Here is a 122,218-nt window from a genome sequence, read left to right as displayed (position 1 = left end):
TATATATACCTCCCTTTTCCTTTTTTTTAATGAATTTCCTTAAATATCCTTCTCAATTTATTTTCTTTATTACGTTTCTGCTTACCTCCCTTCCTCTACCTCTCTCTTTTCCTCTGCAGAAACCAGCCATTGTTTGTCACGACATAACATAGCTGATGTCGCAGGAAAAGGATTCTCGAGAGTTTTGGGGAAAAAGGATTCATGTTATTAAATTTTAATTGAGGACATCTTCATTCAAAAAGGTTCTTATCAGTTATCATGACTAAAGAATATACTATTATTGTGCAGGAACCTATTACCAACACAGTTAAAAAATCACTGATGAGCCAACATCTTAATTACCGTGAATAAAGTCAAGCTTTTGGATAGACGCGCGAGAGAGAAATCTCACACATAACAACACATTATAATGCCCGTAATGAAGTTTGTTGATCGAATTATGTACACCAGGACTTTTGATGATGTAGAAAAAATTGCAATAATGCTCTTAAAAATTCTAGAAGAATGAAAAAGAGAGATGAGGCATATTGCAATTGGATTTGACGTTGAGTAGAAACCAAACACGAATCATCGAGGGTAATAGAGTTTAAAGAATCATTATTATAAGGATGAAGTAACAGGGTTTAAAAAATAAAGAATATAAGGGGGTAAATATATATATTATTTTTCTATAAAGAACATTTTAGTAATAAAATATATAAAAATATAAGGGGGGTATAGTAATTAATTTTGGGAGGTAAATATACCTAAAGCCATTGAAAGGTTGACAAAGGCCCAACCTACTTTTTGTATAGCAGATTAAGGTAGTCAATTTTTGGTTTTCTGATCATCAGCAATGCAACATGGTCGGATTCAATTAAGCTTATCCTAAACACACCTCCTATTTATATTTTTACACCCCCTTCCACTTCTTTTTTTCCAAGTATATCCTTTCTTTTTCTTTTTAGGAAAATTATTACACCCCCTTCTCCCTACAACAGAAGACAAAACTTAAACCCCCGTCTTTGATGTCCATGGTGAACCACCCTTACAAGAGGTAAAGCCGTCACTAGCTGTGATGTTTCTCTCTCTAAAAGTCAACCTGGGATTTATGATGATGAATAATCCCTTAATTCTCAAACCCCCACCCCTCCCAATCTTTTCAGTCCAACATTGATCTCTCCAAATTCATGCCACAAAATAATCCAATGATAAACCAAGTTTGTATTTTATACTGATTATTCCCGACAAACAAACAAGTCAAAAAACAATTCTCAAAACAATCTTAGATTTCAGAATAAACAAGTGAAGAATAGAACTGATGTAAAACTACCCCTAATACACTTAGTGCATGTGAAATTACAAAATTACCCCTAATACAAAAACTAGTCTAGGTGCCCTAAAATACAAGGGCTGAAAAATCCTATATTTCTAGGGTACCCTACCTACATTATAGAGCCCTAAATACAAGGCTCAAAAATAATGAAACATTAATCTAATATTTACAAAGATAAGTGAGCTCATACTTAGCCTATGGGCCCGAAATCTACCCTAAGGCTCATAAAAACCCTAGGGTCTTTTCTTGCATCTCTAGCCCAATCTACTTGGAGTTTTCTATCCAATGTCCTTGTGGGGTAGGATTGCATCAAGAACCCTAGCCAAACATAGATGAAAGAGAGAGAACTTCGAGCGCGGAGTCCCTCAATATAATCTCAGATTTGTTGTTGTCATTGTCTCCACTTGCAGTGAAGTTCCTTGTCGACGATGAGCACATCTGATGAAGAGGGTGAAGTTGGAGATCGAAAGGGTACGTCCACTGCTTCTTCCTCTTCTCTCTCTCTCATTCGCTACGGCGACGACGCTGAGTATAAGGGTCAAGCTTTTTTTGGCATCAGGTGACCTCTCCGATTTGGCGTTGCAAGAGATGCTAATCCCCATTACCATCATTGGCACATCTTGCTTCATCGATTCTCCTTCCAGCTTCGGAACTCACGATCCTGGAAAACCCCCTCCACGTGATGGTTTCTCTCAGTTTCTTTCTAAGATCTCTGCTCTTGGGAAGTTGAACAAATTCACAAGTTAATATTTTTTGCTTGAATTAGTTTTGGGTTTTAATTTTCAAAGACAAACGTCGTCGCCCATGATGGCATATGGAGGTCCAAAGGGGTTGATGGAAAAAGAGAAAATAGTAGAACACCGTCTTGGATGACGATTTTGGAAGCCTCACGACATTGATATGATGCAAACATAGAAACGAGAACAAATAGATACGAACTGAAAGAGAGTACAAGGGAGTGAAGGGACATAGAAGGAGGTGTATAAGTAAATATTGAGTGTGTTTAGCAAAAGCCTTCATTTTATTTGTGTTAGGGCTTATGAGACTTGTTCGATACCATTGCCTATGGTTATTATCAAGCTATATTACAAATTTTTCAGGAAATTACCTCATATTGCTGTTGTAGGAGCTCGAATAAAAAAGTTTGGGAGCCAAATAATTGGTCAACTAAATGAATAAAATTTATTCACATCCAAATTACAAATCGTCTGATAAATTTATTAATGATAATTATTTTAATTTTTTATCAAATATTATTTTAAATTTTTTAACAGTATAAAAACATTTACTTTACATGCTTGTTAAACTCTAGCTAAATATGCAATAGTTTACACAATTCATATTTTGATTAGACATGATAATTGAATTCAAAATCAACATTAGTAAAAAAAAATGATTATTTTTAACATTGAAATCTATTCCTAGAAAATTGAATGTAATATGTGACATAGAAAATCGAGATGAACATTCTACACCAGTTGCCTTAAAATTAATCTAGAGTTTATTTTAAAAGTTCAATAATTTTACTGTACGTGCTGTAAATCTGTAATTCATTAACCATTGTTTAAGCATAAAAAAATTCCATAAAAAAGACTATCTACCAAACAAGATTTTGGATGACGCTAAAATCATCTGAACCCACGCCGATACCATTTAAACCGATCATTATCTTATGGACATCCAATGACCAATCTATCACGACAAGTATTTTAAGCATCATGTATGCATGTTTCATAGTGTGTAATAATTTGAGAGGTTGTAACCAAAAACATCATGTTTCGTGTGACCCTAGATGGAGCATTTTATCAACCAGAAACAAACAAAATGAGAGAAAAATACAATCGCCAAACTCAAAAAAAAAAAAAAATGACAACCGAAAGAAAAAGATGGGGAGGTGTCATGTATAGAGAAAAGGGTCCAATTAATAGTGTAACCTCCAGCTAAAAAAACCATATATATCTTCATGATCAAACCGCGTTAACACAAGTTGCAACTAGCACCCATCAGATTCGGTTAGAGACTATGATTAGCTTTCACTACCTCAAAGAAAAATGTGGAATCATTAGAGTCCACAAATTCGGACCACAGTCCTCGAGTCTCATCAACTCCTACTTCATCTACAACCAATTAATTAGATATTGGTTGCTTTACTCAATTCAATTCACCCTCCAAACAACATTAAAAACATCGATAGTTTGGTCTATATTCATTAGTGACCAATGAATGGATCATGATCTCTTCGGTATACTAGTACAAATATTATAGGATCCTGACATCATATAGTAGTAGATGGTTTGGTTCATTAGAGTAGATGCTAGTGAGACACTATGCGTTGAGACACGTGTACGGTCGGCATGCGGTAGTGCATGATCATTATTGCACACAACAAAACTCATAAAAACCATAATGCAAACATGAATAAAAATATTGAAAAATAATCATGGTAAGTATTTTGTAGGCATTTAATTGATTAGTATTTATAGGGATTGAGGAAGGTGCATTGAGTCAACAAGATTTGGCGTGTCAACCAAAACAGCACATGGGAGTTATAGAAGCTATGTGCTGAGTTGCGAAGCCATCATCAATCCAATCTTGTGTGTTACTATAAGTATTTAACAGCATAGACATTAGACACATTCTTCGGTTCTGGCCACCCTCAAGTGTAAATACAACCTTAGCATGAAATTCAACTTTGTGGGACTACGTGTTGGAGTTTGATTGGTGAACGTGGTGTGCTAATGCCTTCTTAAGTTTTGCTTTTCTGTCACTTTCCCTCTGTGTTGGTTTGCTCTCATCACTTTTGTCTGCATTACACCTGAGCCTCAGATCTCATCTCTTATCCACAAAACCATGGCTGAAAAGGTACACAGCTTTCAATTGTCATCTGAATTATCACTCTTTAATTTCTATCTCCAAAACATACCCTTTTGGATTAATGTCCATTATTTATTGTCCTTGTTTACATAATGAAAATGTGATTTCAATTCTTCTGCTTGTAACATAACCAAATGATGATGCCATTCTTCTATTCTATGCCACAATCATGAGTTTGGTTCACTTTGGATACATAGTGTGCAATAATTCTAATGGGTGGTTTTGTTGAACACATTAATTCAGGTGACCATCATGAAACTCAAGGTTGATCTTGAGTGTGAGAAATGCTACAAGAAGGTTAAGAAACTTCTCGGCAAGTACCCTCGTGAGTGCCATCACCCCTTGCTTTTTTTTTTCATGCATGTAATTTTATATATATTAGAATCAGAATTGTGAAATGATTTTTTTTTTTTCAATTTGCATGCATTTATTTGGAGTTAAAAATTAAGAGGGTATCAAATTGAGTTAATTTTTGGGTGTTGAAATTTTGTGAACAAGAGAAATTCGGGACCAGAAGTTCGATGAGAAGGAAAACATTGTGTTCATCACAGTGGTGTGTTGCAGCCCAGAGAAGATAAGAGACAAGCTTTGCTACAAAGGTGGAGGCTCAATCAAAAGCATTGAGATACTGGAACCGCCCAAGCCCAAGCCCGCCGGGCCCGAGAAGAAGGAGGCCGAGAAACCCAAGGCCGAGCCCGAGAAAAAGAAAGACCCAGAGAAGCCTAAAGCAGACCCTCCCAAAGCCGAAAAGCCCAAGACCGAGCCCGAGAAAAAGAAGGACGGTGGTGGCGAGAAGCCCAAGGAAGAGCCCGAAAAAAAGAAGGACGGTGGGGAGAAGCCTAAGCCCGGGCCCGAGAAGCCCAAGGATAAGCCAACACCCGCGCCGTTACCTGTGCAGCCACATATAGCGGCACCGATGGCGGTCCCAGTTGGGATGCTCTATGCTCCTCCTCCGTGCTACGGAGGCAGGCCCGTTGGGCCTGGCTACGAGTACGGTGGGCCCATGCTCTGTTACGACGGTTACTATGCAAGGCCCGTTTACGATAGTTACAGTGGAGGCAGACCCTGTTATGGGAACCGTTGTGATCAATATTTCAGCGAAGAGAATCCACAAGGATGCACAATTATGTGACAATTACATCCACGGCGTTGCATTATTGTTGGGATCTGTAAATGATGGTGGCCATTCACAATTTCTCTCAATTATCATCATGTTTAATCACGTTCAATCCAATGAGCTAGTATTTCTCTGTTTTTGTTATTTAAAATTCGACGAGAGAAAAAAAAAACAATGAGGGGGGAAAAGAAAAATAAGGTTATTTAATCAATGGTTATAAATGCTATACTGCAGTGATGTTTTTTTTTTTTCGTTCCATGAGTTAATAAAATAAAGTTTCTTTACCAACAAGGAATCTTCTGACTACTCAGTGGATTGGATTTGCCTTTTTAGATTGATTTTGTTGAAAGTAATTAACTTTCTAACCAACAAAAAAAATAAAAAATCACCCACCAGTACTTTTTAGTGGGTAAGGTCATACATAATAAGGAAGCAGTTTACATTATTTAATATATTCTTTTTCGTACATTTTTTTTTATATAATTGCATAGATAAAACAAACACATTGATCTATATCAGTTGTTAAGAGTTCTTTACATTATATGATTTAATTTGCTATGAGAATATTGGTTGGGACTTGGGAAGGTAGCAGCAGCTAAATTGCCTTATCGCATATTGTTCGGTAGATAAATTTGAATTGGTGTTGGTTAATTGTGTCATGGTTTAGTAGTTTTTTTTTTAGTTGTTGTTGAGAAGCTTTAGTAGTTATTGATCAATAATCAATGACCTCATAAAGACAATGATGACAAATTGACAACCATGATTTTTTTTCCTTTGCCCATAGTTTCTACTTTTCCCACCCGATTAAATCCATGAACCTGAACAGAATTTGAACGAGCACAACCAGATAATAAAATGTGATGTATGAATGAAGTTTTTTTTCACAAAAGTAAAAGTTTTCAAGGTATTTATAGAATAAAAATAATACATACCGAAGTTAAATTAGATCATGGCTATCAAGGGCCAAGGGGTGATCTATCGACATTTATGCAATTATTCTATTTTTGGTTACAAAGAAAATAAAAGAATGGGAAGGAAGTGTTTCTCCTGATTTGGATATCATATAAACAAAGAAGGAAAATAAGTTTTTGTGGTCCATGCTAAAATTTATTTCTTCCCAGGTTACAAAAAAAAGGGGAGTGTGTGAATAAATACTCTTGAGATAATTTGTATTGCTAATTTTATTTTATTTTAAGTAGTAATTGATTTTTAATTATTATTATTATTTTAATTTATCTTATGTCTTGACTAGATTCTTTTTGTTATTGAGAGCATATGTTATGTTTTTATTATATTTTATGTTTGCTAACAAAAATTATGCCATTTTATAAATATATATTTCTTTAATTTCTCTTAATTCTGTTCAATATAAGAAGAGAAAGTTTAGGTCACGCTTGATTTGAGAAGTGTTTCTTTTCTGTTTTTATTTTCATTTGATGAAAATAATTTTTATTTTCAAAATTTTAAAATTTAGAAAATATGTAAAGGTATTACCATTTTTTCATTCTTCAAAAAAAAAGTCTGAAAAATTTTATTTGTTATTTTCAATTTTAAGAAATCTGTTTAGAAAAAATATTTATTAATGTAATTTTTAAACAAATGTATTTTTACTCTTATTTTTAATTTTCTTTAAAAATGAAAACAAGACTTAAACCAAATCAAACATCACCTATTCTTTCATTTTCTCTTCTATCAAACAATTAAAAAATAATTTCACTCTTAACTCTCTCTCTTTTCTTTTTCTTCTACTTTACTTTGTCAACCGCGTTAATTTAGCCTCTTGATAAAAAGACGTTGAATGTAATATTAGAAGAAAAAGTTTAATTTCTTGTTGCAGAAGATAAATTTAGAAAGGGACCTGAGCTTGACAATCTACATTTTTTATACAAAAGTTGCTTTCAACTAAATATAATATATTAGTTTATGTTATTAATAATTTCACAGAATTTAATGCAATTCGATCAACACAACTCTGGCTTCAATTATTCAATAGTTTTTCTTTCCTAGTTTGTTGTACCAAAGTTCACATAATTTATTTTCTCTGTTCTTTCTTCCTTGATTAGAATTGTCGTTCGATAATAGAATACGTTTCAATCCCGTAAAAATATAGTAGCTTTTTTACCAAATCGAAAAAAAAAAAGTTGAATTATCATAGACGTAACGTCGATCGAGTTGAAAACATGAATGAAAAGTGGAATATTACACAACAAAGGCCAAGTAGCAATCTGCTGCGGAAAATGGGGTCTCTATTAATTAATCATGTGATGCATGATGAGGTCATACAATAATGTATAAATAATAAATAATACGTATACCCACCATAAGGAACCAAAACTCAATTATGGGGTCATCTTAATGTTTAGGCATCATCATTATTTCTTTCCAAATTCTTTCCAAGCTACAATGCCACCAAAAATTGTCACCTTCTTCTTCCACCAGCATCATCACATGCTTTGGACAGATATGTTAATTAAAATGGCTAAAATTTAAGTAAAGTGGTAAACTAGTGCTCAGAGTTATTAACACTTAATAGCATGTGATCCCAAACTATCTCAAGTCTACTAAGCCAGAGCCAAGAATCGTGTCGGCACCGTCACGTTGTTAACATAACAAGCAATTGCCATGTAAATTGTGTAAGAAGTAACAACTAACAAGTATCATGTGTTATATTTGTAAAATATATAAATTTTGAAAAGTATTTTAATTGTTAAAAAACATTTTATTAAGAATATAAGTATAACTTAAATAAAAATAAAAATATCCAAAATTTTAGTTTTAAAAATTATTTTAATTAAATAAGGTTATTACTTATTCCAATATGATTTTTAAATATTTCAAAAAAAATTAAAATTAAAATTGAATAAAATATTTATTCAATTTATTCAGAAAAAATATTTATGAAAGTTTAGAAGCTATACATGTATTATAAAATGAAGAAGAGGTGTGGGTGTATATGAGAGAAAAATACATGCACAGAATCATTCCATTTCAAAAGTGAAGAGTTGAATTTATTATATAAGGGTGCACTAATATTTTTAAATCAAATCATATTTTTTTATATAAATAAAATATTTATAAAATATTTGAAATTATAAAAATATGTATAGTTAATTTAAATAAATTGTATTTGTATATTTATATTCTTTAGTATTATACGTAATTAATTATATATGCATAAATATTTTTATAATTTTTAAATTTATTATTTTCAGATGATTTTCTTTTAATTTAAATTTTTAGTTTCGTTGAAATTCATGCGAACCGACACTAATGAAAGAGAGTGATTTTTATAATTTTCGTTGGAGGAGATGGGATGAGGAAATGAGAGGATTAATATTCCTTTCCTTCCACTTTTTTTCCCCTTCCAATATTAAGTAAATTAAAGGGAAGAGAAACAAATTTATAAAAAAATTATTTTGAAAACTTATTTACTTTTATTCTCTAGATTAATATTTTTGAGTGTTTATCATACTATTCTTAACTTTTCTCAATTAATATGTCTGTGTGTTTATCATTTTTTTTGTCATTCTCTAAAAAAAATTATATAATTCAAAATCAAGTGATCCTATCTAATTTTCACGTGTCACATAGAATTTATTCCATTTCACACGATCTCAAATTATATCATAATTTCTCCATTTCTTCCTTTTTTTTTTTTAAGCAAACATTATGTTAATTAAAATCACTTTTCAAGTCTTGTGAATGAAAAAGTCTCTCCCATCCAATCTTAACCCAAATCAAGTTGAATTAGTCAAAACTGAAATAACCTCTTACATAAAAAAAAAAAAGAATTATGTTACCGTCCAATTGTTTCAAAAACATTATTTCAGATACCGAGCTAGTTATCAGGTTTGGCTAGTTCCCATCCCCTCAGATCAGTTAACTAATAAAGTAGAAATGCTACAACTGAAGCATCAAAACAACAGAAAATACTGCAATGAAAACGGGTAATTGATTAGTTGTAGTTATATGTATGTCATCAATTGAACATTTGAACTTAACAAAGAATCTATATACGTGTTGCATTATAACTGCCATGGTAATTCAACACTAACAATAGTCCTTGGTTAAAAAAAAAATGGTCCTAAAATCAAGTCATACTATCATTGTGTCCTAGTAACCTACTCCAATCAACAAGAAACAGTGTAAAGAAAATCGAGAGGCCAAGTAACAATATGCGTGGAATGTTTGCTTTAAAAGATTGCAAAAGAATTTGCATTAAAGGGAAAAAAATTGTAAAATCAAAGCTAAATTGGAAGTATCAAGATCTAATCATTCGTGCAACTACCCTCATTCATATTTGAGTTGCAGCAGCTTGGAATGCTCTTTGTCTAAACTGTTTAAGTACCAGCCAGGTGTTAGTTTTCTTCATGCTGATTCACATTACAAGACAAAGTAACGAAACATGATATATTAGGTGAGACCCTTAAACCATAGGTGAGCAAATCCAAAATGATACACCAAAGTCAAGCTCCTCGTATCCTGCAAACAAAAGGAGCACATCATAATACCAATTCTAACTTGTAGAAAAGGAGTAAACATGTGTATTAACTTCTAACTAAGATCGAATGGATCAAATGAATGAGGTTACATTTGTTATGTAAATGCCTCCATCAGACATAAGTTAAATTTCACTAAGCGAAGGTATGATTCTAAAACTCTGAAAATTGCATATATGTTGCCCTTATATTCAATAGACTTCAAATTGTCTTGAATTATGACACACAAGGTGAATATGCCACTGTTATAAACAATAACATTGATACGAAATGAAATATGTTTCGACAATCAGTATGATAATGAATATCATAACAATATAAAAAACTAAGAATTTTGATGCCACATTGAGAAATCTGTAATTCTGCAGGTGTCTAAAACTCCAATTGCAGGTAATTCATTAGATTTCCATCAAACTTGATAAAGTGAAGAAAAAAAATACCTTAATTTAAAGCAAAAACAAATTTGTAAATAAAATTCACCTTTGCACGATAAGTAGTATGATTTGGTTCGATTGATCCAATCCAAGAGGGGTCAATGTTTTTCGAATTGACATGTTATTTCCAGGGGTGGAAAGCTCATAGGCCATCATAAACAAATTCAATTGAAGAGTTAATACACTGGTATCATAAGAAACCCATCCTATTTATGTTGTACCTCAAGTCCTCAACCTTTATCTTAATTTCCCTTCGTTACTGCACAGATGCATGATAGTAAGAATATGCTAGTCATTGTAACACTTTGATATTGAAGGAGCAACATGTACTGCATCAAGTGTATTCATGATTCATGAATATGAAGTATCCAGTATTACAATATGTGAAACCATTTACATACAGAAACATTTCCACTTCCATGAAGGATGTAAGGCCTTCTGTTATGATCCATATCCATGAATTGGAAGAATGGGAAGAGTACACAGTCTTGATAATTTAGGACATTAACAAACTCAAACAGCATTAATTATTCAAGAATTGGATCATGAAGCATGAATTTAGAACATCAAATAATTAGAAGAAAAAAAATGGTGCATACCTTTTGAAAACATAATATTCTGACTTTCAAAAATGGTTTGAATATCAAGAATTTGGAGTAGGATCTTTCTCAAGATAGATGGGAAAAATGATACTTCGAAACTTTAATTCAATAACATATGTCCCAAGACGTATATTTAAGAGAAAGAGATGAGGAGACCTATTGTTTCATGAGAAGTCACAATGGTTCTACCCATCATAGATTCATATAACTAGGATATATTATTCAAGCGCCCTCATGTGATTTCCAATATCTATTGATCACAAAAATGGATTCTAGTACACGTCAAGTTCAAGTTACCATGCAACCATTTTTTTTAATTAAATAAATGGAAGTCCATCACTTCAGAAATCATTTTCTAACATCCAGTAGCTAGGGAACATCTTTTTGAACCAAACTCATGGGTGATGGAAGATGTTGTATATGAACATCATCATCTTGCAAATTAAACTAGTCCACAATGGATGGTAGCATACAAATATTTTTCATACATACGTCAGATTTTGGGACCAAATTTTTAGCTTGTAATGCCAACCCCTAACTCTAGAATGACAAGTGGTTCAAGTGGAGGAGGAAAGGAGAGTCATAGTGTATACAACTCTCAAGGCACATTATATTTCCAAGGAAGGAAGGTTCACTCTCTAAGAAACTCTGGAAAGCACCTATCACTGATCATGCTATGTCAAAAGTTAATTTCGAAAGGGATCATATCTGCATCAAGCAAAATATTTCTGTTAGAATTGGAAGCTTTCTAACTTCCATTCTCTATCCCATGTTCCTTATTCTCTTCCCTGCCAATATCAGTTTCTCTGTGCTACTACTGTCTAGCCTCATTAATTTTATTGGACAAGGGAAAGCTGAAGTATTTAGTGTTTTATTCTATTTTTCTATTCTTTCATGTTCCTTTATTATGTATGAAGTTCTTTTCAGTTTTCATCATTGAAATTCACTAAAATGAAATTATCCATCTTCCTATCATATGTAGCACACACAATTCTTGTGTTTTGAGAATTCAAAATTGGGCAGGAAAACATCAAATAGGCAATAAGAAATTGTTAAAGGGTTATATGAAATACACAAAAGAAGAGACACAAATGAATAATTATGTTTTCAAAGTGAGCACTTACTGCAGAGAGGCCTCGACTGCCTGTGCAGAGAAAATCCCACAAAATATGTTCAATAAAACCAAAACTTGGACTCTAATTGAGCTGAAAACCCACCCCAAAGGGCATGTCCCTCTTATTCATGATTACTCGTATAACTTTTAACAATAATAAAATTTTATGTATTCGCATTCTACATTTTGCCGCAGAAAAGGATTCTCTTATTGTCTATCATTAATTGCTGTTAGACAAAGAAGGCTTTCAATCTTAACCAGAATGTCTGAAAATATTGAAAGAAGGAACATGGAAAAAAAAATTTGGACCATTTCTCGATTTGTGCGTGTCATCCTTGCGCAGGGGCCATGCTAATCTTCTCTGTATCGTTCCAATTTTATCAGATGTCCCCGAAGGGACAAGCTTTTACTGTGGCCTGGGCTATATATTCTGTGAAGCTCTTGTTATATTCATCAATGTGGGACTAACTATGCATCTGGTGCTCCCCTAACGAAAGGAAGATACCTCGCATTCCCATTTTGCTTAACTCGGTTGCAGAAAAGAACAAAGATAGACACTCTTTCGACTGAGAACAAACTGGATTCCCTTCACTTCATTTCTAGCTGCATGAGTTATATAGCTCTTTAGTGACTTTTTTCATGCTTGGTTTTAATAAAATATATTTTGTATGGCTAAGATTTCAACACCTAAAAATTTAAGAGCACAGGATCTTAATCCTCTTGTTAGACATTTTCTTTTATGTTTTAAAATTTATCTTTATTAAACATTTATTTATTTTTAATTTACATTGAATTTTCTTTTATATTTTAACATTTCAAAATATATTAATTTTAAATATATAAAAGCACACTTACAATTCTCTTAAGGTATTATATTTTTTCATTTGCTAATTTTTTAACCCCAATCTAGTACATTTTAGTAAAAATATATGAGAATATTAATTCAATTTTTTTTATAATTTATGAATAATATTTTATAATGTTATTAGTACTAATTTTATTTTAAAAAATACTATAATGTGTATAAATACATATTATCTTTGTTACAAACTGCGTCAAAGCCGAATTCATTCGCAGCATCAAAGAATACAAATATTTATATTGTATATTGTATAAATTAGAATATTAATTAATTATATTTCTTTAACTAAATTAATTTTTTATTATTTATTTTATGGATTTATCTTTGTATAATTTCTCTCTTTCTCAAATAAGAAATATATTTTTTTTTACAATAAATCGTTGATTTAAATATTATTAGTCATCTTAAATAAGATTATAAGTTTGAATCATGTGGATAAAAATATAATTAGAACGAAAGATTTAAAAAAAAATATTTCATCTCCTTTTTTTTCCGTCAAATATCTATCTATTGAAAAAAATATTTATTAAATGAAAGTATAATAATTTTCTACTATGTTGAATTAAAAATAGAAAAACATTATATTCAAATGATTCAGTCCTCTTTCTCGCTCAACGCCGCCAAAAATACGTCCGTGCCCGCGCACCCGCAGGGCGCAACCAAAAACATTTAGCGCAACACATCTCAGTATCAGTCTATGTGAGAAGAACAAAGCAAAAATGGCTTCGTGCATTTGCGCTTCCCACTCTTCTCTTTTCCACGATCGCCATTATGTTTCCACCTCAATCTCTTCTTCATTTTCTCTGCGCAATTTCAAATTCCCAAACGCCGCTTCCTCCCACAAATCCCTCTCGCTTCACTCCAAAGCCTCTCAGGCGCTGCATCAAGACGCTGCTTCTCACGACCCAGATGCAAATTCTTTATCTTTATCCAAAACCCGCATCTGGGTCAATCCCAACAGCCCCCGAGCCAAACACCTCCAACCGAAATCGCCCAGCGCCAGGTACAGCTACCTCGCCAGACTCACCGAGTCGTTGAACTCGTGCACCCCCAGCGCGCAACACGTGTCCACGATCCTCAAGGGTCTCCGTGACAACGTTTCAGAGCGCGACGCTGTGTTCATTCTCGATAAGATGACGAACCCCGAAACCGCACCCTTTGTTCTCGGTCACTTCCGGGACAAGATTAAACCCTCCACAGACAAAGAGGTGATTCTCTACAATGCTACTCTTAAGGCGTTTAGGAAGTCCAGGGATTTTGAAGGTGCAGAGAAGCTGTTCGATGAAATGCTTCAGAGAGGGGTCAAACCTGATAACATTACATTTTCGACTTTGATAAACTCTGCTAGGATGTGTGCCTTGCCCGATAAGGCCGTGGAGTGGTTTAAGAAGATGCCGAGCTTCGGGTGTGAACCTGACGCCATGACGTGCTCGGCTATGGTGTCTGCTTATGCGCAAACTAATAATGTTGATATGGCTTTGAGCTTGTATGGTCGTGCAAAGGCTGAGAAGTGGAGCCTTGATGCGTCAACATTCTCGACGTTGATTAAGATGTATGGCGTGTTAGGGAACTATGTTGAATGCTTGAGAATTTTCGGAGAAATGAAGGTTCTCGGTGTGAAGCCTACTGTGGTGACGTATAACACTCTGCTGGGTAGCTTGTTCAGATCTAAGAAGTCTTGGCAGGCCAAGAATGTATATAAAGAGATGATAAGTAATGGGGTTTCACCGGATTTTATAACCTATGCTACTCTTTTGCGAATCTATGCTGGAGCACAATATAGGGAAGATGCTCTCAGTGTTTATAAGGAAATGAAGGGGAATGGAATGGATATGACTGTGGATCTTTATAACAGGCTATTAGATATGTGTGCTGATGTTGGTTGCATAGAGGAAGCTGTTGAAATTTTTGAAGACATGAAAAGTTCTGGGACTTGTCAGCCTGACAGCTTGACATTTTCATCCTTAATTACTGTATATTCCTGCAATGGGAAGGTTTCAGAAGCAGAAGGAATGTTGAATGAAATGATCCAATCTGGATTTCAGCCAACTATTTATGTTCTGACATCACTTGTCCAGTGCTATGGGAGAGCTAAGCAAACTGATGATGTTGTGAAGATTTTTAAGCAACTCTTGGATTTGGGCATTGTTCCAGATGTTTACTTCTGCTGTTGTCTTCTGAATGTTATGACTCAAACACCAAAAGAAGAGTTTGGTAAGCTAACAGACTGCATTGAGAAGGCTAATACAAGGCTTGGTTCTGTGGTAAGATATTTGGTGGAAGGGCAGGAGGGTGATGGAGATTTTAGAAAGGAAGCATCAGAACTTCTTAATTCAATTGATTTTAAGGTAAAAAAGCCGTTATGCAATTGTCTAATTGATCTTTGTGTCAGCCTGAATGCGCCGAACAGAGCACGTGACGTTCTGGACCTTGGACTGATGCTTGAGATATATAAAAATATACAATCCAGATCTGAAACCCAGTGGTCTTTGCATTTGAAGAAACTCTCAGTTGGAGCTGCTATAACCGCATTACATGTTTGGATAAATGACTTGTCTAAGGCATTGGAATCATGGGAAGACCTTCCACCACTGCTTGGAGTTAATACTGGACAGGGAAAACACAAGTATTCAGACAAAGGTTTGGCTAGTGTATTTGAATCACATTTGAGGGAACTCAATGCTCCGTTCCATCAGGCTCCAGATAAGGCTGGCTGGTTTTTGGTTACAAAGGAGGCGGCCAAATCATGGCTGGAGTCTAGGGGTTCAGCTGAAACAATTGATGATTTGAACTCTCAGGTTTCAGGTGCTTCAACAGTGGCGCTTCAGTATCAATAGGGTTGTTTTAAGAATGATATGCCATGTTATTTTTATGCAATTTTCTTTTTCTTTTGTGGAAATTTTGTATTAGTATTTAGTAAGTTCAATATAAGTATCCCCTAAAAAAAGTTCAATATAGGTATATATAGTATTAAAATTCTGGTTATCTTGTAGGGTAAATGAAGAGCTGATACTAGTATCCAGTGTAGCGGCTAAATTTCTATTGTTTAATATATATATATATATATATATAGAGCATTCCCATACCAATATATTAAATTTTCTGCCTGAACTAAATGAAATGAACAATAACACTTCCACCATATTAATTTTTCAAAAATTACCTCTACTACCTACTCTGAGACAATCTCACCATAGAGGCGGGGTAGAAACTACATCTAGAAGTAAAATGAAGGAGGACATCCCGCACAGTTTGGACTAAGGTAATCACTGCCATTCTCATCAAGGAGAAGTAAATTCAGTGAGTCTTAGACTAAGAAGGCTTGACCAAATCACATGCGTTCCCATATTATTATTATTATTTTTAAAAAAATAGTGGTTAAATTAGTACATTAAAATCTAAATCTAAAATATTACCATATAAATTCTTTTAAAAAATTAACACCGAATCAGTCTTTTAAAAATTAATTCATTATCACGTTAATCTTTTATTAAAAAAAACTAGATTATGTGACAGAGTAATTCTTTATTAACTTTACAAAAATAAGTACTTTAGAGACGAAATTGGTAATTTATTTATTTTTTTATTGCTCAAGTGTATGTAAATCTTGCAAGCGTGTTCCAGACTTGGGATAAAAAAAAAAAAAATATCAACTGTCTCCAACAATTCTATCGGTGTGGTATACTCAGACAGTAACAGACAGAGGGAAAATGGCTCAGCCTTACCCTCTTTGCTCTTCCCGTTCAGCTTCTTCCTTCTCATCCCATTATCGCATACCCTTCTTCACCATCATCCCTTCTCATTCCAAAACCCTTCTCCACGCCCCACGCTTCTCCTTCCAACCCTTCAACACTCTCCAAGACGCCGCAAAACTCGACGACCCAGATGCAAAGTCTCCATCTTTATCCAAAAAATCCTTCTGGGTCAATCCCAGAAGCCCCAGAGCCAAACAGCTTCAGCAGAATTCCCCTCATGCCAGGTCATCATCTCTCACCAAGCTCGCCAAGTCACTGGACTCGTGCAACCCCACCGAGGAACACGTCTCTGAAATCCTCAACGTTTTGGGGAACAATGTTGCAGAACGCGACGCTGTGTTTATTCTCAATACGATGGCTAATCCCAACACTGCACTTCTCGCCCTTAAGTACTTCCAGCAAAAGATTAGCCCCGGTAAGCACGTTGTTCTTTACAACGTTACCCTGAAGGTGTTGAGGGAGGTAAAGGATTTTGAAGGTTCAGAGAAGCTGTTTGATGAAATGCTTCAAAGAGGGGTCGAGCCAAATCTCATTACGTTTTCAACTATAATTAGCTCTGCTTCCGTGTGTTCCTTGCCAGATAAGGCTATGGAGTGGTTTGAGAAAATGCCCTCCTTCGGGGTTGAACCTGATGCGAGTGTAGCCTCCTTTATGATTCATGCTTATGCGCATAGTGGGAATGCTGACATGGCTTTGAAACTGTATGGTCGTGCAAAAGCGGAGAAATGGCGGGTTGATACTGCGGCGTTCTCTGCATTGATTAAGATGTGTGGGATGTTGGAGAATTTTGATGGGTGTCTAAGTGTTTACAATGATATGAAGGTTCTTGGTGCGAAGCCTAACATGGTAACTTATAACGCTCTGTTGTATGCCATGGGGAGAGCTAAGAGGGCCTTGGATGCCAAGGCTATATATGAGGAGATGATAAGTAATGGATTTTCACCCAATTGGCCTACCCATGCAGCTCTTTTACAAGCCTATTGCAAAGCACGATTTCCTGAGGATGCGCTGGGAGTTTATAATGAAATGAAGAAAAAGGGAATGGATGTGAATTTATTTTTATATAACTTGCTTTTTGACATGTGTGCTGATGTTGGTTGCATGGATGAAGCTGTTGAAATCTTTGAAAACATGAAACGTTCGGGGACTTGCCAGCCAGACAATTTCACTTACTCATGCTTGATCAATATGTACAGTTCTCATCTCAAACTCATCGAGTCTTTGGAGTCGAGCAATCCATGGGAGCAACAGGTCTCTGCAATTTTAAAGGGTCTGGGGGACGATGTTTCAGAAGGAGATATTATATTTATTCTCAATAGGATGGTGGATCGCAACACTGCATCCTTTGTTCTTAGATACTTTCAGAACATGATTAATTTCACTAGAGATAAAGAGGTGATTCTTTACAATGTGGTCATGAATTTGTTTAGGAAGTCTAGGGATTTTCAAGGAGCAGAGAAGTTGTTTGATGAAATGCTTCAAAGAGGAGTAAAACCTGACAACATTACATTTTCAACTTTGGTTAACTGTGCTAGCGTGTCTGGTTTGCCTAATAAGGCTGTGGTGTTATTTGAAAAGATGTCTCACTTTGGGTGTGAACCTGATGGTGTCACATGCTCAGCCATGGTATATGCTTATGCACGTACTAATAATGTTGACAAGGCTGTGAACCTATATGATCGTGCAAAAGCTGAGAAATGGAGCCTTGATGCAGTAACATTCTCAACATTGATTAAGATGTATAGCATGGCAGGAAAGTATGATAAATGCTTAGAAGTCTACCAAGAAATGAAGGTTGTTGGTGTGAAGCCTAATGTGGTGACATATAACACTCTGTTGGGTGCCTTGTTGAGATCTAAGAAGCACCGACAGGCCAAAGCTATATATAAAGAGATGAAAAGTAATGGAGTTTCACCAGATTTTATAACATATGCATCACTTTTGGAAGTTTATACTAGAGCACAATGTAGTGAAGAGGCTCTTGGTGTTTATAAGGAAATGAAGGGGAATGGAATGGATATAACTGCAGATCTTTATAACAAGCTTTTAGCTATGTGTGCTGATGTTGGCTACACAGATAGAGCATCTGAAATTTTTTATGAAATGAAAAGTTCTGGGACTTGCCAGCCTGACAGTTGGACATTTTCATCCATGATTACCATGTATTCCCGCAGTGGTAAAGTTTCAGAGGCAGAAGGGATGTTGAATGAAATGATCCAATCTGGATTTCAACCTACTATTTTTGTTATGACATCACTCATCTGCTGCTATGGAAAAGCAAAGCGAACTGATGATGTTGTGAAGATATTTAAACAGCTCCTGGATTTGGGCATTGTTCCAAATGATCACTTCTGCTGTTCTCTTCTAAATGTTCTGACTCAAACACCAAAAGAAGAGCTTGGTAAGCTAACAGATTGCATTGAGAAGGCTAATACAAAGCTTGGGACTGTGGTAAGATATTTGATGGAAGAGCTGGAGGGTGATGAAGCCTTTAGAAAGGAAGCATTAGAACTTTTAAATTCAATTGATGCTGAAGTAAAGAAGCCTTTATGCAATTGTCTAATTGATCTTTGTGTCAAGCTGAATGTGCCTGAAAGAGCACGTGACCTTCTGGATTTAGGACTCATGCTTGAGATATATACAAATATCCAGTTCAAATCCCAAACTCAGTGGTCTTTGCATCTGAAAGAACTCTCAGTTGGAGCTGCCATGACTGCATTACATGTTTGGATTAATGACTTGTCTAAGGCATTGGAATCAGGGGAGGACCTTCCTCCACTACTTGGAATTAATACTGGGCAAGGAAAACACAAGTATTCAGACAAAGGCTTGGCTAGTGTATTTGAATCACATTTGAAGGAACTCAATGCTCCATTTCATGAGTCTAAGGCTGGCTGGTTTTTGGTTACAAAGGCTGCAGCCAAATCATGGCTGGAGTCTAGGGATTCAACCGAATCAATTGCTGGTTTGAACTCTCTGGTTTTAGGTGTTCCAACAATGGTCCTTTAGTATTGATAGTGTTGTTTTAGGAACATGTGCCATGTTAATCTTTTTGGCATATTCCTATTCCTTTTGCGGAAATTTTGTACTGTATATTTATGTATGAAACTTCGCGTGAATACAAGTAGGAAAACATGATTTTAATACTATTTTCTAATATTAATTTAATCTTGATCTTAATTTGATACTATTTGCTAGTCCTTTGAAATTGTTACTCCTAGGGCGAATATCGTATTGGCTATTGAAAAGCTCTATTTACATTGGAATTATCAAAGAACCAAGGCAACTGAAACTTATTCGGCGAACATTGTTTTGATATAAGTTTGTTACAGGAAAAAATGTAAATAACTGGAAATTTTTTGGTTTGTCATTGTTCATGTTTATTTTAAATAGAATGATTTTGGTTCCAGAAAGAATAACACATTCCTAACCAAAAAAAAAGAAAGTATAACACATTTTCATATTAGTTTTTGGAATTAAGGAAATCTTTTTCGGATGTATTATTTCAATTCCCAAACTTAATTAAATTCTTATTTTGTTTCTCTAAACATAAACATGTTAATAGAAATTAAACTAATATACGAAAAAGTTTAATTCAATTGGATAAATAGAATATGTAAATTATTATAAATTTTTTATATTTATCTTTTAATTTATATCAATAAAAAAAAACTAATGTTTAAGGGATTGTATTTTCTTGAACTAGTCCAATAATTTATCCATGATCACGTCGAGAAAGTGAATTAATCATATTCAGCAGGAAAAAAAAAAAAACAATTTGCACTTATGTTTGTTCATCAATCAGTCAGTTTACATTTTGTTCATCAATTTTCTCGAGCGTTATACGTATATACAGTCTTAGAGAGAGGGAAGGAAAATGGCTCAATCTTACCTTATCTGCTCATCATCATCATCTTCTTCTTCTTCTTCTTCTTCTCCTCCTTGTTCTTCTGCCTTCCATTACCGTAAACCCATCACCACTTCTATTTCCTTCTCTTGCTTTTCCCGCCATTTCAAACTTCCCACCTTCCCTTTATCTCATAATCCCAAAACGCTTCTCCAAGTCCAAGCCACCTACACTCCACAAGACCCAGATGCAAAGTCTTCGTCTTTATCCAAAACTTCCATCTGGGTCAATCCCAAAAGCCCCAGAGTCAAACACCTTTGGAAGAATCCCTATCACGCCAGGTCTTCATCTCTCACCAAACTCGCCAAGTCTCTCGACTCCTGCAACCCCACCCAGCAACGCGTCTCTCAAATCCTTCAAGTTTTGGGGGACAAAGTTTTCGAATCCGATGCCGTCGTTATTCTCAATTCCATGGTCAATCCCTACACTGCACTCCTCGCTGTTAACTACTACTTCACGCAGAAGATTAAACCCTCTAGGCACGTTGTTCTCTACAACGTCACCCTCAAGCTGTTTAGGGCGGTAAGGGATTTCGAAGGTGAAGAGAAGGTGTTTGATGAAATGCTTCAAAGAGGGGTCAACCCAAATCTCATTACGTTTTCAACTATAATTAGCTCTGCTTCCATGTTTTCTTTGCCGTACAAGGCTATTGAGTTTTTTGAGAAAATGCCCTCCTTTGGGGTTCAACCTGATGCCGGTGTAACATCCTTTATGATTCATGCTTATGCGTGTAGTTGGAATGCTGATATGGCTTTGAAACTGTATGATCATGCAAAAACAGAGAAATGGCGAGTTGATACGGCAGCATTCTTGGCATTGATTAAGATGTTTGGGAAGTTTGACGATTTTGATGGATGTTTAAGAGTTTACAATGATATGAAGGTTCTTGGTGCCAAGCCTATCAAGGAAACTTATGACACTCTGTTGAATGTCATGGGGAGAGCTAAGAGAGCCGGGGACACCAAGGCTATATATGAGGAGATGATAAGTAATGGATTTTCACCCAATTGGCCTACCTATGCAGCTCTTTTAGAAGCCTATTGTAAAGCACGGTGTCATGAGGATGCGCTGAGAGTTTATAAGGAAATGAAGGAAAAGAGAATTAATGTTGATGTATTTCTTTATAACTTGCTTTTTGAAATGTGTGCTGATGTTGGTTGCATGGATGAAGCTGTTGAAATCTTTAAAGACATGAAAAGTTCATGGACTTGCCAGCCAGACAATTTTACATACTCGTGCTTGATCAACATGTACAGTTCTCATCTCAAACTCACCGAGTCTTTGGAATCAAGCAATCCATGGGAGCAACAGGTCTCCACAATTTTGAAGGGTATAGGGGACATGGTTTCAGAAGGAGATGTTATATTTATTCTCAATAGGATGGTAAATCCCAACACTGCATCCTTTGTTCTTAAATACTTCCTGAACAGGATTAATTTCACTATAGATAAGGAGTTGATTTTTTACAATGCGGTCCTGAATTTGTTTAGGAAGTATAGGGATTTTGAAGGAGCAAAGAAGTTGTTCGACGAAATGCTTCAAAGAGGGGTAAAACCTAATAACTTTACATTTTCAACTATGGTTAACTGTGCTAATAAGCCTGTCGAGTTGTTTGAAAAGATGTCTGGCTTTGGGTATGAACCTGATGGCATCACATGCTCGGCCATGGTATATGCTTATGCACTTTCTAATAATGTTGACAAGGCTGTGAGCCTATATGATCGTGCAATAGCAGAGAAATGGTGCCTTGATGCAGCAACGTTCTCAGCATTGATTAAGATGTATAGCATGGCAGGAAATTATGATAAATGCTTGAAAGTCTACCAAGAAATGAAAGTTCTTGGTGCGAAGCCTAATGTGGTGACATATAACACTCTGTTGGGTGCCATGTTGAAAGCTCAGAAGCACCGACAGGCCAAGGCTATATATAAAGAGATGAAAAGTAATGGAGTTTCACCAGATTTTATAACATATGCATGTCTTTTGGAAGTCTATACTATAGCACATTGTAGTGAAGAGGCTCTTGGTGTTTATAAGGAAATGAAGGGGAATGGAATGGATATGACTGCAGATCTTTATAACAAGCTTTTAGCTATGTGTGCTGATGTTGGCTACACAGATAGAGCAGCTGAAATTTTTTATGAAATGAAAAGTTCTGGGACTTGCCAGCCTGACAGTTGGACATTTTCATCCATGATTACCATGTATTCCCGCAGTGGTAAAGTTTCAGAGGCAGAAGGGATGTTGAATGAAATGATCCAATCTGGATTTCAACCTACTATTTTTGTTCTGACATCACTTGTCCATTGCTATGGGAAAGCTAAGCGAACTGATGATGTTGTGAAGGTATTTAAGCAACTTCTGGATTTGGGTATTGTTCCAAATGATCACTTCTGCTGTTCTCTTCTAAATGTTCTGACTCAAACACCAAAAGAAGAGTATGGTAAGCTAACAGATTGCATTGAAAAGGCTAACACAAAGCTTGGTTCTGTGGTAAAATATTTGGTGGAGGAGGAGGGTGACGGGGATTTTAAAAAGGAAGCATCAGAATTTCTTAATTCAATTGATGCCAAAGTAAAGATGCCTTTGTGCAATTGTCTAATTGATCTTTGTGTCAAACTGAATGTGCCTGAAAGAGCATGTGACCTTCTGGATTTAGGACTGGTGCTTGAGATATATCCAAATATCCAATCCAAATCCCAAACTCAGTGGTCTTTGCATCTGAAAGAGCTCTCGGTTGGTGCTGCTATGACTGCATTACATGTTTGGATCAATGAGTTGTCTAAGGCATTGGAATCAGGGGAGGACCTTCCTCCACTACTTGGAATTAATACTGGGAAAGGAAAACTTAAGTATTCAGAAAAAGGCTTAGCTGGTGTATTTGAATCACATTTGAAGGAACTCCATGCTCCATTTCATGAGGCTAAGGCTGGCTGGTTTTTGGTTACAAAGGCTGCTGCCAAATCATGGCTGGAGTCTAGAGGTTCAATTGCTGATTTGAACTTTGAACTCTATGGTTTTACGTGTTCCAACTTCCAACAATGACCTTAAGTATCGATAATATTGTTTGAGAAACGATGTGCCATGCTAATGTTTTTGGCATTTTCCTATTCGTTTTGTAGAAATTTTGTACTGTATATGATTGTACAGAACTTCGTGTGAAGAAATACAAGTATGATTATGAACACATGATTTTAATTTTATTTTCTATTATTAATTTAATAGTATTTTCTAGTCCTTCTAAATTTTTACCTAGGACGAATATTGTAGTATTGGAATTGAAGAGCTCTATTGACATTAGAATGAGCAAAGAGCCACCAAGGCAACTGGAAATTATTCTGCGAACATTGTTTTGGTATGTAAATATCTAGAAAAAGAAATGTTAGTATTTTTCTTTAATAGATTAATGGATATGTATTGTAAATGTAAAAGATTTTATAATTTCAATTGATCAGAAATTAATTTTGGTATTAATTTTAAGAGTAAAAGAAATTAAACCTATGATAAATTTATAGATTTTTATAATAATTAGTCGTACAAAATTATTTGTGTAATGGAATAATACTATAAAAATATTTTTGAATGAAAACATGAAAACCTTTTTTCCTCTCCTATAAATTACTTGAACTTACATATCACTCACCCCAGCATTAATCAATCAGGTTAATAAGAAGTCTCAAGTTTTTTTTTTTCTCATAAGTCTCAAGTTCTATACTTGTGTTGTAGAAAATAAAAATAAAAAATACTTGAATTTGCATAAAGAACTATGATCGTGTGTGTCTTAAGATTTGGAGGAAATAAAGTAATTTCTTGCTCAACAACCCGTCTGTTTATATTTATTTTTTTTCTTTTTCAAAGCCATATCAGTTTTCTCGAGTCTCGACAGTCTCAGACTCAGAGGGAAGAAGGAAAATGGCTCAGTCTTACCTTCTCTGTTGTTCTTCTTCTTTTCCTCTTCTTCCTTCTTCTTCTTCTTCTTCTTCCTTCCATTATCGTAAACAAATCACTAATACCACTTCTATCCCCTCTTACTCTTCCCGCCATTCCAAACTTCCCAACTTCCCTTCTTCCCATCAATCCAAAACCCTTCTACAAGACACAATACTCGATGACCCAGATGCAAAGTCTTCGTCTTTATCCAAAACTTCCATCTGGGTCAATCCCAAAAGCCCCAGAGCAAAACACCTTTGGAAGAATTCCTATCACACCAGGTCTTCATCTCTCACCAAACTTGCCAGGTCTCTCGACTCCTGCAACCCCACCCAGCAACACGTTTCTGAAATCCTCAAAGTTTTGGGGGACAATGTTTTAGAAGCTGATGCAGTGTTTATTCTCAATTCCATGGTGAATCCCTACACTGCACTCCTCGCTGTTGAGTACTTCAAGCAGAAGATTAAACACGCTAGGCACGTTATTCTCTACAACGTTACCCTGAAGCTTTTTAGGGAGGTTAAGGATTTCGAAGGAGCAGAGAAGCTGTTTGATGAAATGCTTCAAAGAGGGGTCAACCCTAATCTCATTACGTTTTCAACTATGATTATCTGTGCTTCCGTGTGTTCTTTGCCGCATAAGGCTGTGAAGTGGTTTGAGATGATGCCCTCTTTCGGTTGTGAACCGGATGACAATGTGTGCTCGTCTATGATATATTCTTATGCTCGAACTGGTAATGCTGATATGGCTTTGAGACTGTATGATCGTGCAAAAGCAGAGAAATGGCATGTTGACACGGTGGTGTTCTCGGGGTTGATTAAGATGCATGGGATGTCAGGGAACTATGATGGATGCTTGAATGTTTACAATGACTTGAAGGTTCTTGGTGCAAAGCCGAACTTGGTAACGTATAATGCTCTGTTGTATGCCATGGGGAGAGCTAAGAGGGCCAGGGATGCCAAGGCTATATATGAGGAGATGATAAATAATGGGTTGACACCAAATTGGCCTACCTATGCAGCTTTGTTACAAGCCTATTGTAGAGCACGGTTTAACAGAGATGCACTGAATGTTTACAAGGAAATGAAGGAGAAGGGGAAGGATTTGGATATACTTCTTTATAACATGCTTTTTGACATGTGTGCAAATGTTGGATGTGAGGGTGAAGCTGTTAAAATTTTTGAAGACATGAAAAGTTCTGGGACTTGCCGTCCAGACAGTTTTACATATGCATCCTTGATCAACATGTACTCCAGCATTGGGAAAATTTCAGAGATGGAAGCCATGTTCAATGAAATGATGGAATCTGGATTTGAGCCTAATATTATAGTTCTGACATCCCTTGTCCATTGCTATGGAAAAGCCAAGCGAACTGATGACGTTGTAAAGATATTTAATCAGCTCATGGATTTGGGCATCAGTCCTGATGGTCGCTTCTGTGATTGTCTTCTGTATGCAATGACCCAAGTACCAAAAGAAGAACTTGGTAAGCTAACAGGTTGTGTTGAGAAGGCTAATCCAAAGCTTGGGTCTGTGTTAAGATATATAATGGAAAAGCAGGAGGGTGGTGGAGATTTTAGAATGGAGGCGTCAGAACTTTTGAATTCAACTGAAGCTGATATAAAGAAGTCCATGTGCAATTGTCTAATTGATCTTTGTGTGAACCTGGATGTGCCAGACAGAGCTCGTGACCTTCTGGACCTTGGGCTGACTCTTGAGATATATACAGATATACAGTCAAGATCTCAAGCAAAGTGGTCTCTGCACCTAAAGAGACTGTCAGTTGGAGCTGCTCTGACCGCCTTAAGTGTTTGGATAAATGACTTGTCTAAGACTTTGGAACTAGGGGAGGAGCTTCCACCACTACTTGGAATTAATACTGGGGGTGGGAAACACAGATTTTCAGATAAAGTTTTGCCTACTGTATTTGAATTGTATCTGAAGGAACTTAAAGCTCCATTTCATAAGGCTGCCAATAAGGCTGGCTGGTTTTTGGCTACCAGTGAAGCAGCTACATCATGGCTGCAATCTAGGGGTTCAGTAGTGGTTCTTCCCCAATGATATTGCTGTTTGCTATTAGGCAACCCCGAAACACATACTTTTTGCATTTTTCCCTTACCATGGGAGAAAGTTTTGATGAATAGTTTCTGAAAATTTGTCTTATTTTGGATGTCTTACATTGTGAATGAAGGTGTGATACTAATATCTAGAAAGAGTAAATGTAAGTAATAAGTTCTTGGCTTTGTGGCTCTGGTGAATTTCAAAATCGTATGTTGTAGGATACTAGGTTATTAGTAGTGTTGATTGAACAAATGGATACTGGAATTAATAGTTGGCAAGGACAGGTGCACGGGGTGAAAGTTGGTCTTCTCATTATTGTAGTCTGAGTCCAAGGATGCCTCATTTTATGGCCAGGTTGATGTGGCACATGTTTTTATTCTGTTCTAAACAAACACAATCCGGTACCTTCTGTTATAAACTGAGAGCTGGTTTACACGGCTGGGACCAGTTTTTTTTTTTTTCCTATTCTGGTTCAAGAAAAGAAGGCATAGTTCTACTCTTTGAATAAAGTGTTGTATTCCTTTTCAACTATTACATTTTCATTTGTGCGAGGGAATGACTGTAAAATTGATTTTGAAGTGATGCGTTTTATATTTTGACGTTTTTTTCATTAAAGCAAATTATATTAAAATTTATAATTTTTTTATCTAACGTACAAAAATGTTTTTTAAGTCAATTTGAACCTGAAACCAATTTCTCAAAATGCAACCAAACATATGAATTTTTATTTGAAATCACGTTAGCCACTATTTCAACTTAGTTCGGGATAGTTCAATGTGAATCTAAACAAGCAGTTCCCATATTGCAAAAACAACTGAGAAAAAGCAGGCTATTATCTGCTTTTTCTTTTCGTTTACTGTTTTAAAAAAGACTTAAAAAGAAGAATAAAAGAAAATAATGGTGTAAGCAGGGTTGAGATTGACCTTTTTATTGAACATGATTGTTACTTTTTTCAGTCAATTCTTTTATCTGTAGGATTGACTTTGACTTTTTGCTTATGGCTTTAATGTGTTATTATTGAAATAATTAATTGCTTGGACAAAGGTTGGCAAATTAAGGAATAAAGTTCTTTTGACTTTAGTTTAGGGAACATTTAGTAGTAATGTGCTTGCAACTTCTAGTCTTACCTGGACCTGAAGTGCCTATCCAGTCACACCCCTCTTTACTTTTTTTGGCCTAATGGAACTCTTCTGTATATTCTTATTTTTAATAGAAGTCAACACGTAACGAAAGGTATGTGATCAATGATGGCTTGCACGTTAATATTTTATTCAACTTAAATTGACCCAACTTTCTCTATATGATGGTTAGTCCTTCATTTGATCATATGCAAAATGGGAAACTGTATGGGTTACCACTCTCAACCAAAGAAGCAAACCAGATATCCTCTAATTGAAGGAAGAGAATTAGATGCCTCAGTGCCAGTTGAAAAGATGAACTCTGCTCCTAATAAGCATTACATAGTGGTGCGTAGGAAGCTGCGGCATGGGGAGGTTTACCAGCTTGCACCATTCATGTTGCAATCGGATATGCCTTGTAGGACAACTAACAACAGAAAGTTGAAGGCTAGGAGTGTGAAGATTGTGGTGACTGCAGAAGAATTGGAATCGCTGTTAAGCGGATCAAAGAGGCTCCAAATCCAATGTAGAGCTGCACGTGTCAGGCGAAGTTTTGGTTTGAGAGGGTGCCAAAAATGGTTACCTTCTTTACCAACTATTCAAGAGGTGCATAACTATTAAATGGTGGGATGGATGCTATTGAAGTATTCCTATCATCAGTTGTATAATGAATTTTATTTGTAGTTTTTGCGGATTTTCAGAAAGATGCTAGGTTGTATTTGATCAGGAAATTAAGGATGTTTACCTGCTCAATATTTTTAACTATAGCAGCAGGGGGAAGAAAAGAAAAAAAAGAAAAGTTTCTCCATGTACATCTTTTTTTTAGTTTTCTTCTGGTTTAAGAGTTTTTCATTCATACTGTAGGAGTAGTGAATGCTGACTGTTCAAGTTCTTGGATGATTGGATGAACAATGAGAATATGATATTTGTTCATTCATTTCAGCTGCTTAAAGTGATACTACTGCTACAATTTTTCCTTGTTCCTCTATTATAAGATAGTATGGAATCTGCTTCTGCTCAGTGATGTTTAGATAATTATATCCTTTAAAGACTTGTAATGATATTCCATGATTGCTGCAAGTAGATATCCTTAAATGCTCAATTATAATTAAAGTTACCGTCATACTCATACCATTAAGCTTTTCTTTACTTTAGAATGATTCTCAAAATCACTCTATATTCAGGAATAGTCTTTCTTTATAATCATCTTTGGTAAATAAGATTTTTGATACACATAATGCAGACATGTAATTCAAATATTTTCCAAATGTTCATCATATATATTTCATCTCTCTGCAGATACATTTGACAAACAGGGATAGTATGTATGTAATACACACAATCACAGAGCACAGAGGATGCCATTTAAATAAATTTAGTGTATGTAGTATGCACAGAGTCAGATCCCAGACTCCCTTAGCCCAGTGAAACTTTATTTCAACATACTACCTCACTAAATTTTTGCTTTTTATTTACAAAGAAAAATCACAAGATGCCATTGATTATTAAATTGCCTTCAGATTTCTCTAAATAAAGACTCTTCAATGTGTTCTTCATCATATCATCCTGCAGTAATTTTATAAAAAAGGTTAAGGGCTAGTATAAACAAATTTGACAATTAACATCAGTGTTGGTCATTCAATAAGAAAAGTTATAGAACCTTCTAGAGGAGTTTGAGCGTCTGAGTTTCCTGTTATCATCTGATTTTGTTGATGCAGCCTCCTTCTCTCTGGCAGCTGCTTCTCTTTTCATTTTTTTCCACTCTATTTCCATAGCCTTTGTCAATGCATCAACTTTCTTAGTGAGAATCTGAAAAATAAAAATAAAAACAAAAACATTTTTCTTATCTTCGATTCTTAAGTAAAAAGGGGAAGGTGTGGGGAAGTGATCATAGATGTTACTGGTACCTTTATTTCTTCATCTTTAGTGTGCAAATTACTCTCTTTAATTTCACAAGACTTTCTCAAATTGATGAACTCTTTTTGAAGCCTATCATATAAAAAACCTGAGACCACATCATTGCTGCCTAAATCATTACAGCTATTGCTTTTAGAGTCGTCATTATCATCAATACTGGTTTTAATTTCTGCTGCTTCTTTTTCATCATTGCATTTATTTGAATTCATGCCTGCGTTCACCTGCATCTCATTTTCTTTTTCATCACTATCAGCAACTTTGTGTCTTGATGCCCATATACCTTTCTTCAACACATTTTCTGCCGAACCATATTTCTTTTTCATAATGCTGCCTGGTATTAGGCTCCCAGTAACACTGTCTGTGTTGCTTTTTGCATTTGACTTTTGGAACAAAGAGCTTCCAATAGCAGATCCCCTTGGTTGTGATGTGGATCTGTTTCTCAGTCCGCTATTGGTCGTTAGGAAGCTTAAGATCTTAGACTTTTCTGATTTTGCAGACACGGAATTTGAACTGACTGGGTGATTTGAGAAATGCTTTAAGCCTTCTTCTAGTGTTTTTAACCTCAGCTTCAGTTTATCCTTAGAAAAATCACACAGATAACATTAGTTATTGCCAAAAACATTATTTACATGCTTACATGGAAGGAAGACAAATAGGTTACCTTCAATTGTGACTCTGCCTTTGCTGTTCTCTCTGATATAGCTAGCTTATCTTTTAATCGTTGCATCTCTGCCTATATATGCAAGGACATAATTGATCATAAATTTTTCTTGCTCATAAAAATTTCAGCACTTTAAAGTATAGTTTGGAATTGAAATTAGCTTTTTCTTGATAGGATTTTGACCTTCTAAAAAAATCCTATATATATTGGTCTTGGATAATGAAAATAATAGTATTTTGGACTAAATAGGCAGGACCATATGAGCACCAAAGATTTTCATGGGAAGATATATACCTGCATTATCCTTCTCTCTTCCAGCCATTGCTTGACAGGCATGACCTTGTCATTCTCATCCTTCCACTCATTAGCCACAACAGTTGCAACTCTGTTGGCTGAAACTTTTACCCTTGCTAGCTCCCTCTCCAGTGTCCTTTTCTCCTCCTGAAAATTTGTGTTAAATCATGTCACTGCTTAGACCAACCGAAATGCAGAAAGCCAATATATCCAAAATTAAGTTCATAATGGCAGTGGCCATAAGATATGCCTACTTGCAATTCAGAAATCTGTCGCTGATAATCACGAATGGCATTAGCATTGACTCCACTGGATAGGATGATCTCCTCCAGTTCATGGATGGTTTGGCTAAGTTTTTCAACTTCCAAAATCTTTTGACGATGTGTTTTCTCTAAGATTTTGATCTCCTCCTGTCCATGGAAGCTATAAATTGGCTTATGCGCTTAAAGTTAACTATAGAAACTAAATGTGAAAATGGAAACATAAAAAGTATGCCTGGCAGATTTCAATCTGTCTCTTTAAGTCAAAATTCTCATTTTGAACTTCCTCAACTATTAAAACTCTCTCTAGTGCACTTCTTAAAATCTTCTCTGCTTCAAGCAGTGCAGCCTCTTTTGACTTTGTGAGTCGTTCCAAGGCTTTCTTATCTTCTTGAAGTGATGCAATCTGAATACAAAATAAATGTTAGTATTCTCATTTTGCATAATTCACTCCTTGGTGGAATTTCATTATTAGTATTTAGTACCTCATTCCTATACATCTTAATCTCAGCTTCAAGAGGAGTAATGACACTCTCAAGAGGAACAAAATCATCTTCCTTTTGATCTGCATGTAACCTTCTAAGAGTTGCTTCTGCTGCATATTGTGCGGCCAATGCATCTTTCTTTTCCTCTGTCAGTTTCTTGATTTCTAGCTTCTGAATTTGAACAGATTTTGAGGAACATGCATTTTTAGAATTTAGTATTGTTTTACATGGTTCCAATTTTTTATGATATATTAGCACCACTTTGGTGTACCTTATGTTTGAGATGATCCTCAGTAAGTCTTAGTTTATCGTCCAGCTTACCGACTTCATTTCTCAGCTGGAATAAAAGAAACATAATTACAGCTATTCTTTAGTCACTGAGAAATTTATATATCTTGTTATTTATAAAGAAATGTATAATGCAACTGAATCAGTACCATGGAGAGTGAGAATAACGGCATCTACAATAAATATTTTATTTTAATCTTCTAACAGTGTAAAAAAAAAATCAAATTAAATATCACTAGATCAAATTTTACTCTTAAAAGAAATACCTCTTCTATGGCCTTGTCCTTTTTAGCTTCAGTTGCCCTTAAGGCCTTGATTTCACTCTGGCAATTTGCTAGTTCCTTGACCTTTTCTGCAATGGGGTTAAAATTCAGTCATAATTGTATCGATAAATAAAACTGGTTTAAATATAATAGAAAAAGCCATTCACATAATATATTCTCCGTTTTCATTTTGTTGCCAATAAAAAGAAAACTAAATTAGATTTGTGGGGAAATACAGAAAAACAAGTTCAATAAACCCTCTATACAAATAATAATAATAAATCTTACAATTGGCAATGAATTATGAGATACTATATGCAATCAATGAAACACATAAAGCGTATTAATGAAACATGAATTTATAAGATGTTACTAGGCAGACAATGAAACATAAGTTTCATAACGTTTATCAATAGTGAACTTGTCTTCGGGTTTCAAACAGTGGCAACAAAATCTAACAGTCACTGATATACCTTGTCATTGCCTTCCTCATCTCAATATTTTCTTTTTAGATTAGAAATATGTTTGTTTGATTGCCTCTCTATTTTGAAGGCAAAGGCTAACTGTTTCTATTAATTAAAATAAATGAAAATAGGTTCTATAATTGATTTTTTAACTAGTGCATTTAAGTCAAAATCTTATTTTAAATTGTGGCCAGTCTCCACCATCACTTAGCATTAGCCAAGATATGTGAAAAATATTTAACAATATAAGCTATCAATTATCTTTTCTTTGATACATTAACCAATGATGACAAACAAATATCCCTTTACTTTTTAAACCCCTACCTCTATTGATTAATCTCTGTTCTTTTATATACTTTATCTCTTCCTTTGAAAAATATCATATTATTTTGACCACATTCTCAATTTCCAAACATTTACATAGACAATAATGAAGTCACATTGTTTTCATCATTTTGATCAATACGAAACTTCGAAAATAAGAAACCAGAAAAAATAATGCAGCATTTTTATAACAATTAATAAAATAAGAAATAAACAATTAAACTTGCACTCAAACTTAATGCATCTGTCCTTAGTTTTAAGATATAAAATGCATTTATACTAGCTTACTTAAAAGTTTAAGTTCTGTTTATTTAAGCACCGAGGAAGCCAAACCCCAGTTTGGTTTGGAGGGTGTATTTAGTCTTCAATGTCGTGCATGTATTGTTGTTTGGTAATTTTGTAATAAAATCAAGTTCAGATTCTAAATTTAATTTTAACTCTCTTAACGTGAAAGTTACATTTTATTACTTTTACATTGAGTAAAATCTTATTTTATCTCTCTCTCTCTATATATATATATATATGAAAAATAACTCATTTTCACTTTATCTATGTAATTTAACCAAACCTTTGAATTATAATTATATAAAATGTGAATTTGATTGATCTAATAATAATTGAATTATGAGTATATATTATTTTAATTATTTGTGAGTTGTGATAAATTTTATATAAATTGAACTGAATTATGAGTATATATTATTTTAATTATTTGTGAGTTGTGATAAATTTTATATAAATTGAACATCAATAATAAGAAGATGATTAAATTATTCATATTTTAGTATATTGTAAAAAAAAATATTATCGAAAATTTGATCTTTGAGGTATCTAATTTTTTTTATTAATATAAAATATAATAGATTTGATCTGCATAAAAGAATTTTTCAATCAATGGTGAGTTTTAAAATAAAATTATTCAATAGAAAGTTATAAAATGGTAATACACACTTCTATTTAAGGAGTATATTAGTCAACTTTAATTACAATTTCCTTATAATACACCACCCAAAGGTGTAATTAATTAAAATAATAATGAACGGTATGTTAACAAAATATATTGTCCATAATAATGTTATCCGTTAGAAATGTATAAATTGATTGTAACTTCTGATAAAAAAAATAATTTATTTTAGAGAATAATAGTCTATACACTAATCTTATAAAGAGTTTCAGCATTATGAATTTGTCATATATTTTAAATTTATTGACTCTTACAAAAATTATATATCATGGGTTCAGTAATTCACAGCCAAAGTTTAATGCATAAGCATAAGGTTAAACTCTTCAATTTATCTGTTATTTTCTACTTATGAAATAATTCATCTTACTCAAGTTCAAACACAACACTTAGATGCACTTAAGTCAATCCCATTGGTGTTTCACATGCAGGAACCTGAAAAGACTATGAAAAGCCAACTTAAAAGTAATAATAATGCTGAAGCAGAAAAAGTAATACAACAGAGATGTGATATGATAATGATATGAACCTGTGAGTTGGTTGTGCAAACGATCAATCTGCAACCCCATAGGGTCTGGTTGGACAAGAGAAAGTTCTTCCCCACCATATATCTCTTCACTAGCCACCATTTTCCTCTTTCTGGTGCTGCCAAATGCTCACACAAATAGGCTTTGTCCAACAACAAATGAGGCTTGGTCACTGAAAAATGGAAATAGGCTTTGTTCAATAACAAAGGGGGCTTGGTCACTGGCTATATATAGTAGTTTTTTTTTTCTTTGGTTTTGTTACTTGATGCTGACAAGTGCACTGGTTGAGGCTTAGTCCTAAAACACCAACAACAAAAGATGGCTCTAAAATGGAAACATATATTAATAATAAAAATAATAATAATGAGAGAGGTTTTTGTGGCAGAAAATAAGAAAGTCTATTCGTATAAGGAATCAATTAACCGCAAAGAGAGGAATGAGCTTCCCCTGCAGTGAAGCAAACTTGACAAATGAAATCCATAACTAGCCAACTAAGCAGGCTACTACTTTACCTCATTAGCTCCTCCTTAATTCTAGCTTTGACAGCAACGGTTACTTTCTCTCTATTTCTTATCCTTAGAAGTTTTTTGAGTTTAATTTCTAAGTAGTATAATTTTATATTGGCAACCAATCAAAAATCATTTTAACATAATTATTATAAAAATCAAACGTTTATCATATGTGGTGGTTCGTGTAATTGAATGACATTATAAAAACTCTTTACATTATCATTATATATATTATTTTCTCATAATTTTTTCCGGCTTCTATACTTCACAAACTTTTATTTCCACGATGATGAGACCTATTTCAAAATTTCATACCAGAATGATAAAGTATACGAAACTTTTTAAAATGTACTTGATATAAAGTTAAAAACAAGGTTAAGCAGGTTACTCTTGGCTTGTTTTGTTTTGTGGTTTTGTTGGGGTACATTGTATGTATAAACACCTGGTAGGGAAGGAGAACATCAAGGATGTGGACCAGTGCCAATTGAGCCAAGTTATTGTCGGCAACAATAATTCTTTTTATTAACCTAAACTCATTTTGTGATCAGTAAAATTCAGGTTCAATCAATCATATTGATGAATAACAGGTGGTAGTGCATTAGTTGTTGCAGTTTTTCCTTTCAATCTGTGTTTTTCTGCTGACACATTTTGCTTCATTCTCAAATCTAAAGTGGTAGTTTTAAGAGTATGAGACACAATAAAAGCTTGCAGTATGTAAAGTAGAAATATTTATTAGATCATATCAAGCATTTTAAGTTTTAATTGTGTTCTTTTAAACAACCTTAAAATCAATGTGGTTGAGGCTTGTGTTTTATTAAGATTATATTTTAATTTTTTTTGTTTATATCACATGTATCTTCTTCAGAAACAATCTTAATTAAATTAGATAGAAATACTATGAGCAGCAAAATTTCCTCTCCAAATATTCAACATAGTTACATTACCTAGGACTTTAAATTCCTTACTTGCTATGAAAATTTTCTCTAGAAAGTGTAGAAAATAATTATTTTGGGGTAAAGTCAGTTATTCATTTCAAATTAAACACTCCTAATTTCTTGACATATTCATTCTGCATGAATGGAAGGGTATTGGTAAACTCACTAATGCGTTTCGAATTGAACTCTTCTAAGTTGTCGTATTCTATCTGTGTCAATGGAAGGATATCACTTTAGACTATTGTATTGCTTAAGCGCTAAAACCGTTCTGAGATCACTTTTGTTTTACTTGGTGAAAGTCACTTAAAAAAAACTGCGAATTTAACAAAAGAAATGATGTATCAGGACTCAAATTTTGAAAGCGACCAACTAATTAAAGTGGCTTCAAAGAACAAATAAATTTGGATCAATATTCAGAGAAGGTGTCATCTTAGCTTAAAAGTATAATAATTAAATAAAGTAAAAAAGAAAAAAATTACGGTTCCTGCACACATTGCCAAAACCAAATATATGATTTTTTTTTCTCTTTTTTTCCCTGTTTTGTTTGGATGGTGACAACAAATGGAGGGCTTTACCAACAACCGAAGCTCGTTTAAAAATGGAGAAGGAAGTCACAGGCAAAGCCCAATAAACAATAGAATAAAATTCAAAAGGGATTTTGATGTAATATAATTGAATTCAATGATTTCTCATTTGAATTTATGTGCTACTAAGAATGGTTTGATAATGATGTGATGGAAGAGGCTAGGGATGCTATCCAGTGGCGGATCCAAAATCTTAAGTTAGTGGATATAAATTATAAAAAATAAAATCAGTGGGTTTAATTATATAAATATAAAAAAAAATATATATAAAAATATAAGATTTTATTTTTAAAAAATGAGGAGATGTAAGTGCATACCCTGACAGCTATGTTGGTCCGCCACTGATACTTCTAGTCGTTCTCTTAGTGGTACATATTTTATGTTGGTTTTAGTTGGTAGGTTTACAAATTACAATATATAGAATGTCTTGAACCAAAAACAGAAGGAGTTGAATTTAAAATATGTATAAAGGTTAGAATGTATTGTTCGATAGTATATTATACATGGTGGCGTGTCTGCTGTTAGCTAGGTGTTGCTCAAAGGGAATTGACGATTGGATGGACGCGTACAGCATAATTGAAAAATATAATTTATAGATAACTCAAATAAATATTCATATTCAAGCCTATCTACTTAATACAATCTAAAAATTGTTTGATTTAAGTTATCAGTTTTAATTATCTATAGATGTATTTTCATTCAGATATGTCTGTTAAGGTGTACATCTGGTGAAAGTTGTAGGGACTTATTTGTATTATTATAAACAGGCTCTCATAACTCATAAGAAAAACATGTACATGTCATATTATTACTGATTATTCGAACATAATTGATTTACGATAAAGATAATACATAATAGAAGCCTCTATGCATAATGGTAGTTGTAGAAAGGGATGTTTTTATCTTTATCGATCAATTGTAATGTGAAAGCATGGAAAAAACAAGGAGAAAGGAAGAAAATGGCCTCAACTGCCCTTTAGTCCTAATCCTCTCCTCGATGGTAAACATTATTTTGCGAAGTGAAAATAAAAAAAATAAACTATAATACAAGGTTGATCTAATTAATGGGTTTTTATTTGCATAATATTTTCATATAATTCTAAAATTACCCGAATAATAATACTTTCATATATAAACTTATCCTTGATATAAATAAGTCGTTGGTCTGACTCGTAATGAACTTGATTCAAGATTAATCGTAACTTTGATAAATATTTGGCATCAATATCATAATTACAAAAAAAATTATCCATAAAAAAGAAGATGTGCTACATGTACAATGATATATTATACAACAATTTGTATAACATTAAGTTTGGTGTGTATATTTATTTATCATTATTATATGTAATAACTGTTGTTGAGGAGAGAGATAAATGTTAATTATTTCCCATTCTTAGAATCCTTGGATAGAAACTAGTCCATACTCCTCAAGTTTTTTCTTATTGCTCAAATTTTTCCCATGTCTTCATTATATGTTTGCTTTGATGTTTTTCAAATTAAAAAAAAAATTGATTTTTATTGTCAACCAATTAAAAATGATTGTAAAGTATAACTTTTAAGTAAGTTATTATAAAGAGAAAATAGGACATGCATTAGTATTTTTATATTATTATTCAATCACAAACTAATATGTATGATAATTTTTTTTACTTTGATAATAACTACTTTAAGATTCATAGGTCATATCAAACTTATTAAGCTTTATTATAATAAAAAAATAATTATTATATATGATAATTTATAATTGAATAACAATGTAGAAATTCTTTATTGGTGCATAATTATTTAATCTATTTAATTGTTATGGGCAGTGTATAAAGATTTTCACTTTCAACCAATTAAAAAATTATTATTGTTATTATTAGAAAGTGCACTGAAAGATGCAAAAATTCATTGACAGTTGGGCTTTTTGCTGATTTCAGCCCATTTTCATTTTCTGAAGCATCCTTCTTCATTGTCCACTTCTGCATGATGCAACGGATAATGATATTAAATCCAAGTTCCCTGAATGGACTCAAAGAGCATGCGTGGAACCAAAGCAAATCTTTGGTGGGCTTAGAGTTCCTACTTTCCTAGAAACAAATCAGACCGAACAATAATAACCAAGGCTCAACTCAAGCACCCACTGGCCCACACGAGTCTGAGATTTGTGCTCTTTTTCAGAAGGAAAATAAAATTTTGACTTATGATTTATTGTTGTTTGACTTTATCTCACATTCTCATGTCCCTATCTCTTTCATAAGATTGAAGATTACCTACCACCTCAAACCGAGTCAGTGAAGTCACAATTTCCATGTCCATTATGAGGTTGAAGGCTACCCCTTATCTGAGAGTGAGAGTTTCATATATTTTGAATTAAAGTTGTTAACATATATTTATTTTGTTCAGTATTTTTTATATGCATAAGGCTATAATTATGGTTGATGAGGTATTTCAATTATTATTAACTAAAAGACACTTATTTGATTGTTCATTAAATAATTTTTTAATAATAAATATTTTTTGAAATATTATTTAAAGTAATATTTTTTTAGTTTTTTATATTTTTTTATTTTATCCTTAATATATTTATTCATTTTATTTATTACTTTTTTAAATAAATTATAAATATTTAGTAAAATTAGTTGTTGAAATAACTAGAAAATATAAAATGACATAAATAATATATTTAAAAAATGTAATAAAAAAAATTAAATAAATATTTTAAGGATAAAAAGAAAATAAATATAAAAAACTAGAAACTAGACACTACTTCAACTAGCATTTTAAAATAAACTAAAAGTTACTTAAAAAACTTGTTTATCAAATAGTCAAACAAATTTTTCAACTAGTAAAAAAAGTTAAAAAATAGTTAAATAACTTGTTGAACAAATCCTTAATCTCATTTTTTTTAATTGAAGAAAATTTAAGTGAATTAAGTCTCTAAAAATTTATTAAGATCAAGAAAGATTTTAAAAATAAAAGAAAGTTTCTAAAAATGTATCAAAACTATCATTTACAACATGAATAGAATTCACATTTTTATAAGATATGAATTTGTTTCTTATAAACTAGACCAACCACATCCTTGTGCATAAATCTCATTTTAAGTAACTATACAAATTAGTTAAAATGTATCTTTTTTTAATAAATCACACATTATGTAACTAAAAAATCTCATTTTTTTAAGTAACTGTACAAATCCCCCACACACATAAAAAGTAAATATACAAATATCATTGCATTTTCTTAGAAATTTGCATCTCATTCTTAAGAGTTAAAGGTTTGATTTTCCTTCAACCATTTTACGGTGGGGAAGTTTTTCCTATAATTTTTTTTTCACTAAATAATGATTAGGCCTGGACTTCCCACGTGGGGTAAGGGGGTGATGACTGTGTTTGGTTTAAAGAAACCTTAAATCCAAAGGAAGGACAAAACTTGGCTCAAATAACTCTCAATTGTTCATTGATTAATATTAATGAGTTCTTTGATACACATCAGTGACATCACCATAAAGAAGAATAAGAAGCTGTGGCTTTCCTGAAGGCTAATCTTCATTCCAAATTTCTAATTAAAAAGCATCCACTTCCAAAAAGGACACTGCAAACCGGCCAATCAGGAATTTGACAAAGAATCTATACCAAAAGCATTTCATCAGCTTAATTTAATGACTAATATGCCCTTCACAAATTGGTCCTGAAAACAATTATTGAAAAGCTTATCCCTTCCCTCGCCCTGGCCATCCATTGGAGCCTTTAGAGTCACTACACTGATGTAAATGGATTTGATGTTAGAATAATGCCATCTTCCTTATCTCATTTGAAAGTTAACCTTGTGGTGGGATTTATCTATTATGGTGATGGCAGAAGAGAGTTATAGGTAGATTGAGGAGGGGACCTAATAATCTAATTATGTTATGTTCAAGAAAAATTAGGAAAATATTAAACATGCAATTAATTTTACTTCTATCTTATTTTCATCTTGTTTTTCTTTTGCATCATATTATTTGTCACATCTACTAGTTTCTTTTTTTTCTTTGCTCTCTTTTTCTTAGTAAATATTAATTTGTTAATTTTATTAGAAATGTTGGTAAAAAAATTCACATATAATCTCTTTCTTTATTCTTTCTATCTATCTTTTTTTTAAGTTTCACCTATACATCCAAAAAATGAGGTGTACAACAGTACAAGTATCATTTCTTGGAAAATCATACATAAAAAATTTACATCACAAGATAGAAGTTGAATTTCTTTACCACCTGTCTAAGTGCACTTTCTCCACCTATTCAATGGAAGGAGAGTTTGGGAAACATATGTGCCTTTCAGAAAAAGAAGTGGCAAATGGGCCAAGCAAGCTTTGAAAATCATTGAGACCATCATTTCCAACAGAGAATCTCTTCAAATATATAATACTTGCCAACACTAAACTCGTTAGAGGATAAATAAATAACCATACACTCTCCCTCTCCATCAACTTCTCTCTTCATTCCCCTTTATCATTCTTCCTCCTCTCTCTCTCTCTCTCTCTCTCTCTCTCTTTGGAGTGAAAGTACTATTGAAGGCGTCATGGATATATCAGAAAAGCTTCTACAATATAGATACCACATAACCATAGCAATAGTAGTTTCATTATCATTTTCTTTGCTGTTATATGCTGCCCCCCACTTTCTGGCCATTCTGGCCTATTTTTGGCCTTTGTTTGCCTCCACTACTGTGTTCTTAGTAGCAATAATAGCCTTTGGAGGCGTTTCAAAACTCTCAACAGAAGATCATGGTGAAAAGGCTGGTGAAGGACTTTTGAATTATGTAGCAGGAAGGGCAGAACAAACTCAAGAGGCTCAAACACTTCTAAATGAATGAATAAAGGGTGTACCAATTTCAGGCATAGTTTAGATGGGCTTATAGAACCTTTCAGGTTTAAACTCCATGTTCCTCAGCTCAAAAGAAAATTGTATCTCTCCAATGTGCTCAACAATTGTCACAGCAATATGAACGAAAATAAACAAGTATAAACTTCAGGAAATGATGAGTGTCAAAAATTTCTTCAGCTTAATCTCTTTGTTTCCTTGTCTCATAAGTCATAAGTCATATCTCTCTGGCTGAAACGTGCTAGTTTTGGTATTAACCCTGTGCAACCTTATGGGGGGTAAAATCTGTCTTAGTGTCTTTGTTTTTAAGTATTAGAAAATCTACCTTTTGGACCTTTCCTGGTTATTTCAATCACCGAGCCTTGGATTTGCATATCTTTTTTTTTTTTACTGTTTGTCCACTTTTTAGTCACATATTGATATTAGTGCAATTGAGGAGTATAACTTGTATTTTTTATGGGGACAAGGTTCTTGTTCTTGCACCAAAAAGAGAACAGAAAGTTATATTCTGTAGTTAAGATGAGAGGCTAAAAATAACTACAACTATATTCTAAAACAATTTTCCTTTACTGTATACAGGGTGCATGGGTTAATGAACTAAAGTAGTAATCTTTTTATGTAAATAAATGACTTTGATGTAATAAATTCTTTTTTTTTTACAGAATGTAATAAATTCTTTATTTCCTAACAAAAACCTTCTAATTTTTTTTTACTCATTACTTGGTGCATAGGATAGAAAAAATTAATTTTAAAAATAAGTTTTGGGGTTTGAGTAGATAATACAAGTGATGAAAGGTATGAGGTTGCCACTCATTAAGAGCCTTTTGAGTAAATAGCTACATGGAAAACTAAATTAAGGCCTTTAGAATGGTCACAAAAATTAATTAGCTAGAAAGCTACAAAATGTAGATTATTATGATTTATGATCCATGCTCTCATCTTAGGTAATTATTCCCAGTGACAACTTTCTTTCTTTTTTGTTTAACAAAATACCTTAGCAAGCATCTAACCCATCAAGTGGCCCATAAACGCTTGTGAACACAATCGTTTGAATTTGTTCACTTTCTTTTTTCCTCCATGAAAATATTTAAGACAGCATCTACCCATCAAGTGGCCTACACTTGCAAACAACTGTTAATATATTTTTTACAATTTTGGACTTTGCATTTATATCTATGTGTTCCAAGTAATTAATCTATTGTAATGGGCATCAATTGTCAAATGCACATGTGCACCACATATCTGTGTCAAAACCAAGAACATGTGCCTTGCTAGTTGCCACCAAACATTTGGGGTGAACAAAGGATTGTTTACTAGCCGCAGACATGTTGCCTTGTAGCATCATTACAACGTTAATTGATTTTCTGTTTTTAATGGAACTGTTGAGGAGTAAGTTTCCCCAAAACTTCGTTTGGTGAAGGTACAAAAAAAACCATGGCTATGTTAAGAAACAACATCCCTAAATTCTAAAAGTTATTTATTGAAAATACGAGCTTTGTTTTATATGGCTAGCAAGTACAGCAAATAAATGGTGCTTGTTGTTTACTTAGTTCAGGTGCTGCATGTTGTGCCCACTTACCTTTATTCTCCTTGCTTTTAGTGACTGAATTGATGGTTGCCCTGGTTTGGTCCTCTTGAGTGAGAGAGGAAGCACCCACATCACATGCGATTCAGATAAGCTGTCCACTCATAACAAGTGACAGGAAAATATCAGACTATAGATTCTAAGAAGAAGAAAAAAAGAAAAAAAAAACAACTCCTAGTAATGCTATGCTATAGCTACACGTTCAATTTTTCACATCAAATTTCTTTCAATCCCACATTTCAAAAAATGAGTAAATAGTATATGACTGATATTGTAAAGGATTTTTGCATTGAATTTCAATAACTTCTTTAAAAGTCATACCACCAACCATAATTTCTGATTGGTTGACAGCATGAAGCTGTTTACATCGATGGTACATACAATTTTAAACTCTTAAACCATATATAGTTGCAAATTTCTAGTAGCTTGATCTTTCGCTGGTACCACACAAACATCTGTCGATCCACCACATATATCCTGTCCATTCCTCACTTTTACAAATAACTATCTCAGAGTCAGATAATGTTAATCTGGAAAGTAAAGCATTGGTTATATTTAGTTCAAATCGTTAATATATTTGAGTGTAGGCTAGATTGATGAAGCATAAGTTGGTTACTTAAGTCTTAATGCATTACCTAATCTGGACATGATTGATTCATTATGATAGTTAAGAGCATGTGGCTCAAAATTTGAAATTTGAATCCCTTTCTATCAGCATTATCTCAACCCTCAGCCTGGTCACATTTGATTGAGACCAGTTTTGACTAACTCTTGAAAAAGAAAAGTGAGGAATATAAAAGTTTCTGAAGTTAGGCTGGACTAAATTTGATTATGCCCTGATGGTCATTATTTTATATACTGGTGCATAAACTGGCAAGTTTGGGGTTAAGAAGATTCACAAAATTTGATGTTAGCTCCTGTCAAAGTTCCTGAATTATCATGGTCTTCATCACAACATAAATGTTTCTTGGCTGATCTTTCCCATTTCCTTCAACTTATATACAATGAACTCTGTAGCACCGTGGGAAAATTGCTGAATTGAAGAATTTGATGGTAGAGCTCAGCCAAACATAGGAGTTAACAACGATGGAAAATCGGTATTGTAGATATTAGAGAGAAAAAGAATCCATTTAAGCTTACAACCAAGTTTTCTTCTCTCATTTTTTCATCCTTCAAGGTTATTTGTCTTACTCTTACCTAACAACTTTGTCTTGATCAAGTATATCGTTCTTCGTCAACTTTCATTGAAAAACCATTTTTGCCATTGATCTTTATGTACTTTCAGTGTATACAGTTCAGCAAGGTAGAGAAAGAACTGAGCTAAGCAGTTGAGAAACTCTTATGCCCATAACTGCAAACTCTTGTGCTGAAATTTATTAGAAAAAATTTACAAACAATTCTATTTATATATCATTGAAGAAACCAATGCTTTGGCTGCCTAATTTATGTATTAACCAATAAATTCATTTGAACTAACTAAGAAAGCATACAAAGGGAATAACGTTCTTCAATCTACCACAATCAGAGGCATCACTTGTATAACGAATCCTAGTAACTTTGAAGTCCGAGATAACACTAATCTGACTCATCCTCTCACGTAAAATTACTTTACAATGCATATGAAACTTTATGCTATACCATCTTTTTGGGCCCATATGAACACTATCAAGCGTATCAACAATGTTTTAATAGATGCACATAAGGAAAGGACATTACAACCAATATGGCACAAGAATAGAACCTGAGAAAGTTGCATCTTGTACATCGATCAACTATCCAGAAAGGAACTTGAAAGTTGAAATCCACTTTGCACCCTTGAGCAGATTCTATCACATTATCCAAAAAGAGCAACCCTTTTTTCTCCCTTTTGAGTTTTGAGGAAGCTCTAATTAAAAATTCAATAGCATCATTATGTGTCAAACCATTGCCTTAACTCTCAAACTGACAATTTAACACTAGACAAAAAAAAAACTAGACAAAACTTGGACACAACTTAGATACAGTAACATCGTAAATGTTGTAGATGCTATTTTTTTAAATTAAGATAACATTTCTTCTCAATAACTGCTGCCAATTATAATCATTAAGACAAAAACAGCATGCATCAAGATGAAATATAAATTTTGATTAGGGATGAACAAGTAATTATAATTGAACACTCCAACGTTCCAAACACCTCATTAATATTTCTTTCTATTTCTTTTTTCTAGTCACATTATCTTATTTATTATTACATCTAAATTTTTCTCTCCTCACTGGTCATCAAATACGTGATTAGGTTCCTACCAATCTTTTTTAATGAACATCACAGCACCTTTTTCTTTGACAAAATCAACAGTTGTACTTAAATTTTGTTCATCACCATAAAAATGCCATGTGAGCTATAACCCTAAAATAGTAAAATCCTTCTTACCAAGGATGAGGCCCGGGTCGGGTATGGACCCATTACTTTCCCTGCAACTGAATTTCTTTTGGCCCAATAAACCAAACTGGCCCAAAATTAAAATCAAATTGGTTTTCTTCTTCCATTTTTTTTGGTGGAATTCTCGGAATTTGTAAATGAGCAGAACGGGAGTTGGGGAACAAGATGAACTAGAGAACAAGGGTTTAAGCTCTTTGCACTCCTCTCTCTCTGGTATGATACTCACTCACTTTCATTAATTTTCTCAAAACCACTTTTTTCTTCTTCCTTTGAGACCAAAATTTTTAAGCTTGTGTTTCTGGCACCCGAAAACCTGCTTCTCGTGGCAATTTCAATATCTGTTTTTGAAATTTTGGGGTATAAAAGAATCTTTTTTAATTATTTACTCTGACATTCTTCGGTTTAGTTCATTTTTCTGTTCATGTTAAGGTTTCTGGTTTTGATTTTTAACGCTGCCTGTTTCTGGGTCACTTAAAAGTTTGAAACTTTGAGTAATTTCAACACTCCGTTGAAGTGGAAAAATGGCGTCCATGCCTTCGAAAAACATATGTATTCGGAGGCAACAATGCCCTTGTGGAGATTGGAAATGTTATATTACATATGAGGGTGATGCTGAGGAGGGTTCTGCAGCACCAGAATTGGTGAAGGCAGAGAAAGCCTCTTCTGGGGCTATGGTTACTCCCTATGTTGGAATGGTGTTTAAGAGTGATGATGATGCTTTTGAGTATTATGGCAATTTTGCTAGGAAGAATGGGTTCTCTATTAGGAAGGAAAGATCTAGAATTAGCCCTCAGTTGGGGATTTACAAGCGTGATTTTGTTTGTTACCGGTCTGGCTTTGCCCCCGTGAAGAAGAAGCCTAATGGAGAACACCATAGAGATAGGAAATCGGTCAGGTGTGGATGCGATGCAAAGATGTATCTCTCCAAGGAGGTTGTAGAAGGGGTTTCCCAGTGGTTTGTTGTGCAGTTTAGTAATGTGCACAATCATGAACTTCTGGAAGATGATCAAGTGCGGCTTTTGCCCGCGTATCGTAAGATTCATGAGGCTGATCAAGAGCGTATACTCTTGCTTTCCAAAGCAGGGTTTCCGATACATCGGATAGTGAAAATGCTTGAGCTGGAGAAGGGGATTCAAGGGGGGCAACTGCCTTTCTTGGAAAGGGATGTGAGGAACTTTGTTCAAAACCGCAAGAAGGTTGTTCAAGAGAACGAGGCATTGCTCAGTGAGAAGAGAGAAAATGATGTATTGGAACTTCTTGAGGCGTGCAAAGCCATGAAAGAAGCAGATGATGACTTTGTTTATGATTTTACTGTGGATGCGAATGATAAGGTTGAAAATGTAGCTTGGTCGTATAGTGACTCGGTTAATGCAAATGCTATGTTTGGTGATGTGGTTTATTTTGACTCTTCTCATCGATCGGTCACTTATGGATTGCTTTTTGGAGTATGGTTTGGTATTGATAGCTACGGTAGAACCATTTTTTTTGGCTGTGTTTTATTGCAGGATGAAACGCCCCAATCCTTCTCATGGGCATTACAGGTTCATTGCTAGCATCCTCTGTATAAGATTTTACTTGTTCATTTTGCAAATATTCCTCTTATAGTGATTTTTCCTCAATACAGACTTTTGTCCGGTTCATGAGAGGGAGATGTCCACAAACTATTCTAACTGATCTAGACCCAGGGCTTAGAGATGCCATTAGAAGTGAATTTCCAGGAACTAAACATGTCATTCCTCATTGGAATATTCTATACAAGGTACCCTGTTGGTTTTCTCCTCCTCTGGGTTCCCGGTATACAGAATTTAAATCTGAGTTTGATGCCTTATTTCACATTGAGAATACAGAAGAATTTGAACATCAGTGGAGACAGATGATTTCTCTGTTTGAACTTGGTTCAGACAAACATACTGATTTATTATATTCTGTTCGAGCATCTTGGGCACAAGCCTATGTAAGAGGTTACTTTCTGGCTCAAATGGCAACAATAGCCTACTCAAAGTCTATAGATGCATTTTTGAAAGGGATCTTCACTGCACATACGTGTTTGCGTAGCTTTTTTGAGCAGGTATGTTGGTGAGAAGTATTTTGTCTTGTATGCTTGCACTATTCTAGTTGTTAATTTGTTATTCTAATGACTTTCTTCCCCCTTGTGGATATTGTTGCAGGTTGGCATTTCTGCAAGTTTTCAACATCAAGCACACCAGGAGACTCAATATATACATCTCAAAACTTGCATACCAATTGAAGAGCATGCACGAAGCATTCTCACACCTTTTGCTTTTAATGCCTTGCAGCAAGAGTTATTGCTGGCAATGCAATACGCTGCGTCCGAAATGGCCAACGGATCATATATTGTCCGGCACTTCAAAAGCATGGATGGAGAATGGCTTGTAATCTGGTTGGCAGAAGATGATCAGATACATTGCTCTTGCAAGGAATTTGAATCATCAGGAATACTATGCAGGCATGCTCTTCGTGTACTTGTAATAAAGAATTACTTTCAGCTGCCTGATAAATACTTTTTAGGTAGATGGAGACGGGAATGCTCATTACTTGTTGATGATGATCAAAATAATCTGGGTATTGGTGAGGAATGGTTTCAAGAATATCAGTCCCTCGCTGAAACTTTATTTCAAGAATCATCAATTACAAAGGAGCGATCTGACTATGTTCGGAAAGAACTGACAAAAGAACTTACTAGGCTTCTTAATGAGGTTAGAAATCTCCCTGAGGCTGATGGAGTCTGCATGAACACGTCTGTTTCACCAGCCAACTAGTTTGGGGTGTTCAGTTTTATATATGTGATATGTCATGCAAGCTTGTAATGGACTTAACGAAATACAATGGATAGAAGTGACTTGGTAAAGAATGCATGTAGAAAAGTGATGAAAGGAAAATGCCAAAAACACTTTCAGATGATTTTGAAATGGGCTATTTTACATGTACATTCAGATGTGATTTGTTGCTCTAGTGCCTACAGTTTTGTTTTCTCGTGGACTAGTAATCAAACAACAAAGAAAGTTTATAATGCCAAAGGATTTGGCTGATGAACATACTCTGTTATTATTTTCGAATATAACCTTTTTTTATTTTTATTTTTGTGAACTACAAAAAGAGGCAAATATAACCTTCATTTATCTCACCGACTTTTTTTAATCTATTACATTGAGGTAAATGCTTAATGTTACTTTCATAATCAGTTAGCAAACCCACAAAGGATTTTACTCTAGTTTACAATGCCCTTGTCAATTTGTTTGATTAAATAAAAGACGAAAGAGAAGATTGTTGTGAATTTAGCAGCTGTTCTTTGTTGCTGCCAGCAAAATATATGCCTGAGTCCAATAGTAGAAAATTTTATTGTTCAAGTGCTTAAAAATCTTAATACTTTGACAGTCAGGGATCAACAAATTTGGTAGAGTAGTCTTCTGTTCACACTAACTATGACTTGAGTTCGATTTTTCATATTTTTTTTGTTGGTAGGCCATGTGTAAATTTCATTATATGTCTTTGTTGAGATTGGTGATTTTCTCTAGCTTTGAAGGGGATATGTCTTTCTTTGAAGAAAAAAAAATCCTATCAGACAAATGTTGATGCCACAATGTAGCATTGTCACAAATGTTACTAGCAGAATTTACTACATTTTTTTGAAGTTAGAATTTACTACATTAAAACAAGAAAATGTTGACAACATTGATCTGCCCGAGATATCACATATAGGATGCTCTTGACAACTTCAGATTTGCCAATCGTCTTAAATTGTAAGATTGAACTTAAATTGAGGAATGAATAGAACATCATGCAAGATCAAATAAGGTGTGAACTGTACTAATACCAATCGCAGTTAACAGTGACTAAATATGATTTGGTAAAATAACAAATCTTTTTATATACATCTAAGTTGGCACAACTAATTTATTAATTGTATAACTAATACAGTTAATTTATCTGAATAACTAATATTTTCAACTAATTGCTTGTGACCAAAAAAGAACTAATTACTAACAATTACGGTGACTAAAAATATTTTCATTAATGATACAAATGGATACTGATGGGAAATTCTGGACAAGCTATGGCGATCATATTTTCATTAGTTTAATTTGTTGAAGCAATTTTATGGAGTACTAATTTGCCGGAGTCTTAGTGACTAAAAATATTTGAGTTTTCATATATTTTCTTCTTCTAAATGATAAAATGTAATTTGAGCCAACTTCTCCAAATTGGTCTAGTTAATTGTATGTGATCTGAACTAGTGGCCACATTCTCTTCAATTATTATTTTTTCCCTCCCATCTTTTCAGCTGAATATTTGGACCCACGTGAGTGATTGATGAATGAACATAGGGCTGCGAGTTGTGCATTTGTCTTGTTACAATCAAATGTCATTTTTGTTCAAACAAAGTTTTCAACAGAGTTGTTATTTTGTTAAAGATCATTGTTGTATTGATCCATGGTATTGGCAATTATATATATATATATATATATATATATATATATATATATATATATATATATATATATATATATATATATATATATATATATATATATATATATTGCAGGCTTCTATTTGTTCGAACATGCCAACAAATATAATTTGTTTCTGTGTTTCTAAGTTGTAGGGCTTCACCCTCATCAAGCAAGTGTCCTTGACCCTTCTAGATTTCTCCTTTTAATTAAGGATGAACAGATAAATTTTTGGCATGATACTTTGACGTGATTCGTTCGATTCATCAAATCCTCATGTTCACTATAAGAGGGTCCCTCCCTGATGGGAGTATGGAGAGACCCTGTCCATGATATTTGTTCACAATAGAAAGGTTGATAAAGAATAATACTGTTCATCACTTTCTTGGCTATGAATTTTTGAAATTTTTTATTAATCGGTTAATATTGATTGAACTGTTTAATTTAGTAGGTTACACAAAAAAGGGTGCCTAATGTTCTTATAATTGGTTCCTAAGTCTTTCAATTATCAAATAAATATCTACCTTCAACACTAAACAGTAGGAGTATTATATGTTTTTGGTGTGCAACGTTCTACATGGACGCTTGCTTTTTCTTTCTTCCTTTTTTTCGATATTTACGAGCCTGAAGGTTGAAAATATGAGGTGGTGGTTGCACTCATAGAGCCTGACTGCACAGAAACGGAAGCACGTAGAAAGTTTGTGTTCAGGGAATTTGGTGGCATTCTACAATTAATGGATTCTTTAACTTGAAGCTGAATATTGAGTATGCAAACGCAAGAGGGTGTAGGAATTGATCTTGACTTCATGACAGTAATAACATATTTTCTCTAATTAGAGCTCTAAATGGACTCGTGATACAAATTTTAAAAATGAGAAATTGTGATGATTTCATTATATTTGTACATCAAAGGAAGATTAAAAAAAAAAGTGTCCTAAAAGATTATTAATGCAATAGAGATAAAAAGAAAAAATTTATAACAAATATTGAAAAATAATATCAGATAAATATTGTTACCTCCATGTGAAACTTTTTTTTAAAAAAAATTGTTTCTATTCTTATAACACTTTTTTCAAGTTATCTCTTGCAATTATTATTTTTTACTAAAATATCCTGAATACTTTATAATAAATTTTACCATATAAATTAATTAACAATTCCATTCTTTCTCTTATGAAGATTAGAAAAAAATGACTGAAGATGACTAACACACATCAGTTAATCAATTAATTAGGTGAGAAGTAATTTAATGGAAAGAGAGATGATAAATTTCAATAATTTTAGAAGTTGTTTTAAAAATATAATTGGATAAATAATTATTTTGGTCCATAAATCTATAAATCACTAATAATTAAATTCCTAAAAAATTAAAATTCTAATTTAATTTCTAAATATGTAAATTAAGTAGAACAAGAATGTCATTATACACTTATGTATAAAAGTCTTAGATAAGCAAAATGTGAATTTTTATATATTACTCTTATCGAGATGTATCTTTTCCGTGACACTAATTTTATTTACTTTTTTTCTCATGCAATTTGAGATAATCATTCATATTTAAGTTCACATATATTTAAACATATATAAGTTAATATTTAGATATATGAGTAAGATTATTTTGACTTTTGAGTAAAGATACATACGTGATCTATAAACAAAAAGAAAATGTTTCATAACACCCCATATCTTAATATAGATCTAGAGAAGAAGAAGAAAAGTGATAAATATAATAGGTATCTGATATGATAAGAAAAGAGATAAAAACAAATGAAAGATATTAATGAATTGGAGTGTCCTGTTCTAAAAAAAATATTTAAGTTCAAATTCAATTTAATTCTATAGGTATACCTACGGAAACATGTTGAAAAGACAATTAACATATATGCTTATTCAAAGTAGCTAGTGATTAAAAGAAACGCGGTAGGAACTAGTAAATTAAGGGAAAATAAAGCATGAAAGACAAGACGAGAGTAACTTAGAAGTACGATCAGTTTATAATAATAATACTACACTAAAAATGACATGACATAAATTTTGCAGACTGAAAAGGAAAGAAGCTAGAGGGATGGAAATCATGGAATGAGATAGCTCTACACATGCAAACAAATTAAAGGAAGCAAATTACAACAAAAGAGAACCATAAGGCTTTGGTTTATTATTTGAAAACAGACTAAAGCACTTTATTCCTTGTCATCATCTTTTATCATATCAGATGCACTAGCTAAACTGCAATAAGCTGTCTTTGAGCTTCAATTCTGATCTCTTCCTTCATTTTCCTTATGAACTCTTCAAACTTTCTGTTCAGTTCTTCTGTATTTACTAACTCTTCATTTGTTGTTGTTGTTTCTTCTAGTTCATAATCTTGTGCAACCTCAGCCTCACTTTCTGCTTCTCCTTCTTCATCCTCCTCTTTGATATCCTCTTCTTCTGTAATGTGAGATTCTTCTTGATCTTCATCAGCTTCTGAAACTTCTTCATTGTTCTCCCCTTGTTGTTCTTCAACCATAAGAGGAACATTCTCTGGGGATTCAAAACTTCCCAAAGGGACAACAACCATGTCAGAAACTGCTGTTGTCTTTGTCTCTGACAGATTTTGAAGGTGGTCAAAGCTGTCAGCAGAATCTGAAGAGTTCGACGTCCTGAGTGAGGTTTTGGCTACAAATGCAAGGATTCCATTACAAATGAGAAACATGTATTTCCTCTCAAGGGTGTGAGTGATCATGGAGTAGAAAAGGCACGTGGAGAAGTAGGCATTGAAGGACTGAGGATGTATGGAAAGGCCAGAAGAGTACCAAACAAAAACAGAAAACACAGACACTGAGAGAACAAACTGCCAAGTTCTTTTCAAAAACTGTTTGTTGTTTAAATAATATTCCCTAAGGACATGATCCTCACTTTGATTTTGAATATCCATGCTACCTTTCCTAGCTAACTCTTCTCTAAAAAGTAAGCACAAAGAATAAATATTGAGTATTGAAAATTCGTGAGTGTGAGGTGATGGTTTTGGTGTAAATGATAAGTATTGTGTTACTATAGTTTGTGCCTTGCTGTGTACTTCTGTGATGTTTGAGTGAACACTGAACTATAAGCTCCCATGTATTTATACTAAGCCTAAATTCAATAATGGTTTATTGGGTTGCCACGTAACTTAGCCAAATGGCCTAGTTTTTATGGATCGTACGGACACGAGAAGATATGAACAATAAACTTTTCAAAACTCATCATAATTACACGGGGGTAAGATTATTGGAAGTTTTTTTAAAAAGAAATTGTGTTCCGAATCACAAACTTTGACATTAAAAAGAGACAATTACTATTTTGGAAAGAAAAAAAAAGATATTGGAAGTAAATAATGGGAGGTGATGCTGTGTCGTTTGGAAAAGAGATTAAAAGAAGGTTCTAGGTGTCACCTTTGTTCGTCATGACCTCTTAATATAAGCAAGGTAAAAGAAAAAAATGATTTCGTGTTTTCCCTCAATACAATACGTAGGACTGTACTGTAGCTCAATAATTTGTGAGCATTCTGAAATTCGTGGACCCGATTTCGCATTATCATTTGAGGGCTACGACAACTCCTGCCTTAGTATTTCTGTGTTACCATTTGTTTCATGCTTTTTGTCTTTAATTTTTATTTGACTACATTAATTAAATTAAGTTTTTATTTTAGGAAAAGTTAACTATCGATAAGATAAAGTATATAAACATATATATAAAAATCAATATAAATTGTTTATAACTTATTATTTTAATTTGTTCTAATAATTGGAATTTAAATTTGTTTTTTCTTAAACTTTTAAAAAATCATGTTTTAAAGTTTGCTATTCATATGTAAAGGTCAATGAAAAAACGAAAATTAATGAAAATTATAAATTTTCTTGAGGAAATTAGAAGGGGTTCCAGGTAAAATAAATGTCCTTGACAATTGGAACATACATTTGGTATCGTAAATCAAATGGAAAGCTAGGAGATCGAACAAATAAATAAGATAAAAAAATGAAAAAAATAGAGGGAGAGAAGTGAAGAAAGAGGCTTTCCTTATTTTATTTGGTTTTAGAAGAAAAAATAAGAGGAATGTTGGTGGAACACAAAATATTATTAAATTTTCCTAAGTAATTCAAATTTTTAATATTTAGATCAAATAATTGAAAGATGCATTAATGCATTCGTAATGAAAATCGATCTCATTGCACATTTGTATAGGGTCGAAAAAGATATTGACGATTGTTTCTATACTTGTTCAACTTTGTAACACATGTCAATTTAAAAAACAAAGCTTACATTTATAAATAGAATGGCAACTCAAAACATTGCAAAGGGAAGAGAACTGGAGAAATATTCTCCGGCAATACGCAAGTAATAGTTCTTATTCCGATGAACTGATCACTATGTTAGGACCACGTACTCATTCCATAATTATTGAGATATTTTGGGTACAATAATAGACTACTACAAAAACTTGTGGATGTAGGCACTAATTATAGTTTAATCATCAATGAAGCTTCTCTAGCCCAAAGTTTTTTTTATCATAAGTGACCACGTGTCTTGTTCGTCGATGCAACCCCTCCCATTGGAAGCAACCACACCATGAAACCAAATATTTGAGCCTTCAGTCCTTGAATCATGCACACTCATCCATTATTGTCCAATTCCCTCCACACTTATTGTCTCGAGCACAACAAATATAACCATAGCGTCCAAGTAACTCTTTCCTAACAAGTTCATAAATGGGAAGTCTCTGTTTATAGTTATATATGTTAAGCTTTTTTTATCAATAAATATTAATAATTAATTATTAATTTTTTATTAATGGATAGAATCAAATTTATGAGTTTTCTCTTTCTTTGTTTTTCTTTTACTCCAAGTGAATTTTATAACTTAAGACATTATGTTTTTTTCTTCACAAGTTGAGTTGGGGTGCTCATCATGTTCTACAACTCTGCCCAAATGATTAGATGAAATAACATGAAAATTTAGTGGTCAGATTTTATTTGTCTATCTATTCAAATCACCATTGACGCTTTCTGCGAAATAGCAACGTAATTGGTTTAGTGTGTTTTGTTTACAATCAATACCGAAATTCTTCGTGTAAGGAATAGAAAAAATTGTGTTTGATTACGATATATTCACACCCCCATTTCACCACATGTAAACTAGCCAAGAAGCCAATAATTGCCAACCAGATGCGTAAACAAGCACGAGTTAGCCATACATAGTGCATTCTGTGGAAACAGAACTGCCACATTGGCGACATGTATCACCATCATCAACCCCAGAAAGGAACGCAAACAATCAATAACTATGATACATAAATAAGTAGAAGAACAAATACAAGCGTGGAAAAATAATATAGGCACATTCATTACGGTATTATCAATATAAGATAGAGAACTATTCGTGTGTTTCATGCCACAGTCAAGTACACAAATTAAACTTGAAACTAGTAAATATTGTAGCATTTTTTTAATGCATAAAAGTGGTAGAACCAAGAGAGACCCTCGATATTATTATATTATTGGACGGGACGTCAATGACATACTAAGACTCTGAGGAGAGACTCATTCGGTAATTCTTCACAAGTCTACATTGCAAACAATTTATTAGCATAAAGACTTTTAGGGAAAAACTCATTCAATATTGATCCGGCCACAAGAATGCTCCCATTGCAAAAGCTCTCTTCTCGTGAAGGGTACCCTTGAAACTTAACCCATATTGCTTAAGAAGCAAGTCCACAGTCCACTCCTCCATGCTCTCATAGTCTTGTTTGGTGTAGCGTGGATAGTGAAGTGGCATTTGAAACCCTGAAGAAGGGTAGTATTGATCAACCTCATTGAAATTGTTTGCAAGGCACAACCCCTTTTTGCACTCCGCCTCTTCTTCAGTGTTGCTCATAGGGTACCCCAAAACATGGCAAGCTGAGTAGAGAACCCATCTGAGAGCCATTTCTCACCCTCTATTATTTTCTCTGTTCCTATAAGAAACAGAATTATATATAAGAGATGGGAATCAACTTAATTACAAGTACTTTGCTTAAACCAAATATGCATGGACATAACCAGTGTATATAGGAGAAGATGCACATTAATCATTATGACCATTGACCCGTGTAAGACAAAAACTGCGGATTACACGCGTTAATTAAGTAAATTAAGAATCCCATACGATATGTCTAGCTATGCATTTAGTATTTGTATATTTTATGTCATGTTTGAAATTTGGCTGTTACTTGCACTGGGAGTTATGAATATGTGGGTGGGGATGCTAGGACATGTTGCCTTGGGTGGTTGTTGGTTTATTTGTTATCAATATTTTATTTTATTTAATCTATAATAAGTCCTATTGAAGTTAGAATTTCGTGGATGTTTTTCAAACTCTCATAACTAATTATGGCTGACCCGAATAGGTTCTATGATTCTATCAATGATAGTTCTATATGGATGCTGCTTGTTAAAGAATTATTTAAGAAATAAAAATATAGCATTTAACATATTAAGAGTTTAAAACTTTTAATTATTTCACTAATTATAAATATTCGATGATATTTGCCTTGCATGATTTCTAATGTTGCGTGTCTGAGCATTGAGTAATAACATGACACCCATGACCCGTGACGTCATATATCAATAATGCTAATAGCTTTCTAATTACAAGTAAAAAAATTATCGAGAAGCAAACACAAAGTTCGCTAACTTATGGGAGACTAAAAAAATGTCAAAGATCAAAAATAAAATTATTATTTTATTGAAGATTTAACGAAAAATAAAAATTTATTAAAAAATAAACACAAAAATTGAATGCTTATTAAAAATTAAAATTTATTTAAGTCTATTTTTAAAACTAATTTTTTCTGCGATGCACATATTTTAATATGAAATAGAGGAAGAAGCGAGCATTGAAATACAAGAATAAAAAAGTAAGAAAGAAGCACACATACATACCGTCGACAAGAGAAGTAGCATGTGTTGAGATAGAAGAGAAAGAAGAACAAAAACGAAAAGCTTATAGAAGATAAAAGAATGTATATAGAAGACAGATGAAAATCATATCGAAAACAAAAGAGGAAGAAGAAAAGCGGGAAAAAGATGAGAAGCTAAAAGAAGTTAAGATTATTTTAGAAGGATTAAAATACTAGATTTTTAAAAGTGAAAGACGAAATATTCTAATTAAAAATAATAAAAAAACTTTTTAATTAAGATATTTTATTTTTTAATTTTAAAAAAATATTATTTGAATTTTGTGATCAATTTCAAACACTAACTTATGTGTTTTGTTAATGTTGACGGTTTATTAGTCATAGATTTTTTTAAGTATTTAATTGCTTATAAGTTTTATTTATAAAAAATTAAAAAAATACACTGTAGAGTCTAAGTTTAATTAACTTCTTAAATATATCAGGAAAAAAAAAACTTCTTAAATATGAGACGAATAAATTAATGAATTGAGATGAATCAGAACGCCGCTACCGCTTAATCTTTCATGGGCTGCTATATTCTTGTTTCATTCTGGCTTCAACCAATAAACCAATTAACCAAACATGTAGAGTGATAATAATAGAGATGATAGAATGATTTTGAATTAAATCGAAACTGATAAAGCAGAAAAACAAAATTTTTTATTTTATTTTATCTTGTTATTTGAGTTGGATACTGTATAATCTGTTTCTCAACTAACAAGATCAAGTCGAGATATTTTCGTTTTAAATTAAAGATAGAAATCGAGATAAACTGTTATTATTATTATTATTTATACTTTAATGTTTTAAATTACAATATTTTCGTTTTTAAATTATGTTTATAAGCTATTCTTTTAAAATGTTAATTAAATAATGAAATTGTATCATAATATATTAGAAAACTTTATTTATTTATATATTATGAAGATGAAAATTAAAAGTTATTAACAGTATAAATATGAAGGCGAGTATGGATTATTTTTTAAAATTCGAGTATGAAGGTGGATAATATGGTATCTTATTATACCTTAACCATTGTCATTCTTACACTCATTTTTATTTTTATTTTTCCATTTTCTTCTTTGACTCTCATAAATTCTAAATTTTGCTATGAGTAACATCATCATTATAAAAATTCAGACCAAGGATGAAGAACTCTAAGATAACTACAAACAAGTTCCAACTATCTAGTATGGATAGTATCCATGAAATAAGTAGCACCACCAATTGGGAAACAGTGCATGTATTGCCCTGCCCCTAAAGATAACTGTAATGAGAATAGCAGAAATGGGGTTGCTAAAGCAACTCAAAACAATGCATATCATGGATCCGAGGTTGTTTACCAATAAGATTCAACACATATATGTGATATAACAGGGTTTCTTAAACATGTTGTCAAGATTTGATTCCTGAATATGTAAATTAAGAAAATTTTGTTGAGAGATACAAAAGTTATTTTGGTAATTTTTATACCTCGAAAGGAATTAGTTTTCTAACTATTGATTGGAAGATGTCTTTAATGATAAAAAAAATTCTGAAGTTGTCCAAACCTCTTCCCCAACTGGGCCCTTGGAAGCCAGGACCCAAGAAAGCAAGGGTTATCAAGCCTTGAATTCCCATTTTTTAAGTGCCAGACTCCACAGTTGAAAATTTTCATCACTCACACTGATGGAAAAAAATTTAGATGTTAGCTAGTGTTTGAATTATATTCTTTCCCATATCCCAGACTATTCCTGGTACTTTAATGGATTTGGGAAATGAATAGAGCAGAAAGAGATGGATTGATCATTGGAGAACCTAAGAATGTGAGAAAGTACTCTTATCAAAGCAAGGTTTTTCATCTTCTTCGGCTTCTCAGTGTCACATTAAACTTGTGCAATATATACCACTGACCCTTTTGTGGATGAAAATGAAGGTGTTGTTGACAGCAACTATACTATTTCTACCTACAATACACCAAACCTTATCTTCTTCATGCCTTATCTTTCCCTGCCCTCAATGTAGTAAAGGGTGTGGAACCTACCACCTTGCATTCCCCACCATCTTGTCCTTTCTTAATTGGGTTCCAAATTTGTGAAAAGGTCAACTGCCTTTAATACTTTAATATAGATTTGAGTTTTGCAATACTTTTTATATAACGGTTTATTTATCATTTAAAGTATGATTACAAAAATTATAAACACATTCTATCATCGATTTAGTGCTTTTCTTAATGGCATTCCAATTCAAGGTAAGAAAAACCTCGAGATTTAAAGAACATTTATATATACCACTGTACCTCGCAAATTGTATTTATCTCACTTCAAAAATACAAATGAAAGTTTGAACCTGTAATTTATCATCTACAAAACCTTATCTTACTTTATTCAAATAACTCCTTAAGGTTATGGATATATAGGCTTTACTTCATTGTAACTTGGCCAAGTTAATTTTTAATAAAGTATGTATGCCCTTTGGAACAATTTTTTTAACTAAGGATGTCGTATTCGTAGACTATTCTTAAATTCAGATACCGATTCAGCATTACCCTACATGCTACGCTGTGAAAATTAGTTCAGATCCTAATTCTCTTTTTGTCATTTCCCTGTCAAAATTGTTGGACATATATTTTATTTAATGGTTCAAATGAATCAATCTAATAAAAGAATAAATAATTAATTTAATTCATGAATTGGTTAATATAGTTTTGAGATTCATCAATTACAAATGTGAGATTGGTCGATTACTAGGTGGGCTTGGTGAAATTTTCAATGAGATTAATTAAGGATAAAATGTATTTTTATCGTTATATATTCAGAAAGAAATTATTTTAGTGATTATACTTTTGAATCAATTATTTTAGTCCTCAGACTTTGAAAACACTTGAATTTAGTCTCTCCCCTTCAACAATGTTATTTCTGATAACAAAAATACAATTTCGGATGATTACAAATTATCACAAAACACACATATGTAAAATATTTAAACTCAACACTATTAAGGACTAAAAATCATCACAAAAATTATTTTTAAAAATAGAGTCAAACTCAATGAGAAGTTCATCAACTACCAATTTTTAGAGAAAATATTTAATCAATTCTTTTCTTAAACAAGTCAAAATATTTATTAGAGAAACAAAAATACAGAGAGAAAATACAAACATAGCAATAGATCATCTTTTCTGTTTGTCCATGTGTGTAAAATAAGTAAAATTACTATGTATGCCCCTATAATTTTATTAAGAGTAAAATATGTTTGGATTCCTGTAATATTTAAAAAAGTATTATTTTTTCCTCAACAAAAATTTAGTATTAACTTCGTTCATGTAAAAATAAAACATTTTTGCATATCCTCGATGGTAATTTGGTATAGTTAACTGACTTACATATGATTAACTATCTTCGGACTTACGCTCGACATCACAACAATCATACATCTCCAATGAACTCTCTTCTTCACGCGTGATTACCTCGACAAGGAACTCAAGCTTTTTCACATCAATGTCAACCACATTTGCCCAAATGCAAGAGGACGTCGTCCACAACTACCAACCTTTAATCGACGTTGTTGATGCCTTAAGTATTGTGTTCAAGGTCAACGTTGCCAAGGAGGTGGTGGGGATGTCATGACGCTGGTGGTGATGTCCATGCATCACATTTTTTCAAAGTTTATGTATGATTTTGAAAGAGGGGAAGAGGGTCGAGGTTGTTGTGTTTTTAATTGGTTTGAGATTGGGATTAGGGTTCAGACTAAGTCCAAGATAAAAATGCGATATTTGACCATTACAACAAAACATCCTAGAATCATATGCGTAAGAGACATTAGAATCAACACGAATTAAAAAAAATATTATTTAATGAAATTTATTATAATAGTCTCAATCATATGATCACTTATAAAGTCATATGAATTTTCAAAAAATCATGTAAGTTTTTTACATTAAATCTTAACCCTCCATATATGCTTATACGCTTTAGATATAATCCTCTCACCCTCATAAGATTTTTCATAAAATATGTCTCTCTATATATTATATGAAATAATTTATTTTATTAAACTTATTACATTGGTTACTTCGGATATCCTTTCAGTCAAAATGAACAATTATTCTCTCGAAGTACCAAAATTTACTTGAGGATTTAAATTTTTTATTTTAACAATTGTTATTTCATATAAGAGAAAATGATAAAATAAAATATTCTAATGATTAAAAAATTAAACTAAAGGTAAAATTACAAAATAAAGGAAACAAAAGTGACAATACTTAATAAATATGGCCACATTTAATTAAAATTCTTTAAATGAAAAAAATAAAAGTTCTCTTATTTTTTGACCCAATAGATCTAAGGAAGTTATATAAAATGACGATATCATTTATTGATGGACACATGCTCATAACAATTGCATCGTTATTCTTAAGTTTTGAGGGTTATATACCAATTACGTAAATATTTCAATGTGATTATAATACCTTGCTCCAAGACCTAGGATACAGATCATTTAAGTTTTGTTTTTATAACTTATAAATATGTTTTGTTAAAATTGAGGTGCCTAGATAAGTAAACTAGAACCCAAATATCTATCAACATTATGTTTATCGTTGTTTTGGATATGATTCATACTTGTATGTATCAATTTCATATTGACCATAGTTTTTTTGTTTAACTTCACCGCCACTCCCTCGTTCCAATGTCAAAACCTTATATCGTACATAATTAATTTTTGTCCTAACATTATTGTCTTGAGTCATTAGAATAGCTCTTCAACACATAAATTGATATGATTCTTACTTTTTGATGAGAAACATGCACTTCTAAAATTTTCTTGATTTTCAACGTCAAAGTTCTACAAATGATCATCCTTACATATTACTATATCAAAGTGATGACGATCATCACTCCATCATCATTTGGTCTCTATTAGAGCCACATCACCATCCCTAGAGCATAATATTCGCAAAACATTAGACAAATACAAAATTAATATAAATTAAAATTTCATCATAAAAAAAGGTATAATAGATTTATTAAAAAGAAGATAACGGCATGGGGCTTACGAAGGAGGAGAGTAGTCAAATAGAATCGCACACAACTCCATGGGAAATGCCACGTGTCAGTGAAAAGAATACATGTGCTGCACCGGAATATCCCTCAAAAGAGAAAGAAATACAATTCCCATTATACCCTCTGGGGTTCTTGGTTTGGTTCTTCTCTTCCTTGTTTCTCTCTTCCCCTCCCCCGTTGATTCATTCACCAGTCACCACATGGCACAGAAACAGAAGAAGTGAAGAGAAAGGTGACTCACTTGACAGCAGCTCCAAACCCAAACCCCTTTCCTCTCTGCCCCATTGCCCAAAAAAACGGACCCAAACCCCTCAACAAAGACTCTTTTTGAGTCTCTTTTTTGTTTTGTTTTGTTTTTTCTCTCTGGGTCTTCTGGTTTCTTCTCCATTGAACCCAGCTGGCCCCACCTCGCAAAATCTCAGCTTTCGTTTCGTCACACAAACAAACCTCGTCCCGCTCCTAGTTACACACTACAATGAATGCTCTTTAACATTTGTTGTCTTCTTTTTTTTTTCTCCCCCCCTTCCCCGAGCATTGTATGACTTCACTTCCGCTTCCTCGGACCTCACTCTCTCTCTTCAATTCTCGGTGACGTCTCACTCTCTTTCTCTCAAGAACCTGATCCCCTTTTACTTTGCGCCTTCATTTTTGTTATAATTATTATTTCTATTTTCTTTTTCAGGTTTTGTTATTGTAGAATGGTTTTAAGTTAGGGGGGCGGTGTGGCGTGTTAGGGTTTTTCCTAGTCCAATTCACGTCGGTCTCGGAACGACCCATCGTAGGTTTAAGAATGTCTGGTGGTGGTGGTGGCTGTGGCGGTGTTTTCGTGACGTGGGAGGAGCAGGTGATATGTCAGGAGCGTGGGAACCGAGTGATTCACTTTTACCTGAAGGACGCTTTGGGGAATTCGGTGCTTGCTGTTGTGGGGACTGAGAGGAGTGTGAGGCACATGATGTATGTTGTCCCTGACCATTTCTTGCAGGCTTATGGATCCACACAACCCATCAATGCTTTCAAATGGAGGGCACGCCGAGAGGTTGTGGACTGGCTCACTTGTTTGGTCTCGCGCAATCGGTCACACCATGCAGGTAGCTAGGCTTTTTGCTCCAATACCTCGTGTTTTACGGTGGTTTGTTTGGTTTTATCAAGTGTTTCATTGTGGATGCATGCACTGAATGTTGCTACTGTCAGCATTGATGGGATTTTATCATGAAGGTTGTTTGTTATGCCCAACTAATGTTTTCGAAAAATTATCTGTTAATGTGATTTCAGCTAGAGCTTTAGGGTGTTTGGTATACCCACAATAGCAATTGTAGCTACATTTGTCAACAATTGACCACAACATCAATGTGGCCTGTGAATGTGACTGTGATTTGAGAAACCTTGTTCCGGCATAATGTGATAATGCTTGGTTGTTGTTAGTTGTCGGTCATGAACCAGTGTCTTGTACACTGACACTGGAAAGCTATAAGGCTTGTTGTTATTAATCGCGTAACTGTGCTTCCTATGATGAGTTTGTCTTTTCTAGGAATTTGGTCAATTCTGTGCCGTGAGTTATATAGTTTGCCATTCTTGCCTGCATGGTCACGTCGACTGGCTTGTTTGTTTGGTCTCATGGAATTGTACACTCCGTATGCACGCATTTTGGTTTTCAGCGTTCAATCTTGTGTCTTTCATGTTTTGGGTGATTTGGTTTTTATGACGTGTTAATTACAGATGCATGTGATGAATGCTACTGTGTGCATGGTTTTTGGCTCATGGAATTTTATCATGATGGTTTTTGTCTGCACCTAGTGGAATAAGGCTTGGTTGTCGTTAATTGTCAGCCGTTAATGGTTGTTTTGTGTTTTCTCTTGAAAGCTATAAGATTTGTACGGATTAATTGCGTAACTGTATTTCCTGTGAGTTTATCTTTTCTAGGAATTTGTTCAAGTCTGTGCTGTGTGAATCATACAGTTTACATCATTCTTGCCTGCATTACCACTTACGCGAAAGTTGTATTTACACGCACCTTGTTAGTGGGATGTTGTCTTTGGACTTTCATATTGAGCATTTACATTGATAGGTGATTTTTTTTTGGAAATCAGAGATATTTTATGATTTATTGGAAGAGTAAATTGGTTTATTTTAAATTAGTGTTGTTACCATATCAAATATTTTATTTGTGTTAACTTAAGTGCAATCATATGAAATTTATATGCTATTTTTTTCCTCTCTAATATGTTATTATGGATGATTAACAATCACCATGTTAGTATTTGTCGTTGTTGTTTCCATGGTAAGTGAATAAATGTGTGAGTAGCCGTGATTGGTTTGTTATTCTAATTTCTGGCCTGTCATTTTGCTAATGTAATATATAAAACTGCACATTACTTTTGCAATCAAATAATCATTCTTTTTTTTTTCTTGGGAACATAAATTATATCTGGTATTGTATTTAATACATTATGATATTACATTATAGTTGCACTTGACATGGTTTAGAGACATCATTGGGCCTTATTGCCTGCTACCATTATGAAGCAAAGCAGGCGGGAAAAAAACCATGAGCCTTGTGAGTTGTGAGTTGTGACAGAATGAGGATGATTGAGGTAATGATAAAAGAACTAGGATTCTAGAGTTGAGAAGCCACTCATATATTTATTCTTGGTTTACTTGTATAATACCATAGTAGTCAATCCCAAATAGCAAAACGGAGTGTCCGACCCCAAAAACTTCATAGAGGGATAGCAGGATGGCCGTTATTTTGAACCCTAAACCCTAACCATAAATTTATACTACTCATGTATATATGCTGAATAATAAAGAAAAAAGTACCTAAAATTAAAAAGAAGTCATTGTTGTTTTGACTTTTTTAGAGAGATTGAAGACAGAACAGAGAAGAAAGAGAGTAGTTGGTTTTATGAAATGTTGATTGTGAATAGGCCACAACAGTGAAGAAATCGCCCATAATTGGTCGGAAAAGGGATGGATATTTGAGAACCAGTGAGAACAGAGTCTGGATGCCGGAAATTGGCCAGAAAAGTCTTCACGGCAGCATGCAACAATGAGTCATGCTTTAAACTCGCAGGGGAGTGCGGAAAAGAGCTCTACAGAGTCTAGGGCTTACACTTGCAGGGGCACACAAACAAATGTAAGAGAAACCTAAAACAAGTCATCTTAAAATTGTCTGATTTTCCAATTTTACCTGCTATAAAAGCTTGAAACAGCATTCAGTTGGGGGTAAAACAGTCTTCAGCCCCATATTTGAAATAGTGACAACAAAGGTCGCAAACTGCTGCAATTCGCACCACTCCACATGAGACAGCCAGACATGACATGCCTCAGTTCCAAGTAGTGGGGCCATCCCACAACATGACAGCGCTGTTATAGTGCTCTATTAACTACTCTGTATAATACCAGTCTCAGCCCAAAGAATACTAGTCTTGTCTAAAACTTTGATTGATAGCCACTGTCATGTGCTATTTACGTGACTACTTAATACAATTGGGGTTTACATTAAAATCACTACAGGAAAAAATATAAAAAGAAGCAATTCTTACATTACATCACCCGAAATTGCATGTATTTATGGGATTGTAGCTCAATTGGCCCTAGGCCCAACCTCCCTCCCTTACCAACCTGCTCCTCACTCCCACCTAAAATGGAACTTACAAATGTCACTAAATCATTGGTTTAACAAGTTCTTTGACCAGATTTTGTTCAGTATTTAATGTCACATTCCTTTGCTTCTTTGATATTGCTGCCTCACTAATAGTAAAGAACAGAGATTGCTGAGAGAGAACAGAGATGTTTTTTGGGGCTAGTTTAGTGCTTGAAGAACTGGGTACTGTTCAATTTGATTTATTTCCTTTTTCCCTCAGTGCCACACTGTGATTTTTGTTATCTGTCTGTGTTTTAGATCTATGGATTTGTCCATTTTTATTTCATTCCTATTTTGTTTTAAGATCAAAGCACTAAGCATGGTGTGATCATGTTTTGCTGATTGATTAGCAATTGCCATCGAAACCTATCGATTTTCTTTTTTGTTTCTTTTTTTTTTTTGCTTGAGCCATGATGCATTGGTAGGGTTGCAGCCTTGCAACAATGGTAGTACTATAGTAGTTGTTAAAGTTAATGATGTTTATCTAAAACCCCTCAACAAATGTAGTTCTTAACTTTAACGGTAGTCATAAAAACAGCTTGTCCCCACATTTGGGTAAGGCTGCATACATTTGTCCCTTCCCAAGACCCATATTGATGGGGTCCTCACATAGCCACCCTTGCATTATTCCTCTTTCCATTTGGATGTGAGCCTATATTAATTTTACATAGCAAGAAAGATTTTATAAGATGTCCTTTGATCAATTGGTAAGATTTTTTTTTTTTTGTCTCGAGTTTGTGTGTCTATGAAGATGAGTAAGGTATTGTGTTGGGTAATTTATGTCAATCTGTTTCCTGAATCAGTTTTAAGAACAATTTTTTCTTAGAAAAAAAAGAATCTAATTGATGTTGAACTTGACATTTCATGTTGGTGTGGCCTTTAAGCCTATTCCGAGGTTCAAAATGCATGAGAACCTTTCATTAACAATGAGGATTGTGGTTTAATCCATTTCTACTTGATATGCCCTGCTAATTCACTATTTTGGTTGTTCCTAGAAGGCAAGATGAATGTCTTATACAGTATGAACTGTATTGTATGTAGGTATAAATACTGAGAAGACCAATGGTTTAAATTTTAAAATTGTTGCAAAGAGGAACCAAAGGTTAACTTAACTAACTGAATTGCAGTTGGATGCCAACATCTTAATGTGGTTATTTTAGTGATCCTTTAGTCCAAATAAAATGGTTTAGACCTTTTGATGCCAAACTGAATTACTGTTTTTTCGTGACAAATCTCCTTTTTCATCCAGTGGATATTTTTGTTGTTTGTTTTGTCCTTATTTAGCTACAACTTGATCTGCCAATTCTTTTTTAACAGCTTTTTCTGTAGTTATGGATAGAAAACATTTTGAGCAGCCATAATCTTTGTGTGACAGGTGTACAGTTGGATGATTCAGCACAAGCCGTTGAATCTCTTAAGATTTTAACGTCTGGGATCAATGTCAATAATAGAATTTTACCTGATAAAATGGTATGGAAATTGCAAGTAATTAAATTCATCTCTCTATATTTTCCTTTCTATCTTTATGCATTTATTCGCCATACCTTTTTTTTGTACTGCAGATTTCTAGGAAACTAAAATTCCAAAGTTCTGATATTCAATGGTCAGGCTTTTCTTGGTTTTGTGCTAAACAGCTGAAGCACTACTCAGGGTTTTGCAGGAATGGAACAACCATAAATGTGAGAAAATTATTTCATTTTCCATTATATCAATTTTTCCCCCCACTTTCTTGGTATCATTTACTTTTCCTGTTTTTGGAGGGGGCTTAATTTTTATTATTCTCAAGATATTTCTTCTAAAATTTAGGTTCATTCATTTGTATATATTATGGCTGAAGAAGAAAACCACTATCTTGGTTACGTGGAAGATATGTATGAAGACAAGAAGAGACAAAAAAAAGTGAAGGTACGGTGGTTTCACCATGGTCAGGAAGTTAAGCATGTGATTCCACAGCTGAATCTGCAAGAGGGAGAGGTTTTCATCACACCTCATGTGCAGGTGATTAGTGCTGAGTGTGTCAATGGTCCTGCAACAGTTTTGACTCCTAAGCATTATGAGAAATACCTAGCTGCTGTGCCTCATACCTCTTTATCTGAGATCCATATGTGCTTTAGGCAGTTTAAGAACAATAAGCTTAAGCCCTTCACACTTACAAAGTTGCGTGGGTATAGTAACCAAACTGTTCTTTCTAGTTTGAATAGTCCTACTCTCTCCAAGAGAAAGGCAAAGTTTGAAAAATCGCGCACAGATGATGATGAGAACTTCACTCAAGATGATGCTTTAAGGTCCAGCAATAAGAGGAATAGAAGTTCTAAGGATCATGTACTTGAAAAGGGTTTTTCTTGTCTGCAAATCTCTGTTCCTGTGAAAGAAATGACAAAATGTGAACCAAAACACCCTAGTTTAAAATTAAAACTATCAAGAAAAACATTGGGTATTAAGGTTATTGGACCAAAGCCTCAACTGTCTTTTCAGGTTGGTGCAAAGATAGAGGTTCTCTGTCAAGATAGTGGCATCAGAGGATGCTGGTTTAGATGTAAAATCTTGAGTATGTCTCCAAGGTTGCTCAAGGTCCAGTATGATGATTTGCTGGATATAGACGGACCACAGAAACTAGAGGTATGCAATGACTTATGTTTATTTTCTCTTTATTTTATCTATCTATTTTTTCTAACATTGTAGAAATACTGAATCTGGTGATTTTTGGACGTAGAAGTCCAATCATCTCCTTAATTGTCTATTGAGCCTTATTGGTGAAGGGAAGGGTATGGTTCTCAGTCCTGTTGTTCACACTTTGTAGGAATGGGTCCCTGCGTCTAGAGTGGCAGCTCCTGACAAATTGGGTATGCGAAGTTCGGGCCGCCTAACAGTTCGACTATGCCCTCCTGAATATAATACAGGTCATACTTTTGAGATTGGAGCACCAGTGGATGCCTGGTGGTGTGATGGATGGTGGGAAGGTGTCGTGACTGCAGTTAATGTCTGTGGGGATGGAGTCCTGCAGGTTTATACCCCTGGTAAGATGAATACATTTTTATTTCTTTAATTATCTTGTGCTATAGTCACTGGCACAGTTTATGAATCGTGTTTTGTTTGGGTTAGATATCTCATGGTAATATGATTTTCTCTTTAGGCGAAGAGAGGTTTCTAAAGGTCGAGAAGAAGAACATTCGGATTTCCCGAGATTGGATCAATAACAGGTGGGTTGATATACAGGGAAAGCCCGACATTTGCAGCTATTTATCTTCAAATGCCAGGTCCAGCATCAGGATGTCAGCTAATTCTGCAGTGGTAGATGGATCTATGTCTGATTGCTCTGCAATATTAGAAAGTAAACCAACACCAAGTGCCAAAGTTGAAGTTGCTAAGAAGGTTGAGCCAGAATTATCTGGTTTGGAAGCACCTGTTAACCTGGAAAATATAATAACAACTTTGAGGGAGCCACTCTATGCCATTCATGAAGACAAGGATAACAACTCTGGTGATGGCTGCGATGATGAAGCTGACAAGGCTGTGAAGACACTTCTGGCCTTAAATGAACACAAGGATAAGTACTCAGGTGGAGGCAATAATGGTGACACTGACAATGATGTTGACGTTGATGCTGACAATGATGAAGATGATAGTGAGGAAGATTTCGATTGTTCTGAATCAAAACTCGATGCAGCAGAAGCAATACAAGTTGCATGATGAATATAAGATAGAGCTAAATGGGGAATTTTTTGCTCTCCTACTGATTATACCTGAAGGTGGAAATCAAGTTGTATATAAAACAGAATGAGAAGCCCTGAGGTAGTTATATATGCATGCAGGAGGATAATGGTTTTCAAGTTTGACTTAAGGATAATAGTAGTGTATAGCATTATAGCTTATGGTTTTTGGGTTATCATGAGATCAACTTCTATAGAATGATATATTAATATATAGTATATTTTAGGGTCCATGTTAGGTCATGTGGTTGGTAAATGAGCAACTGCACATATCAGTTGAAACTGCATAGAGTTAGCCCATGAGTAAAATTTGTAATTTTCTTATTTTCAGTAGTTTGGGCTTTGACCATGAATCTTACAAGATTACAGAATTACAAAATCTGCCGCCATGTCTAGATTCTTCTATTTCAATTTAAGAGGGGATAAATGTTTTAACCAAAGGCGTGTTTATCGTCCAAGTCTTAGTCACTTAATTTTCTTAAATAAAGCCTCGTTTTTTTTCTTGTAAATGGGGGAAATAGGTGTAAGTAGAGCTTTATTTGCTTAAGTGGTTTGGTTCAACTTGAACTAGTTAGGGGATCTAAAGTGGCTTTTGAGCTGACTTGTAGGAATGAAATTGCAACAAAAAATAATTATGGGATTCCATGATTAAGTTGACTTGGTAAAAAATTCAAGAGGTCTTCGTGGATGGTTTTCATGAACTAGTGCATTAAGGATGTGATAATATTTATTTTTCATTATTTTATTTTGTCTTGATTTACTCATTGTTGTGAAAATTAACCCTTGAGGTGACGCTTGATATAGGAAAAATTTTCATTCTAAGTTAAACCACCTTTTTCAAAAATGAAAGTTTAAAAAATAAGATTCCTGACTAGTTTTTTAATTTTTTTTAGTTATTAAAAATTAACGTTTAAAGCTAACTAACTTAGTTTCCGGTGGCTTGCATGATTATTAAATTTACATTTTATAATTTATGAGTATTTTTATAGTATTTGAATTTTTAATACATTATTAATTATTAACGTTTAAATTTTAATAAATATATGTTAGTAGATATCTTAATATTTAAATATATTTTAATAGGTATTGTATTAGATAAAATTATCTTCACTTTAGTGATGTCAAAGTGATGTCTTGTAAGTTTTCTTTTCACTTTCCTTTTAAAAAAAGTTAGTTTAGTTTATTTTGTTTTTATTTATTTTTTAGGTTTACACGCTTGATTTTGATTTCAGATAACAAAAATTGAGTAAAATTATTTTAATTATAATAAAATTCAGTGTCTTGTTAATTAAATATTTTATTATGATTTTTTATATTTTACATTTGTTGTTAATTGTATATAACTTCCTAGAATAAAATCTTCTTTGATATATATTTGCAGTTAATTATCAAGAGGAAGTCTTTTCTGATTATAACTCATACACAAATTAACATTTTCAAAAAGATATTTTTAGTCTTCTATTAAATATGATAAATTTTCATTCTCATGTCACTTTCTTAAGAAAATAAAATCATTTCTTATATCGAATGCTACATACTATCTCAACAAGAGAAAAAAGATCGAAAGTTCAATATCTTCTCTACAGCTAATAAATCTAACATTCTAATAAACTAATATTTATCGATAAAAAAAATAATATCTTAACTAGAAGGTCTTTTTGAACAATCACCCCTCTCAAGATTTAAAAGTTTATATTTTCAAAGTGTGCAGCTCAAACCTTTGTCATCAACCTTTGTCTATTTCTACAACATTTAATATACTACAAAAATGCTTTAATGTGGTTTACATAGCTGTGACTCCTATACATTTATTTTTCTTGTTTTGTTTTTTTTTTATTCTAGTTTTATTTATGCCTTATCCAAGTTACTTACTCGAGCATTATTTTAAGCTTACTTTTTGCTATTCACTTAGATGCTTTTAGCCTTTAACCTGACCTTCTCACATGCTCCAAACTAGGGTTGTATTTGGTTAAAGGAAAAAAATAAAGTTATAATAAACCACCAAATATTTGAATAAAAAACAATAATATGAATATTTAGAGAAGAAAATTTATGGTAAACCTAACTTTATTTAATTTTAAAAATAAGAATTATTTGGCTAAAAAACTTGAGCTAAAATCTGACATAATACAAACTACATAGGTTATAAACACAATTGAACCTACATTGTAAGATAAAGTAACCAATAAATGTGCAACAAGCCATCAAGGGTTTTAGTACCCTAAAAACTAGAATGTTGTAGAAACTATGGAGAAATACAGAAGTCTGAATAAACAAATTTTGAGTCTACATTTCCAATTTTTGCATCAAGACCTTGACCTTGTCTACATAATAATACATAATACATTCATATTAACTTCCCATGTCTATCCACTCCATACAAATGCAACCACATTCATGGAGTTGGTCAGTTGGGTAGGGAGAGAAGCATAAGAGATGTGAGATAAAACCATGTTTAACTTGTGTGTATCGTCTGCTCTTTATCTAACTCAGCCCATTACTAAAGCTTGATACAGCACTTCAAAATTTATATCAACCTTGTTAAACAAGACTAATTTATTTCAATTATGGGAGGGTAGGAGAGAGTAATCTATGAAGTGACACATCAGAAACAAGGGAGGCCTCAGGGGGAACCAATCCCCTTTTTAATGAGAATATCATACACCCTGTCAATTTTCATGGCATCCATCTTGAACAATTGATGAGCATCAGATTTTGCAGTGACAGTGCCAGCAAGTATTTGTAGAGACAGCTGCTCTTGCATCTTTAGATACATGGCTGGAGGCAACCTTAGCTCACAGCATAAACGTTTCTCCTGCCAAGGAAAATACAGATGATTTTAGAAAATCAATGAACTGTATTTTATAAGGCAAACTTGCCAAAGGCACTGTATAATATCCAAAAACAAAAACAAATCAGTACTATATAAGCTTAAGTAATTCTTAGATTTGGATTTGAACCTAATAAACCTAAAAGCTAGATCAAAAGGTGAGGGTCCCCCCCCCCCCCCCCCCCCCAAACTTATATACACTATTTTAGTCAAATCATTACTCAATGTGAGATTTTCAGCAGCAATTTCTCATCTCAGTAGAAAAATATTAGCAGCATTTAACTATCAGAATCACACCACCGTCACAAGGAATCTAATTTAAGAAGATTTGGAGGGGGAGGGGGGAAGGACTGCATGCTCACCGATTCAGAAAGTAAATCTGCCCCATAGTATCCTGTCACGTCCATTTCATTGACAGAACTAGAAGTAGCAGGCCCTGCAGGTCTTCCTCTCAAATCCTTGCCAGCAGAGTCTGGAGACATCAATGCATTAGAAACCCCTAGATTGCTTGGGCCACCCTGAGCACTTTCTTTTGTCCTACGAGCACTTTCTTCAGCTTCCCTTTTTCTCTTTTGTGCCAGATATCTATCAGCTTCAGCTGAATTGCGGCAACCAGCAGCCCGGGCTTCCTGCAAAAGCATGTGTTACAAATGTGAGAGTCAGTACTAATTGCTTGATTTGTGCATGCAGTATGCACATCATATAATCTATATCGACCGTGGTATAAACAAACATCCATTTCCATTCAATATACAAATCTAAGATTTGATATATTAAGGCAAACAATTCTTGCAACTTTGTCTAATACTAGGATAGGTTAATTTGAATGCTTCAACTTTAGATGCTCATAAGACACCTCAAAAATGGTATAACCAGACTGATTAGCATGAAAATTTTCCTACTCTCCACAAGCAGTAAAATGTCCATCTCTAGCAGTTTCTACCAACATTCAACCACACAACAAAATCCAGAAAGGAAATGAAGATAACAAAATGCTCCCCCAAAAAGCTTCTATTTTTCCGAAAGACAGAATAAAGGTAAATGTCAATAATAATTTAAAGCCATCCATGTCTCAAACCTTAAGGTCTTGAAGTCTTTTACGAGTTCTATGTTCAGAGATAACGGTTCTAAGCAATTCCTCATGCTCCTCCTTAGTATGAAAGCGCATGAATAAGTCATAATTCCGACATATTGCCTTCTCCTCAGGTGTAAAATCCTTCTCAAATGGATTTGGGTATAACAAATTTCTTTCAAGTATGAAATCCTTCCTTCGCTTTCTTTCATCAAGCCTGCAACATTTTTCAATTTAAAGATGAGGTGTGAGCAATGCTCAGCAATACCCTGATAATGTCATTACTCTTAATGGTTGACTGTAAATAATTCAGAAAGAGAAACATATAAAAATAAATTGGTTGTTTACCTTTTTGCATAGAAACGCAACACCCGTAGTTTCAGCTCTCGCTCATCATCAGTGTCAGTGTCCTTAAATTCCATTTCAGCAAGTAGTTGTTCAGCGTCATTATCATATTCAGGATCAAATTCCTGTCTTTTGGCGTTATAACCACTCGATTCTACTAAAGAAGGACCTTCATTTCCAGAGGAAGTAGGCTTTTTTCCTCCAAAATCTCTGTCTAGTTGAGAATCTGCCAATGACAGAGGAATTAGGAAGTTTAATACAGAACAGTGTCAGTAATTTCCTCAAAGAATATGCATGGTGGATAGGTTAGCTAATATCACTGAGGAAAAGATATTAAAGTGTCAAGAGTTCAAGGCAAGAAGCTACTCCCCCTTTACCTTGCCTCAGCATTCACAAAATCTGTTTTAGTTATACTAGTAACTAGTAAAGAAGAATTGCAACATTTCCTCAAATTTAATTTATTGCTAAGGCTGAAAAACCATGCAGAAAGACACAAATTCTTTACCTCTTTTTCTATAGGAATAAAAGTAAAAGGTATTATTCCAAGAAGTTGGTTTTTTAAATTTTCTATGGAAATGAAAATCCAAAGGATAGAAATTAATTAGAAGTTAATTGGGGTTCAGGACCAAATATAAAGATGCACACCTTCCATTTTAATGATTCCTGGACCACCTTTTCCACGGCCCACATTAGATGCCTTTTGGTTTGCAGCATGTGTGTTACCCGAGGGGCCATCCGACTCTGCAATATATAAAGTTAGAGATCCAAAGAAGATGAACACATGTAACTTGATGCATGAAAAACTAACTAGCTATGAACTTATTTTGCTATACCTGAATTCAAACTGGATGCCAAACGATTAGCAGAGCCAGCTTTATGCGAATCTTCAACCCTGAATCAACAAATCGACATCAAAGAATGTGGTATAGGGATGACATGGGATAAAGGATATAAAAAATGACAGCCTTACTTGACTCTAGATGGAGAAAAGGAAGATTCTGCCTTTATACTAAGATCCGCCATGGAAATTCCTGTGCCAATCACAAGTGACCAATGATTATAAAAATGTCACCAAAAAAAAAAAACCTGCCAATCATGCAAAATAATCAGAAGCCACATATGATGCAAATTTATTCTCCTTTTCTCAAAATGTTTTATGCAAATAACAGCATCATGAGGTACATTCATATTTAGACAATCTGCAGTAGGCAACCAGGTATACTATTATTTGGACACATAAACTTAAGTAAAAGGAAACAAGCTCATGTCATCCAAAAGAAGTGGTAAATGGGACATGTCTGCTTATAACAGCATACTATGCAAGTGAAATTAAGTTAAAAACTAATGAATGTGATGTTATGGATCGTGACAAACCTTTCTTGTCTTCACCCTGCCCTTTCGCCATGGCAAGAAGTTCTTTTCTGTTTTTCCCAACAACATGAGACATATCCTATAAAATAAGACAGGTCAGGATGTAAAATACATTATGAGGATAAATATAATAAAAAGCATTCATTGCAGCTTCATTTGATGCCCATCATACCGGAACAGGAAAGAACGGGGAATTCAGGTATACATTCCTATAGTGTTCTATGCATGACTCTTTGTTTTTGGTTCCAACATGCTCGGCAACTTCTGTCCAGTTTCCCAAGCCATACATTTCAATTCCCTAAAACCACAAAATTATTGCTCAAAATATCAGATACAAGTAAGAGATTTCTTCTTGGAACACATGCTTTACAGTTTTGAACCACTAGTCACCATTACTCCCACAAAATAAATTTGAAGTACCTCTAGAAGCAAAATTTCATCATCTGCATTCCAGTCTGGGCAAATAAGAGGGAAAGACAAATTATCCTGTCAAAATAGAATCCCATAAAGCAAACCATCATAAGAACAACAATATTGGCAAAACTAGCAGTAACACAATTTTCTCAATAGCTTGGGACATATTCACTTAAACAAATTCTCACAAATATGAATCATATTTTTCATAAGGAAACAAAACAGTTTCAGAACAAACTTCCAATGTAACTTAAGTGATTAATCCTGCAATTGACCAGAGACAGTCAGACAGCTCAACTAGCAGTCTAGCGGGAAAAAAAACACAACTTTCTCTGTAACAAAAGCTTTAAATTAACTAAACATTAAATGAAAACATTTGAGATTAACATATACTGACCATAACCCTGTAAGGGTGGTTGCTTTTATGAGGTGTCACCTCAGCTCCAACAGAAAAGCACTCTATACACAAGTCAAAATCTGGGCACATGGCACACTTAATACGGATTTTTCCTGTTATATCCTTATTACAATAATTGCAGTGGTACAGAGCCTTTTTCCCTTCGCCTGCTCCTTGGCCTGGTTCGCATGAAAAAACCAGTAAAATTATTTTCAAACATCAATATACATGAAAGTGATGAAACAACAAGGCAATTTAAGGTCTAAGTAACTATTACTTCTATAATTTTTTGTGTGTGAAAAACAATTAGTTAGTTTCGTTAACCTAACAGACATTCCACAAGCCTTCCAGCACAACTCCAATGAATCACTACCTTTCTTCTTGTTTCCTTCATTATAAGTGGAAAAAGAAATTCCAGGCCACACTTACATAATATCTTCAGCAAAAGATTATCCAGCGAATGCATTGAGAGATGAGTAAGGCTTTGTATTCGATGAATGTTAACAACATAATTTAAAAGTTACATCTATAATACACGATAGTTACAAACTTATAGTGCTATCATAATATACATTGTTGATATGTTCTATCTACATACATGAAGATGGTCAAGATTATCTCATTTTACAACAATAAATCTTTATCCCACTTGGCTGCGTGTATCACATAATGTCACTCGGTTATGAACAATTCATAATCAATTATAAAGCATTGAAAATCGATTATGAATTGTAAAATAACTATGTTCACATGTAAAATAGCACTGCTAATCGATTATGCCACATGGAAAATGATTATCAATGACGTGAAACATGGTTACTGTGCAATTTCTGCGCATATCAGTAACGAAATAAAAAGGTGCGGGTCTCCCTTCATTCTCACCTATTTCTTCTCCCTCTCTCCTATTTCCCCCACAATTTCTCAAATACCAAACAAAGCCTATAATTTCATAATATATTGTAGGATCAAAATTGTTCAAATACTGCAGAAAAATAGAAAAATCACCTGCAGCTCCAGACTCCGAATTCTCTCCACTGGCAGCATTCTTTTTTCTCCTTGACCTACAACCAAACAAAAAAAAATTAAACAGAAAAAAAACACAAGGGGAAACAAAAAGACTTTAGTTGAGCATCAAAGTGGAAAATAAGCATAACATTCTAATGCATCTGTGATCAATTAAACACATTCAGGAAAACAACAAAATTTAATTGCTATTAGCATCCTTTCTCTCACAAAGAGACTTGCATTTGGACGAAGGAGTAAAACCATTAAGCATAATCAGATAGCGATAAAAAGAAAAGAATAAAATAAACCTCTGGTTGGGGTCCTCATCGGCGTGGTGGAAATTCCCACGAGAGCGACCCATTGATTCTCTGCGCGAACTCTTGAATGAATTTGAGTTTGTTGAGACGCAGGATCACAATGGAAGAAAAGGGCAGCTAAAATTTACACTTTTTAGAATAAAAACCCTAGATTTTTTGTGGTTGCAATTGGGTCACTGTAATTGATACAAAAACTGAAACTTTTACGTTGCCGCTAAGGATTTAGGTATTTACGCGCTAAAATTCAGTGAAAAAATATGAAAGAGGCAATTGTCGAAAAAACTGCGACAAAAGAGGATTTTTTAGCGTTGCATGAGTTGAGTTCGATGCCGTAAGTGGAACTGAGTTACGAGGAATCTGTTTCAAGTGTAACTAATTTTTTTTTCTGTGATTTAAAATAAATTGTCTTTTTGAATTTAAATTTAATTTACATTTAAAAAAATATTTACACGTTTTTTTACTGTCCATTCCAACTTATCTACCTTAAAATGAAAATTTAAAATAAAGGTATTTACATACTTATTTTAAAAAACCTCATGAATTTAAATTATTGTCCTCCTACTCTTATATTTATTTTTAAATTATGAATTAGAATACACAACTTGCAAATTATATTCACTATAAGGACAATATATATATTGAAAATAATTATTTATTATAAACTTTAATTATATGAAATAAATATAATATACATATATATATATATATATATATATATATATATATATATATATATATATATATATATATATATATATATATATTATAGTGCATAACTAAAATACTAAATAGAAATAGAAAATAGAACCGACAAAATATTGTACCACAAAAACTAGTGGATATTACTTAGAATGGTGATAAATATTTAATTTTTCTTCTTGTAAATTATTTTTCTTTGGTTTTAATACCTCCAAAATCTGAAATCACTTTTTTTTTCATTGCACTTCATATAAAGGTGGATAAATAACATTTACTTTAGGAATATGTAATTTTTTTTTAAGATATCACATTGACATGGTAACACAAACACTAATGGGTGTTACCTAAAATAGTCACTTACATTTCCCTAAACGAGTCATTAACAAGCGTTACATAAACCAACTTTAGACAACTCTTGAAATTGCCTATTCAATTTTTCCAACAAATATTATCACAATATTAAAGCCCAAAGTCTATAATAAATATAGGGTTCATCAAAATTGGGGGAGAACATAAAATCTATTCAGGAACAAAATGGTAAGCATAAATTTGAAATCCCAATCAAAACCACCCAACATAGAAAATCGCTTTGCTACTACTTGCTACGATAACTTCATTTTTAACAATAGCGACCATCTTTTAATCTTAATCAAATATTTTTATGGAAAAGTTAAATCATACAAGCATGCATTGATAACATGTTCTCATATTCTTAATTTCTACAGCATGTTTATTAATATGGATTGAATAAATACCTAGATCCATTGTAATCATTCACCTGAAATGAAATATCAAAATGACAATGACAAACAACTAATAAATAATAAGTACGGTAATTGATTATTTTATAGTTCTTCTTCAACCTTGTCTCTTGAGTGTCTAAATGAAACTTTAGTCTCTCTTCAAATGGGGATAAGATAATGAGTTTTGTGATATTACATTGGGAATCATAGTCTATTTATAGTACATTATCTTAATAGAATACTTATTATTCCTTATTGAGCCAACATTGATATTTACCCATATAGGGCCCATGTAAATTAAACCCAAAGTCCAATGAGTTTATCCAATATCAACTTAATTTGATCATATAAAATCAACTCCTCTATGAGAAATGACGAATATATTGTGTGTATAGATGGACATTCACAAAATTAATTTTAAATAAAATTGATTTTGCAAAATTAATTTTAGTTAAAAATAATTTCAAAGTTATGTGATTATATTTAAATGTTTTTATTATAAAAAGTTATGGGTAACAAATCAAAAGCTACAAAAGGTTTTTATGGGAGTAAATACAATGCTCACACTTACATATTAACTTTGTAAGGATGGTCTTGTATTTTTATTTATAATCTAATTTTATTAATTTATTTTAAATAAACAACCTCTTTAGGGTTGGTCTAGTGGTAGGGAGATTAGAATGCATGAGTTTATAGGTTTAAACCTTAATATGATCATTGTATAAAAAAATAAATAAACTAAACAATCTTATAATTTTTTTCTATTTCGTTTCTTTTAAACCAAACTACCAATATTTCTACTGTATTTTTCTAACTTATTCTTTTTTGGTTTAACTATTTTTACTCATTTTATTTTCTTTTTCTCTACCCAAACAAGTCAATGTAAAATTTCGACTTATTGAACAAAGTGGGTGAAAACAAAAAACAAACTGCAAAAAGAGTGTAGTTTGAAAACAATTTACATGTTAGGGGATGTTTTTAGGCTTGTTTGTCTTGTAGTGAGAGGTGTCATCCTTGGTAATGCCACCAAGTGTTAACCATTTTTTACTTTCTACATTGGTTATATATAACCGATGTAGAAAGTAAAAAATGGCTACACTTAGAGCATCTTTATCGCATTGCTTGTGAACGACGAAGCCAATTAAGCAACGATGCTTCCCTAGCTTTTCCCATTGTATTTTTGCCTACGATCAGTTTCCAACAAGCATTGATTGTTTCTAGAAGCATTAGTGCTTCAATTTTTAAAAATATATTTAGTTATAATTGTAATCATAACTTTTTGGTGGGACCTATTGGAAGCATCCAATGAGAATTGCTCTATTGGAGAAAGTGGGTACTTATATTGGAAAGAGTAAATTTGTGTCTCTCGCTATAGAACAAATGAGTGCCCAAAAATAATCTCTCTCATGTAAAAAGTTATCATGCTACATCTTTTGGACAAATGATTTTTCCAAAATACATAATGCTTGTTTGGATCTTTGGTGAGTTTTCTATTGCACGACGCTTAAGACAAAAGCAAGGAAGATGATGCTTTCTCCAAACTGAAGTTGGATGCAAACGGGCAGTGTCATCAACAACTTAAACACAACTTATAGTTTTGTCAAAAGGTCTAAAATTTTACCTAAGAGCATGTACAATGCATATTTGTTTAGATGAGTTGTTTATTATAATTTTGTGGGTCTTATAATTTCATATAGATTTAAACACTTTACATGAAATTCATTTCAATGCTAATGTTGCTTAACAAAGTGATTAATTTATTTTCGTGTGTCTTATAACACATGAAAAATATTATATTTATGATATAAATGTTTTAAGGGTATAAGAGCATTTCCAGCGCTGGTTTCTTCCCAGGTGCTTAGTGTGAAGAAACTGTTTCTTAAACTTTTTGGCATTGGAGTAAACTCACGTGGCAGGGTGTGTTCCTTCACTCTTCAAAATCGTTTCTTATATACGAAATGATATCTTACCATTAAAAAAATAATTTCTTCACACATAACAAGTATAACACACGTACGGATAAGAGGAAAAATAATTTTCCAAAGAGAAGAACAATGAACAAAAACTTATTTGATCAAACAACAACCACAATGAATCCCAAAATTCATAAAATTTGAAAAAAAAATATCATTCAGATCCAGATTCAAACAATACAAGAAAGGGGGAAATGAGAGAAAATGGTTTTCATGAACCAAATTGAAGAGATGAAAGGTAAAAAACATGGGAAGGGGAAAACTACATGGAGACGTAGCGAAGGTAGCACGATGGAGATGCAACCATGGCTGGAGGCGTTGACGCCAGACGCACGATGACCAACGACGGTGACTACAATGGCAAGGAGCGACGCCAATGGCTACAATGGCAAGAAGTGGCGCAACGGAGGTGATGCGTGAAGAATGAAGATGGTTTGGAAGAGAAGGGGTTTGGTTTTGGAGAGAAAAGTTTCTAAAAAAGATAGAAATGTGCACTACAGAGGGGTGGTGGGGTTGGTGGGGAAGGTTCTGGAGAATAAAGGATTTTTGTGAAGGTGAAAAAGTATTATGGACGGATCTAGAATGTTCGTTATTTAGTGTGGAAGGATCTGGAACATTGATTAACATAATTAATTGGTGGGGAAGGATTTGGAACGTTGATAATTTTTTTTTACAAAAAAATTATTACCAATTTTTTTTTACTGTTACACGTATTGTTCACTGTAAATTTGGGTCTCATTGATGGAGTTTTGCACACAACATTTCTACTACTTTTTTTTTCTTGTTCCTATCAAGCCTCAATCTTTTTTATTCTATCTAAAATAAATCTCAATCAGTACAATTATCAATGTTACTATAGTTTTTGCAAAATCAATCACCCTTACTAGTAAAAATTATCAAAATCCACCGCAATATGTTATGTATTGACCACCTCGTACCAGTGAAAATTCTTAAAATCCACCGTAATATGTTATGTATCGACCACCCCATACCAGTAAAAATTCTCAAAATCTATCGCAATATGTTATGTATCCACCACCACCCCTACTAGTGAAAATTCTCAAATTCGACCACAGTATGTTATGTATCCACCACCCCACACATGTGGTATATGCATCCTTCACCTACTAGTGATAGTTCTCAAAATTCACAATTTTGTAGTCAACCATCAACCTCCACCAACCCAAACATGTGTTATAAGCCTTCTTTATCCAATATTGACTCCCTAGTAGGCAATGACGATGTGCGTCAAAATAGGCAATTTTGTGAAAGAAGTTGGACTCAATTGAAATCTCGGTGGAACAGGATCCACCCTCCAGTTCAAAAGTTTAATGGGTGCTACAAATAAGCAAATAAACATAGGAGAAATGGAAGTTCAGAGAAGGATGTTAAGGCTGATGCTTATATGATTTAATCACAGGATACTAGTAAAAAATTTGAGGTTGAGCATGCTTGGTTATTGTTGAAAGATGAACCAAAATTTGATGTAGAATTTATGTCAAAGTGTTAAAAAAGAATAAAGGTTTTTGTTGGTGGAAATTAATCATTGTCTTCTAACCCAAAGACACCTATTGAAGGTGAAGAATATGATACACCATGACCAATGTCTCGTCCAATTGGACAAAAAAACAACAAAAAGGAATAGCAAAGGTAAAGAAACTTCTAACACTCTCGATTTATTTGGCATAGAAAGTGTAATGAAGGAGAAAAATGTCAACACATATCAAAACTTATGCAGTTAAAGAAGGCACAAGAAAGGCGTTTGCAAGAACAGGAAAAGTGTATGGAGAGTCAATGCACTACGTCGAAAAGGCCTATCTCCATTGTAGAAGTACATAATTGCTCTTCGTATATTGGCTTATGGCTCACCTACTGACAGTGTGAATGAATATGTTTGAATTGGTGAAACCACTATAGTGGAATGCTTAAAGCAATTTGTATTAGGCATCTGCACCATATTTGTGAATGAGTATCTGAGAATACCAAATAACGAAGACACCAAATGACTACTACAAATGGGAGCGACATGCAGATTTCCAGGTATGTTAGGTTCCATTGATTGTATGCACTGAGAATGGAAAAATTGTCCAGTTGCATGGAAAGATCAATTTTATCGAGGTGATCATTGCAACCCAACAATCATTCTTGAAGTTGTAGCATCACAAAACTTGTGGATTTGACATGCATATTTTGACATTGCGAGTTCAAATAATGGCATTACTATGTTAAATAGATCTAATGTGTTTGATGAAGTTTTGTCAAGATGTGTGCCCACAGTGCAATACACAGCAAATAAAATCCAATATAATATGGGATACTATTTAGCAAATGACATCTATCCAAATTTTGTCACATTTGTGAAGACCATCTCAATGCCATAAGGAGAAAAACGAAAATTATTTGCACAACAACAAGAATCGACAAGAACGGATGTAGAGCAGGCGTTCAAAGTGCTCCAATCTCAATTTGCAATTATATATGGTTCGACACATTTTTGGGATGATGGTAAAATGAAAAATATCATTGATGCATGCATCATATTACATAACATGATTGTTGAGGACGAACATGACACATATCAAAATAATATTGATTACGATCGTGTAGGTAATAGCACGTCAACATTCGAAGTATCTTTAGGTGCTCACCCAATATCGGATCAACATACCTCCAAAGGAAAGTAGAAGTTCACGACAAACAAAAACATCACCAACTTCAAGCAGATTTAGTTGAATATATTTGGAAACGTTTCGGAAATGAAAATAACAATAATTAATTTTATGTAATATTTTTTGTATTTCATCATTATGTTTTTTTTTATTTCAATGTCCTTGTGTTTAATTATCTATTATTATGTAAAAATTTATTTTTTATTGTTACGCATTTCCTTTCTATGTTATGGAATTTTTTTTATTTTTTATTTATATTTAATATTTTCTTTAATTATTCATATTTATTATTTGTATACATAAAAACTAAAAAAATGAATTAATTATTTTATTGGAATAATAATTAAGTTATAGTAAAAAATTTAAATGTATGAATTTTTTGAAGTTTCTTATGATTTTTTACATTGGAGTAAAATTCTGTATGTATTTTTTATTATTAATATGATATTATGGGAACTAAAAAAAAATTATAAAACCAAAAAAATAATTAAAAAATACATATAAGAAATTTGTGCTGGAGATACTAGCCGGGGAAACAATTACAGAGCAGCTCGCGCGTGCAGTGAGTAGAATAGGAAAAGAAATAAAGTGTTGAACAGAACAGTAGAGGCTGTGTGCGCTCTTGATCCGACCCGGACTCATTTGGTGTCTTTGTTTTCTGTGGTAATTTCCAAAAATCAAATGCAAATGCAATCAATAATAAACAAAGCCCGCGCCCAACACGTGAAAATTTGAATTTGTACCAGCGGCAAACCGAACATCCCCCATCATCCGCCACGTGTCCCCGACCAAGACATCCTCTGTTCTGACTTCAAAAACTCTCTGTAACTCTTCTTCTTCGGTTTCAATTTCAATTTGAAAAAAACCATTTTTTTTCTTTCTGAATGGCGTCCCGTGTGAAACCTTCTTCTCGGTACAGTTCCTACGATTCACGCTCCTCCACTTCCTCTCACTTCTCCGACCCTTCTTCCTCCCATGAATTCAACAACCTCAAAACCAAAACCTCTTCTTCTTCTTCTTCCTCTCGCGCTCTCGTTAAGGCCAAACCCTCAAACACCGCCAAGGTGGACCCCACCTTCACCACCATGGTCAAGAAGTTCATGGACAGAAAACCCAAGTCCTCCACCGCCACCAGGTTGATTATTCCCTCCGATTCGCTCGCGAAGGATTTGAAGAAGGACGCTAAGAAAGTGGCAGGGTTCTCTGCCCTGCAGAAGAAGCTCTTCGGAAAGGGCGCTTCCGAGAAGAAGGAGAAGGTGAAGGCCTTGACGGAGGTGAAGAACAACACGAGGACATTGGCTATGGTGCTCAGGAGCGAGAGGGAGCTTCTCAGCATCAACAAGGAGCAGGAGCAGCAGGTTTCTCAACTCAAGCAAATGCTTGAGGACAAGAACAAAGAGGTAAAAAAAATGTTGTGTTTTTGTTCCAGATCCCACGTTGATCAGTGATGCACAAAACAATGTATATTAATAGGAGCAATTCTCGCTTTATGAACTTGCTTTTGGGCTTCAATTAAGCTTAAATATGATACTATTAAAGTTTATCTTAGTGATTATTATTGGATTTATTGATCCATCTGTTATCGGACCATTATCATATCACTCCCCAATGTTGAGTCTTGCAAACGTTTGGCCGGAGATGTTTAATGTTATGCCTAAAATACTATATATAAGAGGGAGAAGTTATAACTATATGAGTTAGCTTTTGGGATTGAGTTGGTTTCAAATTCAAATTTTAAGAGTTGTTTTGGATCCGATTCACATTGGGAATGGAAAAGGGCGTGTGTTTCAATAATGGGCGTTTGAATTTTGAATTTGCAGGTGGAGAAGTTGAAGGATTTGTGTTTGAAGCAAAGGGAAGAGATCAAGTCGTTGAAGAGTGCGATACTGTTTCCTGATGTTATGAATTCACAGCTTCAAGAGCTTCTAGAGAAGCAAGGTTCGGAGCTGAAGCAGGCAAAACAGGTTATTCCTGCTCTGCAGCAGCAGGTTTCTTCTCTCACTGGTCAGCTTCAAAGCCTTGCGGAGGATCTTGCTGAGGTATATATAACTTGCACCCTTCTATATAACAACAATTTATTGTCAAATCAGGCAAATTCTAGTCATTGAAATTGGTTACTGATTGATGAACCTGTTTCAACTACATGTGATTATGTTTTTCATTGAAGCTTTCAATAACTATTTCTTCTTTAGGATACGTTTGAGTTCTATTTTCAAAATGTGTTTTTGGTTTTCAAAATGCTACTAAAAAGGTTGTTCAGATGGTGCAAGACACTTAATGAAGTGTTGAATTGATGAAGTTAAATAAGATGAAATCAGGAGTAGTTGTTTCTATTTTTTAGTTTTTAAAATACTTGTTTTGGAAACAATTTCAAAACTTAAATAGATTTTGGACGGTATATTGGTTGTTGATTAGTGAGGAATTGTTTTAGAAAACAGTTTTTTAAAACAAAAATGGAGATGTTTGATTCTCTTCGGACTTGCAAGTCCTAATATTCGTTTGGATACTATTCAAATTCGATTATTGGCAGAAACAATTCTTGGTCAGACTTTACTTACTTCCCGATCGAATTTCTAATTTGTCAAGAGTCTCTTTTTTTGATTAACTGGAGGGTTAAGACAAGAAAAAACAAGTCCTAATGATTTTCTTTTTCATTTGTTTGTTAGGTCAAGGCTGATAAGTATTCAGCAAAAGCAGGTCTTCCAGGATATGGAAGTTCTCCAAGAACACCAACACATGCCCGGGAAGATGCTTCTAACTTTTGGGTAAGCTTTATAATATAAATGCAAATTCAAAATTATAATTATATATGATGGATTATATGTCACATAAGCTAATCATGAGTCCTGCTATTAAGCCATAGAAAAATGTCCTTAAGCAATTCTATTATTACCTTCTGATCTGACAAGCATTTTGGTTAATCTGCTCAACAATTCATGCAGGAATTCAGCTCTGATGACCTGTCTGATGACCTATTACTGAATGATCTAAATCCATGCTTAACCCCCTGTGCTGTTAAGTCAAGATCAAGGGTAATTTAACTCCTGTTGTACTTTGTAGTAAATTTTCCCTTATGTTTCTGAAATTGGTTTCTTATCAAATGACTCCCTTTCCTGCAGGAATTTGAGTGTAGGGGCTCTGGCTCAATGCATTATGAAAGCTTATCTGATGAGGATGATGCTAAAGTATATCCTGAGATGAGTTTTAGCTCTCATGATCGCAAGTTTTCCAAAAGTTCCGACTGTTGCCATAACTCAAGCAAAATAAGTGTGGCAACCAAAGCAGGTAGAAGATCTGATGAGAGCAAATTAGCCTATGGAGGCAGAATGAACCATAAATTTGTATGAATAATCTCAAACCTCAATCCCCTTGTTGAGATTTCTTATCCCTTTCCCTGTTACCATCTTTCAGTTTTGTCATCATACCGTCAATATGTCTGTTTCAAAAGTTGGACATTGTCTCTTGAAACATGTAAGATTAAATTACTCCTCGTTGTATATGTCGCACATGAGCAATGAATAAGGCCTCAAAATCAATAAGTCCTATATATTGCTCCAAAATTCGATATGAACTACAAAGTACTAATCCTTAAACCTGAGATTTTAGTCTTGCATAGAGTAATCAAGCTCAAATTTTACATTTGGACTACCATTAGATCGCTTGCTTTTACTATCTGTATAATTTGAGTTTTTTTGCCCAATTGACACTTTTCTATGAAACCATTTTTGCCCGTAAATACAAATCAATTTTAACGAGTCTAGTCTCTACATATTACCTATGGCTTTGTGACTTTGACTATTTGGAATAGAGCGCGTTGACTTGAGAATTGACCATAGATGATTAAAGAAAAAACACACCATATAAGAAATGAAATATTCGTTTATTAAGCAAAGTTAAGTTCTCATTTCACTCTTTATCAACACATTGCTGATCTAAAGTGAATTATTATGTTTTCAAGACATCTACTTGTTTGATATATATATATATATATATACAACACTTGACAAACATTCCTTCTGCCTTAGGCCATTCCACGACTTGTAGCCGTCCTAATGATCTGAAACAGAGCTGTCAGCAAAACAACAATTAGTCATACATTTTTTACTGAAACAAAGTGGGGGCAAGTCATTGAATTTGTACACCATAGCATTAGTTTGCTTAAACTACAATAACGTTTACAAAAAATCAAAAATCAAAATCTCAGCACTTTATTCAACCAGTTCAATATATTTTGATTAATTGAAAAGTATTTTGGTGTGCAAAACTGCAAATAAAAATGTTAAGATAGCAGAAGAACATACATGATCCAACGACAACAAAGACGAAGAACCCAAGCACGATGGGGCCCACAGGATAGGCATATCCCTTCTTAGAGCTTTCTGATCCTTTCTTGCTAATATTCCTTTCAAACCTTGCTATTTTCCTGTCCGCTAGGCGCTTTGAAGTAGTCTATGAAATCAAACAAGTTAAGGCAAACACAAGAAACATAACCAGCAATACAAGTGACAAATAACTCAGTTCAGTACTTTAGAAGAGAAAGAAAAGAAAGCAGAACCTAGAAGCATGTGACCATTAACTTAGATGAAACTAATTCCGAATATACATAAACAAACTACACAAACAAGTTTAGCAAATACTAGTACCTAGTTTTAACATGTTTACTTTTTTTGTTTGTAAAGTTCACTCGGAAATGTACATTGTTACAAAATAAACAAACAAGTAACAAAGGGTTTTTCTTTTTTGAAGGCTTGGGGAGGTGAGAATTCAAAAAAGAAAAGAGCTTGCTTCTAATTTATCACTTTCAAACAGCCCCGCTTCCTTCATATAATCAAAAGACTCCAAAACATAAAGGTGAAATTTTTGGAAAACGGGCCCTTTCTTCTGACTTTCTGTAACTGCAATGTCAAAAAGCAAAAAAAGAAAAAAGAGAGAAAAAAGGATAAATTTTTTGCAGAGTGCAGACATTTTAAAAAGCATACAAAAAATCGAGAAAAAAAATGACAATCAGGAATTGGGAAGAGAAAATGCAGCTTTATCGTTCATTTTATTTTATAATTACAGCGCCATGTCAATTACATTTTTTTTTATAAAGCCTCTATTACATTTTAAAACCATGAAGTTTGTCTGTGAATATCATATCAATAAAATTAAAAACAGTTTTTTTTTTCTTGGCTATGAATCTGATAGAAAAACATGATAATACTATAGTTCACTTTTATGCTTATAAGCTAAGATTATTTTTTTTTGCTCTCGGTGTTACGTTCAGAAAAACCATGAACTAATAGAACTTAACAAATCTGATTCTCAAACGACTCTGCAACCACAAACAAAAGCAGCAAACCAAATGCAGCATACAGCATACAGCATGCAGCATCATCACAACTCACAAGGCAAAATTGTTCAGAAGCAAAAACGAAAATTGAATAAAAAACCAACCAAAATGGATGAGGGAGAGAAACTTTACCATAGTAGCGAGCAGATTAGAAACCAACCCAACAACCCTTTAGATGCAGTTTTAAGACCAAAAAGTAAATATTATTATTATTATTATTATTTGGTTGTAAACTAGCTGCAAAAAATTGAATGCAGAGTTGCACACGTCCACATTTTGCACTCTAACCTGACCAGTGTTTTTTGAACTTATAAAAAGGAGAGAACAACATTTGTGTATGTTATTATGTCATACATATGAGTGTGTCGCCTCCTTACGCTGACTCGTGGAGTTTTATCTAAAATTCTAAACCTACTCTTTTTTTAAAATTTTGGAAAAAATACATGAAATTGGTGAGATATCTTTGCGTTACGCCTCAGATTAAATGAGTGTGTAATTACGGACGTTACAATGGATAATTGGGGAGTTTGTCTTATCGACGGATACGTTGTGACCCGGAATTAAATTCAACCACTAAGCTGGTCAATATATTTAATTGCATGTGTGCCAAGTGTTTATACAATTAATTTTGCATTTAATTGAATTTGACTACACGCTTTTAAAATTCTATCTTCTAATTTTTTATATTTTTAATATATTTATCAAAATTTACTTTTACCCTTTTCAAATAAATTAATATTTTATTATTTTTCATTTTTTATTCATTTATATATTTGCTGTTTCACTTTTTCCTTCAAAGTATAGACTTTCTTGTTTTGTTTCACAATATGCACATTAATCTTTTTTTCCCATGTAATTGTATTTTTAATTTTTTTTTACTTTCATAGGTTTTTTTTACAATATTTTAATTATGAAATTCTCTAGTATGGATGAGTAAAAAAAGAAAAACAATAAAAAAACATAGGATTTTAGATATTTTTTATATTATATTTTTGGATTTTTTATATTACACTCTTAATTTAATGATTATATTAATTATTTTATTAATTTATCATTATAAATCAAGACATTTATAATAATAGATAATTGATTTTTTTGTTATTATATTTTACATTTTTTATATTATAATATTTATTTTAACTATTACACTAATTAATATAATAGAAATATAATATCTCCATAAGTATATTTTCTTATATTATTTTAAACTTGATTAAAAATATTTTAAGAAATAGTATAAGACTAATAATAGAATACTTAATATTATAAAAATGTAACATAAAAATAGTAGAATATGAATATGTTTTTTTTATTTTATATTTTTTAATTACTTTAATAATTAATTTTACTAAATACTTTTAATTTAATAAGTTATTTTTTAACCTTCTATTAAAATGTTAATAAAATTTAAAATAATTTTTAATTTAAAATAAAAACAAGTTAAAATACTTAATTTATGATTATTTAAAATTAGTAATTGCTTTTCAATATAAATGAAAAATGTAAATATCTTACGTTGACTAGCAATTTAATTTAAATTGTGTAAAGTAAATTGAAAACTAAGATTGTGTTGATAGGAATGGAATTCGACAAAGATTTTTTTAAGCAATAAAATCTTGAATGGTCTTGTAAATAAATAAAAAATTGGAAAGCAGTGAAATTGGTGTTATTTTTGTTAGTAATCATGGTGTTCGTACAAATCTGTTTGTTTGAATCGAAAATAATAATAAATTTTCGTCGGAACCTTGAATATATATGAAGTGAATATTTTTCTTTTAATAAGATTTATTCTATATTTAAACAAACTCAAATTGATGTTATTAGGAAGTTAATATTTCTTATAACATATTATATTTAATAACTTTATCTCCTTTTTAATTTATATTTAATAATTTAGTTACATAATATACTTAATAAATATACTAATATTTAATGTTTATAGACAGTCAATTCAACTCTTTTTTTTTATGGAAAGTCAATTCTACTTATAGCATATTAATTGTGATATTTATTAAATATAATATAAATAAATAAAATATAGCTGGACACAAGTGTGTGATAATTATGTATTGTTACGGTTACTGTAAATTTCTTTTACATGATCAAACAATTAAAATTTATTTTTGATTTTGATGTAACTTTTTAGGTAATTATTATAAAAAATAATAAATATATTATACATCATATAAAATAAGACTATTTACTTTATATTGTAAGTGCATATTTTATTTTCTCATTTATACTTAAAATAACATTTATATTTTTATCAATTAGTATCATCTCTATTCAACTTCTCTATTTTATTGTTATTTAATGAAAAATTAATCATTATATTTAATGAATGTTACATTTGATCATATTGTTTAATTTGATTATATATTATGTCCAATAAATATTATATTTAAAAATTCATAAACATTGATATCAGTTCATTTCAAATATATATTATATTTATTTAATAAATAGATTAGATTTTAATAAATATATTAAATATATAATCGCATGATTTAGTTTGACTATTAATTATATATAATAAATATAATATTGACTTTTAGTAAAAAAATTATTGTACTTATAATATATTAATTATAGTATTTATTAAATACACTGTAAAATTAACAGAAGTAATATTATTAAATTTATAAATATTGATGCATAAACCACCAACCCAAGTTGCTTGCCATCACAATTTTGTTTTAGGCTAACCATGGTACATATCCTTCCAATTAGAGTCGACAGTTTCTGTTCCAACATCATTAGAAATAAACGCTGTGCAAAGTGCAAAAAACATGAATCGTGTTTATATTATTCGCCGTGTTTGTTTTTACATCTACAAGTACAACCACTCAAACGCAAGTTGTTGCTTCTCTGTTTTGGACTTGTTAATGTATTAATTGGAACTCGTGCTAACAGATTCACAAACATAGCCTTTAGCCATACGGGATGCTAGGATTGAACATATGGCATGCAAAAGTGGCTAAATATATCAAAGAACCTAACTAAACTTTACTGCCATCAATTATTAAGTGATAATTGCAATAGTTGCCATTCTCATATTACCATAATCATTCACTACTACATATACACGAAGAGCCTTGAATCAGTGCTAGTTTCTAACCTACCAACACATTTTTGGTTTTGTTACCACCATATAAACGGAAGAGACTGAAAGCAGAAATACAAGACAGGACCACCATGCTAAGGCTAGCCACAAAAGCACTAGCTATCCCTTCTCCCACTTGGTTGCAGAATTTCCCATACATGTTGCATATCTTCATCCATTGCAGTTCTGGCTGACCAACCCTTGCAATCACACCCGATTGTCCTGCCGCCACCACTGTCGCCACTGTTACATAGGCCATTACCTTCATACATAGAAAATTTATGTATGCCATCAATGTAATTTTTTTATTGATTTATTGATAAACGTTAGTTGTTAATGTCAAAGATCTTTTGTTATGCTAAGATATTGGTGAGAGTCATTATACACAGACTTAAGTTTACATAGACAATGAATCTGTTTTCGAATTTGAGTCTATGACCAACTAGTGATCAAGGTGTAACTTAAAGAAAAAAAATGATATAGTACCAAGGTGTTTCCGGATCAGTACTTGTTTAACCAATCAGCTATAAATGACTTAAAAGAAAAAAGGTGTTATTTAAGATCAGGATCCATTTCTTTAAAATTGATCTATTATAAAAACAAAGATGGAAAATCTTTTAGAATTTGATATGTGCGTGTTTGATTAGGGAGAGATAAGAGAGAAGACCAGGGAAATATTTAAAAATTGTTTAAAAATTATGTACGAGTCCAACATCTTTTTTTTTTCTTTAAATATTTATTTTCAATTATCTTTTATTCTTTTTTATTTCGTAGTACCAAACTCATCCTAAAGTATATTAAAGTTGTGGGATAAGACCATATCTACCATGCCCATTGTGATTTAATTGCTTTGGTCATTACTCATTCCCAACTACCATTAAAAAATCCCAACAACCAGCACACACTTGGGATACCCCCCAATCATGGAATTAAGTATGTCTTACGGATGAATGATGCTCGAGTCCTAACATCAATCAGGTACGGTTCCCTAAAGGGTCCCACCACGGTACCAGTTACCCTTGCTTGACAAGACAAACTTAAGATTCATATGATTTGCTTTCTAAATTTGAGCCTTAATCTCAAACCATATCCAAACCGACCCAAGTTGGGCTTCTGACACATGTAGAGAGCATAAATTCTAGAAAAAGAAAATATCAAATTAGGGGATGGCTTTGCATAAATGGTTCATTGAAATTGCAGAAAAAATATCTCCTTTGATGGCTTGGCCTAATTAGTGTGATATGTGTTCACAATTCCATTCCATTGATCAATTAGGTAGACTAAAAGAAACTAATTGGATGCAATTAATTAACAATGGTTCATATGAATTCCGTTGAAACCAAGAATAACCTCACGAGGAGATATAATATTAATTTAATGATAAAAGGAAAAAGGAAAGAGAGAGGGTCTCGGATTTCAATAATAACCAGTAAATTGAAACGTAATGAGAATCCTGTAAGATAGTGATGTAAGCATCTTGATACTTTAGTTTTGGTCACAATGCAAAAAGAAAAGCAAATATGCAATGTTTTCTATGTATATAAAATGTACCTGATCACCAGAAAAAATGGCCCAAGCTAGGGGCTTGCTGAAGAGTACTCTTCCTCTGATCATACTAATGATACAGCGCAACCCTTGGATTAAGGAGTAGCCAGAAGCTAACCCATTTGCAACCACCAGGAACCTGCAAAAGTTAACAGTCATCAAAATTACAACCTCCAAAGTATTGGCAATAAAACGCAAGGTTTTAAACTGTGGTTGCTGTTGAGATTTTGTAGCAATTCTTGATATTGCGGAAAATTGCAGACAAATGTGGCGATTGTAGACCAAAAGAGACTTTTTTTTTTTGAAATCTTGATCAAAAGTCAAGATTGGAGAGCAAAGAGCCTTACACCAAAGACTTCATGTCTGTAAATTTAGCTTCCTTCTGAAATGAGAAAAACTCCTTGACTTGGGAATCAGTCCCCACAAGAACAGCTGCAAGAACCCCTAAACCAAGGATCACACACCTCAACACCAACTCTGTTATCTTGATCCTCCTATCTAACACGTTCACATTTGTGCTGTGGTAAACTGGGACATTCCCAGGACTAACACCTACACCCAAATAGCTACTCATTTCTCCTCCAAAATCAGCACTCAGAAACAAGAAAACACAGTTTAATATAGAAGAAGTCCTCAAATCCACCTATAGAGAAAACCAGTGAGAACTATGGATGAGAACACTAACCTTAACCCCCCACTACTTATATAGACACAACACAAGTTGTTGTGTTATTTTTTTTTTTTTCCTTATAAAGTAGTGATGGTGGTGCTTAGGTGCAATGCAATGCTGCACAGCGTGCCAAGTGGTGAAAGCTTAAGGTTTCTACTTTCTAGGACAGACTAGAGAAAGTGTATAATAGGTAGACAAAAAAAAGGCACTTCAATCTAGGAATACAAGGCCATTAAATGGGTCTGCTCTGACCTCTGGTTCAGCATTTAAGGATTGGTAAATGCAAAGAGGAAAAAAAATGTGGTTTTGAGCGCTCCTTTATTGTGTCTAGGAAAATGTAACAGTTTCCCGTCCCTAGAAAGGATCTGAGATATGATAAAACGAATTGAGGAGTGCCTTAATTCTGATCATATAAGGACATTGTTGTGGTTCAGTTTATGATGCCCCATTTTTCTTTTTGGTCAAGACCATACCAAACACACGGTGAAAGAAGATGATATGGTGCCTAGTTTTTACCATATCTTTTTTCTGGTGTTTAGGGAATGGATGGGGTTCTAAAGAGAACAAAAAAAGTGACCTTCCCTGCGGTAGAAAATTTGCTTGATAAAGCAGAATAAGAGTTAGCTTCACTTGTTTGGCCTAGTGTAGAAATTTGGTTGTTGAAAAGTTACTCAAAGAGAAAAGCTGGTGGAGGAATCATTAAGGGTCATCAAGAGTATTGATTATTTGGATGTTTTGATAGGTAATGTGCAGGTAAGAGTATTTGTGACTATGCTAAAAAAATCTCTATGTCATTAGTCTCATTAATAAAGAATTGAGTGTTCACACATGACATGAAAGGATAACAAACCATGCCAAGTATAAATGAAGATAATGCCGTCCACTACTACATATCAACAACTTGGTTCCACTAAACACAGTCCATAAGGCTTGCATAATTTACCCTTAAGAATTGCAAGATTGCCTTTAAATGTGGAAAGAGAGTTATCTCAATTCTCAATTCTCAGTTCTCAAGTCCTTCCAAGAAAAGGCACATTGCATTATCCTTCGCTTTTTTATAGATTGACTTATTATAATATGATTTGACTATATTTTATTTTTATAGTACATATCTTGTTCTGTCCCCTGCATTTGCTATTTCCCAATTCGCACCATGCCTGTCCATTTGAAGTAAAATTAAAAAGTAGATTAAATAGGAGCTTTTATCATGGAAAGCTATTACTGACCGACGCGTATGGTGCACTGCTGTGAGCATATATGTTCACGCCTTCATGGCCTTACTCTCTCAATTCTGAGAGTTGCTTTTCTTTTGGGTATTTTTGTAAGATGTTTTAGTTAGATTTTAATTTTTTTTATTAATTAAAAAATTTATTCAATTATTTAGTGAAGTAATACTTTTTTAACTTTTAATTTTTTATATTTTCTTTTACTTTTATATTCGATATATTTATTTATTTCTTTTATTATCTTTTTAAATAAATTATAATTTTATGATTTTTCAGTCATTTAATATTTTTTAATTACTTCAATAATTAATTTTATCAAATATTTATAATTTAATAAGATAATTTTTTTAATTTTAATTAACTTTTCAACTGATTTTACTAAACATATTTATTTTTTATGCAAAGGTGATCATATTTTAAGCTTGTATTTATAAAAAATATATACTAAGATATGAACAACCTTGTGAACAAACTTATAATTTTAATAGCTATATGATTATACATTGATAATTTACTTTTCTCATTCATATAACTGATAATCACCCTCTTGTTAGGTACATCATCTCTTTAGATGTAAAAATGTTGACGATTGTGTTCAAACTTGAAAACCTACTTGATGCATATGGAAAAAGCAAGGGCCATATCAACTAGCATCTTGGATAAGAAGAGATCCATCTTAAAAAGTGTGACTTATTTATGTTCAAATTATTGGATAATCAATATTCTCTTAAATAAGATTATTCATGTTTATAAATGATCGTGAGAACACAACAAAAATTATAAGATAAGAAAAATAATAAGAAACACAAGAATTTAACGTGATTCAATAACTCTTGCCTATGTCTATGGAATTGTTTCAAAAATATTTCATTATCACAAAAATATTATAACTCATCCTAAATTATGTATCACTCTATAAACTTGAATACTCTATTCAATAATTACAAGAAATGACAACACAAAGATATTTTTTTCTCAACAAAGTGACTTTATTTCATAATCTCTCTTCTTACATACTTTTCTCTCTTCATGTATATCTTCTCCACTAATTATCTTTTCTATGATTATAATCCACTATAATAGATAAATTCTGTTAAAAGTTAAAACAAAAATAACTTTAAATTTATCCATTCAAATAAACTTCATTAGTATTATATAATTTTTTACTTTACATTTAAATACTTAAACTTTAATAATAAAAATTTAATTTTCAATATATATTAAATATACCTTATCATTGACTTGAAACTCTAGACAAATATGATATGATATGCATTATCTCTATACATGGCTTTTGTGGGATATCCCTCGGAATTCACGGCATCAAATGAGTGATAGCATTAGCAGCTCTCTCCCCTTCTCATAGGAATAGAATCAACTTGATGATGCCACTCTCTCCCATGCCCTTAGATCATAACGTTCGATAAGATGAGATTTGCCTATAGAATAAGTGCATGCGTAGTTTTTAGTTGGAAAAATGATTATTTATTTTGGTTCATGAATATGTAATTGATGATAATTTATTTTTGAAAGAATGAAAATTCTAATTTATTTAATTTATGAATGGGTCAAAAATTCAATAATTATATCTTAGTTGCAATAATTATTATCTTTTTTACATGAACTGAAATAGAATTTTTGTTTTTTAAAGAATTAAATTATCACTAATTTACACATTCAAGTACCAAATAATCATTTACCCCTTAAAAAACATGTAAAAAAAGAAAATTAATGATTTTCAGTTGAGTTTAATTTTATTATAATTTTATCTTAAAATTCAATTTGAAAGATAAGTTGCTTCTATAAACTCAGTTTGTAAAATAAATTTCATCCAAACATTAAAGATACTCTAAATATGTGTTTGATTTGCTGTTGTGAAACATTCTAAAGCAGTTAACTGATTCATTGGTGTGAACATCCATTTCAAGTTTTGTTACATAAAACCAAACAAACCCTAAAATATCCGTCAAAGTTTGGCGTGCGTAAGCAAAACTCTTTAGGGACAGTACCAAGCTTTTCCAGGCCTTTAGATTTATCTGTGAAAGATCTAACGGTGAATATGTTGAGTGTGTAAGATGTGGGTAACATACTGGATGACAAACGTTTTTTGTATAGCGCTGAATATATGGGTTCGATCCCACTGGTTATCATTTTTAATCTTTAAAAGGTTATAGTATTATTGACGTAAGTAATGAAGGTTTCTATATCTTAATCAAAATGATTAGAATTCGAAATTGATTCTCAGACATGAATAAATCGTATTGGAATAAAAAAATACTGTGATAAAAAAAGAAAAGGTTACAGTATTTTGATTAACAAAAAATAGAAAAATTAACACAATTTAAAAATCTCATAATTCAATCCACCACGAGTATTTATTAGTTATTAGGTTAAAATGTATTTTTTATTTTCCTATTTTCTCAAATATGTATGTTTAGTCTTCTTATTTTTTAATTAAGATATTTCATTCTTTATTTTTAAAAAAATTATAATTTTAATCTCTCATTTTTAATTCAAATATTTCATCCTCCACTTTTAAAAAATTTATAATTATAGTTTTTATGACTAATTTTAAAAATTCATGTATATACTTTGTAAATATTGATGAATAATTTTACACATGTTTGTTTATTATTTACATGACAAATATTTTTTAAAATTATTTAATTACTAACAAGATTAATTTATTAAAAATAATTAAAAAAAGATACCGTCAATAAGTTTAAAATTAATTAAGAAACTAAAATTGTATTTTTTTTAAAGTGATAATAAAACGTTTTAATTGAAAAAAAATAAGAGAACTAAAATTTTAAATATTTTTTAAAAGTGGAAGATAAAATATCTTAACATTAAAATCATGAATTTGAAAAAAAATAAGGAAATTTATTTCATTTTAACCTAATTATTATACACCAGCAAAAACACATGCGCTGTCACACTTGTCGCATTTGGATGTCCACATTTCTATTGGCCTATCGTATTATCATATTTTTAATGTGCTAAATTTGATACATTAGTTTCATAATATCTACATGTCTATTGTATAAAGCATTATTTTTAAATTTTACCCTTCAACTACTAGAGTGGAACTGCACGGGACCACCAAATGAATAACTGAGCTCAGTCTTTATCCCATTTTCTACATAATAACCACATACTATTCCTTTTGTTCTAAACAAAAACTACATTATCTCTTTCTTCCTTCAATTTTAGGTTTTTTTTTTTATCCCTTGCCTTGCTCGTTCTCTACATACAAATGCAGACATTTTTTTTTTTGCACTAAATTTGATATATCGTAACATTTATATTAATTTTAATTTAATATTTTTAAAATACAGGTATTGAGAAAAATTAATAAATTATTAAATTAAGAATAACAGATAACAAAAAAAATACAGATGTCATATATTAAGTGAAATACAAATTAATAGATCAAAATTAATATACATGTCTTGTCAATCAAACATATAACATCCATCATGTCTACAAGGAAAGGAAATATGCAGCTGATGGGTTAGCTCATCATGCATGTTCTCTCAAACACCTATGACTTCAAGTGCACTGCGACTTGGCATGTCAAAATACGTTCTTAACATTGGTCATCCAAGCACCATCTCCAATTTAACTTCTCAAGCCATTGGGCGGATTCTAAGTCTCATTCCAGCAGCATCAACCAAATTCGCTTATGTTCCTCAAAATTTGATAACTAGTTTAATTACTAAAAAGTGAGGAAGAAATGAAAAACACCTTGATACAACATGTATTGATAAACTTGAGAATTCAAATAACTCTACAAATTTAATTAAACATATAAAAGAAATTAATATATAATGATCTGAGATGCAAACATAAAAGAAATAAATATTTGAATTTTCCTTTCTTCGGAGGAATCATACTTCCGGTTCTTCCTCCGTTTGTCCTTCTCTCTCGTCCACCAACAAACATCAGCCACATGCACTCCCTATGTCATGTCAAATTGGAGAAAAGATATCACATTATCATCCTTTTCTGGTGCAACAAGAATGACAATAGGTGAGCTTGAATTAACCCCATTGATGCGAATGTATTGGAGCAAGTTGCAATAATGGTCATTTCTTGCATTACACACAATGTACGATTTTTTAAGAAAGAAAGAAAACAGTAAAAATAGAGAGAATGAGGACTTTATATTTGTAAAAAAATAATCTAAAGAGATGATATTTAATTTCTACATAAAAAAAGAGAGAGAAAAAGCAAAGACAAATTAAAACATATAAAATACACACACTTGCGTATAACATTAGGCACTGAACTTATACATAAAAGTTAAGTAGAAGTTAACAACAAAGCCACACACAGTTTATAGAAGTCGAAGAACCGATGAACCTAAAATGCCAATTGCCTAGTATGTAGAGGGCTTTGAAACATTAACACGTACTGTTTATAGAGAGGGTTTTTCTTTTATAAATAGAAGACAGTGAAACATAGAAAACAGAAACAAGTAAGAAAGAAGATAGTACACATGGGAAAATAAATAATGAAGGAATCAAGAATGGAATGAAGGAAAATATCCTATCAATCTTTATCTCCAATTGACACCTTTCCATATTACTCCCCAAGAACATGCTGACTGGTAGAAAATCAATACTTACAAATGCCTAGACCCACAAATGCAACGATCTTATCCTGTAACACATAATTTCTGCTCTTCTCGATCCATTTGCAACATATAGCCATCCAAATTAACTAAGACAAGAATTTGTCTAGATTTTTTTTACAGATAATCTTACTAACCACACAATAGAGAAAAAATGAAGGGAAATAATAGCATAATAAAAAAAGAGCATTACCTGATGCTGCAGCCTGCCGCACTAATCACAAGTAAAGCACGGAACAATAGGAGCAAACATCTGCGAAGTAAAATTAAATCTCCTAAACCTGAAACCCATACAACAAAAGGTCCAAATTGGAGCAAGAATAGAGAAGGTAGCAACACTGAAATAATATAGAAAAAGAAGAAGATAATAATGGCTCAGAAAAGAAGAAAACTTTAAGTAAGGTGAATTGAATGGGTGTCGGGAGACAAAGGAAAGTTTGAGGAGTGGTAGTTTGTGTAGTTAGGTTTGTAGAGATGGTGTATTTGTGTCTTCTCTGGTAAGGAAAAAGAGAGTGGGGAATTAAAGTGAAAAGTTACGAGAAAGTGAAGGTTAATAAATCAAAAAATTAATTATTGCGTCAGATTCACTTTGTGTATACATTCTTTTTTTCATGTTATCCTTTAACAAAGAAGATGAGTTTATTTATGAAGATAATTAAATCTCCTTTATTATCTATTGCTATATAGACTAACATACAGGGACACACTCATTTTACCTTTTTTTTATTATTTAGCTATTTTTTTTTTAAAAAAATTGTGCTTCTTAAGGTCATATTATTGTATTTCTCTAAAAAAGTCATGTTATTGGATAAGATTTTCTATTAAACTTGCAATATTATGAGAAAATAATTATGCCTTTATTTAATTATGAGAAACTAATATGTTTTGGTGTTAAAAAAAATATGTTACTTATCTAGTCTCAAATTATCATAATAAATTTATTAACTTTAAAAATAATTAGCTTAAAAGGTTATATAGTGTAATTTTTTTTATTGATTTATAGTATTAAAAACTTTACCATTTAGATTGACTAATCATAACCATTAAATTCATTTATTATTGTATTCATTTCAATATGAAGATATTTTTTTATAGTATCTTTTTAGTAGGAAGACAATGGATAGACTCTGCATGGATACTGTAATACTTGTTTCCATAGTGCACTTAAAAAAAATATTTGTACTCGAGATCCACATGTTGGTAGTAAACTTATTCTGTCATTCTCTGTGGAGTACCTAAATGCACATACCCGTACTTGTCACCCATTTTTTATTAATATGAAAATATGAAAAACAAATAATATTGATTAAAAATATTAATATAATTAAATTAAAATTTTAATAATTTTTTTATAAAGCATAATCATAAAACATAAATTATTTACAAAACATAATCTTTTTTTATGAGTTAAGGAGCATAGGCTATCTCTATAAGAAAAATGATTTTTTTTTGGTAAATTAGGAAATGCTATCTATCACTACAAGGAATATACTATTTTTAAAGTGAACGTTAGTTGCTAATTTGATAGTTATTGTTAGTGAGAGGAATTTGAACTCATACATGCTCCTTAATTTATAATAAAAAAAAGTTTTTTATTTACTTATAGATCATTTTTTTAAAATTATTTATGTATTATGATTATGCTTTATAAAAGTTTTTTAATGCAATTTTAATTCAATTGTTGTAATATTTTTAATCAATATTATTTGTTTTTCAATTTTTCATATTAATACAAAACGGGTGATGAGTATAAGTACGTGCATTATGTGCATTTTAACTAAAACACTAGTATTAAAGTTACCCACGCAAGTATGATTTCAGGCACAAGGATTTTATAAAAGTGTGTATATGAAGACGTGCAATATAGTATTCTATTCAGATCTACTCATTGTCATGCCTACTAAAAAGACACAATTAAAAAAATATATTCATTTTGAAATAAATTTGATGGTAATGTGCCTAAAGACTTGGCCAGTCCTATAGGGTCGAATATAGTAATGGAGCCCTTGACCCTTTCCCATGGACGTCACATTCTACAACGCTTTCTAACATTTACTATAGACATGAAGCGGTGTGGTGTACTACAACCTTATGCCACCGTATTCAGTAAAGTCTAGGCGAAAAAGACACCCATGCAGTTCTATATGGATTAAGTTACCTCTACATACATCTTAATTATTATTATTATTGTTATTATGTACAAATAAGTAATAACACCAAAGCAATCAATAATCACTCTTCCAGCCACTAATGAAATGATGAACACAATGATAACCATGCATTTTCAAATACTACAAAAAGTACAAACTTCTCTATGTAAACAGCATAACCATAAAAATAGACTATAATTCAATTTGGATGAACTTTTTCCACCGACAGGAAAATAAATAAAGAGGTAAAACAGATTAATTTTTTCTTCAGTTAAAATCATATTGTATATTTAAAAATTTGTAAAAGATGAATGAGATAATTTTTAAAGGAATTAATAAAGTATATAAATTGATTTTAATTTAAAAGAAATTCAATTTATTTTAATTTTTTCTTTTAAATACTTGTTAAAAATTATTCAAATCAAACCTAACTCAGGGTCATCTTCCATGGAGGTCAACTTCTCCATAACACTTTTCATGTGGAACATTATTAAGAATTTAAGAGACACATGCATATGGTTCTCGTTATCTTTTTACAGTAAAAAATGGCTTCAAACTTTATTTAAGGCAGGAACTCACGGGAGCCACCACCTGTCATTGAACAAATTTAAATAAAATTAAATAAAATCATAGATAATGTGAATTTTTCGTTTTACTATTAACTCAATATAGTGCTACTTATACAAGTGTTTGTAGTCAAAGAACTCAACACTATTCACAATTGCACAAATGGCTAAGAAAAACAATTCGATGGGACTACCCGAATTCACATAAAGGAACCAGTTTTATTACAGAACATGCAAACAAATAAGAAATAGCTTTAGTCTATTAACTATTAGAGTTTTTTTTTTTTTAAGGAATAGCTTTACTCTATTAGCTATATGAGCTATTTGAAAATAAAAAACATAAAACTTTGAAGATTTTTTTATATTAATTAATCTATGATTAGGCTAAAGCAGGTTCATGTCTAGAATTTTTTAGGCCTTAGACAAATTTTATACTCCAAGTTCCACTCTTATAGTTTTTGACTTTATATTTTATTCTTTTAATTTTTTAAACTCTAAGATTGTTAAAATTTATTAATCGAGCTTTTTAACATTTTATCCTATGGTCATTATTTTAACTACTCTTCCGATATAGTAGTTGATATCAAATTAAATATATGCAAAAAAATTAAAAAAATTGAAGGAGGCCTAAGGCTATCGCTTAATTGACCTTGCGACTACCACGACTCTCAGCTTTAGTTGAGTACCAACAAATTTTTGGTTTGAGGAACCCAACTTGATACCCTTAAATAAAGTTTTAGATTCAAATTTCGTGAATAAAAAAGATTATAATTGAAATAAGAGATCCTATTAAAAAGTAAATTTTAGCGTGTAATCATCAATAAAATTAGTAGATATTTTGTAACACTATTATGATGACTAAGAGTTACTGATTATTTTTGTAGAGATCTTACTTGGGTCAATGTCAATGGAGGTTGCAGCATTGAAATAGCAAGTCTCCATTGTGGTAAACTGATAATTGTGGAAGTCACAAATCACAATAGGATGGTCCCTTGCATTTGTTAGGTAAAAGGGTTGGTTCATAGTTCACTTTTAATCTTTCTCCAATTATTCCTTCCACGGCCCAACCCATGGCCCACTGAAATTCGTCACATGGGCCCTGTTCTTTTGCTACTCGACACTCCAGACATGTCTCAAAATTACCCAATAGATAAGATAAATTGTTTGGGCGGAATTCTATTTGCATTTTCCGTTTTTTCTTCTACATTTTAGAAATTAATTTTTAGAAGATAAAAAAGGCCAAATATAAGAATAGAAAAAAGGGAGTACCAATAAAATGGGCCAATTGCTTTTGTCCTCAAAACTTGGTGGCCCAGGTCCAGGTCCTACGGACAGGTAAAAACAAACTGCACCCCACGGACACTGATATGAATTTAATCTCGGGCTTGGCTAAGTTAATTTTTACTTAAAAAAATAATTAATTTAGTTTAGACTACTGATATATCAACACTCCATCAGTCCAAACGTCTCATTAATCTTTATGACTCTCTTTCTAACAGGTTTTATTAACTTACATCTTTTTTCTCTCTTTAACTCTAAAGTATCAAGATATAATTTTTCCTAAACTTTAAAGTGATATCACTCATTTATTGATATCAGATTGCTAACAAAGGCATGGTTCTCTTATAACACATCACATCTTTTTTTTATTTGCCCCCAGGAAAAACAGTGCTGCTACATCTTGGGATTGGTTGGATTAGAGGCTTAGTAAAAGCTTAAGTTGTCCCCATTGATAGCACAAATAATATTGTACTAAAATAAACTTTGAAAAACCTACCTCAATCAAGTTTTTGTATGGTTTCAAAGAAAGTGGTTCCTCGTGTACAACCTACTCTCCATTACGTTCTGTTAAAGAATATTGTGATGATATCCTCATGCTTTTTACCCTGCAGGTGCAAACACCCTCATCCCTTCCACCCTTGTCTTCTTATTTATTCACACAATGTCCCTACCTTTATCTATCAGTTTTCAAAGCAAAACACTCTTCTCTCCCAAAATGGCCCTACTAGGGTGTTGTTTGTTTCTCATTCTTTTCCTACTTGGATTAGCAGAATCACAGTCTCAAACTTTCAACCACCCTTTTAACCGCACAGACATACAAGCAGCAATAGGTGACATGAGAGCAAAATCTTACTATGGATTCGCGATGCTTTTGCAGATGCTGAATGGAACATCACAGCCAAATAATAGGGACTTAACTTTCTTGATGCCAGATGATAAAGAACTATCTGCTTCATCCATTTCTATTGATGAAGTGGAAGAGTTCTTACTAAAACATGCTATTCCAATGCCTCTATATTTTAATGATTTATCTCATTTTCCAACTGGGACCCTTGTTCCATCGGGGAATAGAACCCAAATGATTAGGATCCATAACCGTGCCAGGGGGGATTTCTTTGTTAATAATGCTCAAATTGTTTCTGCTAATGTTTGCTTGAGCTCTGTGATCAAGTGTCATGGAGTTGATGCAATAATTGAATATGATCATGGTAATTGAAAATACATCACATAATGTAGAGGTGTATTAGAATCCTTCATGTGCAAGCAACCCTGAACATCAGAAAGGATTTCATTTGTCCCGGTACATGTTCCAAACTCTATCCGACAGACATAAAACCATTACTACGTTTCAAGTTGTTTGTTTTCACTTGTTTAGACATTTTCTGTTTTAATTTGTTTCCTGTTATAAATATTTAAATAGGAAACAGTGAGAACTTTTTTTTATTCTGCTTTTTACTGTACAAATCTTGAACAAAGTAGATTTAAAATATGGTAACAATTTTGTAATTAAAAGTGAAAACAAAAAATAAAAATAGAAGATATTTTCAGAGAGTAAATGATCCCTTATGGTATTGTTTTGAAGGTTGATGTGATGAAGGAACATGCAGCACAATTTGCATTGCCGTAATTTAAGATGTTTAACTCTTGTTCTTTTCGTTGGAGATAAATTCATTTGATCAAATTAGAGCAAATTGTTTTTAAATATAAATGGTATCAAATAGGTCCATGATTTTTTACATCTTATTTTTTAGCAGTAAAAAAATCCATGATTTTTTGCAGTAAAAGCCCCAGCATAAAGCCCCACTAGTGTGCATTGAATCGATGCACCTCATCCTATATATATATATACACATATATACGATTACTTAAGTAGTATTAAAATGGTTATGTATTACCAAGTGAGGTGCATGGACTTTGGGAGGTTATCTCATATCCAAACATACAGAAAAAAACAATTTGGATTCATTGAACTTCGAAGTCATCTTCGTTGTTGTATTTTTTGTAAATCTTGTTGCATGAAAACCGTTTACTTGTTCAGAGGGATTTGTTTGTTCATTTTTTATTACTTTATGTTATACCTTTGCTTAACCATAGTACTATCTTCTCCTTCCTTCATTGTTTTCTGAGACATCTTATTACCTTCAAAATTTCTTATATGGGCCATGTCAAAATCGCAGTACGGCGCATTACCGTTATATTACAATTTACAAATATTACTTACACAGTTAAACACACCCTGTTGCATGTTCCTTTTTGAAGGAAAAAATAAAGTTGATTAATTATAAGTAGATTTGTGGCAATCTTAAAAGATTGATGCTAACTAAAAATACACTATAACTATATCATGGACCAAAACCAGAAATTTAAGGCAGAAACCTAAAACCAACTAATTAAGAAAACCAAACAGATCATCAGGGTTCGTTGATATCTTGTGACTCACCAAAATATCCAAAAAGCCCTCATGCATGTTCATGCTATTTCAAGCCTTATCATTGAATCTTAATTTTCTTAGTACTACTAGCTAGTAATAAACAGGTAGTGATATATCAAATAGCTAAGCTGATTTTGATGATAATACACTCGTGCCAATTAAGCCACCATAGAGATTAGAGAGGCCATTGTGTCACATCACAATCACTACTAGGTTTTACATGATCCATCTGAAGCAACTTCACTAAACAAATTAACACAGATTCTCTCACAGGTGAAGAGAAGTGTCAACACCAGAATCGGCACCAGAGTCACAATCATTGGCGTTCTTCCACGAAACTTGCATGGATCGTGAATGTGCATAGTTCATTGAAACCGGGGTTTGAGTACTTCTATAGTCCTCTTGCTTGCCCTGAGATGTTGGCCAGAGAGAGAGGGAAACATGGGGTGGTGACCTTGATGGCATGATCAATTCAGGGTGAGAGAGGATTGAATTGTTGGAATTGTGATAAGTACTACTACTTATAGAGGTGTTGGTGTTGGAACTGAATTGTTTAGGTTCATTGAGCATCTTCTGAAGCTCCCTCTCCTCCCTCATTTCTTTTACTCTCTGAAGCTGTCTAAACCTCTCTTGTAGAAGGGCAATGGAAGAGTGAAAGGAAGTGGGGTCATGGCTATCCCTACCCATCATTATGAAAAGTGAGTGATCGATAAGCGGTAGTAGTAGTAGTAACAGTAATAGAATGATATGTTTGTAGCTATAGCTATAGGAATGAATAAGAGAGGTCTAAGGAAGCATGGATTGATGTACGTGTGTTTATATAGTGTGATGGCAGCATGGTTAAGAAATTCTACTTGATATTGAAATATGATTTTTTTTATATATTTTTTTTTACTTTTTAGTCTAACGATAAAATTCTAAATGATTAAAAAAAGGGGGAATGAGAATCGGCAGATAGGCTGCAAAGTCCAAAAAGAAGATGTTGATTGGGCAATCTAACCGAGTTTTTAGCCTGTGTATGTGGGGGAAGGAGGCACAAGCATATCTTTCCTTTTTTTCGGTACGAAGAGGCAAAAGCATTGCTAAAGCAGAAAAGGACAATGAGAAAAAACCAAGGGGAATGTCGGAAGTAGCACATGGAAGGGTGTGTTTGGAGGAATAATAAGTCTTAGTGATGCTCTGCCAACATGTCCCAAAAGACCTCTTCAACTTTGGGCATGGTGGAGTCTTTTTGGTAGGCTTTGTTTGGATATCACATTATTTAATGAGAAAAAAGGTTATGCATGTAATTTTTTTTACAATTTATAGTTATTCAATCACAATTCACCATGCATGTATGATAAGTTTATTGACTTTTAAAATAATTATCTTATAATAATTCGAATGACGATTTGCGATTAAATGATAATATATAGACATTAAACTCTCATTTAATTTAATTTTAGATTATTTACTTGCTCCTTTGTTGCTGCTCTCTAATGTGCTCCCTAACTTTTTCCTTTTGTTGGGAGAAGGGGGAAGTTGAGGAATTGGGGGCAGTGTAATTAGTAATAGCAAGAAGACAAGGCTTAGAAGGAGGAATAATCTTGGGAGGTCATCATGCTTTGATTGAACAATTATGTATGACAAGGACAAACATACCAACATTCTTCCTCTCTCTCTTTATCTCTATGCAACTTGTTTGTCCCCAAGTGTTTGGATGTGAATGGCATGCAGAAATGAAAGCTGCAGATGCCACTAATGGTTTGGATTGGATGCTTCTTTTATGCGGCAGAAGCGCCCCCCTCCCTCTATTATTTTCCTTAGATCTTTGGAGTTTGAAAAAACATAATAGAGTGTTAACATGATTTGAATCATGAACCACTTGATGAAGAAACTGTGAACGCATACAAAGTGAATATTTTTTTTCTAAGACAATTTATTTTATATTCAAGGAACAATCATGATTCAAATATTAAACCTCTTGATTAAAAGACATAAGTCATTATCATTTGTATCAATCTTTCTTGATAACATAATAGACATTAAATTACACTCAACACATACATAGTCATAAACATTAGACAAGGCGTGCATTATAAATATTATTATATTAAATTTCCATTTGGCCATCTAGTTAAAATATAATTAGCACATGTTGGTGGAAGGATGTGAGCAAATTAGCAACATACAAGCATAAGAAGTTGATGAGGCTATACAGGTTAAGGGACTACATTTCACAGATCCATTTATCTGAAACAGTGGCACTGAGTACTGCTATATATAAATTGTGCCTCGCTATATATGTCCAATAAAGAAAAAGAAAAAAGCATTTGGAGCTGAGTTTGAATGGACGTACCATACCAGCTGCCTCATCAGAAAAAAAGATGTTAGGTGACTTCAAACAAAATAGAAAAGTAATATCTCAAATCAACAAAATGCCTAATGACCACATTTGACCCCATTGTTGGGGATGCCTACAATATGGTGGGAATCTCTACCCATTATAAGACCCTGATTATACATAACATGACTGATAGATATATATGTCTCAACTTCCTCAAATGCTAACCACACTGCTCATTCTGAAACCTGAGATCTAAAACTACTATCAAATCAGGTTTTTAGAAACCATCAAATTTAATTTTGCTTTGAATTTGGTGTTTTTAAGAGTTACTTAATTAGGAAACAGTGACACTAAATAGAAAGGATGGCGTACTAATAGAAACATTCTGCTACATAAGTGGAATCTCGATCGTGACCATCAATGGTACAGTTTGATTGAATCTTACTCTTTCCATTTCAAATTATCTACACTTTTTTTTTTATAAAAGACTATTCTCTTATTTATGATTTCAGTTAAATACTTAATTAATTCACAACTACTTTAACTCTTTTAGTATGGAAATTTCACAAAAACAAAGACTATTATCATAGTATACAAAACATTTCTTAAGATGTATGCATATTGAAAGGAATAGTTTTCTTTAAGGTTGATTGAATACATTATATATTTGATTATTACCTTGAGTGTGATCTAAGTTTCATATCTAAGTCACTAGTGATCCACAAGTTAGAAAGAGAGAGCGGGGATAGATATTTAAGCCGGATATGTTGACTATTTTTTTTATTAGATAAGTAATTATGGTGACTAACCATAGCCCATAGGAATACAGAGACAGAGAAAGACACATTTAAGCTAAATGAATAAGTATTGATTAAAACAATCACGAAAATTGATGCTTTAGAATTAGAATTTGAATTATCTTTCAGAATTATAATTTGAATTCTTATTTTATCAGAAATAGATTTTTTTTTCAAACTCAATTTATATGTTTGAGCTATGTAAAAAATTATAGCGTAGAATTATAATTCTAAGTTGAGTTTTAATTTCATTTTTAACAACTTTAATTACAGTTGGTCATACGTGAGATTACTTTGGGTTTGAAAAATCGAATTAATTCACAACTGATCATGACAACAATAAAAAAAATAGAGATGATGAAAACAATTGGTATAAGTGGTAGAGACAATGATGACATGTGTGGTGATAAGATGAGGAGTTTGTGAAAATGATAATAGATGATGAGGGTGACAAGAACAATAATGATGTGAGAATATAATATATGTAATGGTGACATTGAATAATAGTATGCATAACAACTTAAATTGTATAGTTTTATCTTTCTAGTTTATATCATTGCCTTTTGGTTTATTTTCTATATAAGAAAGAGATATCACAATCCTTGCATAAGATGAAGGCTAATTAGGATCAAAGAAGAAGGAATCAAGAGGTTAGAGATCAGCACACCTTCACTTGGAGTGCACAATACTTGTGTACTATCTAAAAAAACTAATTAGGATATTTTACTTTAGATTTTATTTTGTTTTAGCTAGGCTTCATTTAGGGACTCTTGGTTTTATTTTATTTTAGAATTCTTTTGAACCCTTATATTTATTTTAAATTTTAGGCTCGATTTAGAAATCCTATTTATGATAAAAGTTGAGAAACTCCCAAGAGATCATTTTATTTCTTGATGGGTAGGGTTAATTTCTATTTCTCTCTTCTCTTAGTTTATTTTCTTTGTTTTTGCATTCTCATAACTTCCACGAGGAGCCGAACCTTTTTTTCTTCTTCTAGTTTAAGGTTAATCAAAATCACATTCTTCAAGATTGTGAGATCTAATCATTCTAATCCTTTTTGTTTTTGAGCATTTGTATTTTCCATGTGTTTATTATCAAATTGCTATTTTATTGATTGTACAGAACGGTCATTTATCCCATTAATAAGGTAGTATATAATCATTTGGGATTATTAACTCCTTGTAGTCTATTACTCCTAATATTTAATGATAAAATAACAACTGTTGTGTAGAAATACAATTTCGACTAAATGAATTGGCCTTGTGCATTTGTTGGCTAGAATTTGGTCTCTCTCTAAGACTTAATGCTATTGGTGGGTAATTCCTAAAAGCTTATTTCGGGTTGTCTATTGAACCAAACTCAATTTGATTTGTATTTGGAAAACTTTTTTTTTTTTTTAAACAAACTCAAATCATTTCAATTAAAAGGGGATTGTTTTATTCACGTCACCAGTTGACAATCTTTACCGAATTAAAAATTATGAAAAAATAAAAACAATATGTCATACAAAATACATAAATATATCATATATAAAAATTTAATAATAGTTATTGGATTAAAAATATTAAATAGAATATATTTATTAAATGAAGGAGGATTTCTCAAATCCTAAAAGAAGTATAAAAATATATTATAGAAGTATAAGTTTAATTTGAGTTGGTTCAATTATAAAAAAGATATGTCAAGAATGAAACAATAAAGATTATATTTCATTAGTTTGATTAGAATTGAACTCAATTGTGTAAAAAAAATAAAATTCAATGATTCAATTTGTATGGTTGAACCCAATATTTCTTTTTAATCTAATTAGCTCATTTTGACATCTTTTAACTCATTGAATCAGATGTTAATTTTGATCATGATGTGTAATTATTAATTTCGATAAAATTGGGAAATTTAAGGTTCAATTTGTGTTAGTTTCTAGGTTAGGTAATCTTTTAAATGATGAAGTAATGATCTTTGGACCCTCCCAATATCTCTAAGATATGAGTTGTTTAATTTTAAATAATATTACTTAAGTTTTTTTCCCCATTAAAACATGTGAAGTGGAGTTGCTTATACAAGTACCTTTTTAATAATATTATATCATAAATAATATATTTTCAAGTATTATAGATTCACAAAATTAATTTAAACACTTATTTTAGTAATCTTACTATTAGAGTAAATTTTTATTTAAAATGTTTAAATCTATATGACATTGTAAGTTATACAAAATTAAATATGATAAATAATTTATATAAGTAATTATGCATTGTAGACGCTGTTATAATAATAGACACATTGAGAGTGAAAGAAAAAAGAGAGATAAAAGTATAACAATAATATGTAATATTATTATGATTTAATAAGAAGAGAGATAGAGAGAAAAGAATAACATCAAATAATATGTATTTAAAATATGAGTTGAATATTATTACTTTAAATTGATGTCAGTATTTTATTCTTAAATTATATATAAAAAAATCTTTATAAAATTATAGGTAATTATAAAGAAATAAAATAAAAATATTTAAAATTTAACTACACAATTTAATTTTAATTTGCATGATGAATTTGATTTATTAATTTGCATCTTTTATTCGATTTATTTTATTTTTCTCATGAGTAGTTGTCTAGACGTGTGTGCAAGGTGCCATTAAAATAACACACAAAGTGGGGAAGTGTTCAGCAGGAAGCCCGAGAAGAGAAAGACCTGATTTATGGGAATAGATTATTCATGTGCTATTATTCAAGTGATGATGTTAAGGCGACTCAGAAAGCGTTCTAGATTACCGATGAACCAAGACAGCAATCTAATGGGGCATCGACTTGAGGCTGTTTCATGATATGCAACTAGCTCATGTTGCACTGTCTGATAAGATCACTGATAGCATGTTTGGTTCCATGCTTTAATGTGATTTTGATTTTAGATGTGATATTCAAAATAGTTATATGCTTAAATAATTTGAATAAATGTTGATAACATTAATCTTATTTAAAATTGATTTTGAAATGTAAAAATTTATATTTGAATGTTTTCATTATAAAAATAAATTATAAACAAAATTCAGTATAATATTTTTTATTCAACTCAAAAGATAATAAAGTTCTTTCATCTTAAAATTAATTATAAATCTATTCAGATTCAATTATGAAATATTCTCTAACATGAAACGCCCAAAAATTTATGTAAAATCAAATTTGTACTCGAAATTCAACTTTAACATCTCAAATATTCTTCTGTTCTCTAACAGGTTTCAGAATGTTATGGTTACATAGTATACTCAGTCTTATCTGTGATTGAGTTTAGGCAAGATGATTCCTAGATGGGTCTTGCAAATCAAGGATTTGGGTGAGCTTAATCCGGGATGATAACTGAAGTAATCAAACCAAATGATGTTGCCTTTACATGTGCATTAAATGCGTACGGTACAGCCATATTTGATTGAAGACCAGTGTACTTCATAACATCGAGTAGTTTTCACGTACAACAGTTGCGAAACAAAGGACAATGGTGATTTTTTTTTCTTCAAAATTTAAATATTTACAAGGTGCTTGGAAAGTAAGTAGCTGTATTTGCAGCTTTTGATCTGTATCCCTGGATAAGTAAAATCCAAATTAAAATCCCTGTAGCATTGAAAATATTGGAAGAAATACTTGAGATCACAATATGTTTAGTAGCCATACAAGCAATATAAGACTATAAGAGCCAACTCTTACCGTACAAGTTAGCATTTAAACTCTTGTTTTAGAAGTTAAGTTCAAACGTGAATTGTAAGAATACATTTGCAATCTCACCACAGCTCCCTGACCCCAATTGAGAGTTATTGAAGATTTCAATTTGGTCATTGAATTGATTTGCAATCTTTGCAAAGGGAGAGACGAGAAATGATTGCAATTTGAGTGAGTCAGTGAGTCAGCACGTTAACTGGCAATGAGGAACGTGGCTTTTGGTCCAGCCTCTTTTTGCTGACCCACGAGAAGATTTAAAGAAATTGCAGCACACTAGACAGTTCAGTTTTGCACTCACAAACACAACTGATGTTTTTATCCGACATCTGGTTGGAACTTTATGGTGCAATGGCAAAAACACCCAAAGAACTAAACAAATTAAATGTCACCACCAAGGCACTAACCTAGCTAGCTATTAGGCTCATCACACCACTGAAACAAAAACATCTCTCGATGCCACTAGCTTCTTGTGGTGAAAGAATCTCGGTTAACCACGCATGAAGTCAATATAAAATACTGCTATATTATTATTTATTAGAAAGAGAGAAACTGAAAAGGACGGAAAAAGTGAGTGAGAGCCTGAAAGTGAAAGGTATGTAACGATGCTATGAAGATTTCTCTTTTGACAAAAAAAAAAAAAAAAGAAACCATTCTCCTCAACTATTTTTTGTTGTATGTGCACAAATAATTTTCTCCTGACAGAACATAAACAAACTAAAGCAGCTATCCTAGATTTCCCAATATATATATATCTTCATGTTTATATTGGCATAACTATGCATGGATTGATTCTTGTCTAGATTCATGATAGTCTCTCTCCCATAAATATGAGATCATTAATTTAGAAAGGAACCTCATTTTTATTGTATAGGGAGCGTGCGTAGGGTACTCTAGCTTGGTCTGTACAAAATTGTACAGTTATCTAGCAAATACAAATTTAGATTATGACAAACATATAAATATACCACATATATGCATTAGTACAAGCATAAAAAAGTGCATTAGTATGATGTAACAACTACTAAAAGTAATATTATTTCAATTAGTACGGTGTAACAATTAGTACGTTGAAAATCATATTTCGGAATAAATATTCTGAATAGTATTAAATGCTTGTTTAATTTTTAGATGAAAAATTGTTTTTGAGTCAAATGTGCTTACGACATTTTTAATAGTGTGTTTGGATAACACAAAAGAATCAATTTACTCCACAAAATTTTCGCGACATTATAAAAAAGTAGAAATAATTATTTATTGTTGTCTTCACATGAAAATTTAATTAATTATTTCCCACTGTGAATTTAATCCAAAAACACACTAACTTCAATCAAACATGCACTAAGTAATCTGGAAACCTAGAGTGTTTTGGAATAGAGATAGAGGGTAATATGGTTATTTTAAAACATTGGGGAGTGTATGTAGCAATTGCCTAGTTTATCTACTAAGCATTACCCCAAACAGTGGTATTGAATAATGAAGCCCAAGGTGGAGTGCAAAACTGGAGAAGAAAGGCCCAATAGAGGCCATAAACGATCTAAGGTGAGAACAGCAGCAACAGAGAGTGTAGTGTTGTTGAGGTTTTTTGTAGCAGAATTCAGTGCGGTGTGTTGTAGCAGCGATTAGAAGGAAGGAGGAAAGATGAACACAGACATCACTGCATCGACGAAGCCAGAGTACCCAGTCATTGATCGCAACCCTCCTTTCACCAAAGTCGTCGGCAACTTCAACACCCTCGACTATCTCCGATTCGTCACAATCACCGGCGTTTCCGTCACCGTCGGCTACCTCTCCGGTCAGTACCCTCACCTCTTTCATCGCCACGTGTCATTCTGAATCGAATTGGGAAATTGAAATTTGTGTTTTGTGTTAGGGATTAAGCCTGGAATTAGGGGTCCTTCGATGGTGACAGGGGGTTTGATCGGTGTGATGGGTGGGTTCATGTATGCTTACCAGAACTCCGCTGGGAGACTCATGGGTTTCTTCCCCAACGATGATGAGGTAGCTCGCTACAACAAAAAATAATTCCTTTTTTTGTGCTCATCAAAAAACAAAAACAAAAAAAAAACCCTCTTTTGTGCCAGTGTTTGAACTTCAATAATCACATTTCATTTCAGTTATTTGTTAAGCTTTTATTTGTAACGACTTTACTTCATTCGCCTTTTAGAGGAATGATAAACCATGCTTATTTTGGATTTCTATTATTTATCTTGTGTTATGTGGAGGCAAGGCCAATGTAATGTCATATTTGAGACTCTGTGGGTCAATTTGGTATGGAAGTTTGTGGATTCCGGTGTAGGGCTACAATGTAGTGGTTAATTGAATTTTTCGTTCTCTTTGAATCTAAGTGTCTAGGAATCTATGTTTTTGTGCCTTTTATCAGCAATGGAATGAGAATTTGATTAGCTAGAATGCACTGAAAGTGTTAAATACAGAATGGTTTCTGGTAAAATCGTTAACTTTTCTAATAATTACTCTAAAAGTAATATCCAGAATGATTTCTAATTGGTTGATAATATAAAAAATTTAATAGAGTATGTATCAATGTTAAACTCCTGGAATTAGTTTCTTGCTTGATCATACTTTGACTTTTTTGAATGTAGGTTACCAAGCCTCTCACAATCATGTTTGATGACTGAAATGCAATTTTACTGAAAAATGTGTTTTCGTGTTGCTCATTAAATGTGACTTTGATCCTAAAAGCACATAAGACTAGAATTGAAAAAATGTAGCTTTTGCATTGAGTTTAAAATTCAATATTAAGTTTTAGTCTTAATTGTGTTTTTATCCATGTATTATGACACGGGTGATTTTGGTCCTTCTAGTTTAAATTGCTTAAACCAACATCCAATACTTTTAAATCAATTAAATTCAGTCCAACTATTAATACTTTGTCCCGTTATTAACATTTTGAGCTCATGTGGATATATTTTGTGATGCGGCAACGGACTCAAATGACATGGCACGCCTCAAAATGGATTGTCTTGCCATACAAGAATTTTGTTACGCCACAAAAATGCTATTCACACAGCTTACTATGTTAATAATTAGACAAAATATTAACAGTTAGGTTGAACTTATGCTTTAGTGAACCACCAATCCACCATGTTATCAGATGTTGCCTCATCACCAAATGTCATTAACAGTTAACACTACCTTAGATGTTAAAAAATTGACAATATGACCAAATTTCATTGATTTGAAAAGTATGGAGACCTTATTTGGGCAACTGAAACTTTAGGGACCTTAATCACTCATTTGTCAAATTGTAGGACCAAAAATACAATTAAGCTTAAGTTTTGCAGACTTACTCTTAAGATTAAAGTTTTCAAATATAAATCATTTCATTTCAAAGTTATTTTTAATCAAAACCTGGATCATCTGAAATCAAGTTTGTAAATACTCAACCCCAAACAAACACTTAAGGACATACCTACCAGTAGTCATGAAATCAAGTTTGTTGTCTATAATCATGAACATGACATATTTCTTTTTTTATTCTATTTTAAAAAATAATGTGAACATAACAAAAGTTCCTTTATAGAGAAGGGAAGGGTATAGATTCTCCTGTGTTGAGGATGATTGACAGATAAAAGAGTGTTCCACAGTGTCTACTCTGCTATTTGCATTCTGTTTCTCCATGCATACAATTCTATATTGTGGCCTATATGATTAATATATATGCTCTACATATTAAAAAATAGTGCCTTTGTAAGGACTTGAGTTAGAAAGTTAATGAGTTTTGATCTTAAAAGCACCTTGTTTCTTGCAGTGTTCTATCGCAATATAAAATGGATACTATTCACTACCGTGTATGGATAGTTTTATCTTAGGATCAAATTCTTACCCCAAGCTTCTTTGTCTAACTAAATGATAATTTGTAATTATATAATGAAGTCTGCAATTGAGGACCGACTGGAGTAACATTCTTAACTTTCGTCACTTGCTTTGCCAAAGTGTCCAAACATCAATTTAACGACAACAGTACAATTGGCCTGTTCGAGGGAAGGATAGGGAGGACCTTTATAATCGTGCATGACTTCTCTTTATTAATAGTTATAGTTTATGGGAATGCTTAATTTGACGAGGGTAACAAAATTAATCAGCAAAAATAAAAATGGAAAAACTTTTAAATTGGGAAAAGGCTGATTAACTATAAAAAAAGGTTTGTTTTCAATGTCCTGCCTTCATTAAGTGCCTGGCTTTTCAAAATAAAAAGAAATAAAAATAATATATAAAAAATATAAGATAAAAAATTCAAAATAGAAGTGTAAATCCATTTTATTGGTAAGAGGAAGATTGTAGAGCACTTTAGGATTGACTTGCTAATACTCCAATTTTGGTTTTACTTCACTCCACACTCTTACCCCCTTCTCTCACGCCATATTTGGTATTACATATTTTTCCTAGTGTCATGTTAGGCGTTTGGCAAATGTATCAAATGTCAAAGTAATAAAGTCTTGAAAGTCCGAGTGTTGAATTCCATAGGAATTTTATGTTGTACTTATCTTGGATACTTTTTAATTTATAAGGGAAAAATAATAAGAGAGAGAGGTAGAATAAAGAATAGGAAATAATAATATTGAATTATAAGTAATAAAAAGCAAAAGAATTAGAAACAGAATAATTAAAGAGGAAATTCAATGGAATGCAAGTGTTAGGACTTAGTATGTCCTATTTACCTAGGATGTATGTTTTTATGATTTTTCTTTATCAATTCAGGTGATTTTATTCTACCCATATCTATTCATTTACTTGCCTTAGATGCTTCACGATGACAAGCCTATTTTATTTATCTATCTTTCAAATACCTTTGAAAAGATTCAACAAATAAAATGCATGAAGTTTAAATTCTAGATGTTTGCAAAAATGCATGGGTATAAAATTATCATTCTATGTCTAGCAATGATTTTCTTATGAAATCTTTTCTTTTTGTTCTATTAAAAGTTATCCTTTGTTGAGCATCTAATCCCTAAAATTAATGCATGCATATTTTCTTTAAATCTTATTTAGAAGTTATCCTCTGTCAAGCACTTAACCCCTAACAGAATGTAAAGATAAATAATGCATGATAGTGAGTACATCATACATCGCTTGACTTTTAGGCCTGCCAGGCCCTAACTAGGGGTTTAGCCACTCATGGCCATTGAGGGGTATAAGAACTGATGAGAGAAAAGGGGTGAAAGAAAGAAAGGGAATAAATGGTGGAAGAGAGAAGAGAATTCCCTAAGGAAGAGTTCTCAGGCTCTAGGTAGAATGCTTTGAGACTAGGTATATAATTTCCCCTTGGACCTTGGTCTAGCTCTCTATTTATAGCTATTGTTGAAGTGGGCTTTGGGCCTTCGTAGGCTCGCTTAACACATGTAGATCGTGCGCTTAGCGAGTTCCTCTCGCTTAACGTGTTCTATTTTTGGTTAGCGCGCTTAGCGAGCTCCTCTCGCTTAGTACATGTTGTTTTTGTTACGCCCGCTTAGCCTATTGTTGCCTACTTAACGCGGGTGTTGAGTCTCACGCTTAACGCCCTCGTTTAGCGCCTGTGTCTTCAGTCGCGCTCAGCGCGAGCTGCACGCTGAGCGAGGCATCTAGGCTGGATCTTGTTGCTGGTTTCTTCTTTTCTTCGTTATTCCTCCACTTTTTGCTTTTAGTACCTCCAGTTCTTATATTTGCAACCAAGATTTAACGAAACATCAATTCTTTAACACTTAAGCGCAAATAACTGCTAAATAATGATTTTTAAAGATAATTTTGCTTTATTTTCTATCATCAAAGTATAATTATTTAGCAGTTATCATGTCATAATTTTCAAACGCAACTCTCAAGCACACATTTTTGGAGGAGTGACATGGGATTGATAATATCTTTTGGTTTTGATTTTTTTCAAACAAAAATAGAGAAAAGAATGGAGAGCAAGAGAGAGATTTTTTTTTGTTTGAAGGAAAGAGTAAAGGTCAAAGGAAAGAGAGCTTGACTTTGGTACCACCATTTAGCCCACCACACAATATTTATGGGTCCGCAGGTACAATAGGTTAATTATTTCTCCTTGTCTCTAATTATTAATTTTTTAACTAATTAACGTATATTAATAAGATTAATTTTTACTATAAATTTGTCAATTATTTATATTATCATTTTAAAATTATCTTTTTATTGTCTCTCTATACATTTACTTATTTCTCATCAATATTTGGAGAGAGAATAGTTAGGTAAGGAATTGAGAAAAAAACATAATTAATATATCTAGAATTAGAAAAGAATCTTATAAAAAAAAGACAAATAATTTTTTTAAAAAAGTCTTATAACTAGCGATAAAGGCCTTGCAATATGTTATTCAAAACAAATTTACAATATCTTCAATATTTCACTTGTCAAAAGTTAAAAAAAAAAAAAATTCACTTGTCATATGGTCATGGTCTTGTTTGGAACGAATGATGTTTTCATATAGGTAAATACCATCGTTGGCCAGCATATAGATTTGTATTGCTAAAGATCATACAAGTAGAGAAGTCTTTGAGACAATTGAATTGGTGAAAGGGCCACATTGGTTTTGTTTTCTTTTCCCTTTCTTTTTCTGTGGAACTCCCCTAAGTGCATGTGCGTGTGACAGGTGAGAACTAAAACTAAGTGTTGGTAACATCAGTTGTTGAGTACTTGAGTTGGCTTCAGAAAGCAGTTCACACCTGATTTGTTTGACTGAACAAGACTAGTAAAATGGTGTGAGGCTAGAATTTGCCAACAAAGGATGAATGGGCTTCGATCAAGTCGTAATTGTAAATCTCTTTATCTTTGTAAGTCTCTTGGATGGTTTAAGGGGTTATGTGAGTTGGGATTTGGAAATTAACAAAAGGAAAGAAGATAACTTTTTTATTCCTAGTTTGATATTTTTAAAATGAAAAATGTAAAATAATAATTAATTAAATATCTTAATTATTTTATATACATTACGTGATGTTTAATTTAAAAGTAAAAAAAAAGTATCCTCTTCTTTTTTTTTTCCTTCAAAATATTACTCGTGAACACATCAGTCATCCTTTCCTGGTAAACAAGGATGCAGTTTAAAGGATTGATTGGAGGTGTGAACAAAATTAAAAGTAGATGATTCCTTCGCATCCGAATGCCCAGACGAGTAAAATGATAGAAAGAATGTGGAAAAACAAAAAGTAAACAATGTTTTTCATTTCATGGATTGAAAGAAGAAAATGAATTTAAACTATCCCATTTTTATTCAAGCCTTTTGGAAAATTGGAAATTTCAAGGAAATAATTCAATTTTCGACTAAAATAATGTGAGAAGTCTAACTCAATCTCAAAAATTAACTCAAGGATGAGAGTTGTCTCTCATTTATATATTCTAATTTAGTCTGTATTTGGAAGTTGACACATTGGAAAAAAAAAATCATAACCAACCCCACCATGTTAGACAACACATAATTCTTTCATTTTTTAAAATTCACGGTGACACCACGGTTTTCAGCTCCAAAATTGAATTTGTATTGTATTCATACACACACTTAGTGTTCGTTTGAAAATCCATTAAGTCTATGTTGAAAAGGATTTATGGATTTTAATGCACAAATAATAAAGAAATTTAGGGAGCATTTTTATTTCAAGGTATAACGAAGAATTTCGAGAAAATGATCTTCAAAATATCACATTCTTATATTTCGTATAAGTTTTGAAATTTTTTTGCAAGAATTATTGAAAAAAATATCTTCTTATTTTGATATATAGTAAAATGTGAGTATACCATATTTTCATTAGAACAGAAGTTATTTTCTAGAATAATTATCTCTCTCCATATCATTAATTCATATTTTTATTTTATTTTTTATTTTTAATTAAATATTTTTTAAATTATTAAATGTGAACCAAACATATATGGGAATAATATTTCAAAATATAATATTCTTAGAAGCATAATTCTCAAGCATACAATAATAGTATATTTTAAAGCAAAAAGCCCCAAAAAATATATTGAAGCTTCATTAATTAAACATAACTGATTTCCAAAGACATCCTTAATCCTAAATAAGTATTTCTATCAATCATAAAGGTTGTCGGTAATTTTGTCTTATTAAAAGATAAAGGCTCTCTAGAAAATGAAAAGTGCAAAAATGTGGAGTGATGGAAAAGGAACTGATCATGCTTTGCTAGCTCGTACAAATGTTACCTAAGCAGCACCACTTTAAACATCTCAATCTAGCTTTATAGAATGAGCGAGTGAAATTTTGAAGAAAACTTTAAGCACTTTGTGTCCTGTAACTGTAAGGAGTGGGGATAAGTATAATAAGTTAATAACAATTATTATTATTATTATTATTATTAGGTTAATAAAAACAGCTTTCTCACTCTTCTACCGTCGTTTTTGCTTTTACTGATAAAAGAATTGCAACTTGCAAGCAGGCTACGTGTTGCCTGCGAATTTTCTTGAGAGGCAACTTGTATATATAAAGCCCTTAATTATAGTGATTAGTGATATAACCCTTTTCATAAACTCTGTATAAATCTGTAAACAATTCAATTGTATACGGCAAAAAGGAATCTGCACAAAATATTTATTGATTAAAATTGCGTGTTAGCCAAAACAACATATAATATTCGAAGAACGTACTTTCAAACTAAGCTGTATTTACATTCATAATTATCTATTTAATTTCCAAAATAACACGCATATAGTTAAGTAACGTTATTTATCTTAACATTACACTTCAAACTTGTAACAGAAATAAGAATGATAAAACTAGGGAGGTAACTTGTGTATCATTAAATGGGTTGACAACTAGAGTATAAGATTCTGTTGCATTTAAATGAATAAAAATTCTGTTGCATTTAAATGAATAAAAATAATTTATTTAATGTGAAAATTTGTATTTAATTTTTATCGTGTGTAAAATTTTAACAATCATGTGAATAAAATTAGTCTTTAATCTAGTGAATTGAAGACATTGATGATTCATAGTAAAAAATTTAAACTATAAATCAATAATATTATAGTATATAATTGTAAATTCTCAAATAGGAACAATTGAGACTTTTTTATCATAAGCCAAAACCCATTCAAACAAGAGTCCAATAACACAATTTCAATATATAAAATAATGTTTTATTAAAAGAAGGAAATAAATATAATTGTTACTTGGGATCCAATTGTAATGCAAGACTTGAGTCATATATATGTTGAAACTATGAGATTCCAGAATAGGTTTTCGACTCCCTAACTACAATAGCTAAATTTCTTATTGTGATTCTCCTAAGATTCTTACGAATTGGATTAGAGTCTTTCATCATATATGTCTCTCAAATGCAAAAGAGTGGTGTGGATGGTAATTAATGTAACATTTTAGGTTCACTCAAGGCTGGTTAAAAGGGCTAGTGCACAAGCACAACCAGTCTGAGTGGGTGCTGGGTTTGTATCATATATATATATATATATATATATATATATATATATATATATATATATATATATATATATATATATATATATATTATCTCCTTTAAGTTTTAGAGAATATGATTAAGATATGAGTATATAAAAACAAATATAAAATATATACTAAAAATAGATTGGATACAAAAAATTCTATAGGTTGTATAAATATATTTTATTAAAATAATAAAATTAAATAGATCAATAGATGAAATACTTAAACAACTAAAGTATTCATGTATAGGCAATAGTGCAATAGATCGAGCTTACAATTAGGGTTACTATTATTGACTGATAGTATAAAATGTTTCTTATACTATTAATACTATTTTTATTAATTTGTAACATTTATTTTAAATATAAAGAAATCTTGTTTAATAATATTTTAAATATTATTATAAATTATTTTAAATTTTACATTTACTTATTAATAAATTAATTTTTCATTATAAAT

General features: G+C 32.5%; 17 protein-coding genes, 1 long non-coding RNA gene and 1 other non-coding gene across 22 annotated transcripts; 10 read left to right on the top strand and 9 right to left on the bottom strand.

The window, feature by feature from the left end:
- The first annotated feature begins 3,817 nt into the window (after positions 1–3,817).
- Positions 3,818–5,597, top strand: LOC114367864 (pollen-specific leucine-rich repeat extensin-like protein 1). The gene is made up of 3 exons (XM_028325094.1): positions 3,818–4,177; positions 4,433–4,514; positions 4,690–5,597. Exons 1-3 carry the CDS (start codon positions 4,166–4,168, stop codon positions 5,319–5,321), a joined length of 726 nt encoding a protein of 241 aa, XP_028180895.1. The 5' UTR covers positions 3,818–4,165; the 3' UTR covers positions 5,322–5,597.
- A 6,655-nt stretch (positions 5,598–12,252) lies between these two features.
- On the bottom strand, positions 12,253–12,355 carry LOC114369046. The gene has a single exon (XR_003657508.1). It is a non-coding gene; the product is annotated as a U6 spliceosomal RNA (small nuclear RNA).
- A 1,050-nt stretch (positions 12,356–13,405) lies between these two features.
- LOC114367046 (pentatricopeptide repeat-containing protein At4g16390, chloroplastic-like) lies at positions 13,406–15,802 on the top strand. Its single transcript, XM_028324131.1, has one exon. It carries the CDS (start codon positions 13,537–13,539, stop codon positions 15,652–15,654), a length of 2,118 nt encoding a protein of 705 aa, XP_028179932.1. The 5' UTR covers positions 13,406–13,536; the 3' UTR covers positions 15,655–15,802.
- Positions 15,803–16,456: 654 nt separating this feature from the next.
- On the top strand, positions 16,457–19,752 carry LOC114367045 (pentatricopeptide repeat-containing protein At4g16390, chloroplastic-like). Its single transcript, XM_028324130.1, has one exon. The coding sequence runs from the start codon at positions 16,528–16,530 to the stop codon at positions 19,579–19,581; it is 3,054 nt and encodes a 1,017-aa protein (XP_028179931.1). The 5' UTR covers positions 16,457–16,527; the 3' UTR covers positions 19,582–19,752.
- Positions 19,753–20,341: 589 nt separating this feature from the next.
- On the top strand, positions 20,342–23,666 carry LOC114367044 (pentatricopeptide repeat-containing protein At4g16390, chloroplastic-like). The gene has a single exon (XM_028324129.1). The coding sequence runs from the start codon at positions 20,450–20,452 to the stop codon at positions 23,522–23,524; it is 3,075 nt and encodes a 1,024-aa protein (XP_028179930.1). The 5' UTR covers positions 20,342–20,449; the 3' UTR covers positions 23,525–23,666.
- Positions 23,667–24,298: 632 nt separating this feature from the next.
- LOC114425189 (pentatricopeptide repeat-containing protein At4g16390, chloroplastic-like) lies at positions 24,299–27,001 on the top strand. Its single transcript, XM_028391995.1, has one exon. It carries the CDS (start codon positions 24,392–24,394, stop codon positions 26,468–26,470), a length of 2,079 nt encoding a protein of 692 aa, XP_028247796.1. The 5' UTR covers positions 24,299–24,391; the 3' UTR covers positions 26,471–27,001.
- A 1,835-nt stretch (positions 27,002–28,836) lies between these two features.
- On the bottom strand, positions 28,837–34,258 carry LOC114367024 (microtubule-associated protein 70-5-like). Its single transcript, XM_028324095.1, has 11 exons — positions 34,035–34,258; positions 31,760–31,845; positions 31,477–31,542; positions 31,206–31,376; positions 30,956–31,126; positions 30,715–30,870; positions 30,461–30,607; positions 30,167–30,238; positions 29,496–30,083; positions 29,249–29,397; positions 28,837–29,154 (listed from the first exon to the last, which is right to left on the bottom strand). The coding sequence occupies exons 1-11, from the start codon at positions 34,132–34,134 to the stop codon at positions 29,145–29,147; spliced, it is 1,716 nt and encodes a 571-aa protein (XP_028179896.1). The 5' UTR covers positions 34,135–34,258; the 3' UTR covers positions 28,837–29,144.
- A 10,756-nt stretch (positions 34,259–45,014) lies between these two features.
- On the top strand, positions 45,015–47,966 carry LOC114368024 (putative protein FAR1-RELATED SEQUENCE 10). 2 transcript variants are annotated; one of them, XM_028325355.1, is made up of 4 exons: positions 45,015–45,129; positions 45,395–46,457; positions 46,541–46,984; positions 47,085–47,966. In XM_028325355.1, the coding sequence occupies exons 2-4, from the start codon at positions 45,438–45,440 to the stop codon at positions 47,694–47,696; spliced, it is 2,076 nt and encodes a 691-aa protein (XP_028181156.1). In that variant the 5' UTR covers positions 45,015–45,129; positions 45,395–45,437; the 3' UTR covers positions 47,697–47,966. The 2 variants fall into 2 exon arrangements, with proteins under 2 accessions (XP_028181156.1, XP_028181155.1); XM_028325354.1 differs by having other exon boundaries at positions 45,019–46,457.
- A 3,640-nt stretch (positions 47,967–51,606) lies between these two features.
- On the bottom strand, positions 51,607–52,299 carry LOC114367706. The gene has a single exon (XM_028324903.1). It carries the CDS (start codon positions 52,297–52,299, stop codon positions 51,607–51,609), a length of 693 nt encoding a protein of 230 aa, XP_028180704.1.
- Positions 52,300–54,711: 2,412 nt separating this feature from the next.
- Positions 54,712–55,424, bottom strand: LOC114425092. The gene has a single exon (XM_028391853.1). It carries the CDS (start codon positions 55,323–55,325, stop codon positions 55,014–55,016), a length of 312 nt encoding a protein of 103 aa, XP_028247654.1. The 5' UTR covers positions 55,326–55,424; the 3' UTR covers positions 54,712–55,013.
- Positions 55,425–61,493: 6,069 nt separating this feature from the next.
- LOC114368051 lies at positions 61,494–69,164 on the top strand. Of its 3 annotated transcripts, none has more exons than XM_028325389.1 (7): positions 61,494–61,964; positions 62,059–62,464; positions 66,395–66,489; positions 66,582–66,698; positions 66,826–67,638; positions 67,820–68,036; positions 68,153–69,164. In XM_028325389.1, the coding sequence occupies exons 2-7, from the start codon at positions 62,167–62,169 to the stop codon at positions 68,707–68,709; spliced, it is 2,097 nt and encodes a 698-aa protein (XP_028181190.1). In that variant the 5' UTR covers positions 61,494–61,964; positions 62,059–62,166; the 3' UTR covers positions 68,710–69,164. The 3 variants fall into 3 exon arrangements, with proteins under 3 accessions (XP_028181190.1, XP_028181191.1, XP_028181193.1); XM_028325390.1 differs by lacking the exon at positions 61,494–61,964 and adding an exon at positions 64,235–64,509 and having other exon boundaries at positions 62,351–62,464; XM_028325392.1 differs by lacking the exon at positions 61,494–61,964 and adding an exon at positions 64,301–64,509 and having other exon boundaries at positions 62,355–62,464.
- Positions 69,165–70,872: 1,708 nt separating this feature from the next.
- LOC114368078 (transcriptional adapter ADA2b-like) lies at positions 70,873–76,841 on the bottom strand. Its single transcript, XM_028325430.1, has 13 exons — positions 76,472–76,841; positions 76,164–76,219; positions 75,159–75,337; positions 74,768–74,833; positions 74,520–74,645; positions 74,351–74,426; positions 73,947–74,007; positions 73,810–73,868; positions 73,622–73,717; positions 72,980–73,202; positions 72,638–72,848; positions 71,922–72,188; positions 70,873–71,544 (listed from the first exon to the last, which is right to left on the bottom strand). Exons 1-13 carry the CDS (start codon positions 76,522–76,524, stop codon positions 71,353–71,355), a joined length of 1,665 nt encoding a protein of 554 aa, XP_028181231.1. The 5' UTR covers positions 76,525–76,841; the 3' UTR covers positions 70,873–71,352.
- A 6,552-nt stretch (positions 76,842–83,393) lies between these two features.
- LOC114367104 lies at positions 83,394–86,109 on the top strand. The gene is made up of 5 exons (XM_028324207.1): positions 83,394–83,964; positions 84,385–84,603; positions 85,231–85,329; positions 85,507–85,596; positions 85,684–86,109. Exons 1-5 carry the CDS (start codon positions 83,449–83,451, stop codon positions 85,909–85,911), a joined length of 1,152 nt encoding a protein of 383 aa, XP_028180008.1. The 5' UTR covers positions 83,394–83,448; the 3' UTR covers positions 85,912–86,109.
- Positions 86,110–86,425: 316 nt separating this feature from the next.
- LOC114367516 (probable stress-associated endoplasmic reticulum protein) lies at positions 86,426–88,208 on the bottom strand. The gene is made up of 3 exons (XM_028324712.1): positions 88,029–88,208; positions 86,866–87,013; positions 86,426–86,632 (listed from the first exon to the last, which is right to left on the bottom strand). Exons 1-3 carry the CDS (start codon positions 88,029–88,031, stop codon positions 86,586–86,588), a joined length of 198 nt encoding a protein of 65 aa, XP_028180513.1. The 5' UTR covers positions 88,032–88,208; the 3' UTR covers positions 86,426–86,585.
- A 2,672-nt stretch (positions 88,209–90,880) lies between these two features.
- LOC114367136 (CASP-like protein 2B1) lies at positions 90,881–93,718 on the bottom strand. The gene is made up of 3 exons (XM_028324240.1): positions 92,892–93,718; positions 92,551–92,683; positions 90,881–91,261 (listed from the first exon to the last, which is right to left on the bottom strand). The coding sequence occupies exons 1-3, from the start codon at positions 93,116–93,118 to the stop codon at positions 91,010–91,012; spliced, it is 612 nt and encodes a 203-aa protein (XP_028180041.1). The 5' UTR covers positions 93,119–93,718; the 3' UTR covers positions 90,881–91,009.
- Positions 93,719–97,844: 4,126 nt separating this feature from the next.
- LOC114425671 lies at positions 97,845–99,558 on the bottom strand. Its single transcript, XR_003669264.1, has 2 exons — positions 99,270–99,558; positions 97,845–98,448 (listed from the first exon to the last, which is right to left on the bottom strand). It is a non-coding gene; the product is annotated as an uncharacterized LOC114425671 (long non-coding RNA).
- Positions 99,559–103,788: 4,230 nt separating this feature from the next.
- Positions 103,789–104,289, top strand: LOC114367705. Its single transcript, XM_028324902.1, has one exon. It carries the CDS (start codon positions 103,789–103,791, stop codon positions 104,287–104,289), a length of 501 nt encoding a protein of 166 aa, XP_028180703.1.
- Positions 104,290–105,771: 1,482 nt separating this feature from the next.
- LOC114367704 lies at positions 105,772–106,191 on the bottom strand. Its single transcript, XM_028324901.1, has one exon. The coding sequence runs from the start codon at positions 106,189–106,191 to the stop codon at positions 105,772–105,774; it is 420 nt and encodes a 139-aa protein (XP_028180702.1).
- A 7,686-nt stretch (positions 106,192–113,877) lies between these two features.
- On the top strand, positions 113,878–114,680 carry LOC114425715 (NADH-ubiquinone oxidoreductase 20.9 kDa subunit-like). The gene is made up of 2 exons (XM_028392666.1): positions 113,878–114,133; positions 114,212–114,680. Exons 1-2 carry the CDS (start codon positions 113,980–113,982, stop codon positions 114,361–114,363), a joined length of 306 nt encoding a protein of 101 aa, XP_028248467.1. The 5' UTR covers positions 113,878–113,979; the 3' UTR covers positions 114,364–114,680.
- The last annotated feature ends 7,538 nt before the right edge of the window (positions 114,681–122,218 follow it).

This window comes from Glycine soja, chromosome 9 (genome assembly GCF_004193775.1).
Source record: "Glycine soja cultivar W05 chromosome 9, ASM419377v2, whole genome shotgun sequence".
Lineage (NCBI taxonomy): Eukaryota > Viridiplantae > Streptophyta > Magnoliopsida > Fabales > Fabaceae > Glycine > Glycine soja.
This window is presented reverse-complemented; position numbering and strand designations above follow the sequence as displayed.

Excerpts from the sequence above, each read along its gene's own strand:
- LOC114367864 (XM_028325094.1), top strand. Across the intron at positions 4,515-4,689 it reads ACTTCTCGGCAAGTACCCTC|AAATTCGGGACCAGAAGTTC; the intron begins GTGAGTGCCATC and ends TGTGAACAAGAG.
- LOC114367046 (XM_028324131.1), top strand. The coding sequence starts at position 13,537 with ATGGCTTCGTGCATTTGCGCTTCCCACTCTTCTCTTTTCCACGATCGC.
- LOC114367045 (XM_028324130.1), top strand. The coding sequence starts at position 16,528 with ATGGCTCAGCCTTACCCTCTTTGCTCTTCCCGTTCAGCTTCTTCCTTC.
- LOC114367044 (XM_028324129.1), top strand. The coding sequence starts at position 20,450 with ATGGCTCAATCTTACCTTATCTGCTCATCATCATCATCTTCTTCTTCT.
- LOC114425189 (XM_028391995.1), top strand. The coding sequence starts at position 24,392 with ATGGCTCAGTCTTACCTTCTCTGTTGTTCTTCTTCTTTTCCTCTTCTT.
- LOC114367024 (XM_028324095.1), bottom strand. The coding sequence starts at position 34,134 with ATGGTGGCTAGTGAAGAGATATATGGTGGGGAAGAACTTTCTCTTGTC. Across the intron at positions 30,239-30,460 it reads AAGAGAGAAGGATAATGCAG|GCAGAGATGCAACGATTAAA; the intron begins GTATATATCTTC and ends TTGCATATATAG. Across the intron at positions 29,398-29,495 it reads CTAAAGATGAAGAAATAAAG|ATTCTCACTAAGAAAGTTGA; the intron begins GTACCAGTAACA and ends TTTATTTTTCAG.
- LOC114368024 (XM_028325355.1), top strand. The coding sequence starts at position 45,438 with ATGGCGTCCATGCCTTCGAAAAACATATGTATTCGGAGGCAACAATGC. Across the intron at positions 46,458-46,540 it reads CCTTCTCATGGGCATTACAG|ACTTTTGTCCGGTTCATGAG; the intron begins GTTCATTGCTAG and ends TCCTCAATACAG. Across the intron at positions 46,985-47,084 it reads TGCGTAGCTTTTTTGAGCAG|GTTGGCATTTCTGCAAGTTT; the intron begins GTATGTTGGTGA and ends ATATTGTTGCAG.
- LOC114367706 (XM_028324903.1), bottom strand. The coding sequence starts at position 52,299 with ATGGATATTCAAAATCAAAGTGAGGATCATGTCCTTAGGGAATATTAT.
- LOC114425092 (XM_028391853.1), bottom strand. The coding sequence starts at position 55,325 with ATGGCTCTCAGATGGGTTCTCTACTCAGCTTGCCATGTTTTGGGGTAC.
- LOC114368051 (XM_028325389.1), top strand. The coding sequence starts at position 62,167 with ATGTCTGGTGGTGGTGGTGGCTGTGGCGGTGTTTTCGTGACGTGGGAG. Across the intron at positions 66,490-66,581 it reads GAATTTTACCTGATAAAATG|ATTTCTAGGAAACTAAAATT; the intron begins GTATGGAAATTG and ends TTTGTACTGCAG. Across the intron at positions 68,037-68,152 it reads CCTGCAGGTTTATACCCCTG|GCGAAGAGAGGTTTCTAAAG; the intron begins GTAAGATGAATA and ends TTTTCTCTTTAG.
- LOC114368078 (XM_028325430.1), bottom strand. The coding sequence starts at position 76,524 with ATGGGTCGCTCTCGTGGGAATTTCCACCACGCCGATGAGGACCCCAAC. Across the intron at positions 72,849-72,979 it reads TTGCGTTTCTATGCAAAAAG|GCTTGATGAAAGAAAGCGAA; the intron begins GTAAACAACCAA and ends AAAATGTTGCAG. Across the intron at positions 72,189-72,637 it reads AAAGACTTCAAGACCTTAAG|GAAGCCCGGGCTGCTGGTTG; the intron begins GTTTGAGACATG and ends ATGCTTTTGCAG.
- LOC114367104 (XM_028324207.1), top strand. The coding sequence starts at position 83,449 with ATGGCGTCCCGTGTGAAACCTTCTTCTCGGTACAGTTCCTACGATTCA. Across the intron at positions 83,965-84,384 it reads TTGAGGACAAGAACAAAGAG|GTGGAGAAGTTGAAGGATTT; the intron begins GTAAAAAAAATG and ends TTGAATTTGCAG. Across the intron at positions 85,330-85,506 it reads AAGATGCTTCTAACTTTTGG|GAATTCAGCTCTGATGACCT; the intron begins GTAAGCTTTATA and ends CAATTCATGCAG.
- LOC114367516 (XM_028324712.1), bottom strand. Across the intron at positions 86,633-86,865 it reads CTTTGTTGTCGTTGGATCAT|CTCTGTTTCAGATCATTAGG; the intron begins GTATGTTCTTCT and ends TTTTGCTGACAG.
- LOC114367136 (XM_028324240.1), bottom strand. The coding sequence starts at position 93,118 with ATGAGTAGCTATTTGGGTGTAGGTGTTAGTCCTGGGAATGTCCCAGTT. Across the intron at positions 92,684-92,891 it reads ACAGACATGAAGTCTTTGGT|GTTCCTGGTGGTTGCAAATG; the intron begins GTAAGGCTCTTT and ends TAACTTTTGCAG. Across the intron at positions 91,262-92,550 it reads CCATTTTTTCTGGTGATCAG|GTAATGGCCTATGTAACAGT; the intron begins GTACATTTTATA and ends CTATGTATGAAG.
- LOC114367705 (XM_028324902.1), top strand. The coding sequence starts at position 103,789 with ATGGCCCTACTAGGGTGTTGTTTGTTTCTCATTCTTTTCCTACTTGGA.
- LOC114367704 (XM_028324901.1), bottom strand. The coding sequence starts at position 106,191 with ATGGGTAGGGATAGCCATGACCCCACTTCCTTTCACTCTTCCATTGCC.
- LOC114425715 (XM_028392666.1), top strand. The coding sequence starts at position 113,980 with ATGAACACAGACATCACTGCATCGACGAAGCCAGAGTACCCAGTCATT. Across the intron at positions 114,134-114,211 it reads CACCGTCGGCTACCTCTCCG|GGATTAAGCCTGGAATTAGG; the intron begins GTCAGTACCCTC and ends GTTTTGTGTTAG.